This window comes from Pinus tabuliformis, chromosome 4_2 (assembly GCF_031772625.1).
Source record: "Pinus tabuliformis cultivar Carrire ecotype Pingquan chromosome 4_2, CPIR1, whole genome shotgun sequence".
NCBI lineage: Eukaryota > Viridiplantae > Streptophyta > Pinopsida > Pinales > Pinaceae > Pinus > Pinus tabuliformis.
This window is the reverse complement of record NC_142304.1, coordinates 356,378,463-356,522,641: the sequence shown is the minus strand read 5'-3', so window position 1 is coordinate 356,522,641 and position 144,179 is coordinate 356,378,463. Positions and strand designations below refer to the sequence as shown.

The 144,179-nt window shown below is 39.4% G+C and overlaps 1 protein-coding gene across 1 annotated transcript; it reads left to right on the top strand.

The window, feature by feature from the left end:
* The first annotated feature begins 40,377 nt into the window (after positions 1-40,377).
* On the top strand, positions 40,378-123,571 carry LOC149169390 (uncharacterized). Its single transcript, XM_089425175.1, has 3 exons — positions 40,378-40,808; positions 40,896-41,197; positions 123,477-123,571. Exons 1-3 carry the CDS (start codon positions 40,378-40,380, stop codon positions 123,569-123,571), a joined length of 828 nt encoding a protein of 275 aa, XP_089281301.1.
* The last annotated feature ends 20,608 nt before the right edge of the window (positions 123,572-144,179 follow it).

The following is a 144,179-nucleotide window of genomic DNA, read 5'->3' as shown; positions in this document are numbered from 1 at the left end:
CATAAGGATGTTTTAGAAATTGAAGCCATGGTTTATTAGGCCTAATACAATCCGTGACACATATTCTTACCGATATCACATTGAATTTCATCTTCATTATGACACTTTCTAATATTTTTACAAGAAGAACTGTCATGACAACCCTCCTCCTCCTACAATGCATTATTTTGTTTCATCAATATTATGTAGAAGGGAGCCAAAATATTTGTATTACAAGAAAATATGTATCGGTGGGAGAAAATGCACTGAATGTGGTGATTTGACATTGCTCCATAGGAACTTTCTTATTGATCCCAACTAGTCTGGGATGTTATATTTCACCGTCATAGGGAAGCATTATGAGTATGTCGTGGGAAATCAACCATCTTCTTCAACTCTGATGCCTAAGAGGATCAACTATGTACTTGAGGATAAGACTCCTATTTCAAAATTCATGTGGGTGTTTTAAAAAGAATTCTATAAGTATATCAAACACTTGCATAGGTCTAGGTGGCAAACGTATGAATTTAAGCATTCTCGCGAAGTATTTCAGCCAGGCACAATATTATTAGTGGCGGAATTTGTCGAGAATTACACATTTTCTCCTTAGACACAGATACAAAGTGAGTATTATCACTTAGAAAAAGTGTCCATATTAGTACATGTTCTCTACATACATGAACAATTTAACATTAATGGTAGGGATAGCACTAGTGATTCATGTGATGTGATTAAGGAGTATCACTTTTACATCAGTGACGATCATGAGCATGACACATTGTTCATGCAACATTGCTTTGACCTAATTTATTAATCACTAAGAAAAAATGGCATATCATTCAGGAAGCATTGCATATGGTCAAATGCTCGTGCAAGGTAGTTCAAGTCAACACACACTTTTTATTGGTTGAAACGACTACACAAGAAGACAAAAATTCAACATACTTGGAGCTACTTTGAAATAGGACATGGAAATGGTGAGCATGATGGTGCAGGTGCTTGTGTTAAGTGAGCACTTAGGAGGTACCAAATGAGTCATGATGTAGATAGACTCAAATCATCACTCGAGGCGGTCAACTAGTGCAGATCCCATTTAAGGCATGAAGGTCATGAAAATACAAGGCATGTGTGTCGGTTCTTTTGGAATATTGAACTTGGCAATGTGAATAGATCCATTCCTTGGTGTTAGGGTCCTATAATCTAGAATAAAAGTGTGTTTGCCTATTATTATTCATCTTGGGGTTCTGTTTGTCAATTTTAGCCTATGAGTCACTAAATGTCATAGCCTAAAGGGACATTGTATAACGAGTCATATGAGTTAAGGTCATTGTATATTTTCATGTCATAAAGGGATATTTTAGCCCTAATTCAAATTTGTAAAGGTCTAAGAGTCCACGAGGGATCAATATTAGAGTTGAAGTGGTCATGTCATGAGAGCTGGTCATCATAGGTTAGTTTACTGAAATTGTGTCCATCATAAGAGTTAGTTTGAAGAGTTAGTTATTGGTTAAATGTGTCAAGTCCTTTTCATTATTGCAAAAAGTGCCCCTCCCATCACATCCTTCACATCATCAAGTGGCCTATTATCATTCCAATAAGAGGTTTTGGGTGGTATGAAAGTTTCAAATTTATTGTGACGTCTCTCATTCTTACCCCAATCAAAGTTGATACTAGCTCTGAAGAAAATTTGAAGGCTGAAGAAGTGAGTTGCAGGCTCAGACAGACATTTCTACAATTTTGTTATGAAACCAGCTCACAAAAAGATAGAAAAGATAGATCAATGCCTTAGATTTCAGCCTCTTCGAGGGGGCAACCTCCTTTACTTTACACAAATGAATGATTCTTTAATGATTCAAATGACAAAACCTCCTTTCTATATATATGAGTCTAAGGAGTCACAATATAACCTAGCCGACCTAACAATAATAGTATAAAGGCAACAAAATAACAATAGAGGGATTCTATGGGGCACAATAATAACAATATGGGGACAATAGGGGCACCACAATATTAATAAGGTATATAACTACAATAGTAATGGGGTAATCACTAGTATTATAGGGACCTAACATGCCCCTATCCTTCAAAAAAGTGTTGTCCTCAGTGCTTGAGTAGTTTTGGATGCTTCTGTATAAAATTCTCATCCTCCCATGTCGAATCTTCAGCGGATAAGTTCTTCCACTTGATGAGATACTCCAAAATTGATCGATTTCGTAGCTTTCGAGTTCTTGTTTCTGTGACTGCTTCCAGTTCCAATATAATTTTTCCTTCCTCGTCAAGTTCTGGCAATATTGTTTGAAATGGGAGCTTGTTGCCTATAACCTTCTTTAAACATGAAACATGGAAAACTGGGTGCACTCGAGAAGCTACAGGAAGCTCCAATTTGTATGCCATAGTACCAATCTTTTGCAACACCTTGTACGGACCATAATACTTTGGTGATAATTTATTATCCTTCTTAGGTTGCTTGAGGAACATTTGTTTATATGGTTGTAGCCATAGGAATACCCAATCACCTACATCAAAACTTCTTTCGCTGCTTTGTTGATTTGCCTGTTGTTTCATTCTATTCTGTGCTAACAAGAGGTTATCCTTTAAGAGTTGGAGGACTTGTTGTTGATGCTCAATGTGATGTTCCACTGCTTGAACCTTAGAATTTCCTCTTAAATATGATGTGATGGATGGTGGTTGATATCCATAAAGTGCCATAAGTGGGGTCATTTTTGTTGCTGTATGGAAGGAAGTGTTATACCACCATTTAGCTAGAGGCAACCATTTGACCCATTGTGTCTATTTATCAGATACAAAGCAACGAAGATATCCTTCCAAACATTTGTTTACTATCTCAGTTTTCCCATCAGATTGAGGATGATAAGATGAGCTATGAGCTAACTGAGTACTGAGAAAAGAAAATAATTCTGTCCAAAAATTACCAGTGAAAATGGGATCTCTTTCACTTACAATAATCTTTGGGTTTCCATGTAGCTTTTGAATTGTTTCCACAAATGCAGTGAAAACTGTACTGGCTTTAAATGGATGTAATAATGCACAAAAGTGTGCATACTTGGTAGGTATATCAACTACCACCATGATGACACTCTTTCCCTCAGACTTGGGTAAACCTGTGATAAAATCCATTGAAACCTCCTCCCAACGTTGGCTTGGAATGGATAAAGGTTGTAATAGACCCGGGGTCTTAATTGTTTCAACTTTATTTTGTTGGCAAACCAAACATTCTACCACAAACTTTTGAATATCTGATTTAAGGCCATCCCAAAAAAATTCCTTCTTAACCCTGTGGTAAGTTTTTAAAAATCTTGAGTTCCCTCCTAACGGAGAAGTGTGCAGTTCCATAAGAATCTTTTGTTTGAGTTGGAATTCTTACTGAGGTATAAGCGATATTTGTACCATAACGAATCATTTTGCCAGCTAAATGTATCAGATGTACTAGAATCTTGTTGTAACTTTTGAATAAGTGCCCGCACTTCTTCATCATTCTTGCATTCCTCCCGTTCTTCGTTTATCCAATCTGGTTGGATAATAGAAATGGCGCACGACAATGCTTCCACATCCTCATCCTTTCTTGAGAGTGCATCTGCCACCACATTTTGCTTCCCTTTTTTGTAGATGATTTCAAAGTCATAACCCAACATCTTTGTGACCCACTTTTGTTGCTCTTTAGAGGATAATATTTGTTCTAAAAAGTATTTAAGGCTATCATGATCCATTTTTACCTTGAAGTGTCTTCCCATTAGGTAGGGTCGCCATTTCTTAAGTGCATGTAGTATTGCCAACATTTCCTTCTCATTAATGGCTTTGTGTAAAAACTTTCCCTTGATTGGACGAATTTCAAAAGCAATGGGTCTTTCATCTTGCATTAAAACAACACCAATTCCATTTCTTGAAGCCTCACATTCCACAATAAAGGTTTTTGTGAATTTCGGTGTAGCTAAGATCGGTGCTTGGCACATCGCCTCTTTAAGATGTTCGAAGGCCTTTGTTGCTTTTGGAGTCCATGAAAATGCATCTTTCTTCAATAATGTTGTTAGAGGTGCTGCTATTCTCCCATAATTTTTAACAAACTTATGATAATACCCTGTCAACCTAAGAAATCCTCGCAGATGCTTTATGGATGTGGGGATTTTCCATTCCTTAATGGATTTAATTTTGCTACGGTCTACCTTAACTCCTTCATGAGATACAATATGACCCAGATATTCCACCTCTTGTACTCCAAAGAAACATTTGGATCCTTTTTCATGTAATTGTTTCTCCTCCAATAGTTGTAGCACCCTGTCAACATGTTCAACATGATCCTTCCAAGACTTGCTGTAGATTAGTATATCATCAAAAAATACTAACACAAATTTTCTAAGGAAGGGTTTGAAAATGGAATTCATCAAACCTTGAAATGTATAAGGTGCATTGGTAAGGCCAAAAGGCATGACCAAAAATTCATAATGACCCTCATGAGTTCTAAACGCTGTTTTTGGAATGTCTTTAGTCTTCATTCTAATTTGATGATATCCTAAACGAAGATCCAACTTGGTGAAGTAAATTGATCCATGCAATTCATCCAGTAATTCATCAATGATAGGAATGGGAAACTTATCTTTAATAGTGAGCTTGTTGAGCTCCCTATAATTCGGACACATGCGCCATGATCCATCCTTCTTGTGCACCAATACTACTGGAGCAGAGAAAGAACTTTGACTAGGTTGAATTATACCAGCCTCTAACATTTCTGCAACCATGCGTTCAATTTCACTCTTTTGGGCATAGGGATATTTGTACGACTTGATGTTTGGAGGAACACTTCCTAGAATCAGATGAATAGCATGATCATGATCACGAATAGGTGGGAGACCCTTGGGAGTCTCAAATACCTTGGAATGATTGTCCAAGCCTTTTTGGAGATTTGGGGAAATAAATGATTTCAATGTGGAAACATCTAGTGAACATAATTGTGCAATTACACCTCTTTGTTTGTTTTTTAGAAGCTTTGTCATACCGTTAGAGCTGATTATCTTTCTCGGTTTCCCTGCAATACCCCTTAATTAAACATCCTTTCCTTTCGCATAAAATTTCATGAAAAGTTCTTGAAAATTAAAAGCTATTGTACCCAAGGATTGTAGCCATTAGACTCCTAGTACAACATCAACACCTCCCATTGGAATGGAAAGCATTGGGCTAGACAATACATATTCTGCAAAAGTGACAGCTTTTGTCATCATTTTAAAAATATGTTTTCGACCAAATCAAGATTAATTTTGGAAAACAAAAAGAGAATTTTTTCAAGAATGGACTAAAGAAAAAAGACCCCCTTCCTTTTCTGCATAGGTGTCATATATTGGAAGATTCAAATGCATATTTATAGTCTTTTTTCAGGTTTTGGCATTTCCTGTTTTAGTCATGATGTTTGGGTGTAGATTGTGAGGAGCTGGAGGGGAATTTTTTGAAAATGAGAGAGGTTTCTCTCAAGGAAACTCTCATATAAAAAAAAACGTCCCTAGGTTTTGTAACAAGTGTTGCGATTCAAAATATATGAGATTGCCTTTGAACCCTATTTTCCAGAAATTCAGTGCCTGTTTCATAGCAGACATGCTACACATTTGTTGCACAAACTGAAAAAAGACATTTTGAAGGCCTGTAACCATGAAAGGAGGCACTCAGTGGGTTATACATCAACACCAGGTCATCTCAGGCACATCTACATAGTTATTTTTTTCCAGAACAATCTACAACCATGTTGAGTTTGAAGAGTTATACCATCTGCTTTGCAACTGCTGTGCAAACATACTAGTCAATTTTATTTTGTAAATTTTCGAATTTTGGACCTTCTAGAAGTAATTTTGTTTGTTGGATAAGTGTCAATAAGTTTAAATTCACGTAGTTTGAGTTTTTAAATAAATATTCCAACTTGGTTTATGTTTCTAAATTATATTAGTTTTTATATAGTAGCTCCTATTTTTCTGCATAGCAAGTAAAGATGCATTGTATCTAGCCCATTTGACTTATATGGAGTGAATTCGACCACCTAGAGTGGTAATTCGAATTCCTCATTGTATATAATGATGTAAAGACATGGAAAATAGTTCTGGTTGGTAGTGTAAGAGGCTAGACTATATCTTTTTTGAACTTTTGTATCTTTTTTCCAAATGAATAGAAGAAGGTAAATGAAATTTGGATAGTGATACCTGTGTCATACTTATTTTTATGTATTTTTATCACCCCAAGAAACTCTCCTAGGTTGTATATCAGAGATGCTCGGGAACATTACAAACTCAACAAAAATGTTGGAAAATGGTGGATGAAAGGAAGAAATGATGCATATTCAAGCCAGATAACCACTCCTACTATGCTTAACCCCAGACATGGGTGAACGCCCTCAGACTACAAGGATTTAGACCACCAATTAATCATAGTTTGAGGATTAAGTGGAAATGGAGAATATTGATCACACCAATAGATGCACAGGACCCTGTGATGGCCAGCTGCAACCAGTAAAGAGGACTGCAAATCTATTTCCTAATGCACAGACAGGATGATAGCTCTCTGGAATTAAGACAATAGAAACTTGCATACACATTCAATAATACTTACTAGATTCTAACACAGAGGTGGGATGATAGCCCCTCTAATGCTAAACATCAAGAGCACATGAAAAATGCATAACAGGCATAGCCTGGAACAAAGAAGAAGTGGAAAGTGAGCAATTAATAGCAAAAGAAACTTGCATTAGCTGAAAATGAAGACCAGACGCTGCAGGTATCACAGTAGTTATAGTTTCCAGAAGTTGAACTTTACATCAAAAATAACATTCATCAACCCTCATTACATCTTGATTCTGGGTATATATGGAGGTAATTACAAAAAATATCTGCTATCCTATGCATGGAGGGGTCATAACTGACCACCAACCACATTAACTATCTCATATGGGGCTTCTGCTACCATCTATTGCCTTAATGAAAAAAAATTGTCATTCTCTGGTACTTAGGTGTACTCCTTGAATAGGTGGAATGTTGCACGGATAAATATCCATAATTGATGAAGGCGTTTAACTGCTCGAGGCTGTACTTTCCTTCCTTGGCCATGCTGTCTCTTGAATGAGGTAGTTGAAGATTAATTGTGCAGAGTGTTGGTGGGTAGCTGATTGCTGTTATCCTTCGTCCCTTGGAAGCATAGAATAGGCCAAACACACGAAAACTGCGTGGAAAATGAACGAAGGGCTGGGGATGAATACTAGCCATTGGATGAAACAGATGGATGGCTGAGATCTCATGGTGGGAGGCGATGGGAAGAAATGGAGGCGCAATTGGTTATAAGCTGTCGGATCTGACAGATTGGATGGCGGAGATCGGATTACGTGGGCTATCGGAAGGTATTTTCACAAGGAGACTGTAGGCCGTTGGATCTCGATAGATGATGGTAGAGAATTGTTCATAGACAATATCGGGAAAGAACGGTAGCAGACAAACGAGAGCGGTCAGATCAGGGAGTAGTGGATCCAACGGTCATCGCAAGAGAAAGGTGTGCGAGCGTTAACGGGCAGGGAACAATACAATGGGTGGTAAGTGGTTTCCCCGCACTGCTCATGGGAAAAGGTGGTAAACGTACAGTGGGGGCACGATCCCATACATCGCATGACACATGGCTGATATGACAGGATGGAAACCACTTTCCCTGCCGATTAATATGCGAGCAGATTGCATGATTGTGAGGTGCGAACGCCGTCAGATCTTGCGGCAGACGATTGGATGGCTGGGCTTTAACACACAGGATTTTTAAATGAAATGACATGAAAAAGGCTTGGAAAAGGTTTGGATGGGTTATCGGGGTTTGGACAGGTTATTGTGGTTTTATGGAGTTATAGGGAAAAATGAAGGAGAAGAGGGAAAACTGTTGCAAGCCCTTTGCAACCAAAACTAGCACTGCCCAACCCACTTTTATCCATCAAATGTCAAAGAACATGGCAGAGCTAACATTGGCTCCTTTTGGGGATGAGATCCTCCCTGTGAGGTCTCAAGAACTTGCAGATCAATGCCTTTCCCTCTGAAAACAAATTAGCCAAAATTACCAGTGTTCCATTGGGCATGGAGTCTACTTTACCTACATGAAACTGATAAAAACAAAATATTTACAACTTTTAAGGCCAAAGACCTTAAACAACATAATTTTTTAGAAAACACCCATTAACTGGGCCATCAAAAACTGCTTCTCCCCCCATACTTTTCAGTATGAAGGTGTTGTTCCCTTGAATCTGTGAAATGATGAAAGGGTCTGTCCAGAAAGCATCAAACTTCCCATGATTTCCTTTCTTTTCCTTCAATGCATCCCATTTCAAGACCAAGTCTCCAACCTGAAAATTATCTGTTTTTGCCTTCTTGTCAAAGACATCCTTGATCTTTTTCTGATGTGTTGTAGCCTTTTCGACCAGCTGTTCTCTAATATGATGTAACTCTGCTAAATCAGTGATCCTTTTCGTCATGTTTTCTTCCTCATTCTGTTCTGTTTGAAGGAATTTTGCCATAGGGAGAGTTAGATGAATTGGGAATACAACTTCAGTACCATATACTAGCTTGAAAGGAGAATTCCCTGTGGATTTTTTAATGGTCACTCTGTTAGCCCACAGTGCATACTTGAGCTTAGAATCCCAATTCTTTTTATTGTCCTCTAACAACTTCTTAATTATCCTTATCACGCTTTTGTTAGAGGATTCTGCTAGACCATTTCCTTGAGGATAATATGTAGTGGAATGAACAAGTTTAATACCCATTGAATTACACATATCCACCAATTCTTTTGCCCTGAAGGTTGCTGCATTGTTTGTGACTAATTTATGTGGACAACCAAATCTGGTAAAGATATTCTCTGTCAAAAACTTCATGACCACATTATGATCAACCTTCCTGGTAGGGATTGCTTCAATCCACTTGGTAAAATAATCAGTGGCTACTAATATCCATTTGTGTTGGCCACTGGAATGTGGATTGATCTCTCCAATGAAAGCCAAACCCCACTACTGAAAAGGTCCTTTGAATTGTTATAGACATTTTTGGGCACTGCAACCCCAATCATACATGTCCATAAACCAAGAGATCCTAAGTCCCTAAAAGTGTTGCTTCGCACCCTAAAGGAACAAGGTCTGCTGATTACATCATCTCCCAGAAGTTCTCCACAGAAAACTGCTCAGAATTGGTCAAAGCTGGACCATACATACCCAGTGTAGAAGGTGCGATGCATCTCACCTACCCAGTGAAAAGGGTGCGATGCATACTAGAAAGCCCTTCTGTAGGGTGTGATGGGCGAGAGTAGACAAATGGCAGAGACAGTTTGCAAGGTGGATCGTCATGGAATATTCCAGAAACTTCTCCTGTGACACTTGCCTCCCTGAATTCGCCCAGGGATGAGTAAGAGATCATCAATCTCCAATTGGAATCGAGAACTATCAGAGAGAGGACACTAATCAAAATCCTAGAAGCTGACTCACCCCCTGCAATCATCTATATATGGATCCCTCATCCCAGAGATCTGGAGGCTGGAATTTTGTATCTTGTAAGGAATTGCTGTTGGTTTCTTGGTGGAATATCATAGTGTTGGGTGATCTAAGCTTTTCATGAGGTGAAGAAGGGCTTTCATGATGGGAGGATGATGCTAGGTCAGAACAATTGGTTGTAATCCTCTTTGCTATTCTTGATATTAGTAAAGCTATTCAAGTTTTCCTCCACATTCTTGTATGTTTGATGATATATGCATTTGTGTGGTTAGTATATATTTGGTCCTATATTGTTTATGATTATAGATCTCTGTTCTTCTATAGTATTATGCTGCTTTGATTCCACAGGTGCTCTTTGAAGTTGGGTAGACGAAGGAAAACGTGGCAAGGAGCTGTTAGAAGGGAGAGGAACCAAGCAAGGAACCAAGCGCAAGACTGAGGTTGGTGTCCTTTGTTCCCCTCTTATCTACTTCTCATAAAGGAAAGCGAAAGTAGTTTTAGTTTGTTTGTTTCTAAGATAGCTACCAGTCTTAGTGGGACTAGCAGCTCTGAGTGGACACTAGATTTCCCGATAACAAAATGGCGACTCCACTGGGGAGCGAATAGGTTGTTTGCTTGTCTATGTTTGTTTGTTTTATAAACTTACAGACGGAGCCTGAAGTCAAGCCAGCTAGCCTTCGAACTGCATTTGCTATGCAAGTGCAAAGTAGATCAATGCTACTTCAGTCTATCTCCGGGTTTTGTTTATAAACTGAACAATTGATTTGCAAACATTCTAATTGCCCTAGTTGTGGCTCTAGTAACCTCATTAGATCAACCCTTGTGATTTATATTTACTGAACATCACTTTCTCGGCCTAAATCCCTGAACTGAGCTGCAAACTGTGACCCGAAACCAAGTTGAAGTCTCGTCCCTAGACCATCGCACTTTCTCCTCTTTGGAATCTGGATGCATCACACCTCCCATGTGTAGTAGGTGCAATGCATTGCACTTTCCCTGTGTTGCAGGTGCACTGATCAGACAAGACCTCTTCTGCTCTAAGACTTTGGTTTTTCTTCACTCTCTTCAGCTCTATTCAGAGTTTTTCTGTCTGTGATCAGTATACCACTGTGGAAACTCCCTTCCTTTGCATGATTCTGCCTCCATAGTACAAAGAATTGTGAATGTTTTTATGTATTTTGTGCCATTTACAGTTCTCTTTTACAAAAAGTAGCATAATCAAACTGTCGTCTTTTGATTTGAAAGTGTTGCAAGTGTCGTTTTTAGTCAAATAAAAGAATTCTATTGTTCTTGATGGTCGATTATATAGTTACTCTTGTATTTGATTTGAATTAGTAGTTTTTCAAGTGTCAAAAGCAGTTTTCAATTCAAAATAGCAAAGTGTCATCATTATCTTCCTTTCGTTTTTGAAGAGAAATTTGTTAGTACTGTCGCTTTGAAAAGGTAATTCAGATTTGTACTTAGCATTCTTCTTGTCATTCACACATTAAGAAAGCTGAAAACAAATACATGCATGTGCATTTGCATTTAGACTACTTGTTGGTTTGATTTAGGACAGTGCATCTAGTGTGTGCTCTCTGCTCTATGTTGAAAGAATATCATCTCTCTTTCTTTAGTAGCTAGGATTTTCATTGCAAAAAGAATATTAAATGATTGTTTATCATCTTAGATTGCATTTTAGGAATTTTATATCTACATCACACGGTGAACCTGAAAGGAAAATTTCTTAAGAAAGATCAACTGTAAAATAAATTCAATGAACATAAAAACGCTTTGGAACCTAACGCACAACATTTAGAAGTCTAGGCTAGAGACGTATTCCGGCGTCGTAAAGCCTGGTAACTGTCGCTTTCACTGTTGGTTGGGTGATTCCTCCTCTTTGAGATGACAAGTGCCAGTACGGAATTGTGCTCCCATGTACCGTCGAGTATATATTGGGAGACCACAATAGGCTATATCCTTTATCCATAGGAAGCCGTGTCTGCCGCCCTATTGATCACAATGCACTAAACACAACATTCAAGAAGATTGACTGCTGTACCATAAAAAGTATTCTGCAGTTTTGCAATCGGTTTGGTAATCCCTCTTTCTAAATTTCTAGAGTAGTCCCTTTCATTCCTTTTCAGACTCATTAAAGGAAAAGGTCCATCTGAGCACTTGTCACTTCAGGCTCATTAAAAATCGAAGGCGACTAGAGTCATATTTTGTTTTTTCTCAACTCTTAAAAATTGAAAAAACAAGTTGAGTCAAAGCGTCTAAAATTCATTTAATTCGGAAACATTTCCCCCCTTATATTTTTAGTTGATTGATTAATCCGCAATCATGGAGGAAAGTCAATCAAAACCCCATCGTTCGTGGCGACTTACGAGTCAACCGTCTTTGTCTCCAGAATCAAAACTATTCCGAACAAAGGGAACTTGTTTAACCGATTCAAAGTCCCTTGGTCTAGTTGGAACAAGTTTTCTTTTGCCCTTGGAGACTCTGGTTACTCCAAACATTTCTGGTATCCCTTCCTCTACGAAAGAAGTTTCGAAGCCACTAGAGGACAGTAGAACTGATCCTAGTGTGAGGGTAAACACTTCTATACCTGAACTGGCTCCATCTATAGTTGATTCAAAAGATGTTATTCCCCAAACATCTGTTGCTGCAGAATCTATACCTTCTTCAGCACTGGAAATATTTTACGGACTTGATGGTCTACCTCTTCCACCCGGGTTGATTGCTATAGAAGAGATTGTGGAGGATCCCCCATCTAGTACTCCATCGCATTTTGGAGTTGGGATCACCCTATATCCTTCTTTGTCAGAAATTAGTCTACCATTATCGGAAGTTCCTGTAGAATCGCTAGGAATCTTTTGGATAGACTAGATATGTCTGAACAACTGTCAACATCTAGGATTGTGTCATTTGACACAGCAGTGGCAGAACTCTCTGCTGCCACTCCAACAATGTTCGCCGACATACCGTTTGTCGCAACTAGCTCTCAATCGCTAGATGGAATCCATCCAGGGGATGTTTCGATAGTATGGTCTATTCCCATTTGTTCGTCCGGAATAATATGTGGAATCTCTTATGTTGAGTCTCAGCAAATTGATCCTTTGCAATGTCAATTTGGGCAGTCCAGTCCTCAAAGGAAAATCATTCCCTTAAGCACCGGATTACCGCCATATGGGGGGCAATATGCCTTTTCATTCTCTCCTACGAGAGAACAAACATACGAGAGTTCACAACAGAATTCAGGTTACACTAGAATTACATCTAGCGGTTGGGTGCCAATACTACCTCAACAACCAAGAGTTGTATACTCAATGCAACAGTCTGCCTATGTCAAATATCTCCATTACACCAGCTATTGTGACGGTGTCACAAGTACAAACATTTCCTATTGTATGCCAACCTCAAGTCTCTCAGGTTGCAATCCAATAGTCCCTTGTCTCTACGATGCCACCACAATCATCGATTAGTGGCTCCTTAACTGGAGTGACCCAGGCTAAAACGGGTACCATTACCCCTCATCTTGGTCAAACAGCCAGTATTGGACAATAAAAAATGGTCTCACAACCATGGCTGGTGCAATATCAACAACTGCAATTCCAACAAGTGTACCAAGGATCTAAGCACCAAATCTTTGCGAGTAATGGGTAGTCGTATATTCAAAACGGCCAAAATCAACCATTTCATATTGGTTATGCCCATCAAGCTTACCAAAGTTATCAGCATCAAATGCATTATGCTGGTATGCAAAGACCCATTGCTCAAGAAATCCCATCTTGTCCTGGGTATGCTTCACCGAACCTGAATCAGCAGTTGCCCTTCGTGGCAACTTTAGAGTTACCAAATCTAAATCGGATAACAAACGATCCAATCACTTATGCCCCTTGGTGGCCAGTGATTCCTCATAAACTTCTGTCAGATATTCCTAAATTTAATGGAAATCTGGGTGAAGACCCGTCGAATCATGTGATGACCTTTCATCTGTGGTGTTCATCTAACACTCTAAATGATGATTTGATTAGGCTTCGCCTTTTTCAGCGAACTTTAACTGGTCCGGCAGCAAAATGGTATATCGAATTGCCTAGAGCTTCGTTTGATAACTTCAGTACCCTAGCCACAACCTTTTTAACCCATTTTCAGTTACCCATAAGGTACGAAACGAGAACAGAGCTTCTTACCAATTTCAAGCAAACGACGGCCACTCACATATCCAATCATATTCATGAGTGGCGACGTCGTCGTAGAATGGTAAAAACATATGTTCCTGATCAGCTATTGGCTGAATGGTTTATTAAGTCATTGTTACCTTCTATTACAAAAGATGTGGCAAAGGGAGGAGTCATCACTGAAGAGCAAGTCATTGCTCATGCACAATATTTAGATTTGATCTATACTCAAACTGGTACACTCTACGATAAAATCCTTGATGCTCCTAGACCAGAATTTTCTGTTCCTCCCTCTCCTAAATCAAGCAAAGACTCTCATGACAACGATGGCGTGATAGGTACGACGAACACGAAATTGACAAAGGCGACATCTAAGAAAGCCCGTAAATTTTCTAATTAAAATGAAAATGAAGAAATTCTAGCCTAGGAGGTTAATGCCGTGTCAACTGACAAAGGCAAAGAAGCAAAGCAACCAGGAGGAAAGAAGAAAGGGAAAAGAAAAAAGAAGAAATAGGGTGATTCGTCTCCTGAAAAATCTTCTGCAAACCCTTCTGGGCAAAGGAAACCTCCTTTGGGGTGTTAGATATGCGATTAGGATCATCGACCAAGAGATTGTCCACATAAAGCTGAGATTAAGAAATTCTTTAAGAATTCAAAAACTTCAGTGGTATTGACTGATCTATTTCCAAACCTAGAAACAAATCTGGTTGCTAGCGGCAATGCTTCCCGGTCCTAAGTGCTTATGTTGTCTATTTTGAAGCAACAAAATGATGCTTTGATATCAAAAGGAATAAAGATTACGGGAATCCACAGCTGTCGAACAACAAGGCTAATGATCAACCTAGTAGTTCGACAACAACTTCGACCGAAGTTGTGCCACCCATCATTCCTGAGGTAACGATAAAGCCGCCAAAGGGAGTAGTACACAAATCGACATTTAATCCTCATGCCAGAGCAGCACAACATTATAATATAGTGGAGGATCTGACTCAATCGTCGTCCACTATGTCGACACTTTAGGTACTGAAAAATTGCTCCTCCCAAAAGCAGGCTTTATTATCAACAATAGGGGGGATTGACCCAATGGATTCCAATCTTGTGTCCTTTAATCACAAAGGATATGACCCTTAGTTACCAGCTCAACTAGCTTTCCTTATTCAAGTGAAAGCCCTCAACAAAACTGTTCATCGAACAATTATTGATGAGGGGGCATCTACATGTATTATGTCAATGAGTTGCTGGAAAAATTTAGGCTCACCACCCTTGTTGCGATCGTCAACAACGTTAAAAGCATTTGATGGATGATCATACACTCTATACGGAATTTTAAGTAACTTGCAAGTTGAACTGGGGGGAAAAACAGTAGAAATTGATGTTGAGGTTATCGATGGAAACCTCGATTACAACATCCTACTGGGAAGGCCCTGGATTTATGCTATGGCTACAGTTGTGTCGACATACTTTAGAAAGATTGCATTTCCCTTCCAAGGAGGGATTACGATCGTCGACCAACAAAACTTCCTCCCCAATAGTTCACAAGTTACGGGAAGCATTCCAATGATCCATGGAAGCTCTCAATCGCTTCAAAATGTTGGAGTAGGCCTACTAAAAGACCCTACATTAATGGGGAATTTTGCCCTACCACCTCCAAACAATCTGGCAGAAGTGGCCACGGTGGGAACCTGCAATATGATGTCTTCTAGATTCAGAAGATTCCTGAACATTTTGACAACATGGATCATCACCATTTTAGAAATATTGTAGCAATTAATTTTCTTGGCCTGGGGGGCAGACCCAAATCAACACTCATCGAGTGTTTGGATAGATAGGTCTAAGGAATTTGGCAACTCTTCAGATCCTTGGTCACATGTACATTCTACAGACGAAGGAATCATTCAAACAATGATGATAGGAGAGGCACCATGGGAATATTACCACCATCGTTCTCATCTTCCGAATTATGACGAAGATTATTCCAACGACCTTAATCATCCTTCAGTTTTTGATTTTCTATTAGATACTGTAAATACGATGGATTTCGAGGACGGTTCTGATCTTGTATCGACCTCGTTAAAAAATGAAACAAGGAGTCTTGAGGATAGTTCTTTTACTATGTCAACCTCATTAAAAAATGAAATAAATCCCTTTCCAAGTCAAGTCTTTCAAAATATCTTGGAGGTAAACCTTCATTCCAACCACCGCATTGAATGCAATGAAGCTTGGGGGGCATGCACCTTGATTTGCATTATTATGCTGGGGGCATGAAAATTTATCATGAGCATTGTTACCACAGGGTTCAAGCTCGTTAAAAAATAAACCTCACCACTAGCAGTTTTTATGTGGAGTTCAAGCTCATTAAAAATTAAACCTAAGCAATGAGAAAATGTTTCCCCCAGAGTTTAAGCTCATTAAAAAATGAACCAATTTCCGGTAAATAACCATTGTGAATGCATTATCATCAGCTTTTGAGCCTTGGTCATGTTCTCACCATCACCTCCGCTCTGTTTTAGCCGATCATTCACCTCCATTTGATTATTTACCCCCTTTTGAGGAACAACTGTGAAGAGTGATCCTATTAGCCATCCTTGTGACATTGCCATGATTGGAAAATTCCAAGCCTTACCTGGAATCTATTGCTACCTGAAATTATCACTCGTTCCTCAAAAAAAGAGTCTCCTTTAAGATCTTTTCACCTGACTCGTAAAATATGAAAAGATTGTCGAGCAATTGGCCTCTCTAGCTCGTTAAAGCTACCGGGAGTGCTATCCCTCCTCTAGATTTTAATCTTTTTGGACCTGAGGGATTATTACACAAAAAGATCAAGCACTTGTTTTGTTCGGCTCGTTAAAATTGCCGAAAATTCATCCCTTTCGTATTATTTTATACTTTTTCGGACTGAAGGGATTATATGACGAAAAAGGATTATTGGAGTTTCCTTTATGTCCCTTTCAAACTCTCTAAAATTGAAAAGGACCGAGTTCTCTTTGTCGTTAAACTCATTAAAACCAAATAGCGACAAACTTGTCCGTATAGACAAGAACGAGTTTCACTGTCGCTAGGCTCGTTAAAACATAGCGACGGGTTTGCCCGAAGGGAAAATTATAGAACAAGCATATGTTATCCTCCTCAAGCTTTACAAAAATAAAGAGGTACTGGTTAGCAATGACTGGGGAAAAATTTGGAAGAAAACTTGAAGAAACTTGATTAGTAGCTAGTCGCTCTTGAACATGACACTTTCACTCCACGTCCGATTCGGGTTGGGTTATTCCGTTCACCGGTCATATCACCATTGGTCCATCGCACCATCCATATTTGGGGTTAATGCTACCAATCCATGTCAGTGTCGCCGGTATGTTCAAGAGAAGTTGCTCAGAGAATTCACCTGTGTCTCATCCACTACAATACATTCACGCTCCGTTCTTTCATGACCACCACCCTGAACCCTATACCATTAGATAGTTTTCATCTTCGAAATCATTTACCCTGTTCCATGTCGTAGATGTGGGATTCATTAAGGCCCTCCTACGACGGGTCGCTTATTGTCAACATCAGCTCATTATCCAAGAAGTCGACTTAGGAACAACCCTTTCAGTACTTTGAAGCTTGCATGCCTCAATGGCAAGTTTCTCACTTCCGGCGATAGATTTACATCAATGGCCTTTGACCGAAATATTTTGCATGGTGTTCGACGTCAAGTCCCTTTTCACACCATGCGAATTGTGCTATAGTACCTTGAGATTCATCATCATTATCGGTGATTCCTCTCGCACTTGTTAACAACTTACATCATTGGCTAGTAATCAGGTGATGTCTTTCCATGTTCGACTCCAGAACATATTTCACATGGATCGACTTGTACTCCGAGTGAAGATTGGATGAGTTTGAAGACCCCGAATCTAGTTTCATCCATCCAGACTACGATATATTCAGGAAAATAAAGACATCAAATGTACATCATTGCTGCACAGATGACCATCTGAATCAAAGGATGATGGCTCTATTAGAATCATTAGTCTGCCACACAGATGGTTGTCTGTCTTATGTACATGAAAATGAATTTATAAAGCTGAGCATGGGAATGCCCGCATCAGCTAGATCATGAAAAATATTATGAAGATAATGTATTGTATTGTATCTTATTAGAGGATGCCTTCCAGCTCGAAAAAACTTCGGATCCTCATGATAAAGCATTTCACTCGACATCAAAAGATTAATGACCTCATGCTTTAGGGGGCAACTGTTATAGACATTTTTGGGCCCTGCAACCCTAATCATACATGTCCATAAACCAAGGGCTCCTGAGTCCCTAAAAGTGTTGCTTCACACCCTAAAGGAACAAGGTCAGCTGTTTACATCATCTCCCATAAGTTCTCCACAGAAAACTGCTTAGAAATGGTCAAAGTTGGACCATACAGACTGCCCAGTACAGAGGGTGTGATGCATCTCACCTGCCCAGTGAAAAGGGTGCGATGCATACTAGAAATCCCTTCTGTAGGGTGCGATGGGCGAGAGTAGACAAATGGCAGAGACAGTTTGCAAGGTGGATCATCATGGAATCTTCCAAAAACTTCTCCTGTGACACTTGCCTCTCTGAATTCGCCCAGGGATGAGTAAGAGATCATCAATATCCAATTGGAATCAAGAACTATCAGAGAGAGGACACTAATCAAAATCCCAGAAGGTAACTCACCCCCCTGCAATCATCTATATATGGATCCCTCATCCCAGAGATTCGGAGGCTGGAATTTTGTATCTTGTAAGGAAGTGCTGTTGGTTTCTTGGTGGAATATCATAGTGTTGGGTGATCTAAGCTTTTCATGAGGTGAAGAAGGGCTTTCATGCTGGGAGGATGACGCTGGGTCAGAACAATTGGTTGTAATCCTCTTTGCTATTCTTGACATTAATAAAGCTATTCAAGTTTTCCTCCACATTCTTGTATGTTTGATGATATATGCATTTGTGTGGTCAGTACATATATGGTCCTATATTGTTAACAATGTAAACTTTGAAACGGGAACTATAAACTCAAAATGGGAACTCTGGCCAAAAAACCCCAAAAAAACGTCAAAAACAATGCTCAAAATGAAAAGTGTGTATACTGGAACGATGTTTTTATTTTTTAGGCGTCAATTTTGAACATGTTTTAAAATTGGCAGTGATTACAAAATTTACTATGAATTTTTCGTGCAAAATATAGCTTCAAAATGAAACTGATGACACTGGAACAATGATTTTTTTTTAGGGTCAATTTTCAGTATTTAAAAAAAATGCTAATAAAACCAAATTTCTATGTGTCAAACAAAGTTGTTTTTGCGGGAAAAAACACACTAATGTTTTTGGTAGAATATCATTTTTCTTTCCTAAGTATAAATTTAACATGTTTTCAACCATAACATGCTAGATACAAAAAGAATTGAAATTTTTTCAACTACAAAATAAAAAAAACCATGACATTATGAACAAATTACATCACTAAATGCATTCAAAAGTCATTATTTGTATATTGAATAAAACATATTTTATATCTCTAATTTAATATTGCATTGTAGATATTTTAAACAATAAAATTTATCATAACTAAGACATATAATCCAGCAACATAAAAATGCCTCATAACTTCTCATTTAACACCATATGGAAAACATTAATTTTATTTGAAGATACGATGCATACATCAGTTATATAAACTGTCTTAAACAACTATTCAAAATCACTCATGTTTTCTGGCACACCATCAGAATTCACATCTTCAGATGAGTGACTGGATGCTGACGAAGATGTTCCATATTCTTCTCTTTCATCAACTAGTGCCCCATCTGAGTCCACATGCATGCCCAACATTTCAGGTTTCAAAATTCTTCTAGATCTACGACTGGTTTCAGGTGACTCCCATGTCAACACTGTTCCTTCTGGTAACAACCTTTTCAGAATCTCTATCGTCTTGAAGCGAAGAGTTCCTCTCTTTGTTAAATTGAAGTCATAAACAAGTATGTCTACATCCTCCAATTTTAATATGTCTGTGTGGCGACGATTTACATTTTTACCCTTTCTTTTTCTTTTTCCGCCATTTTTTTTGTCAACTACCATCTTTGGCTTATACACACCATTGAATGGGTGTGTATTTGTGGCATACCAATGTACTTCAACACTTGTAACATCCTCATTTTCTGTAAAGACCTTTATAACTTTAGCAACCCAAAATGGATAGCCATTGGGATCTCCATCTGCTAGCACTGCAATCATGCAACCCTCCTTAATATCATGTACTGAACCCCTATAAAGGTCTTCCATGGCTTCACGCTGTGCACGAGATCTTCTGGAACCAATATACATCTCTCTTTCCTCTGCCTGTGAAGAATTAATAATACCTTGAGATTGTTGCTGTTCAACAATGTTTACTTCCTCATGTTCATTCGACACATTATGTGGCCAAATAAATGGATTTTTCAAAGGTATATCTTCATTTATTGTTTTCGAAATGATATCACTTTGATTATTGAAAAACGACTCCCACCAAACTGAATCAGCAATGTCAAAGTACTCATATGTATATCTAATAAATTTTTTAATTTCTTCCAAGCAATCAGAATAATTTATAGCCCTGTTCTGTCTATGTGCATTCTGAACTTCACCAACTGATTGTAATAACAATATTTTTGATGCAAATATTGCATGATTTGGAATGAACTTCAAAAATTGCAATCCTGATGACGGTGCCCATTCTGTAGTAGTTGAATACTTCTTGCCCCATATTAGTGTTTTCCCATCAATTTTTTTGATACGAAATTGATGTTGGAAGCTAATGTCATTAAGTTGTTCAATGCATCTCCCCTCACCATATGATCCCAGAATAAACCTTCGCATGTCAATAGTTTCTTCCAACACATCAAAAGTAGGCTCTGGCATGTATGATTTCTTAATACATTCAATTAGTGATGGCAAGCTACCAACTTCCTTCCTCCTCAATGTGACTAAAAAAAGGCTGAACATCTGATCAATATGGTCATGAGTGTGCCCAAGAAGAAGGAAACCAACCTTTACCTTCTGAAAAATTCCCATATCAACAATCATGTTTAGATATCCAAAAACAACCTGATTTTTGTTTTCACGGCAAGTGTTGTCCAATTGTAGATACAAAACTTCAGGAAGATTACCAGACCAATGAGAAATCACATCATGAATTATAGTTATGGTCAGATTTGCATCATTATGAATATTTGGAGCTGTGAAGTACACCCTTGGCAACATTTTCCCACTGAAGACCATACAACCGACCAAGTGAAATTGAATAAAGTTTTCCTCCTGTAAATTTTTGGGTGTGCGAACAAAATGTGATAAAAGTGTTTTCTTCTGGTCCATACCATCAATTATCAAACCCAAATATTTATTCGGATTATCATAGCACTTTTTTCGATGCTTGTACAACTTCTTCCTTTCGTTTGTTTGTTGTTTGCGATGCTCCTGAAGTTGTTTGACAATTAAATCTACACAACATAAAAGAGATTCATTAAGAAAAATGTTTTCATAGTTGATGACTATACAATTTTAAAAGTTAAAGTTATAAACGCTTACCTCTTTCTGAGCCTTCACTTTTGTCCCTTTTTTATTTAAGAGAAGCACATGTACTACAAATCCCCATCCTTGTCTCAGGAATACGGACATTGTTGAATTCTTTCTTCCATACCTTCACAAAATATTGATATGTAATAAACTGGCCATGTCCCTTAACACCTTCTGCATATTCTTTGTATAAGTTGTAGATTTCTCGTCTTGAAAAATTATCTGGAATATGTATTGTCTCTCCATTTGGCATACACTCTCCATGCTTTGAAAAGAAATCTTTCATCCATGACATTGCAGTATTTGATAATGGACCAAACTGTCTTTTATGACGTACTTCTAAATAAAATGTGGGATCCTTTTCCAAATTTTCTTGAATTCTCGAGAGACAAAAATTCCCAATCGAATGAAACATTTTGAAACCTTTTCTACAGATAAAAAACGTCCCAATATGATAATCATAACCTGACAATGTAGATTGCATGCACCCAACTGAATATGAATTTTGCATGCTTTTATTCATTGACAAATATATCTTCCTGCTTTCTAATGCAAATTTGAAATCCATATGTTTCAAGCAATCTTTTTGGCAACATTCACTTGAAATGAGAGCACTGATAGAACTTCTTCTCATCAGATATTCTGCTCTACCCCTTGTATAGCTAGAACAACTTGCATTGATACGAAAAGGTCTGCTCCTACTCCTTGATACAATGTTTCTTGGCAACATCTCCATCATTTGATCATCATTTGTATAAGGCTTTTCATCATCATTAAGAGGAATGTTATCCACACTATGATCATCCTTGCTTTTCAAATATTGACTTGGAGGATATTCTTCATCTTCTGCTTCTTCAGTGCTACTGTCATAGTCCTTAGAATTCAGACTGAATGGAAAATCTGACTCGATGTTTAATGGATATTCTTCCTCATATGCATTGCGAGTGCTACTCTCATAGTCCATAGAATTAGGACTACGTTGAAAATGTGACTTACTTATTGAAGATGCTACATCCCATCCTTTGTCACTGCTACCTTTATACTCATTAGAATTAGGACTAAGTGCATCATCCTGTCCTTCATCACTGCTGCTCTCATAGTCCACAGAATTAGGACTAAGAGGACACAGTGACACTCTATTATTTTGAAATTCATCATCACGCTCTTCATAACTATTGCTCTCATAGTCCGTAGAATTAGGAACAAGTGGACACTGTGATACTCCAATCTTTTGAATTTCATCATCCCACTCTTCATCACTGCTGCTCTCATAGTCCTTAGAATTTGGACTAACTGGACACTGTGACACTCCATACTTTTGAAAATCAACATCATGCTTTTCATCACTACTGCTCTCATAGTCCTTAGAATTAGGACTAAGTGGACACTTTGACACTCCATACTTTTGAAAATCAACATCATGCTTTTCATCACTACTGCTCTCATAGTCCTTAGAATTAGGACTAAGTGGACACTTTGACACTCCATACTTTTGAAAATCAACATCATGCTTTTCATCACTACTGCTCTCATAGTCCTTAGAATTAGGACTAAGTGGACACTTTGACACTCCATACTTTTGAAAATCAACATCATGCTTTTCATCACTGCTGCTCTCATAGTCTTCATAATTAGGACTAAGTGGACACCGTGACACTCCATTCTTTTGAAATTTGCCATCATGCGCTTCAAAACTGCTGCTCTCATAGTCCTCAGAATTAGGACTAAGTGGACACCGTGACACTCCCTTCTTTTGAACTTCACCATTATGCTTTTCAAAACTGCTGCTCTCATAGTCCTCAGAATTAGGACTAAGTGGACATCGTGACACTCCCTTCTTTTGAACTTCACCATTATTCTCTTCAAAACTGCTGCTCTCATAGTCCTCGGAATTAGGACTAAGTGGACACCGTGACACTCCATTCTTTTGAACTTCACCATCATGCTCGTCAAAACTGCTGCTCTCATAGTCCTCAGAATTAGGACTAAGTGGACACTATGACCCTCCATTCTTTTGAACTTCACCATCATGCTCTTCAAAACTGCTGCTCTCATAGTCCTCAGAATTAGGACTAAGTGGACATCGTGACACTCTGTTCTTTTGAACTTCACCATCATGCTCTTCATCACTGCGGCTTTCATAGTGCTTAGAAGTAGGACTAAGTGGAATCTGTGACTCTTTATTTATTTGAAATTCTCCATCCCCTCTTTCATCAGTGCTGCTCTCATAGTCCTTAGAATTAGGACTAAGTGGAAGAAGTGACTTTCTATTCATAGTGGAAGAATTCCTGCTATGTTCATCAATATGAATAGAGTTGCTACGCGATGCAGAAGTTGATGGTGTATAAATCGAAACTTCACTATCAGAACAATCCATCCCTTTCAAATAGAAGATGTTGAATGATACAAATGGAGAGTCTCCTAAAGATATTATATAGCTTAAAGAATGAAATTTTCCCTCCAAAAAATTTCGCGAAAATATTTCCCTCCAAAAAGTTTCGCGAAAATATTTCCCTCCAAAAAATCTGTTAAATTTATTTACCTTTATTACTTTGTTCTACAATTTATTGGAAAATGTAAACTAATTTTTTTTATGAAATCATAATTAAAATTGTACACTACAACTTCTACAATTATTATAATAGTTAAACCATATAATATTCGCTTTCCAATACTACAATATTCACTTTAAAATATTTTAAAACAAATTATCCCACATTCAACCCGTTGTAAAACAAATCAATAATATTCACTTTATAATATTGTAAAACAAATTATCCCATATTAACCGTACAGTAAAACATCCTTGTAACTTCACTTACATATTAAAATTTCATTATCACTATTACTAACATCACATCCAGGCTTTCTGAAAATCGTTGAAAGAGGTCGTGAATTTGTGGAGCAGCTAAATCACTATCAACAACATAATCAATGAAGAATTCTCGCAATTAAAAGTTAAGTTAAATTTTTTTCTTGAAAACTTTCATATTAAATTAGTTTCATGAAAAATCGTGAGCATGGTGGGCCCGGTCAACCTCATTTTCTTAACACCAGTGGGTGCTCCACACCCCCCCTCGCCCGCCCGCCCGCCCGCCCGCCCGGCCCCTCCAGGCGCCTTAACAGCGCCCCCCCTCACCCGCCTGCCCGGCCCCTCCGGGGCCCTGACAGCCCCCCCTCACCCGCCTGCCCAGCCCGGGCCCCCTCACCCGCCCGGCCCACACACCCCGTCCCCCCTCACCCGCCTGCCCGGCTCGGCCCAGTCGCCGTAACCCGCCCGCCCCACCCCTCCGGTCGAACAACCCACGCCCGCCTCACCCGCTCGCCCGGACCGGGCGCCCTCACCCGCTCGCCCAACCCCTCCCGGCGCACTCACCCGGGCACCTCACCCCTTCGGGCGGGCCACCCACCCTTGGGCGCCCTCACCCGCACGCCCCACCCACCCCCGGGTGCCCTAACCCGCCCGCCCGCATGGCACGGGCGCCTTGACCCGCCCGCCCCACCCGCCCGCGGGCGTCCTGACCTGCCCGCCCCACCCGCCCCGACCAGCCCGCCCCACCCGCCCGCGCCCGCCTCGACCTGCCCGCCCGTTCACCCCACCCGCCCACGGGTGCCCTCACCCGCCCGCCCGCCCGCGGGCGCCCTCACCCGCCCGCCCCACCCGCCACACCCGCCCGCCCGCCTGCGCCACCCACCCCCGGGCACCCTCACCCGCCCGCCCGACCCACACCAGGGCGCCCTCAACCGCCCGCCCGACCCACCCCCAGGCGCCCTCACCCGCCCACCCGCCTCCCTCACCCGCCCTCCGCCCGCCCGCCTCACCCACCCTCCGCCCTCGGCCTCACCCGCCCTCCGCCCGCCCACCTCACCAACCCTCCGCCCTCGGCCTCACCCTCCCTCTACCCGCCTGCCTCACCCACCCTCCGCCCTCGGCCTCACCCACCCTCCCTCAGCCCCATGAGCGGGGCTCGTGCAGGCGCACCCGGGCCGCCCGTGCCCTCGCTCGGCAGGCAGGGCGATTCCCGGAATCGCCCTGCCTGCCGGGCGAGGGTGCGGACGGCCAGGGTGGCGCCTGCACGAGGGGGGGTGCCCTCGTGCAAGCGCCACTAGGGCCGCCCGCGCCCTCGCCCGGCAGGTTGGGCGATTCCCAGAATCGCCCTGCCTGCAGGGCGAGGGCACGGGCGGCCCAGGTGGCGCCTGCACGAGGGTGGGTGCCCTCGTGCAGGCGCCACCCGGGCCGCCCGCGCCCTCGCCCGGAAGGCAGGGCGATTCATGGAATCGCCCTGCCTGCCGGGCGAGGGCGCGGGCGGCCCGGGTGGCGCCTGCACGAGGGAGGGCGCCCTCGTGCAGGCGCCACCCGGGCCACCCGCGCCCTCGCCCGGCAGGCAGGGCGATTCTCAGAATCGCCCTGCCTGCCGGGCGAGGGCGCGGGCAGCCCGGGTGGCGCCTGTACGAGGTTGGGCGCCCTCGTGCAGGCGCCACCCGGGCCGCCCGCGCCCTCGCCCGGCAGGCAGGGTGATTCCCGGAATCGCCCTGCCTGCCGGGCAAGGGCGCGGGTGGCCCGGGTGGCGCCTGCACGAGGGGGGGTGCCCTCGTGCAGGCACCACCCGGGCCGCCCGTGCCCTCGCTCGGTAGGCAGGGCGATTCCGAGAATCTCCCTGCCTGCCGGGCGAGGGCGCGGGCGGCCCGGGTGGCCCCTGCACGAGGGGGGGCGCCCTCGTGCAGGCACCACCCGGGCCGCCCGTGCCCTCGCTCGGTAGGCAGGGCGATTCCGAGAATCTCCCTGCCTGCCGGGCGAGGGCGCGGGCGGCCCGGGTGGCCCCTGCACGAGGGGGGGCGCCCTCGTGCAGGCGCCACCCGGGCCGCCCGCGCCCTCGCCCAGCAGGCAGGGCGAGGGCGCGGGTGGCGCCTGCACGAGCGGCGCTGTCACACCCCCAAGCCTACGGTAGTCTTCCAACCGTGCCGGTGAGGTGCGCACCACCGAACGCTTTCTTTTTAACAATACTAACGTTTATGGGCTACGCCTATTCCAACATAAACTTAACTTGTCTTCTTATAACCGAATAAAATGTTACCCTTTATACTTCAACAAAGAACATTCTCATTCATTAATCATCAACAATAAACCGAGAACAATACACAAGTATAAAGGGAGGGGCAACTCCCCGAACAGTCTGCCCAACAATAATATTATGTCAAGAATATCAGATTTTACAACAAGTGTGTCTTGGCTGAACCAAGTCTCACACTTAACCAATTTTTACAAAAGACAGGCCACCTGCCTTTTACAACATTTCATGCACCCTTGCATAAGAGGGAGTGCTCACCCGAGCCACTCAACCTCCCTACCAAATCCTGCATAAAACCGTGTACAAGAATTCACTCACAATGGCACTCTTTGCCAACCTTCACCCAAGATAAACTGCGCACTTCCTTCAAGCCTAATGCGCATGAGATATGCGCATTTACCTACCTAAGACTGCACACTCCTTTACCCCTTTATGCGAAGGCTTTTAGCGAATGTTACTTGGTTCGAATGAGGAGCACCCTCCTCATATATATATGCTCATCATGCGTGCTCTCTTTTAAAGCTGACTACTAACTTATGTCATGAAGCCCTTTCATATACTATTATATTTTATTATCCATGGTTCTTCATATGTATTATTATCATGTCGGTCTTCATATTTTATTGTTTTATAATTCCATGCATATATATATAACCTCCATATTGTATATAATATGTGCGTCCACATAATACTTAGTCGTATTATGATTTTTCATTATTGTCGCATCTAACTCGCAGAAACGTCGCACCGTCGTGTGCGCTCACCCGCCGTGCGCCCGTGCCCGCCCGTGTGCCCGTGCACGATCGCCCACCGTCGCCTTGCTGCACGAAGGCCTTACATTCTCCTCCACCTGAAATCGTTGTCGTCCTCGACAACATATCATCTCGGTAGCTCTCCACCAAGATCATCATCATTCAGGATGTCGACCTTTCTACACAAGGCAAACATCCTTGCAACATATGTAGAGACTCTTTCTCCACTATGTCTCGGCCTAGTGACCACTGCCACCAAGCTCACCATTCATAATCCATGCTCAGGTCCATGGAAACTCCATCCATCTCATCTGCAACATGCCATCACCTATCATGCCTGCTCCATATGTTTGAGGACTCACTGCCATGAGCAGCTAGCAATGAGCCCATCTTCTTACTCATCTAAGAAGATGTAGAGGGAGTAGAGCCTGAGGGCTCTTCCTCACTAATCAACTCGATCCATCTATCAGGATCCTCAACCTCCATCCTTTGTAGATAAGCAACCCGGTCTTCCTTCTGGACATCCGGCTTCACGTATACCTCATCATCATCATCATCATCTTCCACCAACTCCAGCCTTCTTGTTAAGTCCAAGATGCTATCTGAAAGTGTCTTGATGACCACTGACTGCTCCGCAAGTTTTGCCTCAACAGTGGACAACCGCTTGTCCACTTTTTCCTTGTCTTCCATTTGCATTGCTCCTACTTTACAATCAGGTCTTGTTGCACCAAGGGTAGGCACACCAATGGGTACATCTTCTCTCCCATCATAAATGTAGAGCTTCTTCAAATGTGGTACAATCATAGCATCGAATTGTTTCATAAACTCCACCCCCAATACAGCTTCATAGTCATCAATCCGTGCTATAGTGAAGTCCACCTTCCCGGTCCATTCACCAAGTGTAGTATCCACCTTCTCGGCTACACCAAGAATGTCCATCGGAGGGGAATTTATTGTCTTCATTTGTGCCCTTGCTGGTACAAACTTTAGTCCAATCCTCCTTGCAGTATCCTCGCTCATGAAGTTGTGGGAGGCCCCACTATCCACCATAGTGATCACATTAGTGTCCCCAACCTTCATTCGAACATACTCTAACTCGTTTCTTTCTAGGTCTCCCTTAGAGACTACTTCTGTAGTAGCAGAAGCACCAAGTATCTGCATCATCCCCACAGAAGCATCATTACTCTCATCATCAGACTGTGCAACCACAGCCACCTTTGGTTTAGAGGGACAATTCTTCACCATGTGTGGTCCTGCACATATCCAACACTTCAAAGACTTCTTTGTCTTCGAACCATCATCTGCTTTCGAAGCACCATCATCCTTCTTCTCTTTCGGCTTTTCGAACTTCTTCTTCTTGTCTTCAGAAGTCTCATCAAGGTGATCCACCAACCTATCAACCGCAGCAAAAGCTTCTTCAAGTGTTCTAATATTTTGTCTCCTCACCTCATTGCGTGCCCAAGGTTTCAATCCCATAATGAAGTTGAACACCTTGTCTTTTTCTGCCATGTCATGAAGTTCCAAAGCTGCACTTGAATACTCTTGCTGGTATTCTTGTAGGCTTCCGGTTTGCTTTATGTACTTGAGTTTGGTCCTTGCTTCCCATGTGTCATTCTGAGGACTGAAGTGGGTCTGCAAAGCCTTCTTCAAGTCTTTCCACGAAGTGATGTCATCAGCACTGCCATTGGCAATTTGGTCCACCCTCCTTCACCACCACATCTTAGCATCCTTTGTCAAGAATTGAGTAGCTACCTTGACTTGTGTCTCACCATCAATCAGGTTCAACCGCTCCAAGTACTGCTCCACATCCCATAAGAAGTTGCCAAGAATTGCTGCCTTCCTTGTTCCATCATAAGATTCTGGTTCCTTGACCTTCAGATGAGGCATTCCTCCAAATGAATAATGCCCCATGGCCCTCTTCACAATTATAAGTTCATTCTTTGTATCTTCAAGAGTCTTCTTCAAGTTCTCAATTTCTGCACGACTTTCTGCAAGATCTTGATCCCTTGATTCCTCGACTTCTCTGATCCTTTGTTCGAGTTGGGCACACCTATACTCAGTGTACTCATTTTGTGTCTTGAGCTCATCATTCCTCATTCGGATTTCATCGAGTTTCTCTTCAAAAGAAATCTCTATACTCTCTATCTTTTCCGACATCTTTTCCATGAACCCAATAGTAGTATCGCCATGATTAGACCCGGCCTGAGACCCAGCTGCCATTTTGTCCAGCTTCTTCTTCCTTTGCGATCTAGTCTCGACCATTCAACAACTCCACCAAGTATCCTGCACGGGCAACCTTTGCTTTGATACCAACTGTCACGCCCCCAAGCCTACGGTAGTCTTCCAACCGTGCCGGCGAGGTGCGGCACCACCGAACGCTTTCTTTTTAACAATACTAACGTTTATGGGCTACGCCTATTCCAACATAAACTTAACTTGTCTTCTTATAACCGAATAAAATGTTACCCTTTATACTTCAACAAAGAACATTCTCATTCATTAATCATCAACAATAAACCGAGAACAATACACAAGTATAAAGGGAGGGGCAACTCCCCGAACAGTCTGCCCAACAATAATATTATGTCAAGAATATCAGATTTTACAACAAGTGTGTCTTGGCTGAACCAAGTCTCACACATAACCAATTTTTACAAAAGACAGGCCACCTGCCTTTTACAACATTTCATGCACCCTTGCATAAGAGGAAGTGCTCAACCGAGCCACTCAACCTCCCTACCAAATCCTGCATAAAACCGTGTACAAGAATTTACTCACAATGGCACTCTTTGCCAACCTTCACCCAAGATAAACTGTGCACTTCCTTCAAGCCTAATGCGCATGAGATATGCGCATTTACCTACCTAAGACTGCGCACTCCTTTACCCCTTTATGCGAAGGCTTTTAGCGAATGTTCTTGGTTCGAATGAGGAGCACCCTCCTCATATATATATGCTCATCATGCGTGCTCTCTTTTAAAGCCGACTACTAACTTATGTCATGAAGCCCTTTCATATAATATTATATTTTATTATCCATGGTTCTTCATATGTCTTATTATCATGTCGGTCTTCATATTTTATTGTTTTATAATTCCATGCGTATATATATAACCTCCATATTATATATAATATGTGCGTCCACATAATACTTAGTCGTATTATGATTTTTCATTATTGTCGCATCTAACTCACAGAAACGTCGCACCGTCGTGCGCTCGTGCCCGCCCGTGTGCCCGTGCACGATCGCCCATTGTCGCCCTGCTGCACGAAGGCCTTACAGGCGCCCTCGTGCAGGCGCCACTTGGGCCACCCGTGCCCTCGCCCGGCAGGCAGGGCGGTTCCGCAAATCGCCCTGCCTGCCGGGCGAGGGCGCGGGCGGCCCGAGTGGCGCCTGCACGAGGTTGGGCGCCCTCGTACAGGCGCCACGAGGGCTGCCCGCACCCTCGCCCAGCAGGCAGGGCGATTCCGCGAATCGCCCTGCCTGCCGGGCGAGGGCGCGGGCGGCCTGGGTGGCGCCTGCACGAGGTTGGGCGTCCTCCTGCAGGCGCCACCCGGGCCGCCCGCGCCCTCGCCCGGCAGGCAGGGCGATTCCCGGAATCGCCCTGCCTGCCGGGCGAGGGCGCGGGCGGCCCGGGTGGCGCCTGCACGAGGTTGGGCGCCCTCGTGTAGGCGCCACCCGGGCCGCCCGCACCCTCGCCCAGCAGGCAGGGCGACCCTGCCTGTCACGCCCCCAATTCTTTTTTTGTTTAATTGGGCGGGTGCGGCACCGCCTAAGTTATTAAGATGTTCCATCGTTAATAAACTTTGCGGACTACGCCTTAACAATTCATAACCATTACGAATTTATATTATTAACGTGCAGAAACCATTAATAATACACAATAATAAATCAACACATTGATAATAATAATCAACACGACAATATAATAATAATCTTCTTTTATTATATTTGTAAAGTTTACAAAGTTGGGAGGGCGCCCGCCCGTGCACGACCGCACGGCGGTCCTGCCAAATCTCCACCGAAACCAAGTTACAACATATAACACCCAACTCTTGTGTCGTCGGGCAGGTGGGCGCACCGTGCACGAACCCACCGCCAACACACAACGAGCCAATAATGTTCAGCCGCACGAACCCGACATTGGGCGGGCGGGCGCACCCCGTGCACGACCTCGCCTTCGCCTCAACCCAAAACTAAGTGCGAGCCAATATAATATATAACCGTGTCGTTGGGCGGGCGGGCGTGCCCGTGCACGAACCCACCGCCAACACACCCGAGACAATCACCACACCAACTCGGCGTTGGGCGGGCGGGCACACCGTGCACGACCCTACCCGGCCACAACCCGGTCTAAGTGCGATACCAAACGCGGGCGCTGTGCGCACCACCGAAACTCAAACTGCGACCTCGTCTTGTCCTTTGCCCGACTCGGCGGGCTCATCCACTGACTGCGGTAATCTGCGCTATCTCCAAGTGCTTTACCCCTTTGTTCGATGAGAGATGATCGATGTCCGATGCCCCAAATGAACCGCAGCTCGTCCAAGTATATACGCTCCAAACTATGCGTTTATCCACCCTGGCCGACGCTACAAATGTAGTGATGAACACCCCTCGCCCATGTTTTACATGTCGGCTTGGATATGTTCATCGCTCAGCCTCCCACCGCATATAAATACACTCGCACGCCCATAACTTATATTTATTCCGCGCGCTCATATGCGATGGTGACTTCAGTACTTAGTCGTTTTCACGAGTTGGAGGAGCGCGCGCCCGGGCAGAGCCGCAGGGCGTTACATTCTCCCCCACCAGAAGTCATTGTCGTCCCGACAATTCCTGCTCTCCTCTTCAACTTCCTGTCATACTTCGCGATCTTGTCCTTCCATCTCCAAAGTGAATCTTCCGTTTCCCAGCTCTCTTCCTCCGGTGCATCCTTCCATCTGCAAAGAAATTCCCGTCGCCGGTGGCAACCAACACCCGTAGTTCTGAGACTCACAATCTTCTCCAACTCTAGTCCTGGTCTGTCCACAATCCCAGCTGGTCCTCTCGTCGGTTCAACTCTCTCTGGATGGTCTGAATCAAGTCGACATCTCTTCAACTGACTCACATGAAAAACTGGGTGTTTCATGTTCATATGGCGTGGAAGCTCCAGCTCGTAAGCAGCTTCCCCCACTCTCTTCTTCACTCGGAATGGTCCCTCATACTTCCGTGTCAGTTTGCTCGTCGTCCCCTTGGCTGGCTGAAACTGCTCTCCGGTAATCCTGAGAAACACCATATCCCCTACATCGAAGTGTGCTTCCCGTCTTCCACGATCAGCATACTTTTTCATCCTCCTTGCAGCTTCGTGCAAGCATAACCGTGCTAACTCCAAGGTCTCCTCCCAAGCCTTCATGAATCTCTTCGCATGAGGACTTCTCAAGAAGCCTCCCGTCACTACGGTATGTGGCGCAACCAACATCTGTCCATTTACCAACTCAAATGGACTATACCCCGTCGCAGAACTCTTTTGAATATTGTAGCTAAACTGAGCAATATCCAAGAGTTCGGGCCAATTCTTCTGATCAGCCGTCACATAATGTCGCAAGTAGTCTTCCAGCAATGCGTTGATCCTCTCGGTCTGCCCATCTGTCTGTGGATGGTAACTCGAACTCATCAACAACTCTGTCCCGACCAACTTGAACAATGTGGTCCAAAATCTCCCTGTAAAATGCGGATCCCTATCCGACACAATACTCAACGGCATTCTCCAATACTTCACTATGTTCTTAAAGAACAACTCTACTGTCTGCTCGGCTCCACAATGTATCTTTGTAGGAACAAAGACAACATACTTGGAAAAACGATCGACCACGACCATAATCCCATTATACCCCTGCACCTGTGGTAACTGAGTGATGAAGTCCATCGAGACACTCATCCATGGCCTCTCTGGAATTGGTAAAGGCTGTAACAGTCCTCCTTGTCTCTGAGTATCCGATTTTTCCTGCTGAAAAATGATGCACGTATGTACATACTCCTCCACATCCTCTCTCATCTTCTCCCAAAAGAATCCTCTCTCCAACAATGCCAAAGAACGACGCTGCCCTGGGTGTCCAGCCCACGGAGAATCGTGGCACTCTTTCAAAAGGTGTCTCCTGAGTCCAGATGACTTTGGGACATAGAGTCGGTTTCCAAAGAACAAGAACCCGTCTCGCAGAAAGAACTTTCGTGTCTTCCCCTCCTTTATCTGCTTCACTATATTCTGCGCCAAAGTATCGGTTTCAACACTTTCCTTGATCTTATTTTGGATCTCTTCTGACATCTGAAATCGACTCCTACTCCTTGATGCCCGGTCTTCTTCCTCCTCCAATGCTGCAAGTTGTCCTTTCCTGCTAAGGGCATCTGCTACCGCATTGTGTCTACCCAGTCTATACTCGATAGTCATGTCGAATTCTGCCAAGAAGTCCTGCCAACGAGCTTGCTTCGCAAAAAGCTTCGGTTGTGATGCAAAATAACTTGCTGCAACGTTGTCAGTCTTGACAACAAACGGCTTCCCAATCAGGTAATGCCTCCACACATGAAGACAATGGATGATGGCAGTCATCTCCTTCTCATGAACCAGATACCTTTGTTCTCTATCCTGCAACTTCCGACTCTCATACGCCACCGGATGCCCATCCTGCATAAGAACCCCTCCTATGGCAAAATCTGAAGCATCAGTGTGTACCTCAAACGGTCTCTCGAAGTCAGGAAACTTCAGTATCGGTGCTGTAACCATCCTCTTTTTCAAGTCATCAAATGCCTCTTGACATTTGCTCGTCCAACTCCACCTCTTGTCTTTCTTCAATAAGTCTGTCAGTGCCGATGTCACCTTGGAGTACCCCTCTACGAACTTCCGTTGGTAGTTGGTCATGCCCAAAAACACCCTCATCTCATGGACATTCTTTGGTTCAACCCAGTCCTCAATCGCCTTCACTCTGCTTGGCTCCATCCGTATGTACCCTTGACCAACAATATGCCCAAGGAACGGAATCTCGGTCTGAGCGAACACACACTTAGACTTCTTCAAGAACAACTGATTTGCCTTCAGTGCCTCGAATACCATCGCCAAGTGTTTCTTATGATCCTCCATGTTGTCACTGAACACCACTATATCGTCCAAGTATACTACTACGAACGAATCCAAGTATGGTCGTAGGACATCATTCATCAAAGTGCAAAACGTAGCAGGAGCATTGCATAAACCGAATGGCATAACAAGGAACTCAAAGCTACCATACCTTGTTACTATAGCGGTCTTCTTCTCGTCTCCTTCAGCTATCCGCACCTGATAATATCCATGTCTCAAGTCCAGCTTGGAAAACACTCGGGCTTTCGCAAGCTTGTCAAAACAATCAGCAGCCAATGGTAAAGGATACCTGTTCCTTACCGTCTGCTTGTTCAATGCACGGTAATCACAGCACATCCGTAGCTCATTCGAATCCTTCTTCCGCTGGAACAATACCGGAGCTCCATAAGGGGACCTTGAAGGTCTAATGAAACCTGCCTCAGTTAACTCCTTTAATTGGAGTTTCAATTCCTCCAATTCAGGCCCCGACAATCGATAAGGTGCTTTGGCCGGGGGTTGCATCCCTGGCTCAAGCTCAATGCTATGGTCCACTACACGCCTTGTTGGAAGTTTCTTCGGAAGCTCATCAGGCATCAAATCCACATACTTGGTAAGCACCTCAGATATTTCAACTGGAACAGGCGTCCCTACTCCATCACCCTCAACATCTTTGAACATCACCGCATATGTCTCCATATTTGAGTCCTTCATAGCCTTCTCCAAACTTAGTGCCGAAACATGCTGCACCTTGACTTCCTTCCTTTGCCTATGAGTGGGCAAAGTCCAAGTTTGTGCCTGTCCAACCAGCACCACCTCATCACAGAAGGGGACAATAATAGCCTTGTTGCCCTTCAAGAAATCCTGTCCGAGTATCATATCAAAGTCATTCATCTCCATCACCGTGAAGTCCAACTGACCTTTCCAGTCTTTTATCTGCACAGGTACATCGTGTACCAAACCCGCCACCTTAGCTCTAGAGTTCACTGCCTTGACCTCCATATTCGATGGGGTAATCTTCAGCCCAGTCTCTTTTGCTAACCGTGTCGTCATAAAGTTATGTGTGGCACCTGTGTCCACCAGAGCTTGAATGGTCTTGCCATGAACCATCAAGTCCATGAAACCTAGACTGTTCATCCATGATTTCTCCATAACCTTATCAGCTTCACCTGTCATGAGCAAGCCTGCTCTATCAGGTTTCACCATATCATCTTTGTCACGAGCAACCTTTGCTCTGATACCACCTGTCACGCCCCCAATTCTTTTTTTGTTTAATTGGGCGGGTGCGGCACCGCCTAAGTTATTAAGATGTTCCATCGTTAATAAACTTTGCGGACTACGCCTTAATAATTCATTACCATTATGAATTTATATTATTAACGTTCAGAAACCATTAATAATACGCAATAATAAATCAACACATTGATAATAATAATCAACACGGCAATATAATAATAATCTCCTTTTATTATATTTGTAAAGTTTACAAAGTTGGGAGGGCGCCCGCCCGTGCACGACCGCACGACGGTCCTGCCAAATCTCCACCGAAACCAAGTTACAACATATAACACCCAAATCTTGTGTCGTCGGGCAGGTGGGTGCACCATTCACGAACCCACCGCCAATCACACAACGAGCCAATAATGTTCAGCCGCACGAACCCAACGTTGGGCGGGCGGGCGCACCTCATGCACGTCCTCGCCTTCGCCTCAACCCAAAACTAAGTGCAAGCCAATATAATATATAACCGTGTCATTGGGCAGGAAGACGTGCCCGTGCACGAACCCACCGCCAACACACCCGGGACAATCACCACACCAACTCGGCGTTGGGCGGGCGGGCACACCGTGCACGACCCTACCCGACGACAACCCGGTCTAAGTGCGATACCAAACGCGGGCGCTGTGCGCACCACCGAAACTCAAACTGCGACCTCGTCTCGTCCTTCGCCCGACTCGGCGGGCTCATCCACCGACTGCGGTAATCTGCGCTATCTCCAAGTGCTTTACCCCTTTGTGCGATGAGAGATGATCGATGTCCGATGCCTCAAATGAACCGCAGCTCGTCCAAGTATATACGCTCCAAACTGTGCGTTTATCCACCCTGGCCGACGCTACAAATGTAGTGATGAACACCCCTCGCCCATGTTTTACATGTCGGCTTGGATATGTTCATCGCTCAGCCTCCCACCGCATATAAATACACTCGCACGCCCATAACTTATATTTATTCCGCGCGCTCATATGCGATGGTGACTTCAGTACTTAGTCGTTTTCACGAGTTGGAGGAGCGCGCGCCCGGGCAGAGCCGCAGGGCATTACACTGCCTGCCGGGCGAGGGCGCGGGCGGCCCGGGTGGCGCCTGCACGAGGGCGCCCCCCCTCGTGCAGGCGCCACCCGGGCTGCCCGCGCCCTCGCCCGGCAGGCAGGGCAATTCCGAGAATCGCCGTGCCTGCCGAGCGAGGGCGCGGGCGGCCCAGGTGGCGCCTGCACAAGGGCACCCAACCTCGTGCAGGCACCACCCGGGCCGCCCGCGCCCTCGCCCGGCAGGCAGGGTTGCCCTGCCTGCTGGGCGAGGGCGCGGGCTGCCCAGGTGGCGCCTGCACGAGGGCTCCCAACCTCGTGCAGGCGCCACCAGTGCCGCCCGCGCCCTCGCCCAGCAGGCAGGGTCGCCCTGCCTGCCGGGCGATGGCGCGGGCGGCCCGGGTGGCGCTTGCACGAGGTTGGTGCCCTCGTGCAGGCGCCACCCAGGCCGCCTGCGCCCTCGCCTAGCAGGCAGGGTCGCCCTGCCTGCCGGGCGAGGGCGCGGGCGGCCCGGGTGGCCCCTGCACGAGGGCGCCCGGGCGGAGGGTGGTTTGGGTGAAGCGGCCGGGTGGGTGAGGGCGCCGGGTGGGGGGGCGGGTGAGGGCGCCGGGTGAAGGCGCTCGGAGGTGTGGGGCAGGCGAGGGCGCCTAAAGGTGCGGGGCAGGTGGGTTGGAGCGGGCGGGTGAGGGGGTGCGGGGTGTGTAGGTGAAGGGGTGCGGGGTGAGGGGGTGCGGTAGGGAGCCCGGGTGGAGGGGGGTTCGGGTGAGGCAGGCGGGTGGGTGAGGGTGCCGGGCGGGGGGGCAGGCGAGGGCGCCGGGAGGGGTTGAGCGGGTGGGTGAGGGGTGCATGATGGGGTGCGGGGTGGGCGGGTTGGGGGAGAGGTAGGGAGCCTAGTCGGAGGGGGGTTCGGTTGAGGCGGGTGCGTGGGTGAGGGCGCCGGGCGAACGGGCGGGCGAGGGCGCACGAAGGGGTGAGGGCGCCGAGAGGGTTGGAGCGGGCGGGTGAGGTGGTGCGGGGTGGGCGGGTGTGGGAAGAGGTAGGGAGCCCGGGCGGAGGGGGGTTCGGGTGAGGCGGGCGGGTGGGTGAGGGTGCCGGGCGGGGGGCCGGGTGAGGGCGCCCGGAGGGGTGGGGCGGGCGGGTGGGCGAGGGCGCCCGGAGGGGTGGGGCGGGCGGGTGGGCGAGGGCGCCCGGAGGGGTGGGGTGCTGGGAGGGTTGGAGCGCGCGGGTGAGGGGGTGCGGGGCGCGCGGGTTGGGGGAGAGGTAGGGAGGGCGCCCAGAGGGGTGGATGAGGGCACTTGGGTCGGTCGGTCGGGCGGGCTGAGTAGGGAGAGAGTTGCAGTGGGCGGGCGGGTGAGGGCGCCCAGGCTGGAGAGGGTTGTGGGGGTTGGGCCGGGGCGCCCGGGCCACCGGGGTGGGGGGGTTGGGATGCTTGGGGGGGGTGGGTGGGTGAGGGCTCCCATGCCATGCAGGGGGGGTGGTGGGTCGGTGAGGGTGCCCCAGCAAAATGTTTTATTCATGATTTACTTTTTTACACTGGAATTTTAATGCATGTCCTTTTGGAATATGAGGGGTGGTGGGTGGGGCGATTGTTGATTAAAATTTATGATATGTTTTCATTGTTACTTTAAGTTAATATGTTTTTATTATTTACTGATTTATGTGTTTCTATTTTTCAGGAAAATGGCATCAAAGAGAATTTCAGTGAATCTTTCTGGACCAAAGAATCATAAAGGTGCATCTAAAAGAAACATTGGTGAACGAACTCCACCTGAGCTCATGACTACAAATCTTTCAAGTGCCTCAAGTGATAAGAAGATGATTTCAGACTGGAAGAATTCGAAAGAGGTGAAATTTCCATCAAGAATGTGGTATGTGAAAGAAAGAGAAAGCGCAAATGTGAATATATATCTATATATCGATATACCGAATGATAAAGGAATTTTTGAGGTGATGGGAAGAGTCGTAGATATGTGTTCGGTACCGAACACTGAAGTTGTTTACGTACTTACAAAAGCTCCCAAGTCACATGAAAGGGTTAAATACCAACTATCATATTCATTGTATGACACGAGCGAGGTATCTACAAAGTTGTGTAGTCAAATCGTAAATGATATGACAGAAAACATCGTAAGTATTATTATTTATATTTGTATTTTGCGTTATTTAAAGTGTCTCACTATATTTTTTAACTTTGTTTTTTATTGACATATGATATTTTGTTTGGCAGAATTTCGTTGAAAGTTGTTCAATTAGGTTGGGAGGCATTCATTTCATTGAGAATGATATTATGAAAGTTGTCAGCAGTTTTTACTCAGCGTCAGAAGAAAATATGGAAAAAATGCAAAATGAAGTAATTGATAATGCTACAAAACTGCATCCAAAGAATCAGAAAAAAAAGGTCTCTGGTGGATAAATCTAGCAAGGGTAAACAAGTTACTTTTGAGAACGATGAAGTTGAAATTGACGATGAAACATATGTTGTCATTACTGAAGATGACATTGGAACTGAGAAGAGCCATAAAAATCCAAAAGTAACAATGCCCAAGAATAACTCTGGTAGGAATGTTATGACCAAGAAAAGTAGAGTTGATGATTTTGAAGCAGTCATTACCAGCAGTCAAGAACCTAGTGAAACTTCAAAAGAAAGCAGAGAAATCATTACACCAGGAGCTAATTTAGAAGATGTCATTATCAAAACAAAACAAAATGTCATTCGAGAGAATTTGACAAAGAGAAACTTAATTGATGGTGGTCGCACATTTTAGCTTAATGTCAGGCAAACCTATAAAGCAAGTGAAGGACAATGTCAATATCAAGTTAGAAAGCCACATCATCTGCATGTTCACAACTTGAAGACATTGATGAGGTACAATCCATATGCTCATGTGGTTAGTTATGTGCTTCTTGTTGATCCACTTCAAGTTCCCAACAAAGAAGCATTTGATAAGTCAAAATGTTTTGAATACAATTATTATGTGCTTGGGGGGAACCATTCTGTAGAATCTCAAAGACAATTGATGGAGGAATATCCTAATAACCCACGTTTTGAAACAATGAAATGTATCATTTACGCTGGTTTATCTGATACAGAAGCAAAGTTAGTGGCATGGGATCATAATTCAGATAATGAATATAGGATGTCTATGACTTTCATCCAAAGGGTTAGATTTATTCATACTGAATTTGAAGAAAAATGTGGTGGGGATAGGACAAAAGTTACTGCAGAGTTCCGAAAGGAATGTTGTATGGAAATAGGATATCAAATTGAAGAGAAAACCAATTCAAAAGGTGGAAAGGGCAACAAACATAGTGATTTATTCAGAGGTGTTGATAACATTTTCCAATTGCCATTTAGAACTGGAGATGTTTGGAGGTTGATTGATGAGATTTTTGGCATGTGGGAAGACATTGCCATTAAAAACCAGAAGGCCAAAAAGTCTAAGCCATTCATATGTGGCAAAAGTAAATTAGCTCTTGAAATGAAGCATCTTCCAGACGATATGACTATCACACCTTGGAGGGCGATGCAAGGAGTGAAAGATGAGAAAATTGTCAAAACAATATTATCTCGTGTGAGGTCAGGGGAATTATCATTGGAGGAAATGTCTGAAGAATTTCAAAAGTAAGTTTCTTGAAATATTTTTATTTATTTCTAGATTATAATTATATTTTAAATAAAACATGCTGTTCTTGGTAGTATTTGTTATACATATCATTATATTAACTTTTTGTTACTTTATCTATGCAGTCACAAAGTTTACATGAAAATTCAAGAACAAATGGTTAGATTGTTGAATGAAGATAGTTGGGATGATGTCGTACGCAACTATCCAGATTCAAGTTCTACATCAACATTAAAATCTTTTTATCTTGCATTTAAAAAGGTATCTTGATTTATACATTCATTTTTATTCACCTGTGTACTATTTTTAATTTATAACTTACACCTATATTTGTTTATTTTATAAAAGATGAGGAAGGATGATAATGGAGTGCCAGATAGTTTCAAAACCTTTATCGAAAAGATAAAGATCGAAAGACTGAGGAAGCAACGTATTAAGGATATTCAACTTGATCCAACTCTTAATCATTTCATTTGGAATGGGCTAGACACTATTCAATATCAAGTAATACAAGGCGACTGTGAAGACATTGCTAAACTCATACCTAAAAGGGATTATGCCCTAGTCATTGCAGATATTCCCCATGGTTTCAATATTCCAAACATTGACTATGATAGTGACCCTTATACTTATCAAGCTTTTAGTAAAGTGGTTGCGGGATTTGTAGAAGTCACGTCATCACCATTATGGAGATTTGTGACATTTCATTCAGACACACAATTGGCAATGATATTGTCAAGCTTCAAGGGGAAAACAAATTCAAGGATGCAGCTTACATGGTAAGACGTTTAAAATGTATATTTGATTAATGTTGAAAAATTTATTTATGTACAAGTTAATTTAACTTTTACTATTTCGTGTTACAGGGAAAAGTCAAATCTTCTTCACAATGAAGATCAACAATTTATAAATGATTGTGAGTTCATTCATATTGATAGTTGGGCAAAAGATGATAGCCATATGTCTATGATTTTTAATCGGGTAGACAGAAAGAGTCATAGCCAAATACTGAGTTATGATGCTGTTGTGAGAAAACTAACATATGAAGACAAAGAAGCAAAAGGAGAGATAGTTAACATTTATCAAAAACCACAGTTATTGATTAACTATCTTATAGACATTTGTTCAAATGAAGGAGATTGGGTTTTGGATTTATTTTCTGGCTCAGGTAAGTTTTATTATATGGAATTGAATTTCAATATGTTATTTTTTTAATTAATATGTCATTGTACTAATTTAGTTCATTATTTCTTTTGTGCTTGAAAATTAGGTACAACACTAGCATGTTGCCTTCAAAAAGGAAGAAATTGCATTGCAATTGAAAAAGATCCAGTACAGTGCAATTTCATTCAACAAAGAATTAATGCTCTTCAATTTCTTCCAGATGCAATGCAAGAAATTGGGTTGAAGAAAGGGGACTTTAGTGAATCACGTGTGGCAAAAAAGGCAAAGGAACCCCAACCACCATTACATGGAATGTTTGGAAAGACATACATTGGGAGTTTCGCAGACATCAAAGACCCATTAGAAGAGAAAAATGAGCAAAATGAAACAGAAAATATTATGGAAGAGGACAATGATGAAAATCTAGAGGACGAAGAGTTTGGATTACGTGACATTGTTGATTAAATTTAAGTTATGCTTGTAAATCAAGCTTTGCAATGTTTTGACTTTGACATTTTATGAAAAGAATAAACACTCAATTAGGGTTGTTATACGTTCAATATTGGTAATATGTGATTTTTGCATTGATTTTTAAGTTAATCATTATTTTTTGAAAAAAAAGTGATTTTTATTATTTTTTTGACATGAAATTCATAGAAAAAGCTATTATTTAACCATTTTTAGTTAAAATTATCGTATAAAAATTGTGATTTTGACATGTCAATTCTAACAAAAAATTATCAAAACGTGTAGTTTTTTAGTTATATTTATGTTAAAAATGGTTATTTTTATGTCCATTGTTAAAAAATATTGTTTTTTAGAAACAATTATTTCATGTCGATTGAAAAATTAATTAAGGATGTATAAATATGTAGAATATCGAAAAGTCTAAATATCGACCTTCTAATTTAAAAATGCAAAACAGTAAAAACCTCACGAATTTTTTTTTTTAAATTATAATAAAAAACAAGAAAATGTGAAAAAAACGACCACTTCAAAAATTATCAAATTTACTAAATAATTATTTACATTTTATACATTAAAAAATTTAAAGCCAAAAAACAGGGCTTTTAAAAAAGGAGTGTGATGCAGAATGCTCACTTTTTAAATCAGCATGAAAATCACTACCATTCTAAAACGTGATGTACATAAAAAAAACTAAAGTGCCAAAAACTATGCTCTAGAAAAAACATGTGCGTTCTGCATCACCCATTTTCAAAATCAGGTCACTTTTTAGCTATCTCTACAAAACGGGTAACAGTATCAGTTCCCGTTTCAAAGTTTACATTGTTTGTTTATGATTTTAGATCTCTGTTCTTCAATAGTATTATGCTGCTTTGATTCCGCAGGTGCTCTTTGAAGCTGTATAGACGAAAGAAAAAGCAGCAAGGATCTGTCAGAAGGGAGAGGAACCAAGCAAGGAACTAAGTGCAAGACTGAGGTTGGTGTCCTTTGTTCCCCTCTTATCTACTTCTCATAAAGGAAAGCGAAAGTAGTTTTAGTTAGTTTGTTTCTAAGATAACTACTAGTCTTAGTGGGACTAGCAGCTCTGAGTGGACACTAGATTTCCCGATAATATGCATGTATTGGTTTTAAGGGCAGGGACTTCAAATGTTGTTTTCCTTCAAATATTTGACACCTGTCACAAGATTTAACAAAAAAAAATACATCAGAAAATAAAGTGGGCCAATAGTACCCAGCTCTGAGGATTTTATGGGCTGTAGTCTTCCAATAATGGTGCCCTCCACACATGCTGGAATGAAAGTGCTGCATGACTTCTATTGACTGTTCTTTGTCCAGACACATCAAAAGCACTCCAGATGGATCCCTCTAGTAGAGCCGATTTTCATGAATACAATATTTTGTTGCCCTATGTTTTAAAGTTCTGGCTTGACTTTGAGTAAATCCTGAAGGAATTTCTAGCTTCAACAAAAAATTAACTATTTCGGCATACTAATCACAAGAAGCTAGATTCTCGGCCATTGATCGCTTTTTGTCTGGTTTAGCTACTTCCTCTTCTTCATTTGTCTGACTGCTCTCTACATTTGTGCTCAGGAAATCAATGTCTAATGATCTGCAATTTTCTTCAGCTAACAATCTGGCAAGACCCTGACCTCTGACCAGCTTGGTGGGCTTCAGTTCTATATTGAATTCAATTAGCTTTGCAATCCATTTAGCCCTTCTTCCATCAACATCAGGCTGTGTTAAAACATCTTTTATTGCAGCAGAGGGTACATATGTAATTATCTTGGAATGCAAGATATAAACTCTGAAAGATTTCAAGGATTTGATAAGAGCATATGCTTGTTTTTCAATAATATCATACCTCAGTTTAGCATCCCTTAAGTTTTTGCTGAAAAATGCCATCGGATGCTCTGAACCTTCTTCATCTGCTTGCAATAAAACTACTGCAATGGTGTCTTCAGAGGGAAATGAAAATATATGGAACTCCTTGCTGTAATCTGGGCTGCTTAGAGTGGGAGCTTCCATAATGGCTTTTTTAATAGACTCAAATGATTTTCTTGCTGCATCAGTCCACTTAACCTCTGCTCCTTTCTTCAACATGGAGGTAACATGCTTCACCAGTTCTGCAAAATTTGGTATGAACCTCCTGACAAAATTAATTTTGCCCAGAAAGGACTGAATATCCTTCTTTGATCTTGGGACAGACAAGGTCTGTATTGCCTTTACTCTTTCTGGATCAATCCGGACACCTGCAGCAGAAACAATATGTCCTAACAGATTGCCTTCTTCTAAAGCAAATTGTGACTTTTTAGGATTGAATGAAATTCCAAACCTCCTGCACTTCAGGAACACCTTTTTCAAATGCTGTAAATGATCTTAATGGTTGCTGGAGTATACTGTTATATCATCAAGGTAGATAAGGACAAACTTATCCTTCTCTCCCACAAATTCTATATCCATAGCTCTCTGAAATGTTGCTCCAACATTCATCAATCCAAAAGGCATCTTGGCATACATAAAAGTGCCCCAAGGAGTGGTGAATGCAGTCTTCTCTTGGTCATCTGGATGCACAACAATCTGATTAAACCTTGAAAATCCATCCAGGAAAGACATCACCTTGGCTCCTGAGACCTTCTGCAGCAAATGCTCCATCTTTGGTAGGGGATAATTGTCCTTCTTTGAGCATTTGTTCAAGTTTCTGAAATCAACACACAGTCTGATTTCTCCACTTTTCTTCCTTACTACCACCAAATTTGCTACCCATTTTGAATATCTGAGAGGGACTACGATCTTGGCAGCCAACAATTTTTTAATTTCTTTTTCAATTAGAGGAATAAGCATAGGATTTATTGGTCTTAGCTTCTGTTTGAAAGGAATAGTGTCTTTCTCCAGAGGGATTTTATGATGAATAATCTTTTTATCATAAGTTTTCAGGTCACTATACTCCCAGGCAAACACATCAGCAAATTGCTTCATAAGTTTGCAATATTTAGCACATTGATCAGCAGACAAATGAGTGGACAAATTTGTGTCTAGGCTGACCTGGACTTCCTATATCATGCTTACAAACTGCAGATTGGTCTTCTTTTTGGGCAGCCTTGTAAGGCACATCATTTTGGTCAAACAGTCTTTCAAGAGGAATTAAACCCTTAGGAATACGATTGTTGGGAAGCTAGACAATGCTATCTTTGCCAATTTTATTTATAAGCTAGAATTTGGGGCTTTCTTCCAAGGCTTCATTATCTTGGTCAATTTGCATTTCCGAAAACTCATCAATGACTTGGAGAAACCTATTTATCTCATCATCATCATCAAAAACTTTCCATTGTTGGACATTGTCAGGAAAGGACGGTCTGTATTTCATTTGGACTTCATACACCAGTCTGGGAGGCATTGGAGGAATAAATAGACTAGCAGAAATAGCAAGGGAATCAACAAGCTGATTTTTGGCTCTAGGTATATATGAAATACAAAAATTTTCAAAGGAATCTTTGAGTCTCCATACCTCATCTCTGTACGCTTTCAGCCTTGGGTGCTTTGCCTGAAATGTTTTATTTACTTACTGAATGATCAAATCAGCATCTCCAAACACCTTTATGTTCTTGATTCCTCTGTCTTTTGCTGCATTAAGGACCAATATCAAAGCATCATACTCTACTATATTGTTTGTGACCTGAAAAACCAACTTAAAAGACAGTTGTATGTTTTCTTGTTTTCGAGATACTAGCACCACCCCTGCTCCTGCAGTCTTCCTGGAACATGCTCCATCAAAGAACATCTCCCAAACCTAACTTCCTTGCTCTTTCTCGGCCTGATTTTCTGGTTTCCTGAGCTGCATTGAGGCCTTCTGGGATTCTTCTATTTGGAGAATACATGCTCCAAAATCATTGTCCACAGCATATATGGGATGATTAGTAGGATTATTCTCATCACTGATTATGTATGCCAGTTGTGCTTCTCTGTACAATCTCCTGCTTTCCCCTCCAAAAAATGGGACAATGGCATAAGATAGATCATTCTGTAATGTCCCACCCAGTCTCTTAATCCATCCTCTAGACAACAGCATGCCAAACTTAGGAGGAACATCTGCTACCACAATATCCATCATCATACTCTTCATGGGCAACTGAGTTAGGGTAATGGTCAGGTTTTTGATCAACCCCAGACATTTCACCTTTCTTGAATAAAAAGAGAATAAATCATGATATGGTCTGGTGATGTCAAGGCCTAACTCTTCCATGACAGCTTTAGGCATCAGATTGTGGCTAGCCCCTATATCTAGCAGGTAGTTGTGGAGGATTTTGTCATGAATGGTCAAAGAGACATAAAAAGATGGAGAATTATTATCAGCAGGTTCAATCATGGGGCTAAGAACAATGGCAGGCTTATCATCTTGCAAATTGACAGAGTCAGTGGAGGTATTTGTGGTTTCCAGCTCAAGGGCTTCAAGGATAGGCTTTCTAAACACTTCATTATTTACCAACTCTACCAGAGGCACAAATATTTTCAACTTTTGAACCTCTGACTCAAAGCTAAAAGAGGGAGGAAACTTATCATAACCTCTTACGTCTTGAACTGGTGCTTTTAGGATGATTGGGTCAGCTGCTGGTCTTCTTTGTTTGATATTCTGTGACTCTGTTTTGACAACAGCTCTTTGGGCAGGATTCTCTTTGACATTTTTTGCATTTGACCTAAAATTATATCTTCACTGCTCCTTAGTTTGTAGGACAAATTCCCTATCCCATTCTTGGCTTTCATGTTCCTGCAACAATGATTCTTCATAAGCAGCCAATGTAAAAAAAGTAGCACTGCCTTTATCTTCCATGCAGTGAATTTCATCCTCATCTTCTTCAAATTGTTCCTCCTCCATGACTACATTTTGGAAAGGAGCTTTAACTTTTTGTTCTTCATTTGTTTCTTTACCCCTCTGAATTATTTGTAACTGCTCATTTGCTCTTCTGAATGGATTGGGATTTCTTGGAGCAAATGTGTTCTACTGCCTTGTTTTACTTGAATTTTTCTCAACCTTTAGCTTAGAAACTTCAAAAACCAATGACTCTATAATCTTATTCATTTTATCTAATTTAGGCTCTGAAGATGATTTAGAGGAAGTAGGAGCCTGATTTCTCTGCCTCCTTCTGTCAGCTTAACTTTTGAGCTTTTCTGCAGCCATAATATTGGATTCCACCTCTAGTGCTGCACCGTGCGTATCAGCTAGAGTGGCACATCTTCTTTCTCTCAATAACAAGCAGAAATCAAAGTCAAAAGAATTGGAATAAGTGAGTTTGGCAGAGGTGGGGGTAGGATTTACCTCAGTTGGTATCTTACTATACATACGATTGAATCTTTTATTAAAATCAGGCAATGATTCCCCATTTTCCCTCTTCAGGTTACCAAACTCAGTATGGTAATACAACAAGTCTTTTTTATCTCCCCAGTGCTTCAAAAATGCATCATCTAAGGCTTCAATATCTATTATAGATCTCTAGGGTAATTCTCTGAACCACTTCTTGGCCTCTCCATCAAGGCTCTGGACAAAAACTCTCATCCACACATCGTTTTCACTTATATCTAAGTTATCAACATAACTGTAAAAAGCTTCTAAGTGTTCTTCTATTGTCACTCCCTCTGTGCCAGTGAACTTGGGCATATATTTATGATATTCTCCCATAGGCATAGGATTCAAAGGAACAGGCAAGCCCAAAGGTCCATATCTGGCAGCTACAATTCTTTCTATCTTCATGGGTGCTTGCTAACCTGACATGATTGGGATATGTGGAAGGATAATGGCAGATTGAGAAGTTTGAAACAATGAAATGGATGAAAAGGACAAAGGGATGTTATGGACCATATGGGAAGTTTTCTTTGGACTGAGATTCAAAGGGGAACTAACTGCACAAAGGGTTGTATTAATCTCTGAAGGAATTTCCTTATTAACAGTGTTGGGCTCTAAATCTTCAAACTATATATCTTCAGCTATAACTTTATCTTTTAGAGATGCATGAGATTTCTTGGGCTTACCTGATCCTGATGCCCCTTTCTGTGATGCTTTCTTCGATTTGACAGTCCTCTCAGGGTCAGGCACTTGTTCAGTTGATGATTTCTAAGGATTTCTTCAAGTATGTCTCACAAACTGAGCCAGAACTTCAATGTGGAGTCGCCAAAGGTTGGTTTTCCTCCAATGGAGTCGCCAGATAGATGATTACAACCAGAAATGTGCCTAGACCTTGTCTATCATCAAAATTTGGAACTATGTTGTTCTCCCATGGAAGCTTAGCTTAAATCTCCTCTCCCCGGCAACGACGCCAATTAATGTTATCACCCCAAGAAACTCTCCTAGGTTGTATATCAGAGATGCTCGGGAACATTACAAACTCAACATAACTGTTTGAAAATGGTGGATGAATGGAAGAAATGATGCATATTCAAGCCAGATAACTACTCCTACTATGCTTAACCCCAGACATGGGTGAACACCCCCTGACTACAAGGCCTTAGACCACCAATTACTCACAGTTTGCGGATTAAGTGGAAATGGAGAATACTGATCACACCAACAGATGCACATGACCCTGTGATGGCCAGCTGCAACCAGTAAAGAGGACTACAAATCTATTTCCTAATGCACAGATAGGATGACAGCTCTCTGGCATTAAAACAACAGAAACCTGCATACACATTCAATAATACTTACTAGATTCTAACACAGAGGTGGGATGACAGCCCCTCTAATGCTAAACATCAAGAGCACATGAAAAATGCATAACAGGCACAACCTGGAACAAAGAAGAAGTGGAAAGTGAGAAATTAACAACAAAAGAAGCTTGCATTAGCTGAAAATGAAGACCAGACGCTGTAGGTATCATAGTAGTTACAGTCTCCAGAAGTTGAACTTTACATCAAAAATAACATTCATCAACCCTCATTACATCTTGATTCTGGGTATATATGGAGGTAATTACAAAAAATATCTGTTATCCTATGCGTGGAGGGGTCATAACTGACCACCAACCACATTAACTATCTGATATGGGGCTTCTGTTGCCTTAATGAACAAAATTTGACACTCTCTGGTACTTAGGTGTACTCCTCGAACAGGTGGAATGTTGCAAGGATAAATTTCCATAACTACTGAAGGCGTTTAACTGCTCGAGGCTGTACTTTCCTTCCTTGGTTGTGCTGTCTCTTGAATGAGGTAGTTGAAGATTAACTGCGCAAAGTGATGGTGGGTCACTAATTGCTGTTATCCTTCGTCCCTTGGAAGCATAGAATAAGCCAAACACACGAAAACTGCGTGGAAAATGAACGAAGGGCTGGGGATGAATACTAGCCATTGGATGAAATGGATGGACGGCTGAGATCTCATGGCGGGAGGCGATGGGAAGAAACGGAGGCACAATTGGTTATAAGCCATCGGATCTGACAGATTGGACGGCGGAGATCGGATTACGTGGGCTATCGGAAGGTATATGCGCGGGGAGATTGTAGGTCATTGGATATCGGCAGATGAACGGCGGGGAATGGTTCACGGACGATATTGGGAAAGAACGACAGCGGACAAACGAGAGCCGTCAGATCAGGGAGCAGCGGATCCAACGATCATCGCAAGAGAAAGGTGTGCGGGCGTTAACGGGCGGGGAATAGTACAATGGGTGGTAAGTGGTTTCCCCACATCGCTCACGGGAAAAGGTGGTAATGGTACAGTGGGGGCACGATCCCATACATTGCATGACACGTGGCTGATATGACAGGATGGAAACTACTTTCCCCGCTGATTAATATGCGAGCAGATTGCATGATCGTGAGGTGCGAACGCCGTCAGATCTTGTGGCAAACGATCGGAGGACCGGGCTTTAATGCACAAGCTTTTAAAATGAAATGACATGAAAAAGGCTTGTGAAAAGGTTTGGATGGGTTATCAAGGTTTGGACGGGTTATCAGGGTTTTATGGAGTTATAGGGAAAAGTGAAGGAGAAGAGGGAAAACTGCTGCGAGCCCTTTGCAACCAAAACCAACACTACCCAATCCGCTTTTATCCATCAAATGTCGAAGAACATGGCAGAGGTAACATCTATTTTCTCTTGTGATGTGATATGTATCTCTTTCAGATTTGTTTCTAATATACAACTTTATACTGTATAACTTCCTCGCGCTCAACTTGAAAGGAGATTTTTCAGAATTCATGTATTTCTCTAAATGATCCAGACGATCATAGATGTGTCATTTTATTGTATGGAAATTTGAACTCATTTGTGGCTTGATGCTCACTTTTTCATTTTTCTCTTACCTCACTCATTGTTACACAAAAATATCGTCACCATGATTATTTGCAGTCAGTATGGGTCTATCAACACTTGGACTGTCCTCCTAAGCAAGTCTAAGACCTCAGCTCTCCAAATCAAGCTTTGGAAGTGGGAGAAAGACATTAAAAATCAATGTAACTCTGGTTCTGCACTTTCTCTCATGGTCACCTGTGGTCCCGCACCTTCTGTGTACAAAAGCTGCATACCTACCTGCTCTGTTTCTAACGGTGTAGGTGCGGACCCCTGTGAAAGTCAAAAGGCACAATTTTTATCTTAAAAAACTCACTTTGGGTTGATTCTAGAGTTTTCTAGAAGGAATTTTGACGTGGATTGTTCACTTTGAGTTGGTTCATGCATCCCAAAAGAGAAGAAGCTAATCCCTTGACTAAAGGAGCTATCCCTTTGAAGGAGGGCTTTATCCCTTTGAAGGAGGACCTAGTAACTTCCCTCCATTGCACTATAAATACAAGCATTGGGGTGAGGACTAGGGAGGTTAGAAGCTGAACATTTTGAGGGTAAATGCTGGTGAAATTGAGACTCTTTGGTTGAGCTTGAGAGGAGAGATCACATACCTCTTGGTTCCATTGGAGAGTGAGTGAAACTTGTCAAAGTAGAGGAGACATCTTGTTGGACCCTGGGAGGAGCTTGTACAGTGTCAAGGCAAAGGTTGTAAGGTTCTTCTTCTTTTGAATTAATACAATCAAACTCATTTTTCTCAACAAGTATCTTATGTTATTTGTTTCATGGACTTCTTGACTTTCATGTTAAATATGTTTTATGAAATTGGTTTTTCAGGTGCTATTTAATGTGTTTGCCTTGTTTGTGTTTGCAGATTCGCGAAAAGGAGCTCATTTGGATCAAAGGAGCAATGGCATCCACAAGCTTGCGTTGGACCAAAGGTAGGCCCTAAAAACCGTTGTTTGCTATTGATTAATTGAAGCATATTTAGAGAAAGATAGTGTCTAGTTGGTTTGCTTGTCGTTACGTGTTATTTAGATTCTAGGAAGGTCTATCTTGTCCGCAAGATCGACTCATTCCGCGCGACAAAATGGCGACTCCACTGGGGACTTGATTGTTTTATTTGTCTATACTTTGACCTGAGAAACTGTATTTTCTGTTTCTGTTTTTGACTTGATGATTGTGGGATTGGGTGAATTTAGTTAATTTTGAGTCAGTTTGTATTTTTCATAGTTTTGGGAGAGGTACGCACCCTCTGAGTTAGGCACAGTGCGTACCTGTACGCACTTTTCCTTTGTGCACAGAGCGTAGACACACCTGTGTAAACAGGTTGCCTGCGTACCCTGTCAAAAATTTGAAAAAATTTAAATTTTTCTCTTTTTTATTAGTTTAGAATTTGTTTATAGGTTTTAGCCTTTGCCCAGACTTGCTTGTTCCCTGTCAAAAACTTTCCTTGGTTTGATTTCATTAGCATTAGGGTTTTAGGTGGAATTCCTAGGAATTTTGCTTGTTGGGTTTGTTTTTTGTTTTGGTTGTGTAGTGGCTCTGAGCTTAGAAGCCCTAGGGACCTCAGATTACCTTGGTGTCTACTGGTCTTCTTGTGAGTCTGACCATTTATGAAATCTCCCCTTGTTGAGGAATTCGCTTTGAGTTTTCTCATTTCAAAATTTCGAAAAGCTTGTAGTTGAAAGTTTGGAATTTTCATTTTTACAAAAAGAAAACGAAAGATTGGTTGTTTTTTGACTAATTGTGATTCTGCATAAATTAGTCCTTAGCTCACATTTAGCTAAGTAAAACATCCTCAAAAAGACTTTTAGTAGGCTTTGACTTCAAGTAGCTTTTTATAGTTTGTAGCTCTCAAAGTTAGTCATTTTCATTAGTTTTGAGTGTTTTATTTACAAAATATAAAAAAATCTCTTTTGGAAAAGTTTGTTTTTGTAGTGATTGAGTGCTTTGAAAAGAAAAAGGAAATTTTTGTGAAATAACTAGTTGTCTCGTTTCGAGTGCTTTGGAAAGGAAAAAGCTCTTCTTTTAATTTGTTTAATTGAGAAAGATTTGTGTTTACAAAGTATTTGCATTCTCAAACTCTTTCTTAGTTTAGAAGTTCATCGAAGAGAAAAGATTGTTTAAATCATCTTAGGTGCATCTTTTTAGTGATTTCGAGTCGAGTCTTTACACCACGAGTTTCATCTCCGCCACCTCTTGACTTAAACAACAACCACTAAAATTAACGCTTAAAGTAAAATTCACTTAGTAACATTTTATTTCTAGGGCTCTGATACACCAACTTAGCTTAGGCTAGTGTCTTGGAGTAGGAGAGTAATTAACTCTCCAAGACAGTAAAAACAAACAAGTAGTTGTATCTTGTGGTAGGAAGAAATCCAATTGTTGCATTTATGCTCTGGGAAAGCTCCTCTTAAAGGAGAAGCACGAGATCGTTTCCGAACCAGTGTGGGAATCAATCCTTCCTCATTGGGAACGACGCCAGATATTCACGTATTAAAAACGGTAAACCTCGGATTAACCATTGTCGAGGAGCCTGGGGTCACTTGTTGGTAAACCTTGGATTATGTCAAGGAGCCTTCAAGGGGATTGAGCTTGCTACTCTGCCCTTGCATGCGTATCGGATCGTAGACTGTTCCCCCAGGTGTATTTGTCTCAGTTGGTAGCCTTAGTGACCATATTCTTTAGGATTCTTCCTAAGGTGACAGTGGTGGGAAGATCCCACTGTACCTGGAGCAGACGTCGGCTAGACTCACTTGGATTTTCTGGGGGGTTCACTTCACTCAAGATGGTTAAGTGGAGGAACTTGGTCCAGTCTATTCATTAAGTAGGTTGCCGGGGTAACTGTTCCAACCGCCATTTCTGTACTGAATTCTGCGACGTTGGATTTCATCACCAACTAGTGTTTTCGGTCTGGAAAGTTACTGTTTGTGTGTGTTTGATCTCTAGATTCTTTAGGCGTGTGATTCAAATTTGTTTGGTTCTTTAGAGGCTTTAGGTCTTTTTCATTGAGATTTTACTTTGTTTGCGTGTGAAGTAGTTAAAATTTTTTAACTGTGGCTGAATTACCAAGACAGTCCCGTAGACTTCGGGGCCAGTCTCCTGAGTTTGTAACCGTGGCTGATTTACTGAGGAAGTCCCGTAGACTTCGGGGCCAACCTCCTGAAGAAGTCCCGAGCCATCTTGAAGGCTTGAAAGTCCTCGTAACTCCTAGTGGCAGTAAAGTTGGGTCACCTGAAGAGGGAGAGTCTTCGTTGGTTGTACATCCTGATTACCAAACTCTAGAAACAGGTTATAATCCTGAAGCTATTTCGGTTTCCGAACTTGCTGGTAGCTTTTCATCTACTAGTGATATAGGCGAAGAACCTGAGATATCTGAACCTGTTACTCCAACATCGGGGTTTGTCTCTCCAACTTCTAGTGGTCCTAATTCACCTAGGGTAGAAAGAGTAATCACCGAAAATATTCCTTCTGGTTTGATAGCTATTGAAGAACTTGCTCCTGAAGAAGAAATAGGAATCCCTATCCCTAAAAATCAACCTGTTATTGATCTAAGGGAGCGTGAATCAATTTTTTACAGTCCACCTAGAAGTACTACTTGGTATCTTTCTTTGACTAATTATTTGGAAAACTCAGTGTTAATTTTTTCACCACCTCGTGCTCCTTATCATCCTAGAGGTTTTTATACTCCCGTAAATATGTCAGGTCAGTCGTCCATGTTTACTCAATCGCCTGAATCTTTTTTGTACGGCGGTCCTTCTGTTCCCTCTGGGTATCAGTCACTTTCTGGTACTTTTTCGGGAGCATCTCCTCAACCCATTGAACAAGGGTTATTCACTGGAAGCAATGGTGCAAAGCCGTTGAGCGTAGAAGACATTCTTATGATGTCAGGTTCTATTCCCAATTCTCAACCTCAAGGTGGCCAGTTACCGCCTGGGGGGCAGCCTCAATTAACACCTGGGGGGCAACCTCAAGGTACACAATTTGCATCTGGGGGGCAACCTCAAGGACAATACGTGCCTACGGTACAATACGTTCCTCAAGGTCAACCCCAGACTCAATATGTACCCCAAGGTTAACCCCAGTATCAATTTATACCTCAAGGTCAACCTTAGTATCAGTACATGCCTCAGGGGTATCTACCCCAAGGTCAGTACTCGAACCAAGGTTTCCAACCACCCCAAGGTCAATCTTATGTTCAAGGTACGAGAAATGTACCGTTCAATTATCAAACCTACCCTCAACCCGATTATGGTCCTCAATATTCTCAACCTGTTATGGGTCAGTACCCCGGAATGAACATAGTGTGGGATCCATCGCAAACTCAACAGGTGTTGCAGCCAAATGTACAGTTGTCATCTCAAACTGGACAACCCTTAGTATCTGGTTCACCCCAGCAACCAGTCCAGTCTAATATTCAAACTTCTGTACCTTCGGTAGTTTCTCAGTCTGGGTCTACTGCGCCTCGTACTCCATCTCAAACGACTGCTGCAACTGCCGCAACATCTGTTCAATCTACCCCACCTACTTCTAGAGTATCGACAGCTCCGGTTTCTACTGTTCCTGTATCTACTCCTCAGACATCTTTACCATCGTCTCGATCCACGATTCAAACTACGGTTCAGATGCCTGTAGGAAAACCTGGTTTAAGTACGGTTGTCACAAGTCAACCACAATTCACTTATCAACCGTACCAGGGATAGTACCAATTCGGTCCTTCTGTCTAGCAGCCAATTTATCAGTATCAACCGTATCATGGGTACACTTATCAACAACCTCAACAACCCCAGTACGGTCCGGTTAATCCTGGTTTTCCAGGAGGATACAATATCCCGAACGCGATTCCTATTCCTAGTTATCCTGGATATCCTCCTCCTGGGGCTGGTCTCATGACCCAGAGTTTTAGGGATCCTAATCGGCAACTACCGTTTATCGCAACTTTGGACTTACCAGACTTGTCGCGCCTAACGAACGATCCGATTAATTATCTTCCGTTTTGGCCGCCAATGCCGAATAAGTTGCCTAGTGACATTCCCAAGTTCGAAGGTAAATCTGGAGAGGACCCGTCGAACCATGTGATGACTTACCACCTCTGGTGTGCGTCTAACTCCATCACAGATGATTCGATCCGTCTTAGACTTTTCCAGTGCACTCTAATTGGTCTCGCGGCCAAGTGGTACATTGAGTTACCGCGAGGCACTTTTTATAATTTTAGTCAGTTAGCTACCTCATTTTTAACTCATTTCCAGTTGCCAGTCCGATATGACAATGGCACGGAATTGTTAACTTCGCTAAAACAATCGACATCCATGTACATTTTAGATCATATTCATGAGTGGAGACGTCGACGACATTTAGTGAAGGTATTTATTCTGGATCAAATCTTGGCTGAGTGGTTTGTAAAATCTTTGTTGCCAAGGATCATTGAAGATGTTGCTAAAGCCGGAGTTGTTACTGAGGAGCAAGTGATTGCTCAAGCACAGTACCTTGACTTGGTCTATACTCAGTCAGGTACGTTACACGAAAAGATCCCCGATCTTCCCAAGTCAAATCAAATCACTGCAACTCCTTCGGGATCTCATGCCGCTGACGGTATGATTGGTACGGTTAACACTAAAAGTAAGAAGAAGTCTTCCAAGAATTCTTCTCCTATCATAACCTTGCCTGATTCCCCGACAAGAGATTCTTCTGCAGAGGTTTCTGCCGATATTCATGTTGTAGAATCATCTACGACTAAATCAAAATTCGGTGGGAAGAAGAAAGGAAAGAAGAAGAATAAAATGGACAAAAGTTCAAAAGAGAAATCTAAAAAGGCAGAATCCAATGATGAAAAGCGCAAACTTCGTTATCCGTGTCTCATTTGTGACGAAGAACATTTTACAAGAGACTGCCCTCATCGAGCAGAGGTTGCAAAGATCGTCAAAGGTTCCCAAACTCCTGCTGTTTTGAAGGATCCATTTCCAAATCAAGATAGCAAGATGATAGGTTCTGTTATCACTCAGGTTGTTCCCTTTGACTCCCAAGGGAATACAGCTGAGGTAACCACTAACCAATCTTTGGGTCACAGGTTCTAGCCTACCTATGACCAGAGAGGGCTCTCTCTTTATGATTTAACTTTGTTTGTATAATATTTTACGCTAGTTATGATGCTCAAGGTTTTGTTTTTGGAATTTGTTGGATGATGACTTCAGTCAAGATATATATGTGCTTACCAGGGTGTTCTAGGCCATTGGGCATGGAGTCAGTGGTGCTTTATTTGTTTGATATGCTGTGTTGATACAGTAGTGATGCTGTAGAGCCAGATAAGTGTCTGAGAAACAATGCTTTGAAACTGTGATTAAGTGTGATGTAACCAGGCTATGAAAGGCAATTAAGAATCTTTCAACCAACTGGTATGGAGAAACAGTGAGAATATTATTTAGAAGCAGTGAAGAATTTCTACATAAAATTCATATTTGTAGAATTAATGAAAACATGAGCAATTAAGAATTCATGTTCATGATCAATTCTGAAGAAAACATTTTCAGCAATAAAGATTGAGCACAAGGTGTAACCAAACATATCCTGTACTATTCCTTTTCTCTACTGCTAGATTAGTGAGACATGTGTATGATTTAATAAACATAAGAAGACAAAACGTAGATTGAGAAAAACTTATTGTTCCATCACACAGCACAGGAATTCTGCAACAGCACGCATAGCATCACCAAGACATCAAACATTCAGGAAATCACTGAGCTTTTCCAGCCTTTTGCATTAGATAATCTGAAAATATACAATACATTTGCCTCAGAATTAAAATCACCAACCCCTCATACATTGCCAGGGGAGGTATATATACATAATTTACATAAGAAAATATCTAGCTGATGAGTAAATGTTCCATTAATATCGGGCCAACTCCTGGAGCATGGTAGCTGAGAAAGTAAATGCTATAATAACTCTTCAGTGCCTTAGCTGTCCAAAATGGTCAGAAAATGTTGACTTTGTGGCTGTTGGAGTCGGGTGAGGATATGCTGTCCAAAAATTGCGTATTTATCTCTTGGCTTGCTGTCGTTGTCTATATGTCGAGTCACCTTTCGGCTGTCTTAAATGTTGTCTTTATTCTGCGGTTTGAGTTTTGCTGAGTTGGAGCTGGTAATGACCGAGCAACTGAGGCTATTGTGGCAAAATTTGAAGCATTGCCTGCCACCAATCCTCCTTGGGCATTTGGTGTTTTCGAATCTTCACTAAAGTTTCATCTGCCTCTGTATATCTGTAAAAATTTGGAGGAACCTCAAAAAGGTGATTTACCTCATTTTCAATGAAAAATAGACCTTCAAGTTTATTATATAGGCTCTGCCCTGTTGGAGGCCCTGTTTCCTCAGAAGTACTGCCAGATGCAGTGATTTGATTTTCAATAAAATTCGACATTCTGGTGGCATATTGCTCATGGGGGAGCAGTCTTCCTGTGCTGTTTAGTAGGCTGGGCAGTCCCTTTTGTTGTAGTGCTCCCATTTTGAGTTTGTACTCATCCACCTAAGCCTGTATTTCATAGCATTTCCTCTCCACGGTTTGTACAAAATTCCTGAGAGTCAGCACCTTTTTAGCTGTAAGAACAACCTCTGTTCTGTTGACAATGTTGATGGCTGCCAGTTCCTCCTTAGTCTGGTTGTTCAAAAAATCTATCATTCTATTGGCCTGCTCAGGCCTGTTTCCCAGCACTGTTTTGGCCTTCTGAATCTCTATCTGTGCTTGGCCAATTAAATCCATTTGTTCATGCACAGTCTTAATTGACTTCCATTGTCTAGTGATGGATTGGTCAATTCGGGCCCATAGAATTCTTTTTATTTCTGCCATAGCACTTTCTAGCTTGAGCTCTTTCTCCAAGGCCTTTATCTTCTCTTTGAGGGCCTTTATTTCCCTACCTTGTTCTGCCACAGTCATCTTTGATTTATCATATTTGGCCTCTAGCTTTGCCAACTTTTCCTTGGGTTATTTTATCTGAGTAGCCTGGAGCTCCATTTCTTTAATAGCCTTAGTCAAATCTTCCATGTTTAAACTGGACTCTGGGGCTATTGTTGTTGCTGCTGCTTCTGTTGTTGCCGTTGTTGTCACAGGGGCTACTGCTGCCTCTGTTGTTGTTGCAGTGGTTGAAGTAGTTGGAGGAGCTTGGGATGTGGATTCTCCCTGCTTATCTTGTAGTGCCCCTTCAAGTTCCTTCTCCAAATCAAGGACCTTCTGGTTGAGCTGCATTATAAGATCCAGCTGCTCATCGGCCTCCTTTTCCTTCTATAATTCTGCTGTTTGAGGGTGCTCGGTGGGCAGCAGCTTTAACCTTTTCTTCAATGCATTAAGGTCATCTTCTTTTTTCTTCAGGAGGGCCCTTATGCCCTTTGGATCCTTAGGATCATGTCCTAGGTCGATGATGATGTCCTCCAGTGATTTAATTCTGTTGTCCTTGGCCATGGAGGACATTCTCTCAAAATCCAACTGAATGTTGGTATTTTTCAGTGATTCTTTTAATTCATGGGCCATTGTTGCCCTATCCACCAAGGTGGCATAGACCATTTCTCCAGTCTGCTTGTGCAGTTCAATTTGGTCCATGGGGTAAATGTCCTTTGCCATGACCTCCACCCTTGTCCTTACAAAATCTACAGCTGATTTAGGCTGCGGCACCTTAGGTTTAAAGTGACTGAGGATCATTTTCTCCTCTTGAAGGTCATATACAGACATCAGCCTTTCTTGCTTTGCTGGTGTTGCCTTTAGAAACTGTTTATACACTTCTACTCTCAGCAAGTCATTTTGTGCCTTTATTTGTTTGAAAGAAGCCTTAGTTCTTGTAGGCTTCTTGCTCTGTTGAGTGGAGGATGACACCTCCAAGCCAAGTTGTGATCCCTGCTCCTGCTGAAAGGAGCTTGTACCTGTTTGCTGGCTGCCTTCTCCATCTTTTCTTGGGCTGTCCAGGATTTCTTCACTGATTTCTTCTATCTCTGGGGAGTCAACCCTTTACCTCTTGGCCTCAGGTTGCTGGGAGGATCCACTTGCAGGAGTGGACTCTTCTCTATCTCTTTTCTTACCCCTCTCCTCATGTGCTGGAGTCTGCAAGATTGGCGCTGCTGGTGGCTCAGTTTGTGGTGGAGGGGTCTGCTCTTGTTGCTGCCCAATTGAGGGGGCAGGCTGTTCTTTTAGTGTTTCCTCTTCAGCACCCATTATTCCTTTCCATTTATCTGTACCTGGTGCTGCTGTAGAAGATGCCTGTGTGGTTGGTGCAGTTGTTGTGGCCGAGGTCCCTTCTCCTACTGGGTGTGGTCGCTTGAAGGATACCTGCTGCACAGAATCTAAGTCAAGAGTCTTTTCCAAATCCTTCACATTCTTTTGCATTATCTCTTCTTCAGTCAATTTTTCAATTAAAGTATCCGGTTTCCATTCTTGCTGATTGGCATACTGTTCAATGTGTGGATATTTGCAATGCTCATAGCCTAGCAGCCTGTACTTGACTCTTCTAGCAGTGATGAAAACTTCAGGGTCATAGGGGACCCACCGAAAGCTTTTTGAGAGCTTGTACTTGTCTTTGAGGATTAGTTCAGCATCTTGCCATCCCTCTTTCTTATTCATAATGAAGGGGCCTAGGTGGTGCTTGAACTTGAGATGGGCTTTCTTTTTGGAGCTGTGAAAGTGAGTGAGGTCAGAGTGAATAAGCTGCCTATAATACTCCAAGGCAAACAGTCTCATGGGCACATATTTTGGGAGACTGTATGGACAGAGCTCACAGCCATAGATTCTGATGACTGTATGATCCTAGTATAGGTACCAATCACCTATTTTATAATTCTTGGAGAGCTGCAGGATTTTCTGTATTTCAAATGACATTCTGGGAGGAGGGGACCTCATCAACAAACAAGAGACTGGGTAAACAAATTGATCAATGAATTCACAATATGAATATGGTGAATTTTGCACTTGGTGGAAGACAGATGTACAGAAGATAACAGATCTTCTTTCTCCTTTAGAATCCAGCTTTTTAATGTGGCATGGAAAAGCCTCGGACTGGTAATACATGAACATGTGGTAGATATAAGATGAATACTTGAAGATGCCCTCCCTGTCCACTTTGAAAAGCTGCTCATGTATCTTGTTGGCTATGAACTTGGCAAAATTATATTTGTAGGCAGGAGGTTGGCCTAGGCTATAAGCAGCTAGTAATACCAGCACTGTCTCATCAACAAATTCACTGGTTTTATAGCCCAACACATATGAAATCATGTCTAGCAGAAGTTTGCCTACATCAGTAAAATAGACATATAAGTAGGGAGGTGGCCCTGTGGGCTGGCAGTCAGGCCTCATAAATGTCTGGGTGATCTTTTGCCTGTCATCAGTGGTCATCTTGGCACCTGTATCCAGCAGATAGTTCATGGAGAAAGGAAATAACAGCTGAGTTTGTTTGAAGTTGAGCATTTGGTTGATGGACTCAGCATTAATGTGAAAGAGGATGCTCCCAGATGGAGACTTGACAGCTCTGTGATTTGCATCATAATTCTCAGCACATAGGCGAATAATCTCTGGAAAAATGTTAACAGATGGGAGAAGGTAGTATGGCAGATTTGATTCCCATATCCCATATATATCCTTACCATTCAAATAGTCATCTCTCAATTCCCTGAAGGTCTGCAAATGGTCCCTATCACACACAAAGTCTTGGATGAGGTAGTCCCTGTCAGCAAGAGGCAAGGACTCCAGGTCTTTATTTGGTGCATTTATGGGGGCAGCACTGAGAGCTGTGGGTGCAGGAGCAGCCATTATGTAGTTTGTGAATGGAACAAGGTAAGTGCAATGGTTTGCAAGGTTCCTCAAAGCTCAAGTGACAGACTCAATGTAGATAATGTTAGAAATTTTCTTCAAAGTGGAATAAGCAGGCTAGGCAGACTTGTCTCTGCTGTTCTTTGGTAAATTCACAGGAATGGTGAATACTGGAGATGAAATGTAGAGGGTGGGCAGGATTTAAATTGGTGAAATGCAGCTTTTGGGCATGCACTCGACAAAAGGGAACAATGCCGGGCAGCTTGAGGACGAATTTGTAAACTTAGACCGTGAATTATCGTTTCAATATCCAATTTTGGAGCTGGGGCAATGTGGGTTGCTTTAGTTCAAAATTAAGTAAGAGACAATTTTCAATTTGGGATTTAACAGGTGTTTTATGGATGATTTGCAGAGAAATGGTACAAACACGGATGAAACAGGTGAATTGCGGGCAAATACCTGGATAGACGATGTCGAGAGCCTCCGGGTTGACAGTGGATGAATAATGCAGGTGAATTGGTGATCGGCGGCGTCTGCAGCTTTGAATTTGGTGGCTTGGAGGCGAATTTTGGTGCAAACAGCCCACAACGGCTCTGGCGACTCTTTTCAAACGAAAATGACATATAAACGGCCAAAACGCGCGTTTTAACGACAAATTTGGCAAAAATGGGTCATTGGCGCTTTTCTGCTGATGACGTCAGCATGACGTAATGGCGGGCCCGGGGTACGGAGGGTGACGTGGGTGCTGAGCTGGAGGCCAGCGTGGCCGGACACGGTGGCGGGCGGAGTGCGGTGGCAAAGTTACGTGGAGGGCCACGAGGCGCGGGGGCGAGAGTTAGTGACGTGACGTCACGATGACGTGGAGGTGACACGCCATCAGAGGGGCGGTATCGGGGAGAGTGGTAAGCGGTCTCCCCGCACCACTTTTGGGTGAAGGTGGTATCAGGGAGGGGGGCTGCGAACACCCCCACCGGCTGCCATGCATCCCGTGTACGGGGGGGAAAACCGCCCTCTCCCCGGACGTTAAAGGGAGGCATGTTCAGATTTCAAAACGCCCGCCCACCGTTGAATGAAGGGGGGCGGGAGATGGATGGCTGGCAGGCGCCCCGACCCGTCGTGCATGTTGGGGGGACCCGCCGGTCAATTAAAATATTCAATATAATATTTCGGGTATTAAACTTTGGTTAAGGGGTTTTTGCGGGTTTTTTGGGGTATGGGGTAATCTGTCGGGGGGTCAACAAATGGTTAGACTTAGGTTTGAGTGGGGGAAAGGGTTTGCATGGGTTTTTATGAATTTTTTTGGAAAAAGGGGTATAGATGAGGGTTAAGGGTGGGCTATTAGTCTAACCAGGGGTTAGAGTAATTCCCAAAACAAGGGTTGACTATAGTCCCTGGTGGACTAATGTCTCCCATGGAGATACTATTTAACTATAATGCTAAAGGGGGGATATTTATACATTGCTTGGGGTTTTATACACCATGGTGTTATAGTAGTAGGGGAAAAGGGGAACATAGGGGATTTAGTGTAGATAGAGTTAGCAGTTACTATTGTAGGGGAATATGAATGGGAAGTGATAGAAACTAAGTTTTTAGGAAACAAACTTAGTTAGGGAGTAGATCAAAATGAAAAGAATTTTTACACAAGAAATGTGGCTTCTTTTCAAAGAGAGAAGTCACTTCTGACATGAAATTTGTACAAGTGAAGAGTTTAAGGAGTACTGATCAGGCAAATCCTGTAGTGCTCATGGGGAGGTTAGTAAGAAACTTTTGAAGGGGATGAGGGAAGTTAGTGATGGTTTAGTAGTTTGCCAAATAGGCCACTGCTCTTGCCTTTCTCCTGATGGTGACATCATTGTGATTTTTCCCAATTGATATGCTTAGATCATGCTTTCTGCAACCTTCAACTGCCTACCCTGCCTAATATGCCTAACATTTCTTCTTCCTTTGGATGGGTGCACTTAGTCTTGCAAACCCTGATAATTTTCTTTTCTTTTTGCTGCCCTCCTATCTAGGTCTACCCTTATGACTTCCAAGGGCCTAGATTTAGCAGTTGGGCTCCTTTCTTTCTCTATCCACTTAGTCATCTGTCAAGCTTCAACTGTTTGAACAGGTACTTCCTCTCTAGTCTACAACATGCAATTTAAAACATGGTGAGGCCCAGCTTGAGCTGTTGGACCACCCATCAAAATAGTAGTGGCAATTTGGACTAGCCACTTTCATGGTCTTTGTTTGGGGTTCACTTCTTTTATTTTTTCTTTGACCAATTCATTTTCCTGCCCTTTGATTTTTCTTTTAAGGCATACCCTCTTTACATTTTTTAACTGTCTGCTTTCTTCACAAAAATGGAACCTTAGTGGCATGGAAGGTGAGCATTTTTGGCACTTCCACTGTCAATCATGAGAGATGAAAACCTATTGGTATACGAGGCTAACAGTGGCTCCACTTAGGGATGGATTTTCCAGGTGAAAAGCCAAGAACAACAGGTCAGATTGCCTGAGTTTCTGCTCCCCTGTTGCTGGCTGAATTTCTGTGTTGTTGGAGACCAATGGTTAGGACTCTAAATAGTTGCAGGCAGCACCCAGTAAGCTGATTTGCTGTGAATTTGCAGATCTATTTTTTACCTGATTCTCAAACTTTCTCTTCATGATTTGATAACTACCCCGTGTTTTCCTTGCTGCCCAAATCCCAGGATCAACATTTTCCAAAAAAGAACATAGTGTATTATCCTGGTCTTCTCAAAATATGATGCACTCGCTGCTTTATTTATCTGTTGTAATTGAAAATACTAGAAATACAAATATTTATGTACAATATATGCCTGTTCAGTGTTTGATCAAAGGGAGTCAAAATAATGCTTGAGCATTCTCCCATTAACTGGGCCTTCCTCGGTGTTTGAGCCATCCAAACTTCTTAGAAAATAGGTGTTGTTTCCTTGTATAGCGTAGATAACATAGGGTCCCTTCCATAAAAAATCAAACTTACCATGTTTGCCTTTGTCCTCTCTTCTGGAATCCCATCTTAACACTTTATTTCCTATAAAGAAATCTTCAGCTTTGGTTCTTTTGTCAAATATTCTTTTGAGCTTTTCTTGTAGAACTTGGGTCCTTTGATATACTTCTTCTCTTGTTTGCTGTAAATGAATTGTCTGATTAATTCTTCTTTGAATGTCATTGGGCTCAGCTTGTATTTCTTGCAGCAACTTAATCACAAGAATTCCTAGAGATGTAGGAAACTTTGCTTCTAGCCCATAAACCAGTTCATATGGACTCATGCCAATTGATCTCTTGGTGGTCAGTCTATCTGCCCACAGTGCATTTACCAATTTTTTATGCCAATTCTTTTTGTTTTCTTCCAAAACTTTTTTAATGATGTTGATGAGACTTTTATTGGAAGATTCAGCTATGCCATTATCTTGAGGATAATAGGCAGTGGAATGACCTAGGGTCAAGTGATACTTGTGACAAAAATTGATCATTTTCTTGGACTTGAAAGCTGCAACATTGTCTGTAATGATTTTGTCTGGACAGCCAAACCTGGAAAAGATGTTGGTTTCTAGGAATTGTATAATAATGGAGTCATTGGCCTGCATGTAAGGGATGGCCTCTATCCATTTGGTGAAGTAATCTGTGGCAGTGAGAATCCACCTATGCTGGCCAGAGGATGGAGGATGAATTTCACCAATGAAGTCTAAACCCCATTGCTGGAATGGTCTCTCAGTTGAAACTGGTTTGAGTGGTAAAGGCAGCAGCTTCCTCTTGCCCTCAAAAATTTGGCATTTGTGGCAAGACATTACAAATTTCTTTACATCAACAAACAAGGAGGGCCAATAAAATCCAGCCCTTAGGATTTTATCAGCTGTAGATTTCCAGTATAGGTGTCCTCCACAGTCACCTGCATGAAATTATTTGAGGACATTATCAGTTTCTTCTATTGTTAAGTAATTGAGTAAGATTCCTTCATGATTTCTCCAAAATAAAACATTGTCAATAATACAAAACTTTGATGATTTCATTTTCAAGAATCTTTTCTTGGTTCTGGACAACCCTGGAGGAGCTTGCAGGTTTAATAATACAAAACATATATCGGCATACCATGGAGATTGCATAAAGGCTTGGTTGATCTGTGGAGTCGCCATCTCCTCTTCGTCATCCAGTTCATTAATGTCAAGGGCTTGAAAATTGGTTTCAGTCATTAATTTGGCTAGGCCTTGTCCTTTTATCAGTTTGGTAGGTTTAATCTCAATGTCATATTCTAAGATATTGGCAATCCATTTGCCCCTCTTGCCCTCAATTCCTTCTTGGGTTAGAATATCTTTGATCACTGCATTAGGAACATAGGCAATTATATGAGAGTAAAGAATGTAGATTCTGAATTCCTTGATGGCTTTTACCAAGGCATAGGCTTGTTTTTCCATGATCTGATATTTCAAAGGAGCATCCCTAAGGGCTCTACTAAAAAATTCAATGGGTTTTTCATAGCCTTGATCATCTTTTTGTAGCAGAACAACAACAATTGTATGCTCAGAAGCAAAAGAAAAAATAAGGAAATCTTGATCAAATCTAGGGCTTGTGAGGACTGGTGTGTTTGTCAACGCTCTTTTGATATCCTCAAAGGCTTGTTTAGCTTCCATAGTCCATTTGACCTTGGAATCCTTTTTCAGCATATTGTTTAGCAGTCTAATGAGTTCAGCTAGATTGGGAATGAATCTCCTTAAGAAGTTGATCTTTCCTAGAAAGCTTTGTAGTTCTTTGATGTTTCTTGGATGAGGTACTTGTAGGATAGCTTGAATTATGTCCGGGTCAATCCTAATACCATCTTTTGAGATTATATGCCCCAAGAGTTTACCTTCTTCCAGCCCAAATAGTGACTTCTTTGGGTTCAATGATATGCCATACTTTCTACAAATTGTGAAAACCTGCCTCAAGTGTTCTAAGTGTTCTTGATCTGATTTTGAAAAGGCGGTTAGATCATCAAGATAGACTACTAGGAAGTCATGAATTTCCTTAGCAAAGGAAATATCCATTGCTCTTTGGAATGTGGCCCCTGCATTCTTGAGTCCAAACGACATTTTGACATATTTGAATGTTCCCCAAGGTGTTGTAAAGACAATTTTGTCTTGATCATCCGGGTGTACTAGAATTTGATTGAATCCTGAAAAACCATCTAGTAAAGAAATCCTAGCAGCTCCCACTACCCTTTGCAAGATGTGGTCCATTTTAGGTAAGGGATAATGGACTTTGAGAGATACTTTGTTCAGATTCCTAAGGTCAACACACAGTCGGATTTCCCCTGTCTTTTTTCTAGTAGGCACTAGGTTTGAAATCCACTCTGAGAATCTGATTGGGGCAATGATCCCAACTTCATACATACGCTTAACCTCTTTTTCAATGAGGGGAAGTAGGACTGGATTGACTCTCCTAAGCTTCTGTTTGAAAGGCTTTTGATTTTCTTTTAGAGGGATAGTGTGTTGGATAACTGATGTATCGTAGGATTTAAGGTCCTCATAACTCCAGGCAAAGACATCTTGAATCTCTTTAAATAACTCAATGTATTTCAGTTTCTTCTCAGGTGGTAATGCTTTGGACAGCTTAATCATTTTGGGATTTTCAGGGGTGCCAATGTTACAATCTTCTATTTCAGCATTCAATGGTTGCATTTTTGGTTTTCTTGAGATGTCATTTGAATCGAACAGATCTTCCAAAGGGGTTAGACCTATGGGTAGAAAATTATCTTTTAGCTCAATCACCTCATCTTCTGCTTCAGTCATTTCCTCTGCATCATCTGATTGTTTCAATTCCCGTATAGTTTCCTTGTCGAAGGTGGTAGGATGAAAAACTTGATCAGCTGTTTCTGCTGATATTTCCTGTGTAATTATGCAGATCTGTGGTTGATCATCTCTAGTGCTAGTGTCAATGTTCATGCCAGAAAATTCTTCCTTTAAAGTGAGAAAGTTTTTTATCTGTTTGTTACTCTCAAAGACTTGCCAATTCTTGATGTTATCCGGACCTGAAGGTCTGTGTTTGATTTCAGATGTAAATGTATGATTGGTTTTGAAAGGAAACTTACAAGTGCTAGCAAAGGTTGCCAAGCTGTGAGCATGTAGATTAAGTTCTCTGGAAATTTTAGTCAACTGTGATTGTGAGAAGCTCTCAAGTATTTGAATAGCTGCCCCCTTGTATGCTCTCAACCTCAGATCATTTGTGGTGAAATTTCCCTTCATCTGTTGTATAACCAGATCTGAATCTCCCAAGATTGAGATTTTGGTTGAACCTAGATTTTTTATGAGTTTCAGACCTAGCAGAAGGGCTTCATATTCAGCCATGTTGTTTGTGCATCGAAAGTTTAGTCTATATGCATGGCCCTCAGCTTGGTCATTGTGCATATTTTGGATCCATACTCCTGCCCCAGCTCCTAGCTTGTTTACAGATCCATCAAATTCTAGATACCATAAAGTTTCATGATCAAGATTTGGATTGGGATCATTAGAAAGTTGGATGATGGGTAGGTTGGTTTCTTGCAAGTCACTTGGTGTATCCTTTTCTTCTGTGTTCTTATCAGCTATTCCCACAGTCCCTTGGTCTTTGAAAGTACATTGTTCATCTAACTCCTCAGTCTCTACTGTCATCAATAGTTCAGAATAAGCTTTGTGACAGACATCGGCATTGTAGAGAATGAATGAATCCATGTCTGAGTGTATTGAGTAGATTGGGAAGTTTTGGGGCTTCTCTTGACTGCTTACCACATATTTCATCAGAGTTTCCTGGTATAATCTCTTTGGCTGCCCAAAGACTGAGATAGTTGCATAGGACATATCTAATTGCAGAGATCCTTGGAGTTTGCCCCCCCAGGATCTGGACAAGAGCATGCCATACTTAGGAGGTATGTCAGCTACCACTACATCCATCAAGATGGTTTTAGTTGGGTATTGAACCAGAGAGACACATAAATCTTTGATCAGGCCTAAACACCTGACTTGGCTTGAATCAAATGAGAATAGATCTTTATAAGGTCTTGTGATATCTAAGTCAAGTTTTTCCATTACAGATTTGGGCATTAAGTTGTGTGAGGCCCCGGAATCGAACATTGCATTATGTAGGAACTTATCATGAATGTTTAGACTGACATAAAAGGGTGGTACCCCTCCATTTTCTGTTTTCCCATTAACCTCAGGCCCAAACAGCAACTCAGGTTGGTCATCTAGGACATTCACAGCATCTCTATTGTCTGATATTTGGAGTGATTTGTTGATCTGCTGTCTGTATATGTCATGTTTGGCTAATTCCGAAAGAGGAACTGATATCTTTAGCTTGCTTATTTCTGTTTCCAAGTTGAAAGGTTTTTCCATTTGAATTTTGGCATTTAGTGCAACAGATTTTTCCTTTTCAGCTGAGTTATCAGGTGTCTTCTGCTCATAGTTAGGTCCATTTTGAGTAAAACTGGTGCCATGTTTGTTTCCTAAGGGAGTATCTGCCTTTATCTTTAATGGATAGGGTAGACTTGGATGATTTTGAGAGGACTGTTGTTCTGAAATGTCTTCCACAGTCACTTCTGTGGCAGGTGGGTTTGAGCTGCCAGCTGATTGGGGAAGAGAGGTATTTTCATTGATCTTTTTTGGCTGCTTATTGTCCTTTGGTTTGAGGGGTGTAGGTACATCTATTGTTCTACTTCTTAGCTTGTACTGTTTGTGTACCTCATACACAACTGCATCATAACCTTCTTTAAAATCAAATGATTCTCCTGACTTAGTGTGGAATTGACTGTCATTGTAAACCTCTTGGTCTTCTTGTGTCAAAAAGACTTGATTTTCACTGTCCAAACCCATTAGATTGATGTGAGGATCTTCACTAGATTCACTAGATGTTGAAGCCTCAGCATAATTCTCTTGAAAAGGAGGTCTGACATGCTGGTCAGGATCAGTCCTACCAGCATTAGGATTTTGATTCTTTCTGAAGTTTGGGTTTCTAATATTGCTCGTTTGGCCTTCCCATGATGATTTTCTTTCTATGGTTTCTACCCTATCTCCAAGTCTATCCATCCCTTTGATGATTGCATCTAGCTTTTGCTCAAATGATGAGGGTTCTTCTTTGAAAGTAGTTCTCCTTTCAGTTCTTGCCCGGTTTCTTTTGGAAATCAGATTTGCCTCTACACTCACAGCTATGTTTTGCATGTCTGCTAGAGTAGCAGGGGTTCTTTCTCTTAGTTGATATGCCATGTCAGCATCAAATCCATCAGGGAATTTAATCAATGCTAAATCAGGTGGAGGTCTAAGGTTTTGAGGAATAGCATTATAAATAGTGTTGAATCTAGTGCAATAGTCCAGGACAGTTTCTTGTGGGCCTCTTCTTATGGTGTCATATTCAGATAAAATGTGCAGAGGGTTCTTTTTCTTTTCCCATCGGTTTAAGAAGGACTGGTAAAGGGCACCCGAATCAGCTATAGAATTTCGGGTCAGTGCCCTGAACCAGGTTCTTACTTCACCTGTCAGACTTTGGACAAAGATTTTCATCCTTACATCATCATCATCTATCTCATAGTTCTCAAAGTAGTCTTGCATTTTCTTAGTATGCTGTAAGGCAGTGTATGTACTGGTTCCATCAAAATAAGTAATTTTTCCTTGGTAATCCTAAGGCATGGCCCCAGGATTGCTAGGCAACTGAAGGGGTGCATATCAATTAGCCATATTTGGTGGGATAAATGGGACAACTGGTAGAAGGGGAACAACTGGGACAACAGGGATAACAATAGCAGTCGGTGTGTTGGGTATAGACAATATGTTTTGTGAAGTGGATGATGAAGAGGGGGAAGAATGAGTTGTATGAAGGTGAACGGTTGGTTTAGAAGGGGTTGGAACAAAACTTTGCTGAACTGCCTCAGGGCTAGTTTCAGGAGATTGTTCTGGTTCCTTCTGGTTCCTATGAGTTTTATGGATCAGATTTGGATTCTCGAAAACAGGTGGGGGATTTGGGTCAGGATTTGACCTGGTGTGCCTAGTTCTCTTCTTAGGAGCCAACTTCTGAACTTGTTTTGGTATTTTTTTGGGATATTTTTAGAACTATTTTAAGGGACTACTTAAGCTTTTGGAACCACTGTCTAAAAACAGACAGCAGCTGAAAAATACGCTCTGGTCCCCAGTGGAGTCGCCAATTATGTTATCACTCAGGTTGTTCCCTTTGACTCCCAAGGGAATACGGCCGAGGTAACCACTAACCAATCTTTGGGTCACAGGTTCTAGCCTACCTATGACCAGAGAGGGCTCTCTCTTTATGATTTAACTTTGTTTGTATAATATTTTAGGCTAGTTATGATGCTCAAGGTTTTGTTTTTGGAATTTGCTGGATGATGACTTCAGTCAAGATATATATGTGCTTACCAGGGTGTTCTAGGCCATTGGGCATGGAGTCAGTGGTGCTTTATTTGTTTGATATGCTGTGTTGATACAGTAGTGATGCTGCAGAGCCAGATAAGTGTCTGAGAAACAATGCTTTGAAACTGTGATTAAGTGTGATGTAACCAGGCTATGAAAGGCAATTAAGAATGTTTCAACAAACTGGTATGGAGAAACAGTGAGAATATTATTTAGAAGCAGTGAAGAATTTCTACATAAAATTCATATTTGTAGAATTAATGAAAACATGAGCAATTAAGAATTCATGTTCATGATCAATTCTGAAGAAAACATTTTCAGCAATAAAGATTGAGCACAAGGTGTAACCAAACATATCCTATACTATTCCTTTTCTCTACTGCTAGATTAGTGAGACATGTGTATGATTTAATAAACATAAGAAGACAAAACGTAGATTGAGAAAAACTTATTGTTCCATCAGACAGCACAGGAATTCTGCAACAGCACGCATAACATCACCAAGACATCAAACATTCAGGAAATCACTGAGCTTTTCCAGCCTTTTGCATTAGATAATCTGAAAATATACAATACATTTGCCTCAGAATGAAAATCACCAACCCCTCATACGTTGCCAGGGGAGGTATATATACATAATTTACATAAGAAAATATCTAGCTGATGAGTAAATGTTCCATTAATATCGGGCCAACTCCTGGAGCATGGTAGCTGAGAAAGTAAATGCTGTAATAACTCTTCAGTGCCTTAGCTATCCAAAATGGTCAGAAAATGTTGACTTTGTGGTTGTTGGAGTCGGCTGAGGATATGCTGTCCAAAAATTGCGTATTTATCTCTTGGCTTGCTGTCATTGTCTATATGCCGAGTCACCTTTTGGCTATCTTAAATGCTGTCTTTATTCTGCTGTTTGAGTTTTCCTGAGTTGGAGCTGGCAATGACCGAGCAACTGAGGCTATTGTGGCAAAATTTGAAGCATTGCCTGCCACCAATCCTCCTTGGGCATTTGGTGTCTTCGAATCTTCACTAAAGTTTCATCTGCCTCTGTATATCTGTAAAAATTTGGAGGAACCTCAAAAAGGTGATTTACCTCATTTTCAATGAAAAATAGACCTTCAAGTTTATTATATAGGCTCAGAAGTACTGCCAGATGCAGTGAATTGATTTTCAATAAAATTCGACATTCTGGTGGCATATTGCTCACGGGGGAGCAGTCTTCCTGTGCTGTTTAGTAGGCTGGGCAGTCCCTTTTGTTGCAGTGCTCCCATTTTGAGTTTGTACTCATCCACCTCAGCCTGTATTTCATAGCATTTCCTCTCCACGGTTTGTACAAAATTCCTGAGAGTCAGCACCTTTTTAGCTGTAAGAACAACCTCTGTTCTGTTGACAATGTTGATGACTGCCAGTTCCTCCTTAGTCTGGTTGTTCAAAAAATCTATCATTCTATTGGCCTGCTCAGGCCTGTTTCCCAGCACTATTTTGGCCTTCTGAATCTCTATCTGTGCTTGGCCAATTAAATCCATTTGTTCATGCACAGTCTTAATTGACTTCCATTGTCTAGTGATGGATTGGTCAATTCGGGCCCATAGAATTCTTTTTATTTCTGCCATAGCACTTTCTAGCTTGAGCTCTTTCTCCAAGGCCTTTATCTTCTCTTTGAGGGCCTTTATTTCCCTACCTTGTTCTGCCACAGTCATCTTTGATTTATCATATTTGGCCTCTAGCTCTGCCAACTTTTCCTTGGCTTGTTTTATCTCAGTAGCCTGGAGCTCCATTTCTTTAATAGCCTTAGTCAAATCTTCCATGTTTAAACTGGACTCTGGGGCTATTGCTGTTGCTGCTGCTTCTGTTGTTGCCGTTGTTGTCACAGGGGCTACTGCTGCCTCTGTTGTTGTCACAGTGGTTGAAGTAGTTGGAGGAGCTTGGGATGTGGATTCTCCCTGCTTATCTTGTAGTGCCCCTTCAAGTTCCTTCTCCAAATCAAGGACCTTCTGGTTGAGCTGCATTATAAGATCCAGCTGCTCATCGGCCTCCTTTTCCTTCTGTAATTCTGCTGTTTGAGGGTGCTCGGTGGGCAGCAGCTTTAACCTTTTCTTCAATGCATTAAGGTCATCTTCTTTTTTCTTCAGGAGGGCCCTTACGCCCTTTGGATCCTTAGGATCATGTCCTAGGTCGATGATGATGTCCTCAAGTGATTTAATTCTGTTGTCCTTGGCCATGGAGGACATTCTCTCAAAATCCAACTGAATGTTTGTATTTTTCAGTGATTCTTTTAATTCATGGGCCATTGTTGCCCTGTCCACCAAGGTGGCATAGACCATTTCTCCAGTCTGCTTGTGCAGTTCAATTTGGTCCATGGGGTGAATGTCCTTTGCCATGACCTCCACCCTTGTCCTTACAAAATCTGTAGCTGATTTAGGCTGCGGCACCTTAGGTTTAAAGTGACTGAGGATCATTTTCTCCTCTTGAAGGTCATATACAGACATCAGCCTTTCTTGCTTGGCTGGTGTTGCCTTTAGAAACTGTTTATACACTTCTACTCTCAGCAAGTCATTTTGTGCCTTTATTTGTTTGAAAGAAGCCTTAGTGCTTGTAGGCTTCTTGCTCTGCTGAGTGGAGGATGACACCTCCAAGCCAAGTTGTGATCCCTGCTCTTGCTGAAAGGAGCTTGTACTTGTTTGCTGGTTGCCTTCTCCATCTTTTCTTGGGCTTTCCAGGATTTCTTCACTGATTTCTTCTATCTCTGGGGAGTCAACCCTTTGCCTCTTGGCCTCAGGTTGCTGGGAGGATCCACTTGCAGGAGTGGACTCTTCTCTGTCTCTTTTCTTACCCCTCTCCTCATGTGCTAGAGTCTGCAAGATTGGCGCTGCTGGTGGCTCAGTTTGTGGTGGAGGGGTCTGCTCTTGTTGCTGCCCAATTGAGGGGGCAGGCTGTTCTTTTAGTGTTTCCTCTTCAGCACCCATTATTCCTTTCCCTTTATCTATACCTGGTGCTACTGTAGAAGGTGCCTGTGTGGTTGGTGCAGTTGTTGTGGCCGAGGTCCCTTCTCCTACTGGGTGTGGTCGCTTGAAGGATACCTACTGCACAGAATCTAAGTCAAGAGTCTTTTCCAAATCCTTGAAATTCTTTTGCATTATCTCTTCTTCAGTCAATTTTTCAATTAAAGTATCCGGTTTCCATTCTTGCTGATTGGCATACTGTTCAATGTGTGGATATTTGCAATGCTCATAGCCTAGCAGCCTGTACTTGACTCTTCTAGCAGTGATGAAGCCTTTAGGGTCATAGGGGACCCACCAGAAGCTTTTTGAGAGCTTGTACTTGTCTTTGAGGATTAGTTCAGCGTCTTGCCATCCCTCTTTCTTATTCATAATGAAGGGGCCTAGGTGGTGCTTGAACTTGAGATGGGCTTTCTTTTTGGAGCTGTGAAAGTGAGTGAGGTCAGAGTGAATAAGCTGCCTATAATACTCCAAGGAAAACAGTTTCATGGGCACATATTTTGGGAGCCTGTATGGACAGAGCTCACAGCCATAGATTCTGATGACTGTATGATCCTGGTATAGGTACCAATCACCTATTTTATAATTCTTGGAGAGCTGCAGGATTTTCTGTATTTCAAATGACATTCTGGGAGGAGGGGACCTCATCAACAAACAAGAGACTGGGTAAACAAATTGATCAATGAATTCACAATATGAATATGGTGAATTTTGCACTTGGTGGAAGACAGATGTCCAGAAGATAACAAATCTTCTTTCTCCTTTAGAATCCAGCTTTTTAATGTGGCATGGAAAAGCCTCGGACTGGTAATACATGAACATGTGGTAGATATAAGATGAATACTTGAAGATGCCCTCCCTGTCCACTTTGAAAAGCTGCTCATGTATCTTGTTGGCTATGAACTTGGCAAAATTATATTTGTAGGCAGGAGGTTGGCCTGGGCTATAAGCAGCTAGTAATACCAGCATTGTCTCATCAACAAATTCACTGGTTTTATAGCCCAACACATATGAAATCATGTCTAGCAGAAGTTTGCCTACATCAGTAAAATAGACATATAAGTAGGGAGGTGGCCCTGTGGGCTGGCGGTCAGGCCTCATAAATGTCTGGGTGATCTTTTGCCTGTCATCAGTGGTCATCTTGGCACCTGTATCCAGCAGATAGTTCATGGAGAAAGGAAATAGCAGCTGAGTTTGTTTGAAGTTGAGCATTTGGTTGATGGACTCAGCATTAATGTGAAAGAGGATGCTCCCAGATGGAGACTTGACAGCTCTGTGATTTGCATCATAATTCTCAGCACATAGGCGAATAATCTCTGGAAAAATGTTAACAGATGGGAGAAAGTAGTATGGCAGATTTGATTCCCATATCCCATATATATCCTTACCATTCAAATAGTCATCTCTCAATTCCCTGAAGGTCTGCAAATGGTCCCTATCACCCACAAAGTCTTGGATGAGGTAGTCCCTGTCAGCAAGAGGCAAGGACTCCAGGTCTTTATTTGGTGCATTTATGGGGGCAACACTGAGAGCTGTGGGTGCAGGAGCAGCCATTATGTAGTTTGTGAATGGAACAAGGTAAGTGCAATGGTTTGCAAGGTTCCTCAAAGCTCAAGTGACAGACTCAATGTAGATAATGCTAGAAATTTTCTTCAAAGTGGAATAAGCAGGCTAGGCAGACTTGTCTCTGCTGTTCTTTGGTAAATTCACAGGAATGGTGAATACTGGAGATGAAATGTAGAGGGTGGGCAGGATTTAAATTGGTGAAATGCAGCTTTTGGGCATGCACTCGGCAAAAGAGAACAATGCCAGGCAGCTTGATGACGAATTTGTAAATTTAGACCGTGAATTATCGTTTCAATATCCAATTTTGGAGCTGGGGCAATGTGGGTTGCTTTAGTTCAAAATTAAGTAAGAGACAATCTTCAATTTGGGATTTAACAGGTGTTTTATGGATGATTTGCAGAGAAATGGTACAAACACGGATGAAACAGGTGAATTGCGGGCAAATACCTGGATAGACGATGTCGAGAGCCTCCGGGTTGACAGTGGATGAATAATGCAGGTGAATTGGTGATCGGCGGCGTCTGCAGCTTTGAATTTGGCGGCTTGGAGGCGAATTTCAGTGCAAACAGCTCACAACGGCTCTGGCGACTCTTTTCAAACGAAAATGACATATAAACGGCCAAAACGCGCGTTTTAACGTCAAATTTGGCAAAAATGGGTCATTGGCGCTTTTCCGCCGATGACGTCAGCATGACGTCATGGCGGGCCCGGGGTACGGAGGGTGACGTGGGTGCTGAGCTGGAGGCCAGCGTGGCCGGACACGGTGGCGGGCAGAGTGCGGTGGCAAAGTTACGTGGAGGGCCACGAGGCGCGGGGGCAGGAGTTAGTGACGTGACGTCACGATGACGTGGAGGTGACACGCCATCAGAGGGGCGGTATCGGCGAGAGTGGTAAGCGGTCTCCCCACACCACTTTTGGGTGAAGGCGGTATCGGGGAGGGGGGCTGCGAACACCCCCGCCGGCTGCCACGCGTCCCGTGTACAGGGGGGAAAACCGCCCTCTCCCCGGACGTTAAAGGGAGGCACGTTCAGATTTCAAAACGCCTGCCCACCGTTGAATGAAGGGGGGCGGGAGATGGATGGCTGGAAGGCGCCCCGACCCGTCGTGCATGTTGAGGGGACCCGCCGGTCGATTAAAATATTCATTATAATATTTCGGGTATTAAACTTTGGTTAAGGGGTTTTTCCAGGTTTTTTGGGGTATGGGTTAATCTGTCAGGGGGTCAACAAATGGTTAGACTTAGGTTTGAGTGGGGGAAAGGGTTTGCATGGGTTTTTATGAATTTTTTCGGAAAAAGGGGTTTAGATGAGGGTTAAGGGTGGGCTATTAGTCTAACCAGGGGTTAGAGTAATTCCCAAAACAAGGGTTGACTATAGTCCCTGGTGGACTAATGTCTCCCATGGAGATACTATTTAGCTATAATGCTAAAGGGGGGATATTTATACATTGCTTGGGGTTTTATACACCATGGTGTTATAGTAGTAGGGGAAAAGGGGAACATAGGGGATTTAGTGTAGATAGAGTTAGCAGTTAGTATTGTAGGGGAATATGAATGGGAAGTGATAGAAACTAAGTTTTTAGGAAACAAACTTAGTTAGGGAGTAGATCAAAATGAAAAGAATTTTTACACAAGAAATGTGGCTTCTTTTCAAAGAGAGAAGTCACTTCTGACATGAAATTTGTACAAGTGAAGAGTTTAAGGAGGACTGATCAGGCAGATCCTGCAGTGCTCATGGGGAGGTTAGTAAGAAACTTTTGAAGGGGATGAGGGAAGTTAGTGATGGTTTAGTAGTTTTCCAAATAGGCCACTGCTCTTGCCTTTCTCCTGCTGGTGACATCATTGTGATTTTTCCCAATTGATATGCTTAGATCATGCTTTCTGCAACCTTCAACTGCCTACCCTGCCTAATATGCCTAACATTTTTTCTTCCTTTGGATGGGTGCACTTAGTCTTGCAAACCCTGATAATTTTCTTTTCTTTTTGCTGCCCTCCTATCTAGGTCTACCCTTATGACTTCCAAGGGCCCAGATTTATCAATTGGGCTCCTTTCTTTCTCTATCCACTTAGTCATCTGTCAAGCTTGAACTGTTTGAACAGGTACTTCCTCTCTAGTCTACAACATGCAATTTAAAACATGGTGAGGCCCAGCTTGAGCTGTTGGACCACCCATCAAAATAGTAGTGGCAATTTGGACTAGCCACTTTCATGGTCTTTGTTTGGGGTTCATTTCTTTTATTTTTTCTTTGACCAATTCATTTTCTTGCCCTTTGATTTTTCTTTTAAGGCATACCCTCTTTACATTTTTTAACTGTCTGCTTTCTTCACAAAAATGGAACCTTAGTGGCATGGAAGGTGAGCATTTTTGGCACTTCCACTGTCAATCATGAGAGATGAAAACCTATTGGTATAGGAGGCTAACAGTGGCTCCACTTGGGGATGGCTTTTCCAGGTGAAAAGCCAAGAACAGCAGGTCAGATTTCCTGAGTTTCTGCTCCCCTGCTGCTGGCTGAATTTCTGTGTTGTTGGAGACCAATGGTTAGGACTCTAAATAGTTGCACGCAACACCCAGTAAGCTGATTTGCTGTGAATTTGCAGATCTGTTTTTTACCTGTTTCTCAAACTTTCTCTTCATGATTTGATAACTACCCTGTGTTTTCCTTGCTGCCCAAATGCCAGGATCAACATTTTCCAAAAAAGAACATAGTGTATTATCCTGGTCTTCTCAAAATATGATGCACTCGCTGCTTTATTTATCTGCTGTAATTGAAAATACTGGAAATACAAATATTTATGTACAATATATGCCTGTTCAGTGTTTGATCAAAGGGAGTCAAAATAATGCTTGAGCATTCTCCCATTAACTGGGCCTTCCTCGGTGTTTGAGCCATCCAAACTTCTTAGAAAATAGGTGTTGCTTCCTTGTATAGCGTAGATAACATAGGGTCCCTTCCATAAAAAATCAAACTTACCATGTTTGCCTTTGTCCTCTCTTTTGGAATCCCATCTTAACACTTTATTTCCTATAAAGAAATCTTCAGCTTTGGTTCTTTTGTCAAATATTCTTTTGAGCTTTTCTTGTAGAACTTGGGTCCTTTGATATACTTCTTCTCTTGTTTGCTGTAAATGAATTGTCTGATTAATTCTTCTTTGAATGTCATTAGGCTCAGCTTGTATTTCTTGCAGCAACTTAATCACAAGAATTCCTAGAGATGTAGGAAACTTTGCTTCTAGCCCATAAACCAGTTCATATGGACTCATGCCAATTGATCTCTTGGTGGTCAGTCTATCTGCCCACAGTGCATTTTCCAATTTTTTATGCCAATTCTTTTTGTTTTCTTCCAAAACTTTTTTAATGATGTTGATGAGACTTTTATTGGAAGATTCAGCTAGGCCATTATCTTGAGGATAATAGGCAGTGGAATGACCTAGGGTCATGTGATACTTGTGACAAAAATTGATCATTTTCTTGGACTTGAAAGCTGCAGCATTGTCTGTAATGATTTTGTCTGGACAGCCAAACCTGGACAAGATGTTGGTTTCTAGGAATTGTATAATAATGGAGTCATTGGCCTGCCTGCAAGGGATGGCCTCTATCCATTTGGTGAAGTAATATGTGGCAATGAGAATCCACCTATGCTGGCCGGAGGATGGAGGATGAATTTCACCAATGAAGTCTAAACCCCATTGCTGGAATGGTCTCTCAGTTGAAACTGGTTTGAGTGGTAAAGGCAACAACTTCCTCTTGCCCTCAAAAATTTGGCATTTGTGGCAAGACATTACAGATTTCTTTACATCAGCAAACAAGGAGGGCCAATAAAATCCAGCCCTTAGGATTTTATCAGCTGTAGATTTCCAGTATAGGTGTCCTCCACAGTCACCTGCATGAAATTATTTGAGGACATTATCAGTTTCTTCTATTGTTAAGTAATTGAGTAAGATTCCTTCATGATTTCTCCAAAATAAAACATTGTCAATAATACAAAACTTTGATGATTTCATTTTCAAGAATCTTTTCTTGGTTCTGGACAACCCTGGAGGAGCTTGCAGGTTTAATAATACAAAACATATATCAGCATACCATGGAGATTGCATAAAGGCTTGGTTGATCTGTGGAGTCGCCATCTCCTCTTCGTCGTCCAGTTCATTAATGTCAAGGGCTTGAAAATTGGTTTCAGTCATTAATTTGGCTAGGCCTTGTCCTTTTATCAGTTTGGTAGGTTTAATCTCAATGTCATATTCTAAGATATTGGCAATCCATTTGCCCCTCTTGCCCTCAATTCCTTCTTGGGTTAGAATATCTTTGATCACTGCATTAGGAACATAGGCAATTATATGAGAGTAAAGAATGTAGATTCTGAATTCCTTGATTGCTTTTACCAAGGCATAGGCTTGTTTTTCCATGATCTGATATTTCAAAGGAGCATCCCTAAGGGCTCTACTAAAAAATGCAATGGGTTTTTCACAGCCTTGATCATCTTTTTGTAGCAGAGCAACAACAATTGTATGCTCAGAAGCAAAAGAAAAAATAAGGAAATCTTGATCAAATCTAGGGCTTGTGAGGACTGGTGTGTTTGTCAACGCTCTTTTGATATCCTCAAAGGCTTGTTTAGCTTCCATAGTCCATTTGACCTTGGAATCCTTTTTCAGCATATTGTTTAGCAGTCTAATGAGTTCAGCTAGATTGGGAATGAATCTCCTTAAGAAGTTGATCTTTCCTAGAAAGCTTTGTAGTTCTTTGATGTTTCTTGGATGAGGTACTTGTAGGATAGCTTGAATTCTGTCCGGGTCAATCCTAATACCATCTTTTGAGATTATATGCCCCAAGAGTTTACCTTCTTCTAGCCCAAATAGTGACTTCTTTGGGTTCAATGATATGCCATACTTTCTACAAATTGTGAAAACATGCCTCAAGTGTTCTAAGTGTTCTTGATCTGATTTTGATAAGGCGGTTAGATCATCAAGATAGACTACTAGGACGTCATGAATTTCCTTAGCAAAGGCAATATCCATTGCTCTTTGGAATGTGGCCCCTGCATTCTTGAGTCCAAATGGCATTTTGACATATTTGAATGTTCCCCAAGGTGTTGTAAAGACGATTTTGTCTTGATCATCCGGGTGTACTATAATTTGATTGAATCCTGAAAAACCATCTAGTAAAGAGATCCTAGCAGCTCCCACTACCCTTTGCAAGATGTGGTCCATTTTAGGTAAGGGATAATGGTCTTTGAGAGATACTTTGTTCAGATTCCTAAGGTCAACACACAGTCGGATTTCCCCTGTCTTTTTTCTAGTAGGTACTAGGTTTGAAATCCACTCTGAGAATCTGATTGGGGCAATGATCCCAGCTTCATACATACGCTTAACCTCTTTTTCAATGAGGGGAAGTAGGACTGGATTGACTCTCCTAAGCTTCTGTTTGAAAGGCTTTTGATTTTCTTTTAGAGGGATAGTGTGTTGGATAACTGATGTATCGTAGGATTTAAGGTCCTCATAACTCCAGGAAAAGACATCTTGAAACTCTTTAAATAACTCAATGTATTTCAGTTTCCGCGACGTGTTTTCCTGGTCCTATGAGGAAATGCCAGGAATTGATCCACGATTGTTGTTCATGAAATCAAAACTTACCCGGATGCTAAACCCGTCCGACAACGTTTGCGTCAGATTCACCCATGAAAAGCTGCTGCAATTAAAGCAGAAGTTGAAAAACTGTTGAAAGCAGGTTTCATTTATCTGATCCCGTTAACAGACTGGGTATAGAATATTGTTCCAGTTAACAAAAAACAGGGAACAATAAGAATATGCATCGACTATAGGGACATTAATCGAGCTTGTCCAAAGGACAACTACCCAACTCCTTATATCGATCAAATCATTGATGATTGTGCCGGCAGCGAAATATTTTCCTTTATGGACGGTTTTTCCAGATACAATCAAATCAACATTCTACCTGCCGATCAACAAAAAACGGCTTTCATTTGTCCATGGGGGACATTTGCTTACTGCAAATTACCTTTTGGGCTTAAGAATGCTGGAGCAAATTTTCAGAGGGCGATGTCTTATGCGTTTCATGACATCAAGCACATTGTGCAACCCTATCTCGATGACTTGCTTGCTCATTCACTACATCGAGCTGATCACCTCGTCCACTTACGAGCAATATTTATGAGGTGTAGGCATTATCGTATTCGGTTGAACCCACACAAACGTGTCTTCTGTATAGAAACGGGTCGATTGCTGGGATTTGTAGTTTCGAAAGCCGGCATTCGCGTTGATCCCTCGAAGGTCGAAGCTATTATAAATTTGCCTGCTCCTTCGAGTCTTCGCCAACTCCAAAGTTTGCAGGGGAAAGTAAACTTTTTACGACGATTCATTCCTAACTACGCTGAGGTTACAAAGGGTTTTACACGGTTGTTGAAACAAAATACTCAATTTTCTTGGGATGAGATAGCTTAGAAATATTTTGATGCACTCAAACACGCGTTGACCCATGCACCGTTGTTGCATCCTCCCAACTACAACCAGGATTACTTTTTGTATCTCGCCGCCTCCCATTCCACCATTGGAATGGTCTTAGTTCAGGAAGATGAATTCAGAATGGAACATGTGATATATTACCTTAGTCGAACGTTAAATCCAACTGAGCTAAAATACTCACATGTGGAGAAATTGGCATTGGCAGCCGTTCAAGTTGTCCAACGTTTTCGTCACTACATTTTACTACGTAAAACTATAGTCATTTCGGATTGCAACCCTATGATCTACATTTTGACCAAACAATTGCTAGTGGGCAAGTACTCTAAATGGATCGTTATCTTGCAGGAGTTCGACTTGGAGTTTGAGAAATCTAAGTCTAAGAAATCTTTAGTTTTTGCAGAGTTAATGTGTGACTTCCCGCATGCTGACACGGAAACTGTGGCAGAGGAGCCCATTGTGGATGAATCTTTGCTTCTAATCAGCACTTTAGATTTGTGGTATGGGGATATCATCATCTATCTCTAGACCCAATCCTTTCTGTCAGAAATTTCAAAGTCGGAACGTCGGAAAATTCGCTTCCAGTCACAATAATTCAAAATTATTGGAGATACTCTTTATTGCCGTGGGGCGGATTCTATTTTTCGACGTTGCTTAACTCACGAAGAGGCTGAAAGGGTTCTAAATGACTGTCACTCTGGAGCATGTGGCGGTCATATGTCTGGGTATGCCACAGCCCAAAAGATATTGCGCGCTGGCTACTTCTAGCCGTCTTTATTTAAAGATTGTATTACAGCGGTCCGAAAATGCCACAACTGCCAGATTTTTGATCGTAAGATGCGCGCTCCACCCGCTCCTCTCCACCCTATAATTGCTGTTGGTCCTTTTGCCAAATGGGGTATCGATTTTATTACTTGTAACCCTCACTCGGCTGGGGGGCATGCGTATATCATCCTTGCGGTAGATTATTTTACTAAGTGGGCCGAGGCGATGCCTACATTCGAGGCAGACGGCAAGACAGCTGCAATTTTCGTGTTCAATCATATAATTGCTAGGTTTGGTGTCCCACAAGCGATAATCACTGATCATGGACGTCATTTTCGAAACGTTATGATGACCGAACTTACAGGCCAGCTTGGTTTACGTCACGATAGTTCAACTCCTTATTATCCACAAGCGAATGGTCTGGTTGAGTCCATCAACAAAGTTTTAGTTATCATGATCCGACGAATCATTTGGATTCATCGGTCGAATTGGCACAACATGCTATTTTCAGCGCTTTGGGCGTACCGAACTTCAGTAAAAACATCAACAGGGTTCACTCCTTTCCAACTAGTTTATGGTTTGGAAGCCGTGTTACCCATTGAGTGCGAAATCCCGTCACTGCAAATGGCCATTGAGTTACTTCCAGCTACTTCCGAAGAGGAAAAGCATTTGTTATACTTAGCTCAATTAGATGAGAATCGACGTGATGTTGCATTGGCGATCGAGACTCACGCAAAACGTATGAAAGCTCAGTATGATCGGAATGTGACTCCTCGAAATTTTTTGGAAGGAGACCTAGTGTTATTGTATGATCAAGCTAATGATAAATTAGGTGCTGGAAAATTCGTTCCTATGTGGCATGGGCCCTATATTGTCAAGTGAAAGCTAGCAAAAGGGGCCTATGAGTTGGTAGACTTTGACGGGGACTCTTTAGGTAAACCCAGAAATGGTCTTTACTTGAAGAGGTATTATGCTTAAAAGAATGGGTATGGAGATTTTTTAGGTTAGTTTTTCTTTCTAGCAAGTGTGTTTTAGTTGAAAAAGTGTTCTTAGCTTAGAGAGTGTTTTTCGTCATTATTCCTGCTTATCTTGGTTTTACTCTTGATATTGCAGATGTCGATGCCTCTCCAAACATACATTGGATTTGCCGATGGTGCTTGTCGTAGTAAACAGAACATTTCTTCCGCAGCTTGGGTTATCTATTCGCCCTCTGACGAGTTAGTTTCTATGCATGGGGTAAGCCTCAGTCAAACAACAAACAACATTGCCGAGTATAGTGCAGTGATTGAGTTATTATCTGAATCTATTTCATTTGGGATTCGGAGTTTGATAGTGAGGTTAGATTCTGAACTCATTGTATTACAGCTTAATAGAGTGTATGCCATTAGAAATCCAGTGTTATTAAGATTATTTTTGAGAGTGCATCTCTTGGAACGTGAGTTTGATTACATTGAATATCAGCATATTCCAAGGTCTTTAAATACATTAGCAGATGCAATTGCTTCTCGAATGTTAAATAGACATTTGCAATAATCATACATATAAATTTAAAACCATTCCATAACATGATTTACAAGATAAGCCGGTAAGAGTGATATATATATATATATATATATATATATATATATATATATATATATATATATATATATAGATATATATATAGGAGTGTGTCAAAAAATACATCGTCCTCGATCATAGGTTGAAAAACACCTTATGATCGGCAAAAATGATAAGTACAAAAAAAAAAATGTCACATGTACCCACAATAGGCGATGATCCTATCACTGGTGATGATCTCTATAAGAAACCACTGCTCGGGCCACCTTGCAAAGGAACCTCCTAAAAGGTCCCGGGACTCCAATCACATAGTGCTGAAGTCGACGAGGAATGTCGTCTATAGTGGTCTTAGGAATATCCCCTGTCAAGCGCTCAAGATGGCCCTCCAACTCGGCCAAAACCTCTGCTGATTCGTCCTGTGGGGCTGGTGCGGGTGCAACTGGTTGCCTTCTCTCGAAAGGCCGGAGAGCGGCTGGTCGCTGTGGACCCACATCTGCATTTGAAATTTTTACTATCAGTTTTGAGACGATGCAAAAATAAAATAAAAAATTTAAAGAGAAAAGTTGAAAAGGATTTTACCTGACTCGTCCCACTGCTCTCCTGGTGGAAGAGCCATGTCTGGGTCACCACGGAAATCTATCCCAGCGTAAGGGAAGTCCTGAATGGCAAAAACCTGGTTTTCCAACCATTGGAAATACTCAGGTTTGAACCGAGCAACCTCTGTCCTCTCGTCCAGGTGACGGGCCATGACTGCAACCCATCGCATCAGTTTGGGCTCTCGAGGAAGCCCAGCTCCAACAGTAAGATGCTGTGGGATCAGCATAGGAACCCTCTCCAGGCCAAAACTCATGACCAAAGCCCCATAACCAAAGGTCTTTAGTCATCCGCTCTTGGCCCTGGTCAGTTGACCTTTCACATTGGCCAGCACAACATTGCACCAGTTGAAGATGGTGCCTTGAAAGCAATCAACTACCATACGCATCTGGGATCCGGTGGCAACATGTAATGCAGTAGCTCCACAAAGTCTGGTGACAGTAAAGGCAATCACCATGAGCTTATGACGGGATATGCTTTTTATGTCTATCCCTTTGTCTTTAGCCTGACTGTTGCAGTACTCTAGCCGGAGGCTATCGACAGACTGGCCACCTGGCCTAGTCCCGTATAGAGTCAAGTCCTCGCCTCTCTTAGGCAAACCAGTAAAGAAATAAATGTCCTCTGGCTCGATTTCGAGCCGGTGCCCGCCAATGAAGAAACACTGGTCCTGTATGCTCCATCGGTCAACCAGCCATTGTAAGAAATCTACCTGAGCCCTCATGCCAGGAATGGTCCAGAACTTGTACAGTCCACATGCCCTCAAAGCATCAAGTGAAGGCTGATGATTCCATGCGGCGGTATCCACGTCCTCATGCTCCCGTTCGCGCCAATCTAGCATGATATATTCTCTGCATCAAGAATAAAGATTAATTAGATTGTTAGAAAACTTGTTGATTGGTCCATTTTTTAGAAATTTTGGGTTCAAAACCCTTGCGGCAGGGTACGCACCCTCCACGTTAGACACAGTGCGTGGGTCTGCACTTTGTCTACACGGAATGTGTGGACCCCGAGCTTTTTCCCAATGGAGAAAAAGTCGGGGTCTACGGGTCCGCAATTGTAAACCTGCGGACCCCCGCGCGCGGGTTTTGCGCCTAAAAACCCTCCCAAAAAATGAAATGAGGGACTAAATAAAAAAACTAAACGGTTGAAAATGAAGAGTAAGATGATGTGGATTACCTGGAAAAGACGACACTCGATTCTGACGGTTGGATTTTCCACAATCTTCACGGGAAGTTTTCTAAGCAAAAGCACTATTTTCTCACCCAAACTCGAACGGTAAAAATGAATTGACAAAGGCCCTTTTTATAAGTTTTTTGAGTAAATAAATCACAAATTTGTTTATGTTTCACTTTGAAAAGGTATTTTGCAATGCTTTTATCCATTTTAAACAGGTATGAGTAATGTTTGTGTCTTTGTGCAGAATACAGGATTATTCAGGCGAAATCTATCATTTTCAACGAAAAAACAAATAGAGTCATCTTTAAGCCCTTTTCTGACTCCTAAAACATGAAAAGATTACCGAGCGTTTCTTTTACACTCATTAAAATGGAATTAAAAGACGGTCCACTTACAGCTCTTTTCCGACCGTAAAAAACATGAAAAGATTTCCAGATTTTTGTCGTTTCAAATTCGATATTGGTTATAAAACGACGTGTCGTTGATCGCTTTTTTACTTTTTCGGGTCAGTGACACTAATAACGAAAAGTACTCCTTGGTCGTAAAAGATCAAGCGGTTCTCTCAAGTATTATTTTATACTTTTTAGGACTTGGGAGACACAAATTTACGAAAAAGGTCAACCTTGGAGTCTTCTTAAGTTTTTTCAGACTCTCTAAAATTGAAAAACACCGAGTTTCTCCTATACTGGACTCGTTAAAATTTCACAGTAAAGGATCTGTTCAATTACAAACAGGAACGAACCACTCCTTCTTAGGGTTCGAATTTAAACTAAGTTGGACTCATCCGAAGGATGAGCTTATAATCAAGCAAACGTTATCCTCCTCAAGCTTGTTAAAAATAAAGAGGTACTTTCCAGAAATGGTGGGGGAAAAGAGAGGAAAATGAGTCTGTTTGTCATACTTTGTAACCACTCTTGAACACGACACTTTTATTCGCCTGGGTTGGGAAATCCTTTGCCTAACAGTTGATCAAACCACATTGAAAGTCTTCAGCCGGTTTCTGGGTATTAACTTTGGGTCAATTGTCACCAAGCCATCTGTTGTGTCGTTATGTGTTCAAGAGGTCACTGCCAATAAGCCATTCATCTGCAAAATATCTGTCATCCATCTTGACCATCCCTTAGTCAATCCTTGCAACTAAATCTCTTCAACTTGATCTATGATTTCGTGTTGTGGGCTTGCCTACGACGGATCGATTTCTATCGACATCAACTCATTATCTAGAAAGATGATCTAGAAATTGTCAGTACCTTGAAATCTGCATGCCTCAATGGCAGGTTTCTCACCTTTGACGACAGTTTACATCATTTACTTTCGATCGAAGGATTCCATGACATGTTCGACATCAACACATTTACTCACATCTCATGGATTGTACTGGGTGCTTTGAGAGCCATTGACATCACTGGTGGTTTCTCTCACACTTGTTAACAGTTTACATCATTGACTGGTAATCAAGTGGTTTCTACCATGTTCGACATCAACACATTTATTCGCATGGATAAAATCGTACTATTTCGGGATATAGAAATGAAGACCCTGGATCTAGTTTCCACCATCCAGGCTGTGAGGAATTTTGTATTCATTATGTTGTGGACTATTCATAAACAAATGGCTGCGTCCATACTATGTTCACACGAGTCTATACTTATGATGTTTTACAAGATCATTCCTGTATCAGAGCAGTAGATAGGTTTCTAGATAGTTTTGATCTGAGTATGGGAATGCCTACCTCAACGATGATATGATCTCATATATATATCTTGCATTGAATGTTTTTACAGGTTCCGACTGGGCTCTCCACAAGATAATCCTCGAAATGATAAAGTACTTCACTCTTTCTATATGATAAATGAAATCCTCATCTACTACAGACTTCGCACTTTAGGGGGCAATCTGTTACACAAAAATATTGTCACCATGATTATTTGCAGTCAGTATGGGTCTATCATCACTTGTACTGTCCTCCTAAGCAAGTCTAAGACCTCAGCTCTTCAAATCAAGCTTTGGAAGTGGGAGAAAGACATTAAAAATCAATGTAACTCTGGTTCTGCACTTTCTCTCATGGTCACCTGCGGTCCGCACATTCTGTGTACAAAAGATGCATACCTACCCGCTCTGTTCCTAACGGTGTAGGTGCGGACCCCTGTGAAAGTCAAAAGGCGCAATTTTTATCTTAAAAACTCACTTTGGGTTAATTCTAGAGTTTTCTAGAAGGAATTTTGACGTGGATTGTTCGCTCTGAGGTGGTTCATGCATCCCAAAAGAGAAGGAGCTAATCCCTTGACTAAAGGAGCTATCCCTTTGAAGGAGGGCTTTATCCCTTTGAAGGAGGACCTAGTAACTTCCCTCCATTGCACTATAAATACAGGCATTGGGGTGAGGACTAGGGAGGTTAGAAGCTGAAAATTTTGAGGGTAAATGCTGGTGAAATTGAGACTCTTTGGTTGAGCTTGAGAGGAGAGATCACATACCTCTTGGTTCCATTGGAGAGTGAGTGAAACTTGTCAAAGTAGAGGAGACATCTTGTTGGACCCTGGGAGGAGCTTGTACAGCGTCAAGGCAAAGGTTGTAAGGTTCTTCTTCTTTTGAATTAATACAATCAAACTCATTTTTCTCAACAAGTATCTTATGTTATTTGTTTCATGGACTCCTTGACTTTCATGTTAAATATGTTTTATGCAATTGGTTTTTTAGTTGCTATTTAATGTGTTTGCCTTGTTTGTGTTTGCAGATTCGCGAAAAGGAGCTCATTTGGATCAAAGGAGCGAGGGCATCCACAAGCTTGCGTTGGACCAAAGGTAGGCCCTAAAAACCTTTGTTTTCTATTGTTAATTGAAGCATATTTAGAGAAAGATAGTGTCTGGTTGGTTTGCTTGTCGTTAGGTCTTCTTTAGATTCTAGGAAGGTCTATCTTGTCCGCAAGATCGACTCATTCCGCGCGACACTCATCCTTCCACTACAATGAATTTTGGTTGATTGCCAATAAGTCTTCCTATCTTTCCCCTGTTTCAATTGCATCATATTCCTTATTCATTTGGATCTGTAACAGTGCTCTGATCCTAAGTAGTTCTACCCTCTACACTCACCTTCAATAAAAAATAAATAAAAAATCTTGAACTATCTTTTTATTAGTATAACTAGCCTAAAACCTAGATCTTATCAATCATTTATTTGATTGACAACACAGGATAGTGAGAGAGCCCTCCCCAAGGCTGGGGGGATGGACCTTAGCCTAAAAGAGGTTTGTGGTTACCTCTAATATTTCTCTCCTTAGCCTAGGGAAATTTACGGAGTGTTAACACTTGGTGTTGTAATACTATAGAAGGAACAAGAGAATTACACTTAGTGTGGAGAAAAGATATCAGAGAAATATTTTCCATCGAGATAAGAAAAATCACACGTTTTTGTGAGCTTTTCATTGGTGTTGATGGATGTAGACTTGATCACTATGAAAATATGTACCTCTTAATCCAAAGGGAACTCATCCAATTTTGATGTGGTAATAGATGCACAATGAAGAGGCCATCATTTTACTTTTTCATGATTGAGTCTCTGATCTTGTAAGGGAAGTTGTGTGGCTCATCTATCATTAAAATTTTTATCTATAAATTGAAATCTTGAACATATTTAACTAATACATATTATGTATTTTGGTTGTAGGTGATGTTTTTGTTGTCACTTCCCTCATAGGAAATGAAGAGAATGTGGCCTACTATTTGATGTGATGCACACATGTGAAAAGTAGGTTGGTGAGACCATATGAAGATGGAAAATTCACATACCAAATTGGTGACATGGTTGTGATGGGTCATTTTTTTGAAAAAGTTAAAAAATAGACTGATCACATCATTTATAGAGATTTTATTCCTAAATATATATCTTGTCAATACAATCATCTAGTCATAGCATCTCAAATCAATCTCATAGAAATCAAAACAAAGAAAGGTGAACCAAGGAGATGAAAGATGACATAATCAAACCAAGAACATATTAAGAGACTTGCAGTCTTATGAGCCATTGGCTAGATGAGTAGATGATGCAAATGGAAAACCTTGAAGCTGAGTCTATAACAATCAAGTGTAATTTAATATAGTATAAGAGATGTCGAATGTATGATTTTTGTAATCTATAAATGTGACAGTTGAGTACTCTGGTAATTTTGAATAGAGAAATGTTTCCATCTTATCTAGGATGGATTCATAATGGTGTAAATATATGTTATATAAGATTTAGTTTCCTTTAGGTGCTTAAGTTTCTAAAGTACACCAAAATTTAAGGAGGTGGTTTAGAATCAACAAGGATTTAGATTTAATTAAAATTTATCATCTTAAATTTTTTAAAATGTCACGTGTATAATAGCCATGTTGAGAATGCAAGAAATATTATAGATCTATATAGATGTCATACATATTTGGTTTCTAGAAAATCCATTTCAGTGTGTAACAACCAAGTTGATATGGTCCATTTTACTTAAAATGGAAATTCAACAATCTAGGTTATGAACAACATTGAAATATTTTTATGTTATTAATAATAAATATGTCATGTGTTAGTTTGATATAAAACATGGAAAGAGTTACACACATGCTTCATATTGGAATGTAATAAGTGCAACAAATTTATATATATATATATATCTATATATATATATATATATATATATATATATATATATATATATATATATATATATATATATATATATATATATATATATATATATATATCATGTTATTATTATTAAGCTCTTTTAAATAACCTCAAAAGAAATAAAATCGAGTAAAACTTATTAGTAGTTTACATCTTGACATTTTAATTAAAATCATTTTAATTTTTAACATACATTGATTGTGCACCAAAAGACACTTTTTACAACTTCAATATTAAACTAATGTACATGATATATTTTAGTTCATTTTAAGTATTAAAGTGACTTGAATCATAGTAAGATTGTATTTATATCCGTAGTCTATGAAACTAGAATTCAAAATTGTTATTTTGTAAAATTTTACTTCTTGAATGCTCTTAATTGAATGTCTTAAGTTAAGGAAATGATTGAAACATTTGATAGCCAACTAAATCTAGGAATGTTCATAAATTATATAAAATTATCTAAAAACGTATCATTAACTATTTTTTTAGTATATTAAATTTCAATACATATGACTTATATCATATGTTATGACTAAGTTGTTGTAGATGACCTCAAAAGAAATAAAATTTAATAAAAGAATTTATTAGCTAAACATTACTAGTTGAAGATATTTTTAAAAATTGAATTTAAAATGTATTTCAATCATTTTTGTGTATTTTAATTGAACCATGAACATATATTTTTGTTCATTTTAAGTATCAAAATGATTTGCATCATAGTCTAATATTGAACTTATTTTCTTAGTTTATTTCTTGAGAGTTCAAAATTGTTGTCGTGTTAGCTATGTGTTTGGTCAATTTAGTGTCCTAAATTGCTTTACATAAATTATCAATCTGGGTATCATAAACTGATGAAGTGTAGTGCAATGTTTGTGCTAGATGACCCTTCCTACTTCGTTGTTTTTATGTTTTAAGTTGTTTTGGGGGCTTTCGGGTGCTTTAATCCCTAATGACGCACAATGTAACTATCAAAATCTTAAATGTAACTTTTATAAGGACTGCTAAAAATCTAAAAATGAGAAACAAAAGAGCTTAAGGAAGACTTGAGAGCAAAGTTTAAGCAAGAAATGAAAACAGAGTTTCTATTCCTGTTTTATCATTATTCCCAAATCATGATCTTAAAAACTAAAAGTGAAATTGCATCTAGTGTCTAATCTATCATAGAAACAAAGCTAAATGAAATACTTAATTACCCTGCCTCTCAATTTTAGGAGAAAATCTCCTTGTGATGACATTTGAGGATTTCTGTACTTCATTATTCTAAGAGAAAATAAATGCAGGAATGCAGAAAAGACTCATTGCATGAAGTATGTATTCAACCACTTAGTTTAAGATGATATATCAACTAGAAAGGCTCTTTAGAAACATTCATTAACACCATGAGTCAATAAACTAGCAATAAAATGACAAGAACAGTAATGGCACTGATCAGTCTATTTAAAAATTGAAATACTAGTAAAGAAGTAAATGAAATAAACTAAATTATACTACTGAATTTTAACTTCTAATTGCTGATAAATATTATAAAGAAATTAAGCAAGAAGATACTATTCTGCACTAAAAGAAGCTATTATGCATTAGTGAGAAAATGATAAAAGTTGCATTATAAACAAGATTAGTACCAAAATGATTATGAAAATTGTGATGAATTTACAGTTTAACTAGAAAAGACAAAACAAAATGAAATAAAACCTCATTCAGTGTAAGGGCCCTCTGCAACTGATCAGGGTAGGCGTGCTTAATAAATCTCCAAGAAACTCTTTCAGATATCCATAAAACACATGGTCTTCATATTAAAAACAGGGAAATAAGTTTCAAAATTACAAATCGTTAAGTCTATGCTTAATACATGAGGAAATTCAAACTCCTTCCAAGTCCTTTAAAACTAATATTTAAAGAAAAATCCTAACTTTCCTTTGAGAGAATTTAGCTACAGGTGGTCCACGTATTACAACAGTTCTGCATGAATGGATTGATCAGCTACAGGTGACTTTAAGTCAACAAGGTGGTTGCGTGAAACAGTGGTCACCGGTGGCTAGTTCAAGTAAATGTTGCAACAAAAGCTGTTGGATTTATTAAATAGCCACGAAGAATGGACATAGAATCCTATTGCTCTCGGGTTTCTTCATTTGACTCCACCTTTGACTGTGGTCTTGAGCTGGTTGACTAGGATAGGATTCATGTCGTGACCATTCCAGAGATGCCAATGTGGCCAGTTTCCTCATTTGACACCTGTAACCTGTTGAAGCATGAAGGTAGCTACAGAACAACCGATTAGCTGCAGAATAGGCTGTGTTTTGTAGCTAAAAGACAAATTTATTCAAACAACAAAACATAAAAGTATAGCATGTAAATCACTAAATGTCATCCTTAAGGCAATATATACTATTCATTGATGATGAGAATGCATTTTCTTCATGGAAAAACAAACGAAAGGGATGAGAAGAGTTGCCCGGGAAAGAGTACTTTTGAGGCTCAACATACCCCCACTGCAAAACTGTTGCATTTCCCCATGCAATAAAAAATGTGAACTTCTCCCTCCTACTGCATTTGTTCTAACACTTCTGCTAGCACATCCAACTTCCTCTTCTTACTTCTTTTTGCACTAACTGCCATCCTTGGCTTCCTCATAAGAAGTTTGTATTTGAGGTTAATAAGTGTTCTGCTCAGCTTCTTATTTTCCTTTTTAGCTTCTTGTTTTTCTTGTACCATAATCCCAAGTGTAGCATTGTTTTGTCATGAATAGCTCTTTCCAGCTTGTTCTATTCCCTCAAGGTTTCATTTTCTTTTTGGATGTGACTGTTCATAATTTGTAGCTCAAAGATTTCTTATTTGAGAGAGCTAGTTAAAGTTTCTTGTAGGGTGACAAGCTACTCTGGATTAGCTGAAGTTCTTGGATCTATCGAGGTATTCTTTTTCTCTAATGACTCTATGTAGTCATAGATTTGTTGTTGCACTAGATCTATGCCAGGACAAGCTCTACTTGGGTTGCCTTCAAAATTCTGTGAGGGAGAGTTCTGTGGACTGTGTTCAAATGGAATACTATAAGGAGATTGAGCTAGGGTTTCTTCTTCTAATTTTATGAACTCCGCTTCTTTTGATTTCACCCTCTTCACCTTACCTTGGAGTCTAGAGCTCCTCCTCAAGTTTTGAAAGCTTATGGTTTCTTCCTTTGTGTCCTTCTTCTTCTTTCTTTTCCTTATTTTTCTTGATTTTCTCCTTGATCTTGGTTAGTCTTTCAGAGAGTAGCTATTCATCTTCTTAGGGTGATGAAGGTTCAGGAATGTACTTATTGATTTCTTCAACCCTCTCTTTCATTTTTCTCTTCTATCTGGTCTGCTTCCTAACCTCTGGTTTAGGAGCTATCTCTGCATCATCTTTTTGTGAGGAGCTTTTAATATGAATGCTGGTATTTCTCCTTCTACTTCTCTTAACATGACTTCCCTCAGATGAATCTAGAGCATCCTGGATGAAATTTCTTATCAAGAAATCGTCCCATGTATCCCCTATACTTCTTAAATGGAATTCTACTAGAATCTTCACTAATCCATGATGATACAAAGTTGTTTCTATTGATTCAATTTTCTTTTGAACATTTGTTGCCATCCTTCTCAGACTGTTCAGAAGGAAAAAGGGAAGATTGATGGTTCCATTCTCTAAAAAATTCATTAATAGGCATATATGGTAAACATACATAGACCCAAATCTTCCTTCACATGTAATGAATTTTTGCAATATTAACAACATGTTACTTCATTTATTCTTAAGCGCTGAAATATGAATCCCCTTTCTAAATACTGTAACATCCATACTTGGGTTTTTAAGGATCACCTTCCAAAATTCATCATGAAATTCCTTGTTTTTAAACCATATTTCTCCTAGTATTGGGAGCTCTATTGCTTCTGCTATGAAGGATTCTGTGACTGCAAAATTGATATCCCCTATCTCCACTTCTGTGCCATCAAATGATCTTGCAAAAGATTTAGTAATTTCCTTGTGGTAGCCGTCAATTTTTTCAATAAAACATAACCATTCGACCTTCTCTAGCATCCCTTTAAGCTATGGATAGCCCTCCATATATTTTATTCCTATGGGCTCTGTTCTGACAATAAGCCCCATATCCTCTGTTTTCGGTTACCCTTCAAAATTACTCTCATTGTCTAAGAAATAGAATGACTGTGTATATGGAAGTAGGAAGATTGTGTATATGAAAATAGGAAGATTGTGTGTATGGAATGACTGTGTGAATATGAGAGAAAAACTTAAGAGTTTGCATGCAATAAATAGACAGCAAGGGTTTAGAGAGTCGTAGATAGGTATGTCACATCGTTGTTTTAACTGTTAACAGATGTAGTTATGGAGGACCGTTTGAGTACAGGTTATGGAGTTTGAAGCGGAGATTTGTTATGAAAAAGCATTGAGATTGTTTTTCATTAAAGACAGAAGATATGGCAGAGACATTGTGGCGGTCAAATCAAATGATGATTGGTTAAGGAGACATGTGATCATACATACTATACAAACTTATGTTTTCAAATTGCTTTTTGAAATAAAATTTTTCATTTACCTTTGGAATATTTACCTTCCGCTTGCTAATATTTTGATGTTGATCCACAAGTACCTTGAGCTTGATTTCTTTAGAAATTTGATTTTTCTTCAATCTCATGCATACATGGTTTTATTATGAGCTGTACACTTATGCCTAAACTGATAAGCAAATTGTATCTTTTGACTTAGTTACCGGAGAATCCACAGTATGAACCATTTCTATGTCAACGTTTCAAATCCCAACTGGGATCCATCATTAGGACTTATGAATGATGATAAAGAAGAGCTGATTAAAAGGAAATAAATAATAATGAGGATAATAAATTTAAGGATCAGCAGAATGTCGGCTTGAATATTTATTTTTATTAATTAATTAATTTTGTTATTATTAATTAATTAATTAATTTATTTATTGAAAAAATTATTTTTATTTTTACTGTTGAGTTTTATATATTAGTTTTTACTGATGAGTTAATATATTAATTTAAATTATTAAAATTCATAACCTTAATGGTAATAATAATCATTAAATATTATATATATATATATATATATATATATATATATATATATATATATATATATAATGAGAAATGTTTATTTATTTTTAAAATATATTATTTAAAGAATAGAAAAATAAGTATATTGTACTAATATTTAAAATTATTTATTTATTTAATTATTTATTTATTTATTTTTTTTTTCTCTCTTAAATCCAGAAGCAAATTGTAGCTGCAGAACATAATCGGCTATAGAACGTGGAATGGAAAGTAAAATATGGCTTATGAATGAATGAAAATGGAAATGGCTGTGTTAGTGAAAATAAAATGAGATGTAAGACAAGATGATAAATGAAAATGGAGATGGAGGAAATACTGCAAAAGGATAATTTATTGGTGAAATATGGCGATGGAATGAAGTGAAACTATAAAAATAAAACAGAGTGAAGTGAGATGAGATAACGAATTTTGTAGAATACAGAGTGAATGTGGCTTTTTGTCACCACTTATTACAAAAAGGAAATGGAAAATATAGGGTGCCAGAAACCTTTGATTTTCACCCTATATTTTCTGTATAAGCATGCCAATCAATGATTGGTTTTCAAACTTATACAATATATATATATATATATATATATATATATATATATATATATTAGATAGTAAAAATAAAGACTAAGTTGGTGGAGAAGAAGGATTCTTCTTCACTAACTTCATTTCAGAATTGTCCTAGAAGATCTTAATGAACTCCTCTTTTGAAATTCGTTTTTGATATATTTTAATCTATGACCATTCACAGGAAGAGGAGTTTGACTTTCATCTATTGTTATGATCCTCACCGCTCCATTACTAAAGACTTTTTCAATCTCATATGGCCCAAGCCAATGAGTTTGAAACTTTCCTTGAAAATATTTAAACTTTGAATCAAATAACAATGCCCAATCTCTCTCTTGAAACCTTTTGTCCTTGATATATTTGTCATGCCATTTAGCCCTCTGTTGTTGGATTATACCAGTGCTTTGAACTGCCTCTTGCTTGATTTCATCAAGTTCATTTAATTGCTCCAGTCTATGCTTTTGTGCTTCTAATAAATCCAGCTCCAATTGGACTGCCATCTTGAAAGTTTTGATTTGGAACTCTATAGGGAACAAGAATTGTTTCCCATAAACAAGTTCATAGGGTGTATGTCTTGTTGTGTTCCTCCATGTAGTTCTATAGGCCCATAGGGCTTCAGGAAGCCTTTCTGCCCAATCTCTTCTATGTAGATGCAGTCTTGGTGATGATTCCTTCAATCACTTTATTTGTAGACTCCACTTGACCATTTGCTTATGGATGATAGCAAATAGATTTCCTATGCTTGATCTTGCATTCCTCCACAAGCCTTTCCACCATGTTGGATGTGAATTGAGATCCTTGATCTGTCACAATTTCTCTTGGAACACCAAAACGAGTAAAGATGTCCTCAAAAAGAAAATTAATTAGAGATTTTTCATTAGCAAAAGGTAATGCTTTGGCTTCTACCCATTTAGTGACATAATCAGTGCATACCAATATATACTTTTTCTACTTAGATGTAGGATTAATTGATCCAATAAAGTATAAAGCCCACTTTTCAAAAGGTTCGATAAGTACTTGAGTTTGTAATGGAATTTCATTTGAGGGAGCAGGTTTCCCTACCCTTTGGCAGCTGTCACATCTTCTGACATATTCTTTAGCATCCTTGAAGATGGATGGCCAATAATATCCTAAAGAAAGGATTCTATAGGCTCTCCTCTTGTCAGAAAAGTGTCCACCACACGGCTCATCATGACATGCTTTGAGAATCTCAGGCATTTCATCTTCCCTGACACACTTTCTGATCATAAGATCTGGCCCTGTTTTATACAATTCGTTAGTGATCCATGAATATCTTGCACTTTCCTGAATAATTTTTCTTTTCTCTCTAGGAAACAAATGTGAAGGTAACTTTCTTGTGACCAAGTAATTAGCAACATCTGCAAACCAAGGAGTTTGAGTAGTTACTGCAAAAAGATATTCATCAGGAAACTTATCTTCAATTAGAGAATCTTCTTTGATATTCTGAATCCTGGACAAGAAATCAACAACTGTGTTTTGTTTTACAGGTCTATCTGGCACAGTAATGTTGAATTCTTGCAAAAGTAAAAGCCATCTTGTAACTCTGCCATTAGTAATAGGTTTATTCATCAAATATCTAATTGTAGAGTGATCTGTATGGACAAAGTTTTCATAGCCTGTTATATAGTGTCTGAACTTGTTAATTGCATGAACACCAACTAAAAATTCCTTTTCAGTCATAGTATAATTCAACTCAGTGGGAGTCAAATACTTACTTGTATAGTAAATGGCATAAGGAATCAAATCTTTTTGTCCCAATACAGCTCCCAATGCTGTATCTGAAGTATCTGTGGAAATATGGAAAGGGAGTTTCCAATTTGGAACTCTTAAAATAGGTGCTTCAGAAATTTTTGCTTTCAACGTTTCAAATGCTAATTGGCAATCAAGATTCCAACTGAATTCACAATCTTTCGTAAGAAATTTGAAGAGTGGAGATGTTATTTTAGTGAAGTTTTCTATAAATATTCTATAGTATTCTGTAAATCCTAGAAAACTTCTAACATCCTTTTGGCAATTTGGAATTGATAACTTAGAGATGACTTCAACTTTAGATTTGTCAACTTTAATCCCATATCCTAAAATGTGATGTCCTAAAACAATACCTTCTGTAAACATCATAAAAAAAATTCATGGCTTAGTGAAAGGTTTGTTTCTTTACATCTTTTAAGAACTTTTTGCAAATTTTTCAAAGCTTCTTCAAATGTGTTTCCATAGACTGTAAAATCATCCATATATACCTCTACACAATCATGTATTAGATCAGAAAAAATTCCTAATACTGCTCTTTGGAATGTTGCGGGTGCATTACATAATACAAAAGGAAGTACTCAGTAGGCAAAAGTTCCCCATGGACAAGTAAATATGGTTTTATCCCGATCCTCAGGTGCTACCTGAATTTGATTATAACCACTAAAACCATCCAAGAATGAGAAATACTTCTTACCTGCTAATGTATCTAATACTTGATCTATAAAGGGCAAAGGAAAATGATCTTTAAGGGTTTCTTTATTCAATTCTCGGTAATCAATGCACACCCTCCATTTACCATTCTTTTTAGGTACAATTACCAAAGGAGAAACCCATTGGCTATTTGAAATTGGGTAAATGAAGTTTACATGCAACAATTTTTGGAGCTCTTTTTTTACAATCTCCCTAAGATTTGGATTCAACCTTCTCTGAGGTTGTCTAATAGGTCTACTATTTTCCTCAATATAGATATGATGGATACAAGTCTTAGGATCAATGCCTTTCATGTCGGTGTATTCCCATGCAAATGCAGTAGAATATTTTTGTAATATTTTGGTTAGCTCTTCTTGTTGTAGTTTCTCCAAGTTTTTGTTTATGTTCAATGTCCTACCTGGAAAAATTTCAATTGTGGAGCTACCAAACTCTTCCATAGAATAGAGAGACATTTGCCTAGATGCCAAGTATTCAACATTAGATTTTTCTTGAAATTGTGCATGATCATATTCTTAAGATGTTTCAAAATTTTCCAATGTATTCAAAATTTGACTATCTTCAATAATTTCTGAAATAGTAAAGAGAGACTGAATATCATCTTCATTATCAATCCATTCCTTGTCATTTATTTCTGTGATTGCTTTTGCTAGAGGATATAGAGTAAATTTCTTTGTTAAATTACCATCAGAAATATACATGTCACAAGATCTACAACTAATAAAAGCATCAGTTGTGGCCAACCAAGGTCTTCCTAATATGAGTGGGTGTCCTCCTAGATTATTCTTTGGAGTTAAGATTATGAAATCAACAGGATATTCCCAAGAATCTAAGGATACTGAAATATCTTCTAATACACCATCTGGTTTGATTACTGATCTATCTGTAAGTTGCAGTAAGGTACGTGTGTAAATAAGATTAGGAAGTTTAAGTTGCTCCATAGTTTGTCTACTCATGATATTTATTGCTGCTCCTAAGTCAATCAATGTATTTGAAATTCAATTCCATTAATATGTGTCTTGACAATTGGACTTCCCGGATCCACATATTTTTGTAAGGCAATTTTTCCCATCATTATGTCTGCTATTTTTCCTACCAAGTGAATTCTTTTTGTTTCTTTTGCTTTTCTTCCTGACCTTTTTATGCTCAACTCCTTTATTGTTTTGGCTAGAATAGGAATTTCTCTAATGGCTTGTAGCAAAAGAATTTTGACACAAACGTTCTTCAATTCATCTAGAAAATCATAGTTGGGCAACAAGATCTGTTTTTCTACCCCTCTATCAATTTGTAGTCTTTCAAGAAAAGGAGGTGTAGAAGTAGATGTTGGTTGCTCAATGATATGAGTTTTGTTCATTGGTTCTTTTTTTTTCCTTTTTCAATGTTTTGGTTTTGGAGAGATGTTCCCTCAAAACGTTTATTCACTTTTAGAGAATCCTTCTCAGAAATATCTTGTTCTTGAATAACTATAGAAGGTCTTTCCTTTTCTAATATCCTTCCAGATCTTAGTTGCACATCATTAAGATCTAGAGGAGTAATCATGTAAGTTGGAAATTGTTGTCCTTCTACCATGTAAGCATTTTGAGGGCTTTTATTGTTGGGTTTTGGTAATCATTGGGTAGGTAGTTGATTTGGTTTCTGCTGAAATCGTAGTAAGAGTTGGGGATTTTGGTTTTGTTGTGGTGGTTGTTGTGGAAATGGAAATGAAAGTTAAGGTTTTTGATTTTGAAGTTGTGGCTACTGATATTTTTGCTGATTATGTGGCGGAGGAAAATTCTGATAGGATGGGGAATATTGATAATATTGAGCAAATCTTCCATAAGGATTTTTCACTCCTTGTGCCCACTGTTGAGATTAAGGTTGAGGTTGAGGTTGAGGCCAAGGTTGCTGCAAAGAATTCCAGTTTGGTGGGGGTTGAAGATACATTTGATTGTTAAATCCCTGATTTTGTGTCCCCAACCAAGGTCTTCTTGTAACAAAGCAAAGAGATTCTGTAGAATTTGGGATTGTTTCCTCTTGAAAGACAGCCTTAAGTCCTGGGATTGAAGGATAACCCTTGGTCTCATGGCTTTTCGAACTAATCATACAAGTTTCTATAATTTTTGCATCTAAAAGACATTCCCTTATAACATGTTTTTTTTTTTTCATTTTGAACAAAAAATGGCTAAAGCATCAGCCTCTATTTTCTACTTGTTTTGAATTTTAAGGGTGCCTATTTGCTCACTAAGGCTCTCTAGAATGCCAGTTTTAAATCATCAAGCATATTGCCAATTTCTACCCTACTTACAGATCCAGTTGCAGATTTGTTTGCTCTAACAAGAGAAGGATCTCATGGCCCTTTCCCTGTTTTATATTTCCCTCTTGAGAGATGAACACATAGTTCTCCTATATCACTCAATGGAATTTGAGAGATATCTCCCTTCCCCATCATGTTAAGGATATCTATCCACTCATCTCTAATGGATTTTAATAAAAGAGCTTTCAAAGTTTCTTCATCTAAATTGTTCATCTTTGCTCTTTTCAAATTATAGTTGAATCTCTCAATCAAATCTTCTTAGTTTTCATCCTCTCTTTGCATCATTTTGAACACCTCATATTTATGATTGGTAGGAATGCAATAATCCAAGTACCTATCCAAAAATGCCTTTTTCATGTCATTCCATGTTCTAATGGATTGAGTGACTAATCCCATGAACCATTTCAAAGCAGCTCCTCTCAGTGTTAGAGGAAGCAATTTAAGTTTTTGAGAGTCTTCTTGATAGTCATAAGTTTTGCACAAGACTTCAAACTCAAACAAAAATGTTTTAGGTTCCTCACTTCTCAACCCATAGAAGTTTGGGAGGACAAAAGGTGAAATATTTTTCATTGTGGCATGTGTTTCCTCATCCACTATAGGGAATCAAAAAGAGTTATCTATTTCCCTATTTCCTCTGCTTCCCCCATTATTACCTCTACCTCCTCCATTATTTCCTCTACCTCTCCCTCTACCTCCTCCTCCAAACAGTGAGAATTCTCCATCTTGTTCCTCTTCTGCCATTATAGTTTCTTCAAAGTCAGTATAGGGTTCAACTTGTAAGGTTATTCTCTCCTCCTCTGGTTATTCTATTAATGGACTATGGGAGAAAGGTTTTACTTCTTCTTTTCCACCAGGTACTCCTAATTCTTCAACTATAATGGGCTCTCCTGTGGAGGTAAGAAAAACTATCCCTGTTGTTGGAGATTCAAAATTTTTCTCCCTTAGGACTATCTTGGTAGATGAAGTAGGAGATTCTTCTGATTCAATTTCTTCCCTTAGAATTTCAGGAGTCCTATGGCTGGGAGTATGAGTTCGGGATGGAGGTGTGTCTTTTCTTTCTTTCAGTCAAGTCGATGGTGTTGTAGGAATCGAACTTCTGCCCCTAGCTATAAATCTACCCCTAGAGTCTCTTTCTCTATGCATGTCATTTTTTTTTAAATGTAAGAGATAAGGCTACCTAGTTACACTTCCCCGACAACGATGCCAAAATGTTTGGTCAATTTAGTGTCCTAAATTTCTTTACATAAGTTATCAATCCGGGTATCGTAAACTGATGAAGTGTAGTGCACTGTTTGTGCTAGATGACCCTTCCTACTTCGTTTTTTTTATGTTTTATGTTGTTTTGGGGGTTTTTGGGTGCTTTAATCCCTAATGATGCACAATGTAACTACCAAAATATTAAATCTAACTTTTGTAAGGACTGCTAAAAATCTAAAAATGAGAAACAAAAGAGCTTAAGGAAGAATTGAGAGAAAAGTTTAAGTAAGAAATGAAAACAGAGTTTCTATTCCTGTTTTATCATTATTCCCAAATCATGATCTTAAAAAATGAAAGTGAAATTGCATCTAGTGTCTAATCTATAATAGAAAAAAAGCTAAATGAAATACTTAATTACCTTGCCTCTCAATTTTGGGAGAAAATATCCTTGTGATGACATTTGAGGGTTTCTGTACTTCATTATTCTAAGAGAAAATAAATGCAGGAATGCACAAAAGACTCATTGCATGAATGAAGTATTCAACCACTTAGTTTAAGATGAGATATCAACTAGAAGGGCTCTTCAGAAACATTCATTAACACCATGAGTCAATAAACTAGAAATAAAATGACAAGAACAATAATGGCACTGATCATTCTATTTAAAAATTGAAAGACTAGTAAAGAAGTAAATGAAATAAACTAAATTAGACTACTAAATTTTAACTTCTAACTGCTGATAAATATTATAAAGAAATTAAGCAAGAAGAAACTATTCTGCACTAAAAGAAGCTATTCTGAATTAGTGAAAAAATGATAAAAGTTGCATTATAAACAAGGTTAGTACTAGAATGATTATGAACATTGTTTGGTCAATTTAGTGTGTCCTAAATTGCTATTTAAAATGTCAATCCGAGAGTCGTAAACTGCTGAAGTGAAGTGCACTGTATATGCAAGATAACCGATTTCTTAGTTCTTTGTCGTTTTTGAGTTTTTGGTTTGTTTTTGCGTTTATCTTCTGTTGATTACCTAATGTGAGATGGCAGAATTGAAAGTCAAGTATGGATGGTAATGGTGATTTCTACAATGATTTTCCAAACTTTAAAGTTCTCAAAAAGGTTTCAAACTGGCTGTGATGAAATCAATTCTCAAAAGAAAATAAAAATGTACCAAAACAGTGAACTAGTGACAATGAAGCCCAGTATCCTTACTGCTATATAAAAAGAAAATAAAACTGAACTCAAAGCAATTCAAAGACTGTAAGCAAAGAAAACTAAATCACACTACTTCAATTCATATTTTGACCCTTCACCTTTTGACTCGCTCTGGCTATAGGAAGTAATCATAAACAAATTGAGTGATATGATATCTAAATTGCATAAAATGAAACTAAGATTTAAGTACTCATTCATATTTCAATTCCTGAAAATGACATAAGTAATTTAATCACTAACTTGCAGGAAAATAAACTAAATCATACTACATCAAGTAATATTCTGATTCCTCACTATTTGAGTCACTTGGCTATAGGAAGGAAATCATAAACAAATGAGTAATATGATATCTAAATTGCATAAAAGTAAATAAGCAAAGCAGAACTGAAAGAAATGACAATGCTGGAATTAAAACTCAGAAAATGAATCAGTAGAAAGGACAAGATGATCTCATGTCATTAGTCATTAAAACTATGTAATTTGCCCGGGCTGCCTACAAGAACCTGAAAGAAAAATACTGATCAGCTAACAATCATGAGAAAGCATAAAAGAAAAGATGGACAACAGTTAACATGAATATCAGGACAGCGTAATATATACAAGTAAATGATTATAAAAGCAGTAACATAATGAAAGCAAGTAAGAAACTATACAGTAGATACAGAGCCTTGGTGTACAGGGGCCCTCTGCAACCTCGACCAATCAATACTCAGTCACAAATTGAACTTAAGAACGTTGTCTTCTCATATATTAAAGTGCAGTCATAAGACAAAGGTAAAGCACGACACAGGGGCTCGTAACAACAGTCAAAATTACATATGAAAAGCTAACTATCAAGCGTATGATAATGTGTTATTTATAACTGAAGATGCTATAACTGATTCCTAAATTCTACGCTGCCAAACAGACACGTAAATCTCCACGTCCTGAGATCTAGCAGTATGGTAATCATGACAAATAAATCTATGGAGTGGTGGCTGTTCGATTTGGTTCACAGATTGATCCACAGGTGTTAACACACCTCTGGAGATTGAGGAACTTGCCACGCAAAACTTCACATGGGAAAAACAGAGTTGTGCCACCGCAAAACTCTTGGTTTGACCACTCCTTTGACCGTCCTTGACCATGGCTGTTTGTGAGTGATTCAGCTGAACCAAGGGGACACGCTCCATGTACATGTCATTTGCAGCTTTCCCATGTGGCCGGATTCTCCATTGGACACCTGTAACATAGTCTTCAAAAAAATGGTTGCGGAAACTTGAGTTGGCTGCGGAAAGTGACAAGTTTCCACAACTGATTGAACAAAAAACTAAATCAAAGAGCAGTCACAAACATAGTTAGGAAACCATTTTATAAGCTCTTTTTAATCTAATATGCAATGATTTGATAGCTTGGTGGGTCAAGTAAATGGAAAAGAAGGCTGAAAAGGTGTAAAGGGAAGATGCAAGTTTGGCACTTAACATACCCCCACTGTGAAGGTGTTGCATGTCCTCATGCAACCAAAATTTTAGTCATTCCCCTTTAATCCATATGTTCTGAAGCCTCTGCTAGGAAATCTAGTCCTCTTTTCTTCTTTCTTGGTGCTACCACCATCCTGGGTTTCCTTATCAGACATCTGAATTTGAGATTGATCAATTCTCTGCTCAACTTTCTGCAATTTTTCTTTAGTTTCTTGTTCTTCTTTTGCCATAGTCCCAAATGAAGCATAGTATTATCATGAATAACTTTATCTACTTTGCTCTGCTCCTTAAGTGATTCATTTTCTTGCTTGATATGCCTGTTTAGAACCTCTAATTCAAACACTTCTTGCTTTAAGGATTAAACTTGTGCATCTGGTGTCATGTGGGGCAGAGTGGTACTCGGGCCTGCAGCTGTCTTTTCTAAAGATTCGAGGTAGTCATACACCTCCTGTTGACTGGGATCTATTTTGGGTGTTTTTCTTGGACTGACTTCAAAGTCTTGTGGAGGAGGAGGATTGCTTTCTAGCTCTGGCCGAGAAGGGCTTTCATCAACATGTGGAGGACTAGTTTCAATACTTGGCTGAGGACGAGGTGGACTATGGCCAGCTGGAGGTTTCTCGGGTGTTTCCCCACCCAAGTCAATGAAGTGGGGCTATTTTACTTGTGTTTTACTCCCCCTTCCTCTAAGCCTGTTGCTTCTTCTTAAATACGGTGGACTAGTACTCCCTTCTTCTATGCTCTGTTTTCCTTTTTCCTTCTTCTTTACTGTAACAGCCTGTTCTTGAAGATGCACTAATCTCTCAGACAATTTTTTATAGTATTCCTCTATAGATGGCTCAGGTGATTGATAGACTTCTTCTCTGTTTCTTTTTCCTTTCAATTTTCTCTGTTTCTTGTCCTTAGTTCTGTTCTCTTTTTCTTTTTGACCAACTTCTTGAGTTTCGGTAGTAGAAGAGCCTTGGACTATGGCACTCTTTTCTTTTCTCCTACTCCTTCTCGGTATCTTTGGTGTACTACTTTTAGGTGCCTCAGATGGCTCTTGAAAGTAATTTCTTATTAAGAATTGTTCCCAGGTATCTTTGCTTTTCTTCAGTTGGTCTTCAATGAGAATCTTTACAAGTCCATGATGATATAGATGAGGTTCTATATTTCCTATGTGCTTTTGGACTGTGGTACTCATCTTTTTCAAACTCAACAGTAAGAAATAAGGAAAATTAAGAGTTTGACTCTCTAAGAAGTTCATCAACAACCTAGCATGGTACATGTACATTGAACCAAAGCGTCCTTCGCAAGTGATAAAATTTTGGATAACTAATAGTAGGCTGGCACATTCTTCTTTCAATGCATGAACAAGAATTCCTTTTGTAAACACAGTAACATCCATACCTGGGTTTCGTAGCATAATTCTCCATGCCTGTTCGTCCACGCTTTTGTTTTTAAACCATCGTTCACCTTCCTGGGGTAAGCCTGTGGCAACTGCTACTGTTGCTTCAGTGACTGTGAGCTTTAAGTCTCCAATTTCCACCATCTAGCCATCGAAAGACCGTGAAAAGGCTTTGGTTACCTCTTTATTATGGCCCTTAAATTTTTGGATGAAGCGTAACCATTTTGCTTTCTTCAGCAAATATTTTGCTTGAGGGTAACCTTCTAAATATTTAGGTCCTTCTGGTTCTGCCCTTAGTAATCATCCCATTCTTTCCTCTGTTTTGAATTTCAACTGAAAATTCAATTGCGTGTGAGGGTTTAGCAGAGGGAAGGTGGCTCGGTTGCAGGGTTTATGGAAAAAATATAGTGGCTGCAATCGGTAGATGGATAGCAGGTAACGAGAGTGTTTCGGAATTACAGGCGGAACAGAGGATGAGCAGCCGTGGTGAGTTCACAAGATGAAGTGCAGACGTATGTGAAGAAGATGGTCTTAATAGAATGGTAAGGAAATGAAGAGGAGTCGGGATTTTGAATTGAACGGCTGTGTACGAAATGTTACACGTTTAATGAATGGCTGCGGAAAATGCGGTGGAGAGGAGCCGTAATGAGATAGGTCACATCTCATGATTACAAGTGGTGTATGAAAGTGTAGCTGACTATGAGTTTAAACCCGAAAATCAATCATGAGACCGTTAAGAAATGAATGCATGGTGTGCGGAATAATATCGTGGGATGGTAATGGGTAATGGAGCTATCGTGATGATCATTGCACATAGTAGAGCTTTTATGGTTTGACAACTATGCAAAATCGTGACTTTAATTGCTATTTGAAAGAAATTTTTGCTCATACCTTTGGGAACCTTGTCATTTGTTGTCCATTAGCTTTTAACCAACTGCTCTTTATTGATGTCTGGAGATGCTCCATATCTTCATAGCATATGCTCAATCACACCTGCATTTTCATGATTATTGCACTAACATTTTGACTGTAAATTTTGAAAAACAGAGTGGTGGCTGCGGAAACTACTTCTGGCTACGGAAACTGCTACCAGCTGCGGAAACTGACACATCACCCACTTAGCTGAACAAAGATAGTTAGATAATAACTAACTGAGTGAAAATGGTCCTGAAAGGGACATTTATTGATGAAGTGGAATGAAATGAATGAAATGGAGTGAGATGAAGCGGAGTGAAGTGAAATGAAAATGAGATGGAGATGGAGTGGAATGGCAAATGAAGTGGAGTGAAGATGGAAAAAGAAGGAGATAAGAATTTTTTTGGAAAATATAGAGTGTCAAGTGTCCCTGATTTTCACTCTATATTTTCTGTATAAGACCGCCAATCTGTGATTGGTTTTCAGGCTTATACAATTTTTTTTTTTTTTTTTTTTTTAAACTGAAAGAAACAAATGCTAGGCTGGTGTGAAAGAAGGATTCTTCTTCACCAGCCTTATTACAGAATTCTCTTGAAATATTTTGACAAATTCCTCTTTTGAGAGTGGCTTATGATAAATTTTCAATCTGTGGCCATTCACAATAAGAGGAGTTTGAAATTCATCAATGGTCTTGATTCTTACCGCTCCATTGCTAAAGACTTTGTCAATCTCATATGGCCCAAGCCAATGGGTCTGAAATTTACCTTTGAAGTCTTTAAACTTGGAATCTTATAGTAGTGCCCAATCTTCCTCTTGAAATTTTTCTCTTTGATGTATCTGTCATGCCACTTAGCTCTTTGATGTTGAACTAGATCAGTTCTTAAAATTGCTTCTTGTTTGATCTCATCTAGCTCATTCAGCTGCTCCATTCTGTGTTTTTGGGCTTCTGATAGATTCATCCCCAACTGAACTGCCATCTTGAAAGTCTTGACTTGAAACTCAATGGGGAGCAGGACTTCTTTCCCATAAACAATTTCATAGGGAGAATGTCCTGTTGTATTCCTCCATGTAGTTCTGTAGGCCCACAAGGCTTCAGGAAGCCTTTCTGCCTAATCTCTTCTGTGTAGATGGACAGTTTTGGTGATGATGCTCTCAAGAACTTTGTTTGTAGACTCCACTTGGCCATTTGCTTGTGGATGGTAAGGAGTAGATTTTCTGTGCTTTATTTTGTATTCTTCCATCAACTTCTCCATCAAGTTAGATGTAAATTGACTTCCCTGATCTGTCACAATTTCTCTTGGGACACCAAAAAGAGTAAAATGTCCTCATAAAGAAAATTAACAACAGAATTTTTAGTGGCAGAAGGTAATGCTTTGGCTTCTACCCATTTAGTGACATAATCAGTGCATACCAATATATACTTCTTCTGTTTAGATGGTGGATTAATGGGTCCAATGAAATCTAAAGCCCATTTTTCAAAGGGTTCGATGAGTACCTGTGGTTGTAATGGCATTTCATTTGAAAGAGTCAGTCTCCCAACTCTTTGGCAGCTGTCACACCTTCTGACATATTGTTTTGTATCTTTGAAGAGGGAAGGCGAATAATATCCTAAAGAAAGGATTTTATAGGCCATCCTTTTGTCAGCAAAGTGTCCACCGCATGGTTCATCATGACATGCCTTGAGGATGTCAGGAATTTCATCTTCCCGAACACATCTTCTGATCACACAATCTAGCCCTGTTTTAAACAATTCATTAGAAATCCATGAAAAATTTGAACTCTCCTGAATAATTCTTCTTTTTTCACTAGGAAATAAATGTGGAGGTAGCTTCCTTGTAACCAAATAGTTAGCAATATCTACATACTAAGGAGTTTTAGTAGTTACTGCAAATAAATATTCATTTGGAAACTTATCCTCTACAGGAGAATCTTCGTTAGTATTTTGGATCCTAGACAAGAAATCAGCTACTGTATTTTGTTTCCCTAGTCTATCCAACATAGTAATATGGAATTCTTGTAAAAGTAAGAGCCATCTTATAACTCTGCCATTAGTAACAAGTTTTTTCATTAGATATCTAATTGCAGAATGATCAGTATGGACAAAAGTTTCATAGCCTGTTATATAATGTCTAAACTTATTGATTGCATGAACAACAACTAAGAACTCTTTTTCAGTCACAGTATAGTTCAACTCAGTGGGAATCAAATTTTTACTGGTGTAGTAAATGGCATAAGGAACTAAATCCTTTTGACCCAACACAGCTCCTAGAGCTGTATCTGAAGCATCTGTAGAAATATGGAAAGGAAGTTTCCAATTTGGCCCTCTCAAAATGGGTGCTTTAGATATTCTTGTTTTCAAAGTTTCAAATGCAGATTGACAATCAGGATCCCATTTTAATTCACAGTCTTTTGTAAGTAATTTGAAGAGTGGAGATGCTATTTTGGTGAAGTTTTCTATAAATCTGCTATAGTATCCAGTAAATCCCAGAAAACTTCTAACATCTTTTTGACAATTTGGAATAGGCAACTTGGAGATGACTTCAACTTTTGATCTATCAACTTTAATCCCATCCCCTGAAATATGATGTCCCAAAACAATACCTTCAGTAAACATCATAAAGCATTTTTCATGACTCAATGAAAGGTTTGTTTCTTTACACCTTATAAGGACTTTTTCCAAATTCTCTAATGCCTCTTCAAATGAATCACCATAAACTGTAAAATCATCCATATAAACCTCTACACAATCATGGATTAGATCAGAAAAGATTCCTAGTACTGACCTTTGAAATGTTGCGGGTGCATTACATAATCCAAAAGGAAGTACTCAGTAAGAAAAAGTTCCCCATGGACAGGTAAATGTGGTCTTACCTTGATCTTCAGGTGCTACCTGAATCTGATTATAGCCACTAAAACCATCCAAGAATGAAAAGTACTTTTTGCCTGCTAGAGTATCTAATACCTGATCGATAAAGGGTAAAGGGAAGTGATCATTCAAAGTTGCTTTGTTCAATTCCCTATAATCAATGCGTACCCTCCATTTACCATTCTTTTTAGGTACTATAGCCAAAGGAGAAACCCATCGGCTATCTGAAATTGGATAAATGAAGTTTACATTGAGTAGTTTTTGGAGCTCTTCTTTCACTATGTCCCTAAGGTTTGGATTCATCCTTCTCTAAGGTTGTCTGATTGGTCTACTGTTTTCCTCTATGTAGATGTGATGAATGCAAGTCTTAGGGTCAATACCTTTCATATCAGTATACTCCGATGCAAATGCAGTAGAATGTTTTTGCAAGATTTTGGTTAGCTCTCCCTGTTGTGATTTTTCCAAGTTTTTGTTGATATTCAATGTTTTACCTGGAAAGATCTCAATGGTGGAACTACCAAACTCTTCCATAGAGAAAAGAGACATTTGTCTAGATGATAGATACTCAATGTCAGAATCTAACTAAAATTGTGTGTGGTCATATTTTGAAGATGTTTCAAAGTTTCTAATGTTTTCAAAATTTGACTATCTTCACTGATTTTAGAAATGGTAAAGACATGTTGTATAGTATCCTCATCATCAACCTACTCATTATCTCCTATTTTTGTAATTGCTTTTGCTGGAGGATACAGATTGAATTTCTTTGTCGAATTACCATCAGAAATATACATATCCCCAGATCTACAACTGATAAAAGCATTAGCTGTGGCTAGCCAAGGTCTTCCTAAGATGAGAGGGTGTCCTCCTAAATTACTCTTGGGAATTAAAATCATGAAATCCACTGGATATTCCCAAGAATCTAAGGAGACCGAAATGTATTCTAATACACCATCTGGTTTGATAATTAATCGATCTGCAAGTTGCAGTAAAGTAGGTGTAAAAAGAAGAATAGGAAGTTTTAGTTGTTCCATAGTCTGTCTACTCAGAATGTTGATAGAAGCCCCTAAATCAATCAAAGTATTTAGAATTTCTACCCCATTGATGTGTGTTTTGACAATTGGACTACCGGGATCTACATACTTCTGCATAGTAATTTTTCCCATCATGATATCTGCAATTTTTCCTACCAGGTGGATTCTTCTTATATATCTTGGTTTCCTTCCTAGTCTTTTAAGACTCAACTCCTTTATTGTTTTTTCTAGAATAGGAATCTCTCTAATGGCTTGTAACAAGGGAATCTTGATACAGACATTCTTTAATTCATCTAGAAAATCATAGTCAGGCAACAAGATTTGTTTCCACCCCTTTGTCAATTTGTAATCTTTCAGCAAAAGGAGGTGTGGATGAAGATGCAGGTTGCTCAACTATAGGGTTTGTGGGGGTTGAATCTTTTTCTTTTTCTTTTTGAGTGCTTGGGTTTTGAAGAGATGCTTCAGAACCTTTATTGGCTTCAAGAGAATCTTCCTCAGAAATTCTTTGCTTTTGAGCATCTATAGAAGTCTTATCTAAAACTCTACCAGATCTGAGTTGTACATCATTGAGAGGAACAATCATATAGGTAGGAAATTGTTGTCCTTCTACCATGTAAGCATTTTGAGGGTTTTTATTGTTGGGGTTCGGCAATGGCTGGGAAGGTAGTTGATTTGTCTTCTATTGGAATGGAAGCAAGAGTTGAGAATTTGGATTCTGTTGAGAAGGTTGTTGTTTTTGTGGAACTGGCAATGATAGTTGTGGATTTTGATTTGGAAGTTGTGGATTTTATTGATTTTGAAAAGATGGAGGATATTGATAAAATTGAGCAAATCTCCCATAAGGGTTTTGCATACCTTGTACCCATGATTGAAAAGGATTTTGAAGTTGGGACCAAGGTTGTTGCCAAGGATTCCAATTTGGTGGGGGTTGAAAGTTCATAGAGTTGTTAAACCCTTGATTTTGTTGTCCCTGCCAAGGTCTCCTTGCAACAAAACAGAGAGACTCAATTGAATTTGGATCTTCTTGAAAGACAGCTTTGAGCCCAGGAATTGAAGGACAATCCTTGGTCTCATGGTTTTCTGAACAAATCACACATGTTTCTACAACTTTTGCATCCAAGGGACATTCCCTTAGAGCATGTTTCTTTCTACATTTTGGGCAAAAGATGGCCAAAGCTTTAGCTTCTGCTTTCTGCTTGTTTTGTATCTTAAGGGTGTCTAGTTGCTCACTAAGACTCCCTAAGATATCAGTTTTGAATTCATCAAGCATGTTGCCAATCTCAGCCCTACTTACTGATCCAGTTGCAGATTTGTTTGCTCTAATGAGAGAAGGATCTCTAGGCCCTTTTCCAGTTTTAGATTTTCCCCTTGAGAGATGGACACATAGCTCTGCTATATCATGAAGTGGAAGTTGATATATATCTCCTTTTCCCATCATGTTCAAAATATCTATCCATTCATCTCTAATGGCTTTTAATAGAAGGGCTTTCAAGGTTTCCTCATCTAAGTTATTCATTTTTGCTCTTTTCAGGTTGTATTGAAATTTTTCAAGTAAATCCTCCAAGTTTTCATCTTCTCTTTGCACCATTTTGAATACCTCATCCTTGTGATTGGTGGGCATACAATAGTCCAGGTACCTATCCAAAAATGTTTGTTTCATATCATTCCAAGTCCTAATAGATTGAGTGACTAATCCCATGAACCATTTCAAAGCAGCTCCCTTCAATGTTGAAGGAAACAATTTGAGTGTTTGAGAGTCTTCCAGATAATCATAAGTTCGACACACGACTTCAAACTCAAATAGAAATGTTTCAGGATCCTCATTTCTTAACCCATGAAAGTTTGGGAGGACAGATGGTGAGATGTTTTTCATTGTTGCTCGAGAATCCTCATCAACTATAGGAAATCTGAATGAGTTATCTCCATCCCTATTCCCCCCATTATTACCTCTACCTCCTCCATTGTTTCCTCCTCCTCCTCTACCTCTACCTCTACCAAATCCGTTTACTACTTCCTCTGTCATGATAGTTTCCTCAAAGACTTCAGAGTCCTCTGGTTCCTCTACTAATGGCGAACGAGAAGGAATTTCGCCCTCTTCTTCTTCTTCAGGTGATTCTACTTCTTCAATTACAATGTGTTTTCCTGTAGAAGTAAAGAAAGGGTCTCTTCCTAATTCAGATTCGGTGGATAGTGTGGGAGAGTCTCCTAATTCAACTACTGCCTCTTGAATTCCAGGAATTCTAAGGCTAGGAGTGTGAGTTGGAGATGATGGAGGTGTCTCTTGTCTATTCCTTGAAGTAGATGGAGTTGTAAAAATCGAACTCTTGGCCCTAGCTAAAAACCTTCCCCTAGAATCTCTTGCTCTATGCGTGTCATTTTTTTTATTTTTCTTCAAGTTGGGCTAATAATTCCCTTTCTGATCTTCCGGGTCACTCTAGGTGCAATAAGAGAGCATACTCAAGAAATTATTAAACCAATAACTCTCTTTTCTGATCCTCCAGATCACACTAGGTGCAAGAGGAGAGCATACTTTGAGAAGTTATCAATTTTTACCTTCCTTGAAATTTTCTTGTTTTTTTTTTAAGAAATTGGCTACCTAGTTTCACTTCCCCGGCAACGGCGCCAAAATGTTTGGTCAATTTAGTGTGTCCTAAATTGCTATTTAAAATGTCAATCCGAGAGTCGTAAACTGCTAAAGTGAAGTGCACTGTATATGCAAGATAACCGATTTCTTAGTTCTTTGTCGTTTTTGAGTTTTTGGTTTGTTTTTGGGTTTATCTTCTGTTGATTCCCTAATGTGAGATGACAGAATTGAAAGTCAAGTATGGATGGTAATGGTGATTTCTAAAATTATTTTCCAAACTTTAAAGTTCTCAAAAAGGTTTCAAACTGGCTGTGATGAAATCAATTCTCAAAAGAAAATAAAAATGTACCAAAACAGTGAACTAGTGACAATGAAGCCCAGTATCCTTACTGCTGTATAAAAAGAAAATAAAACTGAACTCAAAGCAATTCAAAGACTGTAAGCAAAGCAAATTAAATCACACTACTTAAACTCATATTCTGACCCTTCACCTTTCGGCTCGCTCTGGCTATAGGAAGTAATCATAAACAAATTGAGTAATATGATATCTAAATTGCAGGAAATGAAATTGCATAAAATGAAACTAAGATTTAACTACTCATTCATATTTCAATTCCTGAAAATGACATAAGTAATTTAATCACTAACTTGCAGGAAAGTAAACTAAATCATACTACATCAAGTAATATTCTGATTCCTCACTATTTGAGTCGCTTGGCTATAGGAAGGAAATCATAAACAAATGAGTAATATGATATCTAAATTGCATAAAAGTAAATAAGCAAAGCAGAACTGAAAGAAATGACAATGCTGGAATTAAAACTCAGAAAATGAATCAGTAGAAAGGACAAGATGATATCATGTCATTAGTCATTAAAACTATGTAATTTGCCCGGGCTGCCTAGAACCTGAAAGAAAAATATTGATCAGCTAACAATCATGAGAAAGCATAAAAGAAAATATGGACACTAGTTAACATGAATATCAGGACAGTGTAATATATACAAGTAAATGATTATAAAAGCAGTAACATAATGAGAGCAAGTAAGAAACTATATAGTAGATACAGAGCCTTCGTGTATAGGGGCCCTCTGCAACCTCGGCCAATCAATACTTAGTCACAAATTGAACTTAAGAACACTGTCTTCTCATATATTAAAGTGCAGTAATAAGACAAAGGTAAAGCACGACACAGGGGCTCGTAACAATAATCAAAATTACATATGAAAAGCTAAATATCAAGTGTATGATAACGCGTTATTTACAACTAAAGATGCTATAACTGATTCCTAAATTCTACACTGCCAAATAGACACGTAAATCTCCACGTCCTGAGATCTAGCAGTATGGTAATCATGACAAATAAATCTATGGAGTGGTGGCTATTCAATTTGGTTCATGGATTGATCCACAGGTGTTAGCACACCTCCGGAGATTGAGGAACTCGCCACGCAAAACTTCATGTGGGAAAAACAGAGTCGTACCACCGCAAAAATCTTTGTTTGACCACTCCTTTGACCGTCCTTGACCATGGATGTTTGTGAGTGATTTGGCTGAACCAAGGGGACATGCTCCATGTACATGTCATTTGCATCTTGCCCATGTGGCCGATTCTCCATTGGACACTTGTAACATAGTCTTCAACAAAATGGTTGCGGAAACTTGAGTTGGCTGCGGAAAGTGACAAGTTTCCACAGCTGATTGAACAAAAATCTAAATCAAACAACAGTCACAAACATAGTTAGGAAACCATTTTATAAGCTATTTTTAAACTAATATGCAATGATTTGATAGCTTGGTGGGTCAAGTAAATGGAAAAGAAGGCTGAAAAGGTGTATAGGGAAGATGCAAGTTTGGGACTCAACAAACATTATGATGAATTTACAATTTAACTAGAAAAGACAAAAAGAAATGAAATAAAACCTCATTCAGCATAGGGGCCCTCTGAACTGATCAGGTTATGCATGCTTAATCAATCTCCAAGAAACTCTTTCAGATATCCATAAAACACACGATCTTCATATTAAAAACAGGGAAATAAGTTTCAAAATTACAAAGCGGTAAGTCTATGCTTAATACATGAGGAAATTCGAAATCCTTCTGAGTCCTTTACAACTGATATTTAAAGAAAAATCCTAACTGTCCTTTAAGAGAATTTAGCTACAGGTGGTCCACGTATTACAACAGTTCTGCGTGAATGGATTGATTAGCTACAAGTGACTTTAAGTCAGCAAGGTAGTTGCGTGAAACAGTTATCACCAGTGGCTGGTTCAAGTAAATGCTGCAACAGAAGTTGTCGGATTTATTAAATAGCCACGAAGAATGGACACAGAGTCCTATTGCTCCTGGGTTTCTTCATTTGACTCCACCTTTGACTATGGTCTTGAGCTGGTTTCTTTGTCGATTTGGGCTGGTTGACTAGGATAGGATCCATGTCGTGACCATTCCAGAGATGCCCATGTGGCTGGTTTCCTCGTTTGACACCTGTAACCTGTTGAAGCATGAAGGTAGCTGTGGAACAGCCAATTAGCTACAGAATAGGCTGTGTTCCATAGCTAAAAGACAAAAATTTATTCAAACAACAAAACATAAAAGTATAACATTTAAATCACTAAATGCCATCCTTAAGGCAATATATACTGGTCATTGATGATGAGAATGCATTTTCTTCATGGAAAAACAAATGAAAGGGATGAGAAGAGTTGCTAGGGAAAGAGTAGTATTGAGGCTCAACACTATGAATGGTAATAAAATATCCATATGAAAATATATGCAAATTACATTATACACATGAACATCCACAAACTGAAATAATAAGCATCCATGAAATGAAACAATGTTCATGCATCCATAAACTATCCATGTATGAAAGTATACAAAGTTTGTACATCACATGTGAATATGCCCTATGAAATGGGCTTGAAAATATACAAACTATCTATGATCCACTCTAGAAAGTATCACTTCTAGAACTCTTATGTGTGTTTCATTGTGCAGAGTTAGTATCCATAATCTGGTACTGTAATATAACACATTCAATTCAAATTAATCAAAACATTATTTGTACAAATATAAACAATATGGAAAGAAATGATTTTGAATTATGCATTCAAATAGTCCCCTACCTATGTCTTAGTCGAGTGAAAATGGAAGTCAGGTGGGACTGGGGTATGATCAATATGGATTTGGTGTTCCCTTTCCTATGGATCAATGCCTCCATACCAAAAATCCCACTCATCTGTCCACATAACTACAACATTGACATTCCTTTGCATCTGGGTTGGTGTACACAATGACAAAGAAAAAATGTAATTAGTCTACAGATTAATTAGCATGCATACATGTAACTTAAAGAAATCAAATATTGAAATCTTAAGAATAAAATAATTCACCTCAATTGTTGTCCGTGAGTATTATGAGGTGGAGGTGGAGGTGGAGGAGATTGAGCCATGGAAACATGCACTAGAGGAGGCTTCTTTGGTTGGTCAACTTCCCCCTCAAATGACCTCAAAAGCTCATCTTTGTAGCTGAGATGTGCATACATGTTATCATGAAATTATTAATATACATGTAATATGATACAAACTTATTAATATAAATAATGTAAAATTTGATAATAAGAGTGAAAAGTTTCATATATATATACCTGGTATGTGTCACATGGGTTGTGCACCCTCCAAGTTTCATGGATGGTATCACGACACATATGTGCATATGAAAAAAGTTGGTCATGCCATAGACTCTTGAGATATGAATCATCAAGTAATGCAACTGGTGTGCCACGAGGCAATGAAGGTGGTATGCTCATCTCTCCAGTCAATGCGGAATGTGCAATGGCTAATGTCCTATGCATGATATCTACAATGGTATGCTTAGTCTCAATACCAAGCTTTGAAGAATTCTCTAGCCTTGTCGACAATACCGTGCCTCGAGATGGTCGTGGAAACAATCTCAGAGATGGCACTACATGCGCAGGGTGCCTACAAGCTCTGACACAATCATAACTACGTCCCAAACCAGGTCCATAAAACTTATATTTGGTGCTGGTGTAATGTAGCACAAACTCTACATATATATTCTTTGCAAAGTAAATGGGGACCTAGTCATGGTGGGGGAACTCGCCCCAAGGTCCAATGAATTGATCATAGACAAAAGGGGCCGCATCACCATTCTTAAAATATTTTAGCGGAATCAAACCAACATGTATAGCATGATATTCCGGAGGGATGTCAAACATCTCTCCATGAATATCAATGTTCTTGGTAGTGTCTTTTACTGCCTTCCAAGTATGTGGGCCTCTAACGTCTAACCTCCTGACCCTATGTATGGAATATAGGAGGTTTCTTTGTGGGACTGCTCTCTGGTACGTCTCGATCAACTTGTTGATGCTATGCAACATCAAAGCCAAGCTACTCCTAGTAGGTGAACTAGCAAAGCTTTTATCCAACTCCAGTGTGATCCATGTATCATGGGCCCTAACATCATCAATTGTGGTATTGGCTATAACGTCGTTCCATGGAGGGATCGACACTGCACTTTAATCCTCACCTTCACCTTGCTGAGGGTCTACAAATCATAAACATAATTTAAAATATCAATATCTATATCTATATCTATATCTATATCTATATATATATATATATATATATATATATATATATATATATATATAAAACTTCAAGCATAATAACATATACATTAAATTCAAACACATCAATTGAAGATGATTTAAAAATTAAAGACAATTTCAAGACATAAAAACATAAAGTTTAAAGAGGATTTAAAATGCAAGATGTATACCTGCAAAAGGTGAAGAAGATCCACTATCTGCAGAAAGATCATCAACAGAGATAGAAACATTGCCTCTGATACTCTGACTTGTGTCAGAGCGAGGATATATGAGCAGAACAAACACTCTAGTATGGCTAGTGATCTAGCCCAACAATGTATAATAGATCCCCCAACGCTATGACGGGTTGTGGTTGGTGGGTGTATGGGATATGGCTCTACAAATTACATATAATACATATAAACTAATCCAAGAAAAAAATGTTGACATAGAAAGAATGTTGACAAGAAAACCATTTATAAACTCGAGTAGAATAATCTAGGCTAAAGTTGTAAACTAAATAGAGTGTCTATTTTGATAAATTATTGTTAGGTCCCTATACTACTAGTGTAACCCCTTATTGTTATTAGTGCAAACTCCTTATTATATTGTTGTGACCATGTAGTCCACATATTGTTATTATTGTGCCCCATAGAATCCCACTGTTGCTATTATTGTGCCCTTACATTATTATTGTTATGTCGGCTCTGATTATTTATGACCCCTTAGACTCCTATATATAGAAAGGAGGCCTTTTCATTTGCATCATCCAAGAATTGTTCATTTGTGTAATGTAAATGAGGTTTCCCCCTCGAAGAATTTGATTTTTAAGTCGTTGATTTATCTTTTCTATCATTTTGTGAGCTAGTTTCCCAACATTTGGTATCAAAGCCTTTGGATTCTAGAGTTTTGTTGCTCCAAATAGGTCATCATGGAATTTTCGCTATAAATTTTTTTATACGAAGTTTCAGAAGTGAAAAAAAAACCCATTTGAGCCAAAATTGTTCTACACTTCAGGTACAAATTTCAAATCTTATCTTGGTATATTTTCGGAGATATGATCTATGGAAGTTATGGCTTTTGCAAGCTCGATAATTCCATCTCAAACAGGTCATCATGTAATTTTCGTTATAATTTTTTTTCTATGAAGGTTCAAACTCTAAAATTAAAACCCATTTGAGCCCAAATTAGGATGAAGCTCAGGCTTGAATTTCAGATCTTGTTTTGCTATATTTTGAAAGATAGGGTCCAATACATTTAGGGTTTTGGCAGGATCCTGAATTACACCCCAAACAAGTGACTTGGGGAAAATTGTCATAACTTTCTCTCTGAGCATCAGATTGAGAGCTCATAAGAAGTTTCAGAAATAGGACGAATGGTAGGTTTTTTTGTATCATTGTTAGGTCCGAAGGTCTAAATAGTGACACTTGGCATGTCATACAAGTTTACTCTACTAAACCAGTCTATAATCAGGTCATCATAGGAGATTTGACATAACTCTTTATTAAATAATCCAATATTGATTAGACTATTGGGGTTAGAAAGAGGACTCAAAGGGCTACCTTAGGCTAAAATTTTAGAACTTGAATATCTAAAATTACAGAGTTACAGTCATCTAAATATCAAGCTCCTAAAAGAAAGAAAAATAATGACTTGAATAAAGAAAATAGAAACACCTAGTAAGAAAAATTGGATGGATGATTTTAAGAATGTGATCGAAGCAAAGATAAATAGTTTTATATGTGCCATGGAAGCTAATATTGATGTTATGGAAGGTTATTTGAAGAAAATCATGGAAGATTTGAAGAAAGATATGGAAGGTTTGAAGGAAGGTGGGACAAAGTTGCTACAATAAAGGCCTCCTAATGATGAAAAGGTAGTAGAGGAAACTCATGATGAGAAAAAAGTAAATGTTAATCATGACTTCATAGAATCTAACATTAGATTGAAGACCCACGATATTTCAAAGATCAATATGAGGAAGTTTGATGGAAAGGATCCCATAACATGGATACTACAAATGGAGAAAATTTTGATCTACATAATGTGCAATTGTTACAAAAGGTACGTATTGCATCTTTATATTTAGAAACAAATCAATTTTTATGGTATAAATGGATTTTTTCTTGTAAACCACTTGTCACTTGGTCAATTTTCATGGAGGAAATGATAGCACATTATGAGGATACAAAGAGCAACACCTTCTTTAGCCAATTGATAAATCTCAAACAAAAGGGTTCAATGGCAGAGCACATTGAGGACTTCCAAAAAATTGAATATAAGGGTAAATGATATTCTAGAGAAGCAGATGATTGATGTCTTCATAGGGACTTTAAAGGATAACATTAAACATGAGGTTCGTCTTCGGGAACCTAATTCAGTGGAGAAGGCATTTAGGCTGGAAAGAAAAATTGAAAGCAAAATTATGGCAACAATAAATCCTACCACTTGCAATTATAAATATGGAAGTGTTGTTGCTCCTAACCTTCCATAACCTACAAGGTTGACGCCATAAAAATTGGAAGAAAAAGGAGAAAACGACCTTTGTTATAATTGTGATAACAAATACACTAAAGGTCATAAGTGTGCTGAGAAGAAATTATTTTACATTGTATATGAAGAGGAGGAAGAAAAGGATCAAGAAAAGTCAAAAGAAGAGGTTATACACCAAGAACCAACCCTAGAGAAAGAATAAATGAATCCAACCATATCTTGTAATGCATTGGCAGGAATTACCACTCCTCAAACTCTCAAGATAGAAGGACATATCAAGAAGAAAAAGGATAACCTCACTTTCACGCAGAATAGAATGAAACAACAAGTAGATAAACATTAGAGAAAAAGAAGTTTTGATATAGGCGACTGGGTATTTTTATGAATACAACCATACAAACAAATGTCCCTCAAGCAAGCTAAGAAGGATAATAAATTATCACCAAAGTACCATGGTCCTTACAAGGTGATGCAAATGATTGTTACTATGGCATACAAATTGGAGCTTCCTGCATCTTCCTAAATACCCCAAGTTTTCCATGTTTCATGCTTAAAGAAGGTTATAGGTGACAAGATCTCAGTTCAAAAAATATTATCAAAACTTGACAAGAAAGGAAAAATCATATTGGAACTTGAAGTAGTGACGGAAACAAGAACCTGGTAACTACGGAATTGATTAATTTTAGAGTATCTCATCAAGTGGAAGAACTTACTCGCTGAAGATTCCGTATGGGATGACGAGAATTTTATACAGAAGCATCCAGAACTACTCAAGCATTGAGGACAACACTTTTTGAAGGAGAGGGGCATGTTAGGTCCCTATACTACTAGTGTAACCCCTTATTGTTATTAGTGCAACCTGCTTATTATATTTTTGTGCCCATGTAGTCCCCATATTGTTATTATTGTGCCCCATAAAATCCCACTATTGTTATTGTTGTGCCCTTACATTATTATTGTTATGTAGGCTCTGATTATATTATGACCCCTTAGTCTCCTATATATAGAAAGGAGGTTTTGTCATTTGTATCATCCAAGAATTGTTCATTTGTGTAATGTCAAAGAAGATTCCCCCTCGAAGAGGCTGATTTTTAAGTCGTTGATCTATGTTTTCTATCCTTTTGTGAGTTGGTTTCATAACAATTATCAACCAAAGTATTGAGTTCCATGTAAACACAATAAAAAAATGTGACCTTGAAAATCTAACTTACACTTTTTACCATTTATAAATAATGCATTTTATTCATAGAGAAGAAATATGTAAATATATGTAAAAAATTGAAATAAACCTATTTGCAAAACTAATAAAACTTCATGCCAACCAAATACTCCATAAGACAAGTTCTTATTATGTTTTATTTTGACACATGACATGTACTAGTTGCAAGAACATGAAGACTATGTTTATGGTATGACACACTACATAATGAAATGATATGGTACAAATTAGAAAAGAGTCAAAATGCTTATATATTTTAACTTTTAATGCACTTTTCATCATGGATTTAATGTATGTATCAAGGATGCATTGTTGAAACTTATATATATATATAGATATAAAGTTACAAAATCAAACTAATAAATTTAATAAGTGTGGATACTAAGAGATATATAGTTGTCATGTCTCATTCTATTAAATAATTCTACAAATATGAGTAATGAAAATTTCAAGGAAAATTACAGTTTATAGATCAACTCGAGTCCTAAAAAAGTTGTTGAGCATCACCCATCTTATGTTAAATTATATAGAGCACATTATGTTAAGTAGTTATAAAACCATGTTAGATGTTATATATGTGTATGTGAGAGAAATGTTATAACTATAACTATGTTATATTTCTAATTATATAGTTATGTTACATACTATGTTATATTATATAATTATACATCTAATTCTGTTGTATATATAGAATAGTTATAGTTTTTTTTTTTTTTTTTTTACCATGTGGTTCACGGGCACCGGAGGTGGGCCGCTACGTCCACGTAGAGAAGCATGGCCATCAGGCCTAACCCCGATGGCGTCGAGGAGATTTGACCCCGTGACCTCCCAAACCGGGAGAGTACTATCAACGAGAACTCGACCATTTGAGCTATCCCTCGGGGCTATAGAATAGTTATAGTTATGCTATACCTTTAAACCTATATATATATAGATATATATATATTTTAGGGGCTAGTATTCACAAGTGGGCTAATTTTTCATGTTTTTTTTCAAAAAAGGATTCTTTAATTTCCATATTTTCTAAAAATTATTTGCCCAAATTTTATAGTATAAAATTGTTTTACCTTAAAAATTGTGAAAATTTTATATAGAGATTGTTGTATCTTTGTAGACAGTTCTAGGTTGGGGAAATTTGCCAAAGAATCTAAGTAAGGTTTTGATTTAAGTGGATGGACAATGCATTAAACCTTTAAACATATGTAATTTCTAAGTATTTATGAGAAAACTAAAGGGTTGATTTTCATTCCTAACAAAATTAATCTTTGAATTGATTTGAAAAGAAGAAATTAAGAAGGTATATAACTGTTAAACATTCATATTGAACATTTAATTTATCATATACAATAGATGTGTGTAGAAGTTTTCTACAACCAAACAATACACATTCAAGAGATGACAAAAGGCAACAATTAAAAGATTTATAGGAATTAACTAAGATAAATTGTTTAGTTAATTAATCTCTTTTAATAATTATAACTTTGCAGGGGCTTTCAAGGAGATTGATATTCAGTCTAGCCTTGCCCAATATTCTATGTTACCTTGAACATGTGCATAAATAAATATAAAAAACATAACTGGTAACAAGGAAAACTCACATAGATAGATAAGCTATTCAGAATGAATCCAAAATCCTTTAGTTATCTTCAGAAATAGCTTTGAAAATTACAAGAATGTCATTGGTTCATTACAAGGGTTCAACCCTGACTTCCTAGAATTACCAAATACTTATAAAATTTAATTCCAAAATATCTTAGATCTAAACTAAAATTTATATTTTAATGAGATAATATCTTAAAATGTTTTGGATTTACAAAAATAGAACTAGAAAGTAGTTATTCTAAATTGATTCAAATAATCAACATACAATTTAAGGGTGTTGTTTGATAATTGCTGCCTTTAATTGAATTTTATGCTTTCTTCCCCTCCTTTTCATCTTACTAGCTCCTTTCTATAATCATCTATATAGCTCACACTTGCATATAAATCAATGTTCTATTTGTGCCAAATCTGTGATAAAGAAACTAATTCTATTCTATTTTACAGTGAAGGAAAAGGATGGTTGGAGTGGCCTAGGTGTTGCCCTTGATCATGGAGTCATAGTTAGGGGTTAACCTACTTCTAAACTAAGTCCAAACTGCATCAAAGGTAAAAACAAGTGGATAAATACATTGCTATAGGTATGCTACATGAGGCTTCTACATGTGCCTTGTATTGCTACAGGAAGGCTTGTAATGCTAGATGAAGGCTTCCGAGAAGGTTCAGGAGGTGGGAATGATGGGTTCAAGGGATGGAAAGGCGGATGGAGATTGAGGTAAAGGGACGAAAGGTGGCAAACACCCCTAGCCAAGCTAAAATCCTTTGGAAGGCTTGTTTGCACTAGGAGAGCTGCTCACGGTGATATAAGAGGATGATCTTAAGAACAGAACTTTGATGACAAAATTTGGGCTTCATAAAAGAGGGTGGGGAAATGTAATATGGAGGTGGTGAAAGGCCCATTTCCTATAAATCCAAACAACCCTGCAACATCACATGCATATACCCTTTTATCATTGACAAAATGAAGCAACTAATAGTGGAAAAGATGAGTTGAATTTAAATTCCATCTAATCTGTGCCAAAAAATATGATCTAGTCAATGAATCAACTCCTAAGCTGCAGTAAGCACATGCAAAGAAAGATGAACAACATAGACCTTCTTCCAAGAAATCATAAACATAGTATTTTTGGACTGTGATTGTAGATCCTTCGATCCATGCTCCCATGGGAGAGATGAGATAGAGGTTGCAATCACAATATTTTGAGGGGTTATTTTCTAATGAAATGTCTAAAACTAATAAGCACTCTGAACTAAAAATAAATACCAATACATGAGAGGGACCTGAGCTACTGGGGTTGGGCCCAAACCCAAACCTAAGAGCTTCAACCCTCTAGAACAAACTCAGTGATTAACCAATAAGCATCTTCTCATTATCATTGCATCAATTTCAAATAAATCACATAACTAGTAAAAAATAATAGTGCCAAGTGCTTGAGCTCAATAGCTACCTAGATAAAAACAAAGTTTGAATCCTAATGAGCTCTTTTACATGTTTATTTATACAAGAGGGTAGCTACTAGAATCTCCCTAGAAAATAGGAATGCTTCTCTCCCATAACTTGAGATTGGTGGATCTTGATCCTAATTAACTACACTTGCTTGGCTACCAATGAATTTGTCTTACTTGGCTACCAATGACCTTGAGCTTATGAGAGAGTGGTGATCTTGGGTTGATTGAAGGAGTTAAGGAGGTGGAAAACCTCCTAGAATCTCTCCCTGTTGTCTATTCTGAGTCCCTACATGCAAATTACCTCAAAAATGCTCCATTTCCTGCAATTAGACCATATTAGGCTACCTGACATAACAAAACATCTTTTACCCCTCTCACTAAGCATAATATAACAAAAATTGTAAATAAATGTGAGAAAGAGATAGTTATAAAGCTGGGGGATGGCATTATGACCCTTATGATGTACCTATTGATGAGCCTCATCACATAAACACATCCAATATTTATGTCAATAATCCAACAATGTGTGTCATATATAGTGATATGTGGTTTAACTATAAGTTTAGGTAGTGAAATCAATGATATCGTCATTCAAATCCCATTGAGTATGTGATCTACTATGATCTTGGCTCAAGGAGTAGACTCCCCACTTTCCGAGAGTCTTAGCTCTTGATAAATCATAAGATCTAGTATATCTGGCTTGCAAGCTATTAGATATACTCTTAGTGTTGTAAGGAAACCACGAGGTTTGATCATGGGCCTCGCCCATATTAGTCCAATGAGTTACCGATTCACCATGGTTAAAAAAATAATAATCCAACACTTTGTGTCATGGAATGGAAAAATATTGAACACCTGTCACCATTAATTGGAAAAAATGTAAACCAAAATTTAGAAAAGCACATGCTATGTAGGGAAAATATTAGGGGCTAAATGTTTCCCATGGGTTAGTTTTCCATGTTTTACCCCAAAAAGGTTCACTAATTTCAAATATTTATAAAAATGAATCACCTACAATTTATAGGATAAAATTATATTACCTTAAATATGACTATAATTATATAGAAATTATATTAAATTATTATAAATATGATTTTTTTAACAAAAATATTGCCAAACATTAAGATTTCATACTAAAAACTAGTAATATTTGTTAGGGCTTTTAGACTTTAAGATAAGTTTCCATAAAATTTCCCTTAATGCTAGGTATTCATAATTAATCCAAATGAACTCCTTCAAATTGTAGACAGTTGTTAAAGAACATGCATTTTGATTCTTGCTAAATATTTCAAAATATGTGACCAATAAGTTCCCCATAAATGTTCCTTAAGGTTGTAAAATGTAATCCTTTAGCTTATAGTGGTTCTCCATATTTACCCCAAAATAAGAATATTAGTTTAGAAAAGTACAAAAGATGCCAAATTTTGAATGGATGATATTAATAACCTAATAATTTATAGGGACACATTTTTTTGTATTAAATTTTCAAGTTGAGGTAACACTCTCAATTCCTCTATTATTAGTAACATTATGGATTTTTCCAATGTTTATCCTAAAAAAAGCCTAAAAATTTTGATATGCAATTATAGGGGCTACTAGTAGATCCATATGGGGACAACATCCAATATATGGGTTTCACAAGAATCTTAGACTTCTTTGGATTAGAAATGCAAAATCCACATCTTCTTCTACATATGTTTATTTCTTAGTTGTTCTTAAACAATTATAACACGTTTGTATATTCACTAAGATACATTATTCCTAACATCATTAAGTTTTAATTACAACAATATTATTGTTTAGAAAATTCTTGGTTTTGAAAATAATTCATGCTACATGTTGACTCTTTTTTGAATACATCTTCACTCATTTGTACCTATCCAGAATATTAGTGGGTTGACCCTAGAACTAAATCTTTCACTGAATATCTAAATAACATCAATATTTTTTGACATGAAAATTAACCATGAGATTATGATGAAACTTAGATCAAATATTGAGTCAACATGTCCTAATGTTCTTATAAACATTTATTTTAGTGTTGGACATGTGTTATGTTCTTTGTAGGTAGTCCTCGTCTCATCTTAGAGAAATGTGCTAAGGAGTGATCACCCATTTGTTTGGGAGGAGGGTTTTAGGGGCCAATTGGTCTCCATTGGGGATTGAGAAACCAACTAGCCAAAAGAAAATTTTTGGGTCCATTTTTTTGGGTGCTTTTTTAACCAAAGTTTTTGTTTACCAATTGTAAAATAATTATGGTTACAATATTTGGGTTGTAATATAATTTGGGTTAATGAATTAGGGTTTTGAATTCTATGGAAGACCTAAATATTCTATTATAAATGGTGAAGTCAATGGAATTGGATAGGGAGTGGAGAAACTCTTAATTAAGCTAGTTTTCCCAATTAAGGGTTTACAAGGTAAATATTTGTGTATTGTGCATGCATGCTAATGTTAGTTTATGTGCTTTATATTCTATTAATATTTCAATTTTTTTCTTCTTTTTTTGGTATTAGAGCAAGGTTGTTGGCTTTAAGGGAACCCATTTATTTATAGGGTTTAACTTATTATGTGAAGAGTAAGAGTATCTTGAGTTTATGATAAACCTACATTTGAGTGCAAGTTTTTCACGGTGAATCTTACGTAAAGAAAATGGAAAATAATTCAAGAATAAGAATAGAGAGGTTTAATGGATAAATATTTGAGTTAAGGAAATTAAAGGTAGAATATCTTCTTGTAGAAAGAGAATCTTGTATTGTTATGGATTTAGGCACAAAACCTACTAGTATGTTGAAAGAAGATTGGGAAAAGTTGGAGAGAAGATGAGAGTTATGATTTGAATATCCTTATAAGATTCTCTATTATTATCTGTAGAGATGACATTATAAAGAAATTTTGGGAAAAATTAAATAACTTGTATTAGTCAAATCCTAGGCTATATGTTATTTATTTGAAGAGGTTGAATGATATTAGAATCGAGGATAGTAACTTTGTGATGAAAAACATATAAATTACATTAATACTCCAGGAAGTCAACTCGTCTCTATTAATATTAAAATAAATGAAGAGGATAAGTATATTACCATTTTTTGTTATTTTCTAGACTCTTTGGATAATATGGCTTTAGCAATTGGTAGTACTACTCAATCCATACTATAGTTTGATGATCTAGTTGCATCCTTGTTATCAAAGGAATGGGGAGAATACCAATAGAGGGAGTGACCAAATATGTTGTATTTGTAATAGAATGTTTTTAAGAAATGAAAATAAGTCTTTGAGAGGTACATCTAATTCTATAGGTTTATGCAAATACCTTGGAAAATATATAAGGAAATATTAGAAATGTGGTAAAGTTTGGAATTATAAGAAATATTGTAGATCTAAGGATGTTGGTAAAAGTAAGGGATATGATGATGCCCCTTCCACAAAAATAAAATTATTCATGGAAGAAGTAGGTGATGTTTACTTGGAATATATAATCAAACATGTAGATCATGAAGCATTGTTGTTCAACTAGGTTACAATATTTCATATGACTCCTCACAAGGAGTGGTTTGTAAATAGTAAAGTACAATCATAGTGATGTTTTCCTAGAAGATGTATCAATAAGAAAAATCATAGGTCATGGAAGGGTCAAGATATTGCTTAAACATGGAAGGATTAGAACTATAACTAGGGTTTTGGAGATTCCAAATTTGGATAGAAATATAATATTTGTAAGTAATATGGGTGATGTAGGCATGCATACTATATTTCCAAAGGAGACATGCAAGAAGGTTTGAAGAAAAATGGTGTTGGTGAGGGGAGTTTGGATTGGAACTATATATAGGTGGTTGGGAAGCACTATTAATGATGTGTGTAACATTTCTATTGTTTTTAGGGGTAGTAATGAATAATATAGGAACCCTAATATCCATCCAATGCTATGGAATCAAATACCAAGACATATTCGAGAGAAGGGCCTTCAAGTATTACATGGTAAAGGTAGGGTTGAAGGTATTCCTCATTGTTGATTGAATTTTAATATTTGTTAACACTGTATATATTAAAAATAGAATTAGTTAAAATTCCTATCTAGTACTAGAAGATAAAAATGAATATCTGAATTAATATATTGATATGTGTTTGGATGTGTTATTATTCCATCGCTAATTTCATCTATGTAGCATGTTTCACTCATAGATGATTTCACGAGGAACACATGGATGTATTTCCTTTGAAAGAAATATTGGGTTCTCAGTAAAGTTAAATAATTTAAGGTTCTTGTATAGAACCAGTTAAATAAGAAAATAAATGTATTGAGGATAGATGAATGGTGGATATTTATGTGAAAATGAGTTCAAGGAATTTTTAAAGTGTGAAATATCAAGATAAAAGAGTATTCCGAATAAACCTTAACATAATGGAGTTCTATAAAGACTGAATAGGATATTCATGGAAAATGAAATACGTATGATTAGTCATACACATTATCATAGCAACTGTAGGCAAAGGTAGTGGATAACTCATGTTACTTGGTAAATTAATAACATAAATAAACATTGGCTGAAAAAAGGCACTAAAGGCATGGACTAGTAAAAATCCTTGTCTTAAACATCTTATAGTTTCTGGATGTGATACTTATATGCATGTTTCAAGGGAGAATATGAGTAAGTTGGATGGTGAACCTAAAAAATGTATCTTAATTGGTTATAAATATGGTATAAATATTATAAAATTTGGAACCTAGTGATAAAGAAGATCATTTACAGTTGGGAGGTTGTATCTAGAGAGGTTAAATCTATTTCCAAATAGGAAGTCCAACCAAATGAAGAAGAACCAAAGACAATAGATTTTGAGTTAGAGGGTGAAAATTCTAGCTCAATAGAATAAATGAAGAGGAAGAACCTCAGAGTCTATCCTTAAGGATATTGGGTTGAGAAGGAATAAAATCATAAATGTATAGCCCACTTTATTTTTATTCTAGTTTTAATTTTTCTATTATTGATGATGATATTAGAATTGTTAGAGAGTCACTGGACAAAAAGGATAGTAAACTTTTGAGGAAGGCTCTATTTTAAGGAGTGGATGTCTTGGATAAAAATGAGACTTGGGATGTTGTTGAAATTCTAGAGGGAATAAAGCCTACTGGTAACAAATGGGTGTTCACAAATTATTTGAATACATTGGCTAAAGTACAAATATCACCTCCTAGCAAAGGGGTATCCCCAAGTAGTTGGAAATGATTTTGGTGATATTTTTTCTCTTGTTGTTAAATTAACTTATATTATTTTTCTTTTGTCTATTGCTACCACTTTTAATATTGAAGTAGAGTAAACGGATGTGAAGATAACACTCCTACATGGAGATCTTGAAAAATAAATTTACATGAACAACCAAAAGGTTTTGCAGTAAAAGGAAAGAAGGAGGTGGCTCGCAAGCTAAAGAAGTCCCTATATGGATTGAAGCAATCGCCAAGAATGTTGTATCAAAATTTTGATACTTATATATTGGGAATTGGTTTCTCAATAAACAAAGTTGACCACTATGTGTATTCCAATAGGTTGGAGTCCTTTTTATTTATGTGGTCTTATGTGTTGATGATTGAAAACAACAAGGAAAATGCAAAGGATGTCAAAAATGAATTGTATTCTAAAGTTGATATGGAATATCTTAGTGATTCAAATTTTAATTTGGGCATGGAAATTAAAGGAGATTAGAAAATTATTAAACTCTAGTTGAATTAGAAGAAATATGTAGAGACAATATTGTAGAGGTTTAAAATGTAGGAATGCAAAAAAGTAAAGGTTCTTGTTACTATAGGTGTGAATTTATTTGCATATCAGTGTCCCAAGACACAACAACATGTTGAGAAAATGTCTCATGTTCCCTATTTATGTGATGTTAGAAGCCTTATGTATGATGATGTGCTCCAAAACTACAAAAATGATGGTATCTTCTTGTTTATCTTAACTTTAATTATCAACTTAGGGTTCGTACATATTTAAGAGGTGTTGTGCATTATATGTGCAAGCCACAATTTCTTGTACTTATGATGCATATACATGCCACTAATCCTAACTAATGAAGTCTAATGTCTCACTAGTTTTACTGTGCTGACTAAGATGAAAGGAAATCAGTTCAGGGTTGGTTACTAAAATTCATTCAAAGAAAAATCTATTAAATTAAATCTCAACTACTCTAACTTATAAGAAAGGAAATATGCCATCAATAATTTGCATAAATAAAAATTATAACAATAATTTTTAGAAATAAAAACACTATTACTCAATTGCATAAACAAAAATATCTAATTTGCAAAATTAAAAATGTGGGAAACATAAGCATTCATAACCAAATCCAAAAACAATTATCAACTTCTTGATTTCCCTTCTATTGAACTTCATTCTATGGTGTCACTGATGGATTTATATATAAATTATACATTGATATGAAGGAAATTTCATAAAATGAGGGATTTGGGGTTATACTATAGGAATAGTAAAAATGCTACAAGAAACTCTGAAATGCTATTGGAAACTCCTATAGAAAAAACCATATTGAAAATTAAATAAACAACATGATTTTGTAAGGACAAATATTCATCATAGATGCTAAGTATTTCATGTATAAAACATAATATTTTCTTAGGAAAGAAAAAGGACTATTAGATCTACCTTCTATTGGAACATGAAAATCTACCATACAGTATTTCGCTTGTAACAAAATAAGTCTTAAGCATAGTATTAACATAATAAAGCATGTAAATGGCAATTGAAGAGGGAAACAATGATCCCTAGAGCTCCTATGGGTGGACCTCCCCAAATTTCTCAGAGCCCTTCAATAAATTAAGAGTAATTAGCTAAATAACATAAATACTTCTTCATGAAATTTTTGAAATGAAAAACATGGATTCTTGATCACAAAGCTGAAATTTATAGAGCAAGAGAGTTATGAAAAGAAAAAATAAATATTTAAATAAATCCTTAATTTAAACTTTACAAGGCGTGGGGAATAAACTCCTTGGTAGGAGGGATAATCTCTCTCAAAATTCCATAAATTGGGGCCTAATTTCTAGGGATGTCTCTAGTCATCTAGAAAAGTTACTCTAGAAGGTCAGTTTGATTTAAAAGAGCATAAGTGGATGAAGATTGATTTTTTCTACATGAGATACCAACATCCCTAAAATAACTCCCTATTTTTGGTCGATATAACCCTCACATAATTTTCCAAATCATTCAACTTAGCTGAACAAATAGGTTAAAATATCCCAAAGGTGGACTAATATTTCATGTTAGAAATTAATTAATGGAGCAATGAAACACACAAACTATTGCAAAAACACAAATACATAAATGCATGAAACAAGAGAAACACAAATATACACGGTTCACCCAATTTGGGCTATGTCCATGGAGAAACAACCAATCTTTCCTTTTATATTATCCAAAAAAATGAAGTGATGCAACCTACAACAGATCCGTTGTAATTTCCTCTTCCTTATCACACAACCTTCTCTCTCTCTCTCTCTCTCTCGCTCAAAATAATAACACAAAACCATTATACAATTCCCTCATATAAATTGAGGCTTTCCTTTTAGGGAAAAAAACCCTAAATTAACATAATTTCTACCATCAGATCATCTGCCTAATGAATGACCAGATTGACTATGAAATTACAATATTTTACAAGGAAAATTTTCATTTATTTTTAGCTTTATGGGTGCTACCCCCGAACCCCCTCTAGGGGGGGGGGGGGGGGGGGGGGGGGGCGTGCTCATAAAATCATCGTCGGCCCCCCTCGGACCCCCATGAGTGTGATTAAATGGGCAATGTTTCCACCCCATTAAGAACAGGGATCGAACACAGCTGAAACAAGAAAACCTTTGAACAATTGGGGAGATAATCAAGCACCACAGAAAACAATCTCCCACTTTGAGATTGATTATATAAACTCCATCGTTGCTTCACCTGATCAACAATGAATCCACTTGGAACTGGTTGTTTCTCATCTTCACCACTATACTTGAAGACCAATTGAAACTAAGAAAAATCTCAGTTTCTCCCTAGTTACAACTTTTTTTATCATATCTGCAGGATTCTGGCTGGTGTGTATGTTTTCCAGCTTCAATTGTCCATCTTCCAACACTCACTGTATGAAATGGTACTTGAGTTGTATATGTTTAGTCTTGGAATGAAATGATGAGTTATTTGCAAGATGAATGGGACTTTGGCTATGACTGTATAACCTACCCATATCCTGCTTCTAGCCCAATTCATCCATAAAAATTTGTAACCAAATCATTTCTTTACTAGCCTCTATAGCAGCAACATACTCGTCTTTTGTTGTTGAAAGTGCTACAATGTTTTGCAATTTTGAAATCCAATCGATAATTTTTCCACCTACAATAAACACATACCATGTGGCACTCCTCCTATTATTTCTATCACCTGCCATATTTGCATCAACATATCCTTGTAGAGAAATGTTTGAACCACCAAAGCATAATTCTTGATTTGGGGTACCTCTCAAATACGTAAGAATCCACTTCACTACCATCCAATGCGATTTTCCTAGATTGTTCATATACCTTCTTACAAGTTCCATTGATCTGAACTTAAAAATTAATGCAACAACTTACAAATATAATCATAAACACAAAGATCCGGCAAAAAAACACTTCATTTCATTAATAGAAAAATATTGAACTATGCTTACAAACATAATGGAAATAAGATAGCTAAGGTGATGGTAGCTTATCTCTGAGAAGAGATGTGGCGGCTATATGCCTCTAAACTGTGTTACAATGAGGCTAAAGGGCCTATTGATTATTGGAAAACATGAGAAATCCATAAACAAACAAAACCATAACTCTAGGAGATGTAACACCAAGAGTTTGTGGGCCTCATCACGGTTAGTTGGGCAGCCAACTTCCCTGGGTCGTAACTTGGTCATATTATCTTTGTTTGGCGCATACGATACCTTTTTGGGAAGGTATCACTGAGTACCGCAGGTTTTGCAATAGGTCCCTACCTATTTTCACGAGCCTGCCACAGATCCCAAAAAACATCATTTAGGGGGTCAAAACTGTTCCGGAAGTTCAGGACATGAAAAAACTGCTAAAAATAGTAAATGATGAAATGAACAAGGAAACAAAGGAAACTGACTGGGGGGTCTAGGTGGAATAGGCGAGTGGCCACCAATATCCACTTGGATCATTCCTACCCCCTTAGGAAGAAATGGTCCCCATTTCGTGCAGAGCCTCCATGAGGTGAGGAAATTTCTGTTGAACCTAGTCCTTGGTGAACTACTTTCCTTGGTGAAGGAGTTGGAATACTTTGACAACTCGATATAATTATATCCTCTGTTGGTGACTGTTCTTGATCTGTGTGTCCATGATATGATTAGTTGTGGCCTATTCCACGTAATTTGGGTTGAGCTCTGTTGGTGTGAGTTGTTCTGCAATGTCAGATGTGTCCAACAATGGTGGAAAGTATGGCTGAAGGTGATCTACATTGAACAATAGGTGCAGACCAAGGAACGGTGGGATACTAAGCTCGAAGGAATTGTCACCAATCACCTTGGTGATGGTGTATGGCCCATATCAGAGTGGGTGAAGCTTGTGGTGGGGCCCAGCAAGGTGCTCCTTCTGCAAATGTAGCCAAACTTTATCGTCCACTTGGAACTTGTGCGGCACTCGATGCTGATCATGTCGCTGCTTGTACTTAGCATTGGATATGTCCAATATCTCATGTACTTGTTGGTGGATGTGGTGAATGCGCTCAATGAAGCTGTTAGTGCTTTCATCTTTGGACTAAATGTGAGCCGAATATACTTGAGTGGTTGTAAATGGTATGGCCACATCAATGGGGCATAATGGTTGAAATCATCACCCTACCTGAAAGGGGTTGTGGCCTTTTGAGTTGTGGAGAGCTTTGTTGCAGCTATGTTGGACATAAGGGAGACTTTCATCCCACGTACGTGGATGCTTCGAGTTGTATATGCGCAAAATGTGTATGATCATCCTATTGACAACCTCTATTTGGCCATCAATTTGGGGATGGAAAGCCATGGACTTAGTAAGTTTTGTATCCAGTATCGACCTGAGACTTAACCAAAATGTACTTAGGAATCTGTTGTCCCAATTTGAGACAATGTACTCTAGGATCCAAAAGTTTACCCACACTCACTCAAAGAAGAGATTAGGAGTGGCCTCTATTGTGATATTCTTCTTGCAGGCCGCCATGATGGCCATCATAGAGAATCTGTTGATGACCATGAAAACAAAATCATTTCTGTGCTTAGTATAAAGAAGGTCCAACATTTAATCCATGGAGAGAGATTCCCAAGGCTGGCTAGGAGTAGGTAGAGGAGTATACAAGCCTTTCTTCTTGAAGGTTGGTTTGGCAATGGCGCAGGTGATGTAGGATCTAATGTACTTCCCAACATCCTGACGAAGTTTCGGCCAATAAAAATACGTCTGTAATACCGCCACTTTTTTCTCTTCTACGAATTTTCCAATGACCCAACTGTAGTGTGCCTCCCAAATCATCTTGGCACGCTCACTTGAAGGAACACAGATGTGGCCTAGGTTGCATAATAGTGCATCCTAAAGGTGAAAACTTGGAACTTTCTTCCCGTCCAACAGTGTCTTGTATATGTTGCCAAATTCTGGATTGCTCTTGTAAAGATGTGGCCACCCCGATGTCTCATGCCCACAGGAGTCAAGCACAGTGATCAGCGCCATGAACATTGGTTGACTGAGGCAATCAATGACGTTATTAATGTTTCCCTTCTTATATTTAATGTTCAAATGGAACTGTTGCAGATAGGTGGAAAATTTCTAATGGCGATCATTCTGTAACTTCCCTTGTGTCTGTATGAACTGTCGAGGTCGGTGGTCTATGTGGATGACTTTTTCCTTCCCCAGAATGTAATTCTTCCATTGATGGTAGGCCTGCACATTGGAATACATTTCTTTGACGTAAGTGGAGTACTTTTGGACTGTGTCCGAAAGTGTCTCACTGTGGTAAGACACTGGATGCCCATGTTGAGTAAGAACCGCACTAATAGCATAGTCGAAGGCATCTGTCTTAATCTCAAATGGTTGTTGCAGGTCTGGTAATGTGAGCACTGGTGTAGAATAAAGGAAATTCTTCAACTTTGAGAATAATTTTTTTTGGGTTTCCAACCAAAAGAACTTTTCTTTCGCTCTGCCCTTGGTGACATGACTTAAAGGCCAAGTGATATGAGAGAACCCCAACATGAAGCTATGGTAGAAATTGGTAAGAACCAAAACGTTTCGGAGCTCTGTTAGAGTGGTTGGGGCTGGCCAATCCTAAATGACTTGTATCTTGGATGGGTCCACATGTACACATTGCTCATCAATGATGTATCCCATATATTGAACCTGGGTTAGGGAAAAGGATCATTTCTCAAAGTTAGCACACAACTTGTGTTGTCGCAGGGTTTGAAGGACCTGTCGAATATAGTGGAGGTGCTCTTCCTAACTCTGGTTGAAGATCAAGATGTCATCTAAATACACCACCATGAATGCATTAGTGAAGGGTCACAAGATGTCATCCATCAGTATCATGAAGGTTGCAGGGGCATTCGTTAATCTGAACGACATGACCAACCATTCAAAAAGGCCCTCCTTGGATTTGAAGGCAGTCTTCCACACATCAAAGGGTTCGATAGGCACTTGGTGATAACCTAACTTCAAGTTAATATTTTTGAAATATTTGGCCCCTTTGAGCTAGTCCAGAAGGTCATCAATCCACGGGATTGGGTACCTATTCCAGACAGTGATCTTGTTCAATGTTCGATAGTCAATACAAAGCTTCTAGGTCCTGTCCTTCTTCTGTACCAATATAATTGGGCTCCCACAAGGTCACGATCTTGGCTTGATGTGCCATTTCTGAAATAGTTCCTGAATCTACCTCTTGATCTCATCATTCTCCATAACAGAGCGTCGATAGATCAGTCCATTGGGCATCGGTGTGCCCAGGGTTAGATCGATGGAGTACTTGACCTGACAGTGCAGAGGTACCTAGGGAAAATTTTAGGGGCTAATATTTGCAGATGGGCTAATTTTCCATGCTTGTTCCAAAAAAATATTTGCCAATCCCATATTTTCCTAAAAACGATTCGCCCAAATTTTATAAGAAAAAAATATTTTACCTTAAAAATAGCTAAGATTTTATAGAGACTACATGAAATCATTAGAAGTTTGAATTATTTTACTAAAATATCACCAAACATTTTATAGTTTTCATATTATGGATTAGTAAGATTCGCCAAGGTTTATAATCTTCAAGATAAATTGTCATCCTTAAAATTTTCCCTTAGGTACCCCTATGGGTGAGGCAAAAATATCCCTGTACTCCTCCATGACCTTTTCTATATGTTGTTACTGTGCAGAGGAGCCCTGCCTGGAAACCATGGCCACAACCTTCTTCTTTCCTTGGGGGTGAATCATAAGGAAAATAAATTTCCTGGTCTGGGAAATGATCTTATTGTATTTCTTTGAATTGATCAAAGAGATTGCAGTAGGCGGGGCTACCTCCAGTATCCTATAAACCTTGTTAGCCAAAGTAATAATCATAGAGCAAGGTCTAGACTCATATATAGCATGGTTATTCCACAAGTATGGTTGTCCTAAAAATACATCACAAACTTCAAGAGGAGAAATGTCACACAGTACCTCATTCGTGAAGGGCTTGATACTATGGGAAAGGAGGCACTGTTGGCTAACACAAATATCTTGTGCTTGGTGAAGCCACCTAATGGTGTACGAATGTGGATGTGTTGTAGTATTATGCCTAACCACTTCATGACCTCTGCTAAAATCAGGTTCTTTTGTCTCCCATTTTCAGCAATGAACTGCAGTGGAGAACCCTTCACCCACATCTATGAGTGGAAGAGGCGTTCCCCCTCCTATGGATCTTCAGGCTCAATATTCTTGATCTTGGTGGTGGCCATGGTGGCACTAGGATCTGGATCAATGATCTACTTCCCTTTGTCAATTCCCTTATCAGGTTCTGATTCAGATTTGGAACCTGCATCTAATTTAGAAGCCTTCAACTCAGCCACCATTCACTGCTTAGCCTGACATTCACTTGTTTTGTGAGTGGAGCTCTTATATAACTTACACCATTTTCCCGTGTGCTTCTTCATCTTCATGGTGTTGTTCTTTTCTTATGGCTTTGGTGGGCTGTCATAGATAGCCCCGCCTTGGCTTGGTCCTTTGTTCTGTCATTTGGGGGCACCTTTTCCTTACTTTGGATTTTCAGATCCAAAGTATCGCTTCTTCGGTTTAAACTTCTACTCAATCTTGACAGAGTACCAATACGCTGTGCCAAGAGAGGAAATGTCAAGGAACTCCATTGCATCCTAGATGTACTTGTTTAGATAGTCGCGATACTCGAGCACCAAAAGCTGCTCAGTATCCTTGATACCCAGCTTTGTGCAAAGGGTTTGGAAAATATTTGTGAACTCCGGCACATCTTGGTCCCTTCCCTACAGTAGCATGGTCCAGTTTATGTATTTGTATTCATAGTTCCTGATAGGGTAATATTTTTCCTTGATGGCATCTCGGAAAGAATTCCAAGTGGGCGTGGCTGAAAACAACGAGGGTTCACTCTCGTCCTTTTGTTCAAAGTATGTTTCCCACTAGTCTTTGACGTGTGGGGCAGCTTTGATAAGTGTAAAAGTAATATTTTCCCAATTGGAAAAGTCATGACCTGAAAAATATCCTTCCAACATATTTAACCATTTATCTACAACGTCTGCATCTATCAAGCCTTCGAATATGGGAATATCAAAGTTAACTTGTACCCTAAAAGGAGTAGTGCCTCCAAAGTGGCTACCAGATGAAGATGCATCACCTGTGGGTAGTCGTTGAAGGATCTAAGCAAAGTTATCCATCATCGTGTCCCTCTATCGCTCAAGGGCTTCCCTGAGCAACATTTTGAAAGGATCTCCTGCCCCCTTGTATTTCTTTTCTTCCACCACGGGATGTTGTTGGGTTTTGTGAGGCTGATCTTGCAATGGTTTAACCAGATCAAGTCCTAACTCCTTATACCCTGACCTCGTTGGGGACATCCAAAGAAAAATAGAGAAAGAGAAGACCGCTATGATACCATTGATCCGAAATTAAACAGGAACACAACAAATTATAGATATAATCATAAACACAGAGAAGCAGAAAAAAAAACACTTCATTTCATTAATAGAAAAATATTGAACTATGCTCACAAACAAAATGGGAATAAGATAGCTCGGGCGAGGGTAGCTTATCTCTGAGAAGAGATGTGGCGGATACATGACTCTGAACTGTGTTGCAATGAGGCTCAAGGGCCTATTTATTATTAGAAAACATGAGAAATCCATAAACAACCAAAAACATAACCCCGGGAGATGTTACACCAAGAGTTTGTGGGCCCCGTTGGGGTTAGTTGGGCAGCCAACTTCTCGTGGTCGTAACTTGGTCATATTATCTATGTTTGGTGCATACGATACCTTATTGGAAAGGTATCACTGAGTACTATAGGTTTTTCCATAAGCCCCTACATATTTCCATGGTCCTACCACAGACCCAAAAAAACATCGTTTATGGGGTCAAAACTACTTCGAAAGTTCAGGACCCGAAAAACTGCTAAAAATAGTAAATGATGAAATGAACAAGGAAACAGATGAAATTGATTGGGGGGTCTAGGTGGAATAGGTGAGTGGCCACCAATATCCACCTGGATCATTCCTCCCCCCTTAGGAAGCAATGGTCCCCATTGCGTGCAGAGCCTCCATGAGGTGAGGAAATTTTTGTTGAACCTGGTCCTTGGTGAAGGAGTTGGCATGCTTTGACAACTTGATATAACTGTATCCTCTGTTGGAAAGCTTTCTTGATCTATGTGTCCATGATCTGATTAGTTGTGGCCCATTCCACGCATTCTGGGTTGATCTATGTGGGTGTGAGTAGTTTTTCAATGTCAGATGTGTTCAACAATGGTGGAAAGTATGGCCGAAGGCTATCTACATTAAACAATAGGTGCAGACCAAGGAATGGTGGGATGCTGAGCTTGAAGGAATTGCCACCAATGGACTTGGTGATGGTGTATGGCCCATATGATAAAACCATAAACAAACAAACCCCTAACCCTAGGAGATCTAACAATAAGAGTTTGTGGGCCCCGTTGGGGTTAGCTGGGCAGCCAAATTCCTGGGGTTGTAACTTGGTCATATTATCTCCATTTGGTGCACACGTTACCTTGTTGGAAAGGTATCATTAATTACTACAAGTGTCTCTACAAGCCCCTGCCATTGGCCACATGCTTGCCTCGGACCCCAAAAACGTCGTTTAGGGGGTCAAAACTGCTCCAGAGGTTCAAGCCCCAAAAAACTGCTAAAAATAGTAAATGCTGAAATGAACAAGGAAACAGATGAAACTGATTGAGGGCACTAGGTGGAATAGGCAGGTGGACACCAGTATCCACCTGGAACACCCACTTCCTCCTCTATAAAACCACCGTCCAAGAACCTTGAAGGCCCTTTGTTTATTAGATAAATAATAGTATCTACAACATCTTCCCAAAATTCTACAAAAAATCCTGCATGCAATCTCATGCACCTTGCATGCTCCATGATTCTCTTGTTGATTCTTTTTGACACACCATTTTCCTGTGGCATTCCTGAAACTGTCTTCTCTCTACGTATTCCATGCTCTGAATAGTAGTTATCAAACTATTAATTGCGGTATTCAGCTCCATTGACTGATCTAAGAAACTTCAAACTCTTTCCTATCTCATTCTCAACCAAAGATTTCCATTTCTTGAAAGTATAAAAGACATCAGATTTATTTCGAATACAATAAATCCATGTTTTCCTAGTTGCATCATCTATAAAAGGAACATAATATCAAGAGCCACCAAGAGATGATACCTAAGAAGGTCCCCATACATATGTATGCAAAAGCTCTAATTTTTTCCTCTTATTTTCCTTCCCAACTCTAATAAATCCTACTCTCTTTTATTTTCCATTAACATAATTTCCACTCAAATCCAAATCAACATGCTTCAAACCTGGAAACAAATTTCTTGAGTGAATAATTTGCATCCCCTTCCCACTCATGTGCCTAAGCCTATGATGCCAGAGTGTTGTATTTTCTCTTGTGGAGGTTGAAGCATTAACATAATTAGAAATAATATTGCATAAATACAATGTACCAATTTTTTCTCCTTTTGCTATTATGAGGGCTCCTTTAATGACCTTCAGGGTTTAGTCTGTTAAAGTAGTTACATAATCTTCACCTCCCAACTGCCCTGTTTAACTTATATTTTTCTTCAGATATGGAACATGCCTTACCTCCTTCAATAGGCATTGGTTTCCATTATGTTTATTTATAGAAACCTTACCCATTCCAACAATTTTACAGGGCTTATAATCATCCAAACGAACCAATCCAAAATCTCCTTGAACATAGTCATGAAAATGTTTTCTATTAGGTGTGGCATAGAATGATGCCCTTGGATCTACCACCTAGGCATCAATAATATTCTCTAATGAAATATTTAAAGCATCTTGCAACGCATCACCTGCCACATTTGCTTCATGATTGTTCTCTTGTTGTCTGTCTCCTTCTTTTCCTTTTCGAGATTTGCAATATTTCTTCAAGTGTCCTTACTTCCCATATTTCTAACACACTATCCCTGATATGGATTTGGATATGCCTTTTCTTGACTTACTTCAATTTCCTAGGCTCCTTCCTCTTTCTCTGTAGTCAAAGCATTACTTGATGTCTCACCTGATATTTTTCTTTACATTTCCTCGCTAAGAAGAACACCAAAAACATCATCAAACTTTAAATACTAGATCTAGAGACATCGTTACTAATAGCCATAATTACACCATTCCAACTTTTTGGTAATAAGCACAGAAACAACAGAGCCCTAACTTCATCATTAAAATTTACCCGTACATAACTTAACTGACTAGTAACCATGTTAAATTCATTTAAATGATCTGCAACATATCCACCTTCCGACATATTCATATTAAATAGACACTTCATAAGAAGTACCTTATTTGAGGCCAAGGGCTTTTCATATAGTTTGGTTGTTTCCATCATTAAACCTTCGATTGTCATTTTCTTTGAAATGTTAAATGCCACTGATGTTGCCAGACACAACCATATTGTTCTTAGTTCCTTTTTGTCGAGAATCTCCCATTTTGCATCCATCATACTCGTCAGCTTCTTTGTTTTTCAACTCAATGGTAGGTATAGATATTTCTGATACAAATAAACTTCCATATGCATCTTCCACAGCTGGTAGTTTTGGCCATTAAATTTCTCAACCCTAAATCTACCATCTTTCGTCATTGCTCCCTCTCGAACCAGGAACCCTTCTCTCCTACGAGTTGTTGAAAATAGCAACAAGAAATGATAAAAATAGAATCCATAATATTCCAATTTTAGTTTGTCCTTGAATTAAAATTGTGAATTAAATTTGAATTTAGTCTCACCAGCTGCTTGGAAATAATTAATTAATTCATTATGGATTAATTAGTTGGAGAAATTCAAGTTAGAAGTCTTTCTAAAGTCATGCAATAGTTATCCCTTAAATTAAGGAGATTATCCCTTAATTAAGGAGATAAGATTGAGTTATATTTGAGTTGTAATTAGTTAGCTTGGTTTACTAAGTTAAGTCCAGTTAAATTAGTTCCAAACTATTTGAGGAACTAATTGTGAGTTATCAATCAGTGGATGCATGCATGCACTCAGTAGTGTACTCTAGATAACTAAAGATTCTCTCATCAGAAACTCATGTATGTCTATTCTAAGAAAGACCCAGTTGAGATAAATGTCAAGGACAGTGTACTATCAGTTGCATGTTTTCTCCTATAAAGGAAACTCATGCATGCAGAAGGAACAAGGTTCCTTGAGGATTGCGCAGTTCTGACAGTCTGTTAGAGCAGTGTTCCAGTTGGTGAGGTGAGAATCATCCACTAGGAACAATGAAATGAAATGGGATTTTGGATGGCAGAGAGGAAGGCTTGTGAGAAGTCAGGATTTCTTGTGAGCATCTGTGACGATTGTACTAAGAGCTGGCTAGGTGTGAGAGCTAAGGCTTTGTATAATCTCTATGTATTTCCACCTTGTATGATATACAGATAGTGGGGTTTTTAGCTGAGGCTTTCCCCAAAGTATTTTCTTGTGTATTGTGCGTTGATTCTTCTTTTTCTAGTTATATTGTTTAGATCTATTCAACTCGATCTTTAAGCTTCCGCAAACTGATAGTAGAAGTAGACCATAGTATTTTGCTTTGATTGACATTGCATTATTGGGTTAATCTACAGTCAGATTTTATACAGTGGTCTAAGAGGTATATTTGTAGAGAATTTGCATAATTTATACATGGTATCAGAGCCAAGTTTAGCGGAGCTGTGAATAGTATACTGAGAAGAGAATTCGAAGTTTGAAGTTCGGGGTTGCAGGTGCAAATCAAATTCATATCATACTTCAAAAAAAAAAAAAAAACGAGATGGGACATTATGCGACTAATAGCCCATCGAAGAAGTCCAAGAAGGGATCCTCGGAAGGATCGGAAGGTGAGGCATTAGCCTCTTATTTTGAAATGGACTTTACCCTCATCGCATGCATGGTGTCATCGATGATGGGTTATGTTTGGTATCTTTACAGTGGAGCCTCATTCCACATGACTAGCGATAAAAGTTTATTCAGTGCCTTGGAGGAGAAATACCTCAAGATGCGACAGAGATGGCGATGATGAAAGGTTTAGTGTTTCAAGAGTGGGAACAATTGATTTTCAGAGGGAGCATGGAGCTCCTATTACCTTGACAAATGTGAAGTATGTGCCTGGACTAAAGAAGAACTTGTTATTGGTTGTGATGTTGGAGGACAAAGGCTACGATGTTGTCTTTAGTAAGGGAAAGGTTTTCCTTAGACACATCACCACGAGACAGGTGAAACAGATCGGTTCACGAGTCAAGAACCTATATTCTCTTGAGGTTCAAGATGCATGAAAAGCCTTGAGGAGCAAGGCAAATGTTAGAGACTTGGTGGTTCAGAGGGAGAGCAAATTATCTCTCAACGTGCGGTCCTAGAAGAAGTCTCAGACAAATGTGGAGGAGCCACAATTGGAGAAGTGGGCAGAAGGATCACATGCAGCCATACCTCCAGGTGTGAGGTGGGGTGATGTGAAGTGATAGTCCCAAGAAGGCTGAAATAGGGGCAGGATCCTTGAGGTACCCAACCTCTTTGATTAGACCTTGCTACGGGAGCCCCAACGAGGAGTAGCAGGACTGGCTGAGTGGGTAGAGACGAATGCGGATGGAGTAGTAGAGGGAGATTCAGCATCAGAGGGTGTTTCTAGCCCAACAGGTAGGTTAGTTGGGAGATTAGTTACTTACTTCTCAGTAATTGAGTTGCAGTGCAATAGTGAGAAGCATGATGCAGCATGATGAGAGGAAGTGTGGTGTAGATGCAGTGTTGGGAGAAAGGACCAGCAATGGCACGGATGTAGTGGGAGGAATTAGTGGGATTGACGCAGTCAAATATCAAAGTGGCAAAAGCTAGAGTAGTCAGATACTGAAGAGTGTAGAGAAGGATTGACAACAGTGCAAAAAGGCTGAGTCAATAGAAGCACAGAGTTTTTCAGTTGACAAAGGCAATAGGAGTCAGAGACTTTGATGACAGATGCATCATACTGATTCAAGTTGGAATTTTTTTTGTTTTTGGAATTTCTAGAGCAACAACACTAGAGAGAAGTGTTGCATGTATAACATTCCAAAGGTTCAGGATCGGGATCAAGTTGAATTCCTTTCTTGTTGAGAGTAAGTGTTGAAAATAGCAACAAGAAATTATAAAAATAGAATCCAGAA

Excerpts from the sequence above, each read along its gene's own strand:
- LOC149169390 (XM_089425175.1), top strand. The coding sequence starts at position 40,378 with ATGAGGAAGGATGATAATGGAGTGCCAGATAGTTTCAAAACCTTTATC. Across the intron at positions 40,809-40,895 it reads TCAAGGATGCAGCTTACATG|GGAAAAGTCAAATCTTCTTC; the intron begins GTAAGACGTTTA and ends TTCGTGTTACAG. Across the intron at positions 41,198-123,476 it reads GGATTTATTTTCTGGCTCAG|GAAGGCTTGTAATGCTAGAT; the intron begins GTAAGTTTTATT and ends GTATTGCTACAG.